This window comes from Lissotriton helveticus, chromosome 9 (assembly GCF_964261635.1).
Source record: "Lissotriton helveticus chromosome 9, aLisHel1.1, whole genome shotgun sequence".
NCBI lineage: Eukaryota > Metazoa > Chordata > Amphibia > Caudata > Salamandridae > Lissotriton > Lissotriton helveticus.
In genome coordinates, this window is record NC_136070.1 from 973,624,631 (window position 1) to 973,768,809 (window position 144,179).

Sequence of the window (144,179 nt, forward strand, 5' to 3'; positions counted from 1 at the left end):
AAAGAAAGAAAGAAAGAAAGAAAGGAAAATAAAAAAGAAAGGCAGCGAAATATAGGAAATGAAAAAGGAACAAAATTAAAGAGAAAACTAATGAGGACAAAATAATCAGAGAAAAGAGCACAAGACAGGAAATTAAGGAAGAAAATAAATGAAAGATACAGAAACCAACCTTGAAAGAAATGATTGAAAAGAAGGGAAGAAAGAAGGTATGGCAAAGGAGGAAGTAGAAGTAGAAAAATGAAGAGCACAATAGAGAACGCAAAAAGAAAGAAGGTAAGAGAAAAAAGACAACAAGAAAACTATGGAAAGAAATTAAAAGAAAAAAATTAGAGAAAGAAATTAAAAGAAAACAGAAAGAAAGAGATAAGGTCAGTAGTAGATGAAGAAAAGGCAAGTAGTTGACGAATAAAAGAGGGTAGGAAAGAAAAAAGAACAATAAGTAAATACAACAAAAGGAAAAAGACAGAAAAAGAATAACAGACGAGGAAAAATGAAGACAGAGAAAAAAGATAAGACTGAACGAAAGGAGGGAGAAAAAGAAACAATAAGAGAAAAAAGAGGAGAAAGAAAGACATTGAAAAAGACAGAGTTAGGACAAATGAAAAGAAGGAGCAAAAGCAAGTAAGAGTGGAAGATAGAAAAATAAACAGAGAAAAACAGACATGGGAGAAAAAAGAAAGAATGAAAGAACAAAGTAAATAATTACTGAGAGAAACAAGGAGAGAAAGAAAGGTGAAGAAGAAAGAATTAGCCTGGAAAAGAAAAAAGCAGAGAAAAATAGGGAAACAATTAAGAGATTGAAATAGGAGAAGAAAGAACAACTTTGAAAGAAACAAAGAATGGGGAAGTGGAAGAAAAGTAGAAACTAGAGGTAGAAATGAAAAAAGAAAGAAATATGGCAATCTGAAACTTTTGCCAAAAAGAAAGAGAACTGAAAAAGAATGCACACCAAAAGAGGGAAAGGAAGAAATAATGTAAACAAATAGTAAGAAAGTGAGAAAGAAGGAGAAATTAAGAGAAAGCAAGAAAGAGGGAATAAAATACATTAAGACAGGAACAAGAGACATGAAAGCAAGGAAGAAGAAAGAAAAGGAAAGAAAGGCTAGAAAGAAAGTAGAAAATGAAGAAATTATTTTTCAGAAAAGGGTATTCTGCATCATCCAGCACTCTCAGCTTTTGAGTAAATCTTAGAAACGGGCACAGTGTCTTAAATAGCTTTGTCATCTGTATGGCACCTGCATATCCTCAAGCTTGTTGACAGGCAATTATCATATGTGAGCTACTCAGTAGCAGCCTGCGAGCTACTAGTAACTTGCGATCAACCAGTTGGAGACCCCTGTTTTAATCCACCCATAAGAAGCATGCCTTTGTAAACTTTTAAATAGCCTACATTCCATCACCTACAATTCTTCTCCTTCTATGCCTTACACTAACACGTACACCAGATATCCTATAAATCTTACACTATTTTCTTCTTATCAACCAATGCCACCAACATTTCAAACTCACATCATTTAACTCACATTATTACCTATACCCCACATACTGACTAACAACCGTTGCACCACCACAGTCATTCTCACCACCCTCAAACCATATGTCTCACAAAATTTGGTAAACGGCTGTCAAACCGAGGATGGCCATCAACCAACCATTTTGTACCTAGAAGGAAACTCTAGGTACCAAAATAAATGTAACAACTCAAGTAACATCCACTGACATCCTGGCGAACCAAAATGAGGAAGTGCCTTCTGTGAGTACCAAAATGGTAGTAAGTTTAGGATTTTGTCTTAAGTTAGTTCTGTGAATCGGGCCCTAAGTGTTTGGTAGTCAGCGATATTCTGTTACAAACTTGAGGGACATCTTGTCCTCCATATTACAATTCCATTATATCCTATGGAACTTGTAATATGGTGGACGGCATATCCATCACATTTATGACGGAGTATCCCATCCGCCAAACTCATAATCAGGCCCTTAATGATGTGTTTAGGCATCTCCTGTTTCACAATATTGTCTGCATACCTGATACTTTGTACTTAATTCTTGTTTTGGATTTGTTTATCTCGTCTGGTGTTTTTGTCATAAATCATTTAAATGACCAATATTTCATATTTCTGCATATTTAGGAGAATTCTGCTGAACTTGAAAGGATGGCTTTAATGTGTCAAATTGCTCTTACCAAGGGGATACCAATGTCAACATCTTCTAGGATTGTAAATCTATTTATGGTGCCATCTATTCAAGAGGAGATTGTGTTTTGGGCCATCCATCAAATGACAATTCAATACGGTAATTTCAAAAATGCTATGTTGTTGTGGAACACTGTGATCTGTGGCAATCTATCGGATTCTACATTGCTTTTAGGTCTGGCTGCAGATAGTATTATCTGACTTTGGCTCATGTCATCACACCACTCAAATACACAGATAGTTGGCTTTGAAGCATGCCCTGACAGATGTTGGCTTCTTCTTTCTGGTCCCTTAATAAAGTGTTTCACATTTTGTATTAGCCCATGGTGGATTAATACATTTTACATTGGTTTTTGATAGTGGGTCAACCACTAGCATTGCATTTCTATGCAAATTGGAAGTGGAAAGAAGCCACACAGGGTATATTTAAGTTATTTTCTACATATGTTTCAAACAAATAGTGGCATTGAGAATAGAAGCCCATGACTTTGTCTTTTCAACCCACATAGTTGAAACACTTAATTTGTGAGGAAATTGACAATGAACAGGAAAATAATATAACAGCAACACTATCTGTTGCGACCCCATGTCATAATGGTTATGCAAATCAACTCTAAGATGATTACTTCTCAGACAGTGCTCATTAAAGACACAAACATCTCAGTGCTAATTCTATCAGGAGGCTTCAAATATGGAGCTCCAGCAATAGGCCTTTGAAGTGAATGGTTGCATCTTAAATATAGGTCCACCGACAGCAATTCTTATTGGACAAACATGTATTGCTACTATTTTGGTTATTATGTTAAAATGATACATATTGTTTTAGATTTGTTGTCGTTCGTAGTCCTTTCACTTTGCAGATTCACATTTTAGCACCATATTCCAGCACCAGATGTTCCTTACAGGTGTTGTTTCATTATGTCTCTTGCTAAAAAACAGTTAAAAACTAAACAGCTCCACACAAACTAACTACATAACTATGAAGCCTTTCTTCTTACAAGGATTTTGGATTTCTGTAAAAATGCAGCAACCCTGCTATAATTCCGCTCTCCTTCATCACCCTTATAAAAAGGTGCAAGTGAATCCAGGGAATCCAGGGTAAAGACAATGTGAAACTTTCTTTTCCGCTTACTGATGGAGGCTGATTGCCTTATATGAGCTGTAAAAAGTTGCTTTGTCTGGAGCATGTTTTGGCTAAATGCCCTACTTGCTTTCTCCAGCAAAGTTAGTATAAACTTTGCTGTAGATGCAGAAATGCATCAACTGCTCCAAGATGCAAAAATTGTAGTTAGGTCTTACTTGTGGGAGCCATGTTAAAAAGGAGTTGCAGTCATTTTGTCAAAAAAGAAAGGCGCCCATTTTCCTATATCAAATCTGGTGAAATTTGGTTCCCCTTTACCTCGGAGGTTTGAAGTTTCATTTGCTGCTGAGTGGAAAATTTAGAAAGCCATGCATCAAGTTAATTTTTAACATGTATCATAACAAACACATGAGCTTTGGAGCACACTCATCATTTTAAGTTGGTATTCGTCTTTCTTTTCATTAATAATGATTTTTTATTTTCTCTTGCAGGACCAGAAATTGAATCACACCTGGGTCTGATTCTCAGAACCTTCTATCCTGTAATGAAGACTGCTTCTACAGTCAACCAGAAATATTGGTTTAGCCTTGGTGTGTACGTGCGCTGGTGGAAGGGTGGGGTTCTGTATGATGGTTGCGGGAGTGTGGGGAAAGGACACCTTTATTAAGAGATGCAATTTCTTATGTCTGATTGGTGCAGAGAATAATAGTCCATAGTCATCCCATAGTTTTGAGCAACTTCTAACTTATCTGCATTGAATACTCATTTGTGGCCCAAATCAGAATTCAACTGCAACATTGGTCTGCATAAAGTGTAACTCCACTACTTTCTAGTACATCTGCCAATTGAACTTGCATGCTGAGCTGCAGTGTCAAGTTTGCCATGTCAGAAGGGGAACACATCTCATGTCTGAAGAGCACACCTCCAGGAAAAACCTATTCTTTTTAGTAACCAAAATATAAGGGCCTGATTTAGAGTTTGGTGGACAAATTGCTCCATTGCAAACTTTACGTCTGTTCCCGCGGACTTATTACAAGTCCTTTATATCCTATTATACCTGTAATTAGACAGACCAGTTCTCCATCACGTGTGTGACGGGATACCCATCTGACAAACCCAGAATCTGGTCTTAAGTTATGAAATTACCTCCATAGGAAGAGGAGCATTAAAACCTGCAGAAACCGTGCATCATTTTCAAGAGGTATTTGTTTATTTCATTTGCACAGGCATCTCGCTGCAACCTACAGCTCACACAATTGCAAACTAAGCACCATATTAAGTAAATGTTTTGACTGGTGCAAATCATGGAGTTAATATATTTTAACCATTTTTACCACTTAAAAAATAGAGAATGCAGGAAGCAAGTTTTGCTCCCAACTAAACATTTACAATATTAGGACAGGAAATTTGAGTCCACACTTTTTGTAATGTTTAAAATAGAAAATTGAGTGAATCAGATGTATGAGATTAAATTGGTTCCGTTTCTTCCTTCCTGAGGAGCAAAATAGTGCAAAATCATTACACCACTTTTTTTACTCTGGTGATACCCGAACCAGCACTTCTTTGTTAACCACATACAAATTTAAGTAGAAAGCACCCTTGTGATACATATTTGTCCTTTCATTCTTTTGAGTTCAATACAGTGAGTTGCAGTAATGTGGAATGATTACCATGTAATGTCTAGTGTCTAGAATGCTACAAAAGTACAATAGGATGTAGGATTGAAATGGATGCCATTACATGACCCATGAGAGTCAGAGAAAACCTATGTGAATTGAGTCTAATTCATGCAAAAAATCATTTGCTGTCAGCAAACACATTGCACTGTTTTTGTTCAGTATGTCCTACCAGGCAAGGTGGTGAATGTGCAGAATAATGCAACACTTAAGCCTTTGATCTTTAACTGTGATTTTTTACTGTTTCTGCAGTCATTGAGATGTTAGCAGGCCAGTTTGCTGCCACTGTAGATGCTCCCTTAGTCACACTTTTCTTTGAAGCCTACTCAGCCTGCAAGGTCTTTCTTCTTGAAACCATCCCCAGTCTGCAGGAGGTGAGTTGGAAAAGTGGGGAAATAACAGAGCGCAGAGGGTGATTTATTAGAGCTGTACCGTTTTGTGAGAAGACTGATTTATACACAAGACTCCCTCTGCCTTTGAATATGCACTTCATTTGATGAACTACAAACAAAATGTAATTCCTTCTCTTGATCCAGACTTGCAATCCCTATTCTTGTAGATTACTAAAATGTGTAAAAACCTGTATTGTACCATACCAAGTATCCAATGCATATCAGGCAGCTATGTAAAACAAAATTAAAGCTAAACCATGTCATAATACTAAAGTACTAAGGAACAGTAAGTGTAATAAGTATTTTTGAAAAAGAAAGGGACAGAGTGAGATACTAGGGTAATTTAATAAAATCGGAGTTGCAGGAGTCTCTGTTTTACGTCTACCACAATCTTAACAGGTAGAGGAGGCAAGGAGAACAATGGGTATTGGGATAAAATGATGGTACAGATTTAAAATGGTATTGAGGATTAATGGCAGGAGTGGTAGTGAGGGGCTTCAGGGAAGAGATGACTTAAGTAGGGGAGTAGGAAACAGGTGAGAGACGTGGTGGGTGGCAGGGAAAACATATAAAATACAAAAGTGGAGGAGGGGAGTAAACAGGGAGAGTGGATGTAGAACTCTCATCCAAATAACACAAGTGAGGGTTGTGAGGGATACGGAATAGGAAGGGTATGGCGGCGAACCCAAGGGTCTATGCACTTTTAAAAATGGAATTGGAGGTAATTACTCCGATATTAAATTCATTAATCAGGATAAATATAAACACTTGGAATTATAATATATTTGAAGTATTTGTGGAAACAAATTCATGGATAAGATTTCTATTTTTCAGAATCAGTCTTGTCTAGTTTTTTATACTGCCAGTAAAAACAAGCCTCTGCCTTTGTAAGTCAAAAAAACGTCCTGGAGAACAGGTGTCAGGTGCAGCTGCCTCTACAGGGAACCACCTACTTCCACATGTGGCTCATGTTTTTTAGTAGTTAATGTCTAGTGTGGGGTACTGAAAACCAGGTGTAATTTAAGTGTAACGCTTGCCAATAATTCTACCCTCACTTACGCTAATAACCAATGCCCCCAAACTCATAACCCCATTTCTAACACCCAAACCACCTGTGCCCTCCATATTGCTCTTCCCTCTATTCACCCATTTTCCCCTACTCTTCATCCTCTTAACACACTTCTCCCCCAAACCCTGATGGTACCCTTCCTCACACCCCTCTCGTCCTCTCCTCTCCTCCTCTGCCCCTTCCCAAGCCTCTACTTCTAATCAATCGCTCTCTCCTGAATCCCCCTTGACATCCCCAACTCACTCTGCATCTCCCCAAATCTCTTGCTCATGAACAAACCAAATCCCGCGCCCTCTAATAACACTCCCGCCAACTCCCATTCTCACCTCTCCAACTCCCAACCCCACCTCCTGCCCCAGCTATACTACCAAAATACCCCTCATTGCCCCTCACTCTATTACACACCCTTCTCCGAGCCTCCCTTTTCTTAACTACACTCCTTCTCCCACATTGATGTTATTTCTCCCCACACTCATTTCAACCTCTTACCCTCTACTCAAAACTATCTCCTTCCTCTCTCAGTGCCCCGCCCTCCTCCACCCCCCCTCCATGCCTCGACATGATTTTACGTCCCTCACCTACTCCCGACAACCTTCCCTCCCTGAACATTAACTTCCTCCTACCAACCAATACTGAAAATACACCCTTCCCCACCCCTGCCCCTTCTGTTCCCCCGCTCACCCTCCTTACCCAAACACTCATCAACATTGACTGAAATATTACTACCTTAGTGACCAAACTCTCTCTACTTAGAGAGGATTATAAACAACTTATATCCCTCAGCCCCAGGGCCCCCCACTTTACTTCTACTTCTCCCTACTTCTCCCTACTCTGGCTTTCAAAAGGTCACTGTCAGAAAAAGGGTTACCAATTCTGCAGGGGGTAGCATGGAGCCAAACTTCAGAGGACATGTGTGAAGCATCCACGCAGTACTCACAGACGACACACCAGGCACACCACAAAAGAGACACGACACCGCTTCTGGTTAGAAAAAGAATAAGTGTTGTATTATCTCCAACCAGCAAAGGTAAAACACAACAATAGCAGTAATCACAATGAGGTGCCAACTGGCGCCAGAGCAAGTATACCCGGGGGATTATTTACAAGGAAAAATGGGAGAAATAAGAAAAAGGGTTAAGGAAGTCCATTAGTGTCCAGCTGAAATAAAAGAATGTCAGGAAATGCGTAACACATATGATTGATATTGCAGGGCAAACTCAGACCTTCATCCTTGGCCTCACCTAGAAGTAAGTTGTAGGCGTAAAGTCAGGCATTAGACATAAGATACACATTAGGTATGAAGGTAACTCCTGCCTGGCGTTTGCATCCACTGCAACAAAAGGAACATTGAGCAAACAACATTACATCAGGCCTAGAAAGGCATATTCACATTTACCATGGGCACCAATAACTCTTTGGAGCATCCTGGGGCAAGTAAGTACACCATCAAATCAACCTTAGGTGCCGAACCTTAACATCAGGCAGGAATTCACGAGCACCTCCTGCAAGAAAAGAAACAATGGGTGCATAACATTGACATCGGGCCTACAACCTCAGTAGAGGGACCTCTGGGCATCAGGCAGGAGCCTTATCCTTGGGCAGGAATCACGGTGCTCATAAGATTTGCAGAGCACACATCCACATTGGCTCAACTAATCATGAGTAGGGGCACAGTGACCTAAGCACCCAGCCTTAACCGAATAGGGGCTCAAAAGCACTTCCCGGTGACATAAAAACACTAGGCACCCAAGACCGGCATTCCCCCCCCCCTCAACAGTGGTATCACACATGAGGCAGGACCATCTGCAGCTAAACTTCCATAGCCTGACTTCCCCTATTGGCCTGGAATCAGGCAACTAACTACTGCAGGCACAACCCAGGTCCCTGAACCACCCGGGGCCCATACCTCCGAGTCTCTGTCCTGGGTCTACTGGCCCAACGTTGCAGGTGCCCGCTGCCAGGCGGGGCACCTGGAGAACAATACTGTTCCTGGGAGCGGCAGTTCACCACGGAATGCTGGCATCGGGGGTTGGGCACCGACAGTATGCCCCGATACACCCCCCAACACAGTCTGTTTGATCCCCACACTCACCGGGCTCTTGGCAATGTCTCCACACTTCTGCTCCTCGCTCCGGGCTTCCTGGGCAGTAGGGTGGGAGGCAGGCACCGACAATGTGCCTCGATGCCTCACCAGACAGACGCAGACACTGCTCCCCGAGCGGAGGTGGGGTAGGCTCCTGCCCTATTTACAAGGCTGAGAGGCGGTAGCGCTTAGGAACACAAAAGCAGCCTCTTCCAGCTGCGCAGCGCTAGCCACCACACAGCGCTTCTCCTCAGCCCAGCTCCTCATAAAGCGCTTCTAGATCACAGAGCTTAGCAGGCAGCACTTATCCAGGGCCAGGCAGCCCTTCCAACAGTCCAGCGCTTGGTTGAAGCGGCGCTTTGCAGGCACACACAGCAGGCAGTACAGTTCAGGCACTTCAGGACTACCCAGGGCTTCTGCAGCACAGCGCTTCCAGGATTATAGCGCTTGGCATGCAGCGCCTCCTCCAGGCCCAGCACGTCCAGGAGCACAGCGAAAGGGGGCGGACAGTCCCAGCAGCAGGCTCAGGGTAACACTCCTCACCTCCTGGGGGGGGGGTCCCAGATGCTCCTTCCCTTCTGGGCGCTTCTTTGCGCAGCGCTTGCATAGGGCAGGGTCCCGGCAGCTCCAGGGACCTAGGGGGGCCCTCCTTCCTCAGGGGTCCGGGGGACAGAGCAGTAGGCACTACTGGGCCAGGTCAGCAGGTAGTGGGGGCATCATCAAAGCAGGGTGGTAGGCGTTTACCATCCCCACTGCAGCGTGGCCCTCCTCTCACACGGCAGCCTGAACTCCTGATGTGGGGCTCCACTAGCCCTGGGGACAGTAGGGGGGTCCTAGATGGGTGCAGGGTCCAGCACACAGGCCCAAGTGGCGGTATCCCCTGGCAGCAGGTCCCCTCACATTCCTGTCCCAGCTCTGTCTCTGCTCATCACATCTCTACTGCTCTCCCTATACCAGAATGCCTGGAAGCTTCTAGAAGGTCCCTCCAAATGCTGGGATTGCTGGGTACCAGACAACTAGACCGCTAACCCACCGCAGACAGGCAAACTAGTTCTAACTGGCTCAGGGGGAGGAGTAGAGCACCCTGGGTGCCAGGCTTTCCCTCCAAATGCATGGGTGGCTGGGTACCTAACAACTAGACTGCTAACCTCCTGCAGTCAGGTGGCACAACGCATAGCCTTGGCAGCCATTTTAAATGCAAAACACAAATGCAGCATTTCACCAGGGTACATGTTTACAATGGGGGAAAATAAATGTACACACCATTGCATTACATTTAACATTAACATGGCGTCTCACACCACACATGGACTATTCAGTAACCTTTACCATGGGGGAGACATCCTACATGTTGGGGGGTGAAAGCGAAAAATGTGGGGGAAAAGGGCCAAGTTCAACAGTCACTAATCCCAAACACTGGAGAACTACTCCCCTCCGCTGCCGTACTCATAGGCCTCATCGCACATTGAACGGTCTCTCAAAATCTGACCTCTCTGCCCTTTGCAAATCTTACCTCCCTTCAACACCGCCTAAGGATCTCTCCCCCTCACTCTCTCATCCCAGTTATCCTGGGGACTAGTCGAATCCCCCCTCTCCCTGCTCCCCCAGACTCCCCCTTCAACGTACCACCACTCGACCATTTGCCATACATCTGAAATCTCTCACCTTCCTTCAACACCGCCTAAAGATCTCTCCCCCCTCACTCTCTCATTACAGTTATCCTGGGGGCTAGTGGAATCCCACTCTCTCCTAGCTCCCCCAGACTCCCCCGCAACATACCATCTTCTTCTCCCACCCTCTCAAAACTAACCCTTATCCCCTAACCTGTATGCTTGTCAACTGCCGCTCGGCCGGTTGCCATGCATCCGAAATCTCTGAAAATATCTTGAGTGAAGTTATTGATATCGCCTTCCTCACTGAAACATGGCTGAATGATCACTCATCACCCATCCTTGACCTACTCTGCCCCCCTGGCTACTCTATCATCAGAAAGGACAGACCAGTGGGGAAAGGAGGGGGAATAGCTATAATCTTTAAAAACCAACTCCAACTCTCTCTTGCCAAGAATACTGACTACTCAACTTTCGAATACCTAGGTGCTGAACTCAATATCTACCAACTCTTGGTGACACTCCTCACTTTGTAGACAAATTATCCAACCTTCTTACTCAATCCTCTCTATCTAACTCCAAAGGTCTCTTCCTTGGCGATCTCAATCTCCACTGGAATGAACAAGATAACCCCTCAGTTACACTTCTTTCCAATCTCCTAGAGATTAACGACCTCAAACAACTCTGCCTCTCCCCAACTCACTCTAAAGGCGCCATTCTTGATGTCATCATCTCTAACAATGACCTGGCCTCCCTTTCCAACATCATCCCTATTGACTAGTCAGACCACCACCTCATTCGTTTCACAATCTCCCCCTCGGCCCCGATCCCCCCACCGAAAAGCACCATTACTGTGAAATTAATTAGAAACTTTGATCTCATCCCCCCCGGAGTATTGGAGTCCAAACTCAACTTCGCCTCACCCCTCTTTCTCTTAACACCAATGAGCTCACCGAGCATTTCAATAAATCGGTCTCTGAGGTTCTAGACCAAATAGCTCAGTCTAAACTTAAAACAAAAAAAAAATCCCCTCTAAATCTTGGTTTAACTCAGACCTCAACATAGAAAGACGTGCTCTCAGAATGACTTAAAGAACCTGGAAACTAGACCCTTCTCCCACCCATATTGCCCTCCTCAGAGCTGCCAGATCCTCCTACAAGAAACACATCTTTAATGAAAAGGTATCTTTTTTCTGTTCGCAACTCTCAAGTGCCAAATATAGACCCAGAGAACTGTTCAACATTGTTAGAAAACAAACCTCCGCTACCCCCTTTAATCTTACGGCCTCCACTACCAAATGTGAAGAAATCGCCAACTACTTCTCTGAAAAATTGGCAAGATTGATCAAACTTTTGCTCAAATTCAGACCCCTCCCAACTGACAGAGTACCCCGGAAGCCGCCCCTGTACTCCCTGCCTTAGCCACACTGCCCCCTGTTTCATCCCCACTCCTTTCTGCTGCAATCATACCTGAAACCAACTCCGCCCACCAACAACTTAAAAACAAAGCCTCATTTCATAATTTCCTCCCTGTATCCAAACTTGAAGCCTCTAATATCTTGTCTAAACTAAAACCATCTTCTCACACAAAAGACCCTCTCCCTTCTAACCTTGTCCAAGATCTTAAACATGTCATTGTCCCATACTGGACCATTATCATCAACTCCTCCCTTACCTCGGGGTGTGTCGTAGTCTCCCTTCAACTTGGTCAAATCACCTCCATTCTCAAAAACCCTAAAGCTGATCCTGACGATCCTAACAACCTCCGCCCTATCTCCAACCTCCCCCTCTTCTCCAAAGCCCTTGATAGATATGCCCTACTCCAACTGGACAAACACATTGACACTTTCAACCTTCTTGACCCTCTACAATCCGTCTTTCATAAAGGCTGTAGCACTGAAACCGCATTGCTAAAAATCGTTGATGACATCCACCATACCCTGATACGGGTGTGTCCTCCCTACTCATTAACCTCAACCTCTCTGCTGCATTTGACACTGTCAACCACACAACCCTACTTAACACACTCAAATGTTGGTTTGGCCTTAATGGCCCTGTCCTTAACTGGTTCACTTCCTATTCTCAACATAGAACTCAACAAGTCAAAATCAAAAATTGTCTCTCAAACCCTTCTCAAGTCTCTCGTGGTGTTCCCCAAGGTTCTATTCTCTCTCCAGCACTTTTCAAACTCTTTATGGAACCCCTCACTGCCATACTAAAACAAGCCAGAATTAACTAGTACCTATTCGCCGATGACACTCAACTATACTGTAAAATTAAATCCCATTCTGATGTCCTGCACCTAAATAACACCTTGATTTTGATCCAATCCAGGTTCCACTCCAACCATCTCAACCTCAACCCTAATAAAACTGAAATTATTCTTTTCTCCCCTGAAAACAACTCACTCCCTATGCAATCATGGATCTCCGATCTCAATGCCCTCAACTGCCCACTCTCCTTATCCAAAACAGTTAAAACTCTGGGCATTACATTTGACAATAAGCTTACTCTCAATTCCCATATAAAAAACTAGGCTAAAGGAGCACTCTGCACTCTCTGCCAGCTCAAAAAAATAAAACCATTCATCCCAGAAGAAGATTTCAAATCCATACTGCTAGTCCTCTCGAAAATTGACTACTGCAACGATATCCTTTCCCGAACCCCCAAAGTCCACCTTGCCCCCCTCAAAACCATAATCAACCTGGTGGCCAGACTTATAACGGACACTAGACGTTTCAACCACATCTCTCCTGCCCTTAAAGTCCTTAAATGGCTTCCTCTTGAAGGCAGATCTGCCTACAAAACTGCCTGCATTACACACAAAGCCCCTCACATTAAGTCCCCGATCTACCTCTCAAGCAAACTCAAAATAGCAGGCTGCTCCCATCAGTTGAGAAGCACCAACACACTCCTCCTCGTCCCCCCTCTTCAAAAAAGAAAGCCTCTAAATCTCGTTCCTTCTCAGGTAATGCTCCCAACATATGGAACACCCTCCCTATTGATTTATGCTGGAACCCCTCTTACTTCAGCTTCAAAAAAGACTTCAAACTCTACCTGGTTCACAAATATTGGGGCCCTTAAATCTTCTCTCTTTTCGTCTACGCCTCCCTCTCCCCAAACAATCCACCCCTCCTCCTCCCCCCTGACTTTTCTTCCCCCTCTCCCCTACCCTTTCTCCCCCTCCCCATCTCCGTGATCCCTTCCTTTCACTCCTTCACCCCTCCGCGCACATCAAACCTGCTTCCTAAGCATGGGCGGATTTTGCGGATCCACGATTCACAAATTTGCGTATTCACGGATCGTGGATCCGCAAAATCCGCGTACCAGCGGATTTTCGTAATTGCGGATTTGGGGCGGGGCTTCCATACGAGTGCACATGCCTCTTGTGTGTATAAAAGGTCAGATACCGATCATAGACAGCTGCCCAGCCTTGACATCGCTCACGATTGTTTTTGGGGCCGATAAATGAGTCACTGAATTTAAGCTTCAACTAGGGCTCATGCTTACATAAGTAAGCTTCCGGTTGAGGTTTGATTTTGTGCCAGGACCATCGTGCCAGAATGAACCCTGCCCTTCATATTTATTCAACAAGACGCCACCGTTTTGGGAAGAGGGCACAGCTGCCTTGCCTGTAAACTATTTTACGATGGCGCCGGCAAGCTGCCAGCGCCATCCTAAAATAGTTGCTACATTAGCTTCAACAGGAAGCGCGAATAGATAAAATCAAGCAGATGCACGAGCGCCTGCTTGATTTTATCTATTAGTGCTTCCTGTTGAAGCTAATTTAGTAACTATTTTACGATGGCGCTGGCAGCTTGCCGGCGCCATCGTAAAATAGTTACAACAACTGGCCAGCAAGGGTTGAACTTTTGACCTAGGAATCCGCCGCTCGCGGATTGCGAATTTTCGGTAAATTCGCGAGAGTTCGCGGATCGCGAATTTACCAAAAAAAAGCAAAATCCGCGAGCGGAGCGGATTTAGCGCTCATGCTTACTGCTTCCTATATACACTAACCAAGTAGTTAATCCTCTTGTTGCTGTAAATAATTGTATGTACGCACTATATCTTTTCCTTCAAGCAGTTCCCTCTGTCGCTTATTTACCAACGCAAAATGTTATGTTTACTTTGTTCCCTATACTGAAAAATTTTATGTTTACTTTGTTCCCTATACTGATCTTAACTTAACACCGCACTTTATTACTGTATTTTTTAACTTTATGATGTGTATTTCTTCGGATACTTTCCGACTGTATTATCTTCATACTTATGTAAAGCGCTCTGATACCCATGGATGTAGCCAGCGCTATAGAAAACCTTTCTAAATAAATAAATAAATACATTTATCTGAACAGGTCTGGGGGCAGGTTATCACCACTCTGGGACATTTGGCCTCCGTCCTGCCAGAGGAGCAACTAGATAAAGAGCTTCCATGGTTGGTTAAAGAGGTTGAAAGCCTCCAACCCCAGCTGCCTGCTGATATGGCATTTCGTTGGCTCAAGGTGAGTGTGACCTCGATTTGCTGTCCATGCCTGCCACTGCAACCATTCCCAAGTGATCCGCTCCATAATGAACACCCTATCCCATAGTGAGAAATTAGCTTCAATGAAATAATAAATTATTGAGAAATGAGGACCAAATACAGAACTAAAGAATTCCATTGGTGAGTCACTTACACCACAGGTGGAGGTGTGCAATTGTTCTGGCCTCCATAATGTGCACTTTGGGCCAAGATATTGGTATTCCACACCTGACACTACCAATGTTCTGAGTATCAGTAATTTTGAGTTACAGGAAAAATGTATGATTCCAAGTTTGCCCCGAAGGTAACCATGAGAAACGGAAATACCACATCAATTCAGACTGTAATTCCCCACTATTTGACAAACTCACACCTGATAATTTCTTCGGCTTTGAGCTGGTGTATTGAGTGGGGAGATGAAGGGATTACGGTGAATATAGTTTCTGATAGATACATCTGCCAGTGGATTCCTCACCTTGTGAATATCCCCCTTGCGTCAGCAACATTCGGAAATTCTTTTGTAGCTTCACGCCGGCGTGGACGTGGATGACGTCATAGAGGCATGGTATCGCACGCGACTCCGCTGACGTCACCGACACTACAATAGGCCCACGCCGGCGTGATGACATCAGTTCCCTTTTTTCCGCGTCGTCAACGCTAACGGTTTCAGAATCTCAGTAGCCAACTGGTGACTTTGTTACATTATTAGCTTTCTGCTTCTTTGTATCTTGTTTCTTCACGATGTCGACAAAGAAGACCGGCTTCAAGCCCTGCAGGGAGTGTGGGAAAATGATGTCCATTACTGACCCGCACGAGGCCTGCATTTGGTGTTTGAGCTCTGACCATGATGTGGATGGATATTCATCTTGTCGGAAGATGAACCCGAAGGCCCTGAGAGAAAGAGAGACCAAACTCCTGGTAGCGAAGCTGAAGGCTGGCAAGGGAAAATCTTCGAGGTCGAGGTCGAGATCGAAGTCAAGATCCAGATCTCGAGAGGAGTCATCTTCGAAGTCCGCTTCAGGCCATGCTTCGAAGTCGAGAAGGAGACATAAGAAGAAGAGGCATGAGTCCTGACGTCATTCCGGTAAGGAATCGGGCTCGAGGTCGAGGTCACCGAAGAAGGTACGTTCCAAGGTGGTCACGCTGGATATCTCGGATCATGAAGGTGAGGCCTCGCCTTCGGAGTCGCAGGTACAGTCGCCTACTCCGGCTTCGAATCTGTCTCCGGCGCCGTCCCCGGCCCGTGATGAGGAAGAGGTTCGGGTGGATGCGGATTCTGCGCCTGTCGAAGAGCCGAATCCGAACCCTCCACAAGACCAGCCTGAGGGTTTTCAGCCACCCTTCCCAGCCCCAGGCCGGGACCCATCAGCATTTTTTAATGCTATGTATGGCGTCTTTTCAAGGGCGTGGTACCCCTCTGGCGCACCTCCGGGTCCCATGGGTCCTCTGGCCTTCAATTTAGGAGTCCCTCACTCCTATCCTCCTGCTCCATTCATGCCCTTTATGCCGGCTCCGACGCCGCCATGGCAATACCCGGCTCCGCCGAGGTCGTCGACGCCGGTTCCGGCGTCGCCCGCTCCAGATTGACCTCAAGAGCATCCCACTGGGCCATCGGATTCGATACCGACCTCGATCCCGGCTCCGTCGGAGTCGTTGGTGGATCCGGCTGCGAAGCGTGTAAAGGAGAGGTCCAGAAGAGAAGCGCAACGCCTTTTGGAGGAGCAAAGATATTTGGAATCACGTCCTGATATGGAGGAAGGTGAATTGGAGGATGATTGTTTTGAAGATCTGGCTGATGCTGGTAGTCTGGATTTTTCTTCTGAGTGGGAGTTACCATCCGGCTCTGATACGCCTTCAAAGGACGTCCAGCCTTCTCATGTGGTGATGAGGAAGGCAGCAGAACTTCTGCAATTGACTTTACCAACAGTGGAGTTTAAGTCTAATCTTCTTACTGAAGTTTTGCATTCACCTAGCTCTATGGTGGAACCATTGCTTCCGTTTAATGAAGCCTTAACGGAACCTATTATGGAGGTGTGGAAAAAACCACTGACAGCTCCTGCAGTATCCAAGAGTGTGGCGAGAAGGTACAGAGTTGCACCTGAGGACCCTGCTTTTCTGACGTCTCATCCGTCACCTGAGAGTCTAGTCATACAGGCAGCCGGTTCCAAAAAGAATGTGAGTGCCTTTCCTCAGGTCCCTGGTGACAAAGAGGCAAAGAAACAAGATCAGGTGGCTAAAAAGACCTTCTCCTCTGCAAGTATGGCGTTGAAGTCAACTAATGCCACTTGCCTTATGGGGAGGTATGTGCATGCCCTTATGGACACTATGCGTACTTTAGCTCCTAAGATTCCTGATGACAGCAGGAGAGATTTTGAGGAGGTTTTATCAGATGCACAGGCTGCGGCACGCCAAGTGATACAGAGTGGTCTGGACACTGCAGACTCGGTGGCACGTATCATGGGCACTGCGGTTGCCACTAGGAGATCGGCTTGGCTGAAATCTTCAGACTTTTTGGTAGATGTTCAGGTGGCTTTGCTGGATCTGCCGTTGGATGGATCTGGCCTCTTTGGCAAGAAGGCTGATACGGCTTTGGAGAGATTTAAAGACAGTAGAACAACTGCTAAATCTTTAGGGCTTCAAATCAGAGGTTCTTCAGCCAAGAGGTTCAGAGGTTTTAGACGCTCTCCCTTTCGCAACTATCGGCAAGGTCAGCAGCAGCAGCAGCAGCAGCAGCAGAACCCCTTGTACAGATCTTATAGGGGAAAGCAAAGAGCTAATCCTCGAGGTCATCAAGCCTCTTCCTCCTCTACCTCCTCTAACCCCCAGCCTCAGAAAAGCAGCCCTAGATCCGCCATTCAGGATCATGTGGGTCCGGTGGGGGTCGGCTTACCTACTTTCTACGGGATTGAGAATCGGTTACATCAGATCTTTGGGTTCTCAATCTCGTAGAAAATGGGTATGCCCGTCCCTTTCAGGAATTCCCTCCCAATTACCCTCCTTGCCAAGGTTTTTGCACGGAGGAACATCTGTTACTCCTGCAGGAGGAGGTGCTGACACTGTTGAGAAAGGGTGCGATAGAGGTGGTCCCAGAGCAGGAAAGGGGTCAGGGATGCTACTCCCGGTATTTTCTGATACCCAAAAAGGATGGCAGGCTTCGTCCAATCCTGGATCTCAGGATCTTGAATCTCTATCTGAAACAAGAGAAATTCAAGATGCTCACCCTTGCACAGGTTGTCCAAGCGCTGCTGGAAGAAGACTGAATGGTGTCGCTCGACTTGCAGGATGCGTATTTCCACATCCCGATCCTGAAGTCGCACAGGAAGTATCTCTATTTTACGGTGGGATCGCGACACTATCAGTTTGCGGTCCTTCCTTTTGGAATTACTACTGTGCCTCGAGTCTTCACCAAGGTGATGGCGGTGGTGGCAGCACATCTCAGGTCGGGGATTCCAGTATTCCCCTATTTGGACGACTGGCTGATCAAGGCAGAGTCGTCAGAGAAGGTGCTCCAGCATCTGCAGGAGACAACTCAGTTGTTGTACCGGTTGGGTTTTTCGATAAATGTACCCAAGTCTCACCTGGTGCCCTCCCAGCGCAACCTGTTCATAGGTGCTGTACTGGGCACAACTGTATGTCGTGCATTCCCTCCACCTCAAAGGATTCGCGACATACAGGAAATGATTCCTTAATTCTACAATGGAGCGGTCGTTCCGGTCCTGAAGGTCCTTTGCCTGCTCGGTCTGATGGCTTCCTGCATCCTGTTGGTCAACCATGCACGCTGGCACATGAGGGCGCTCCAGTGGTGCCTCCGCAGGCAGTGGTATCAACACAACGGAGATCTCAGGGAGTCGATCAGGATCTCCAGAGAAACTGCAGCTGATCTGTCTTGGTGGGGTGTGGAAGGAAATCTGTCTCAGGGAAAGCCTTTTCATCTACCTCCTCCGGTGGCCACAGTAGTAATGGATGCATCCACTCTAGGGTGGGGTGCTCCTCTGGGGGATCTGGAGGTCAAGGGTCTTTGGTCTCCAGAGGAAAGGTTGCTTCAAATCAACCTTCTGGAATTGCGGGCGATACGTTTGGCGATCAAGGCCTACCTCCCTTCGCGGTCTGTCGGTGCAAGTCTTGACGGACAACACGACCGCGATGTGGTATATCAACAAGCAGGGAGGAGTAGGGTCGCAGTGTCTCTGCAGAAAGGCTCTGCGCCTCTGGTCCTGGGTTCAGGACCACCAGATTTGTCTGATTGCAAATCATCTGGCCGGAGTTCTGAACGTGCAAGCAGACAGTCTCAGTCGGCAGTTCTCGGCCGACCACGAGTGGAGGCTTCACCTGGAGGTGCTTTGTCACGTCTTTCAGACGTGGGGGACTCCTCAGGTGGACCTGTTCGCCACTCGCGAGAATGCTCACTGCCCGTCATTCTGAAGCCTCCAGTTTCCGATGCAGGGAGCCTTGGGGGACGCGTTTCAGTTGAGTTGGGACTCGCAACTCCTTTATGCGTTTCCTCCCATACCTTTGATTCCTCGGGTTCTGAGGAAGATTCGCCAAGACCGGGCCCAAGTTATATTGGTCGCCCCGGATTGGCCAAGAAGGGTGTGGTACACGGATCTTCTCCACCTCTCCTCTCGCCCGCCGCTCCGTCTCCCGTTCAGGGCAGATCTCCTCTCTCAAATGGAGGGGCAGGTTCTACACCCCCACCTCCAGACATTACACCTTCATGCTTGGAGATTGAACGGGGCAACCTGAACTCTTTTTCTCTCCCACACGATGTGGTGGATGTCATATTATCAGCTAGGCGTTACTCCACTAAGTCCATTTATTCCTACAGATGGGCTAAATTTGTCTCTTGGTGTGGGGAGAGGTCTGTTGACCCTTTGAAAGCCCATTTATCTGATATACTACAGTTTGCTCTTTCTTTAGCGCGGCAAGGATTTGCTGTTGCTACGGTGAAGGGCTATCTTTTGGCATTGTCGGCATTTCTCTGTTTGCCGGACCAGCCGTCTCTTTTCAAATCTCCTGTAGTTTTGAGATTTCTGAAGGGACCCACTAATAAGTTCCCTCCTACTCCTTTTATTGTTCCTCAGTGGGATTTAAATCTTGTATTAACCTACTTGATGGATTCTCCCTTCGAACCCTTACACAAGTGTCCCATGAAGCTTTTGTCTTTTAAGACAGTCTTCCTGGTTGCGATCACCTCGGCAAGGAGGGTAAGTGAGCTTCAAGCTCTTAGTTCCAAGCCCCCGTTCTTGACCATTCATGCTGATCGAATGGTTCTTAGGACCAGGGCTGCTTTTCTCCCTAAGGTGGTGTCTCCCTTCCACTTAGGTCAATCTATTACCCTTCCTACCTTTTATCCTCCCCCTCATCCTTCCAAGGAGGAGGAGAGGCTACACCGTCTGGACCCCAAGAGGGCGGTGAGTTTTTATATTGATAGAACTAAAGACTATCGAATGGATGACCAGCTCATCGTTGGGTTTGCTGGCTGCAAGAAAGGAAGAGCGGTACATAAAAGAACTCTTTCAAGATGGATCATCCTTTTTATAAAGATCTGCTACTCTTTGGCTGGTAAGGATCCTCCAGAGGGTATTAGAGCCCACTCTACTAGAGCTAAGTCTGCAACATCTGCTCTTTCTAGAGGTGTGCCTGTTGAGGACATTTGTAGAGCGGCTACTTGGGCCTCCCTCCACACTTTCGCAAAGCATTATTGCTTGGACACTGAGGTGAGGAGGGATGGCCACTTTGCGCGCTCTGTCCTCCAGGATTTTCTGGTTTAGGAGAGTGGACACTCTCCTCCGGGAGTGGGGACTGCTGTGGGACTCTATTCACATGGTGAGGAATCCACTGGCAGATGTATCTATCAGAAGAACAAGTTACTTACCTTCGGTAACGCTTATTCTGGTAGATACAGTATCTGCCTGTGGATTCCTCACTGACCCACTCGCCTCCCCGTTGTCCACTCTTCTATACCAGAGTCACTGTAATGTATTTATTTTATTATCAAGGAGTTGTTTATTTCAAATGTTTTATTGCATTTGCTTCACACTGTGTGTGTTAACTTGGTATTTGTACTGCGTATACTGTGTATATGTCTACTGTCATTGGTTCGTCCGTGTGCCTCGAAGGCACGGAAAAAAGGGCGGAACTGATGTCATCACGCCAGCGTGGGCCTATTGTAGTGTCGGTGACGTCAGCGGAGTCGCGTGCGATGCCGTGCCTCTATGACACGTCCACGTCGGCGCGAAGCTACAAAAGAATTTCCGAATGTTGCTGACGCAAGGGGGATATTCACAAGGTGAGGAATCCACAGGCAGATACTGTATCTACCACAAAAAGCGTTACAGAAGGTAAGTAACTTGTTCTTTTCAAGCATTCATTCTAAATACTGAACCAGCTAAATTCTGATTTGTACACAATGTGTGAAGACAGCTTGAGAAGCAAAACTTGTATTTTTATTTGTTACATATGAAATCAGGATAAATAAAGGAAATATGTGAACCCAAACAATTGTGCTAGAATTAAAAAAGAACATCAACCTTGCTGTAATTTTTCCACTTGTTGTGATACTGGGTAAGTCAAATTTGGTTATTTAAGTGAAATCAAGCATACTGACATCCCATATTGGTGCGTTAATCGCAACAGAACAGCAAGTCTTCAGTCCCTAGAGCCCAGCGATAGGTCCTGAGCAGCTATGAGGCATCCTGAAGCCTCAGTGACCGCTTAGAACATACAGAGGGACATTGTATCTTCTCTAGTCTGAGGGGCTGCTTACAGCCTTTGAAATACAAGTTGGATACCACAAGTACATTTTTAAAGGACCTTCACTAAAGAGCACAATGACTTTGCATTACACTCCTGGTGACCAAACATACAGGTAAAACAAGGTAATTTTGAGAGGAGCCCTGGAATTGTATCATGTTGGTAATCAATAATTTGTTGCCATTATTGAATACTACTTTTGGTTGCTATGTGAAATTTAAAAAAAAACATTAGCAAAGGAAATAGTCCACGTATACTGGGGTTCATACTGTATTTGCTGAAAAAGCAAGAGAGACGTAGAGCTTGGTGAAAACATTATTGGGATCATTATCTTGAATCTTCCAATTTTCATTTCCACAGAAATATTGTTTGGAGAGGCTTTAGAATAAAAGATTAGTGCCGAGGCTCTAAGTGGGCCAGTTTCTGCAGGGTCTGATCACTTACAGTTCCAAGGACAAGATGTTCAAATTTCCTTACCAGGCCTTCTTTTGACAGGCTCCACTTGGAATAAACATTTGAAAGCCAGCTAAAAACCAAAAACAAATCACAAAAGTTTGGTGTAAGACATACTGACTATGCACTTAATTTGCGCCATTTTTCCGATGATTCTTCTGAGTCTTCACTGTAGGTGAGAAAGAGAATTCTCCTCATTAGCATCGGTGAATCTAAATGTGTTCCTAAAACAGTGTTTAGGCACACATCTTTTGTCCTGCAGCTCCTGCCTCCAAGTTACTGGAGATTCTCATAAGCAAATGCTCCCACATTTAGGGACCTCTGTACTCCCTTGGTGCACAGTCTGCATGACTGCAAGGGGGACATTGAGGAACCTTGGTCCACAAATGTTAAAAGTGAAACAGGTGCAGTGGCACTGGGATCCAGGGCTTAGAAGAACACCCAAATTAACGCTGTATTGTACTATCTAACAGAAAACAAGAGGCTGATTTCCTTTCAGTTGTGCCCATCTACCTGTGCTACATCTCAGTGTGCCCTCTAGCTGGAGGTTTATCTGGTTGACTTTGTATGAGGATATATTGTGGGGTTGGAGCACTTGGAAAAGCAGGCAGATACCTAAAGGTCCTCTGCGATGAAGAGGGAGAACCAGGGGAATGAATAGGAGGTCACAGAGATGAGGAGGAATTAATGGAGGAGGAGGACCAGGTCCACCAGCTTGATTAAGAACACAAGGACCTGTCCAGGAAAATGAAGAGAAAGCTATAGCAGGAGGACCATGAGAAAGACCTGGAGGATCACACAGCCAAAGACCAGGATGACTGGGACCACCAGGACATGAGGATCAGTGAGCCGAACAAAAAGAGGAGGCTGAGTAAAACTAGGTTGAGAAGTAGAATGAGGAAGCCCAGAAGGACCAGAACCAGAAGGCGAAAAAAGGGGAGAAGGATGGCCAAGTAGAAAAGGAAGACTATCAGGAGGACGAAGACCACCAGAAGAAGAAAAAAGATGACCATATCCACAAGGAGAACCTAGACCACTACGAATACCGCACACAGGATGAGGAGAAGGAAGATGACCATGAGGATGACTAGTAGGGCGTCAAGTGGGGAGAGAAGTTGGCCTAATGACTAGGGCGGTTGACCTTGAATTTGGGGAACCGGGTTTAAGTTTCGGCAATGACGCTGAACATCCTGTGATTCTGGGCAAATCACTTAATCTCCCGTGCCTAAAAAAAGGAATGTGACCTCATGTAATGCAACTGGTGCTATGTAAAGCGCTCTGACACCCGATACCGGGTCAAGTTCACGCTGTATAAAACTCCATACATTTTTTTTACAAAGATGCCCATAAAGTTTTGGGATTTCAAGACCACCAGAAGGATTTTGAACACTAGAACCAACAGGGGACAAATACCATGCCCCAGAACTAGGAAAACCAAAAGGATCAAGACCAGGAGGACAGGGAAAAGGACTTCCAAGAGGTAGGAGAAAAAAGAAGAAAACCAGGAGGAGGAAGACCAGAAAGAGGAGGAGGACCAAGAAGAGAAATAGGAGGTCCAGAACAACAGTCACCACCATGACCATCCTGAAGGCCAACACCAAGACCGCTAGGAGGAATAGCACCAGCAGATTTGGAGTACCAGGATGAGGATGACCAGGACTAGCAGGACCACAAGCATAAGGACAAGGAAGATCATGAGGACCAATAGGACTCAGACCAAAAGGAAGAACAACTAGGACGGGCACAGCAAGAAGCACCATGGTGAAGATAATATTTACCAACAGAAGGATGGTCTCAGGAGGATGAGGGCGACTTATGAACAATGAACAATACCCAGGAGGCTAGGACCAAGAATATGTAGATGAAGACCAGGAGGAGGAGTTTGAGGAAAACTACGAGGTGGCAGAAGGGAAAGAAGAGTAAGAGGATGTTCAGGAGGAAGAGATCTAGAAAAAAGAAGAGCATGAAAATCAACACAAAGATTAGGGGAACTAGGAAAAGGAAGACTTGGTAAACCGGGAGCATGAAGATGAAACCCTTCAGGTGGGATACCAGGAAGAGAAGAATGACCAGGAGCGAGGGACAAAGGCAACTAATAAGACCAGGAGCACTAGGATTACCAGGTTCACCAAGAGAATTGGTGGACCATTATTTATTTATTTATTTTATTTTATTTTATTTAAAACATTTATAGAGCGCGGCTGTCACCTGGCAGGTATCCTGGCGCTGGTAACTACTCCTGGGTTTTTAGGCGAGGGGGTGAACTGTGGGCGAGCGGACTTAGAGGGGTGGGCTAGGACTTAGAGGGGAAGAGCCATGTTTTGATTCGCTTCCTGAAGGGTAGGAGGTGAGGGATTTGGCGAATATCGGCAGGCAGACTGTTCCAAAACTTGGCCGCAGCTACTCTGAAGGATCTTCCCCCTGTCCTGGCCTTCTTGCATCTGGGTACTTTCACAAGGCAGGCGGTTGCGGACCTAAGTGTTCTGGTGGGAATATACCACGAGAACAGACGTTGGAGAGGTCTAGGTCCTGCACCGTGTAGGGCCTTGAAGACCAAGCAAAGGGCTTTGAAGGCAATACGTTGCTTCAAAGGAAGCCAGTGCAGCTCGGCCAAGGCGGCGGTGGTCGAGGATCTCCTGGTCCAACCAAGAGCCAGTTTGGCTGCAGCTGACTGAACTCGTTGGAGTCTGTCCAGCAGTGTCGCAGGGGATTCAAACAGGAGGGCATTACAATAGTCAAGGCGACTGAGAATAGTACACCTGACTATCAATGCTCGGGCTGAAGGTGGTAGTAGAGGCAGGATTTTGCGCAGTGAGCGCATAAGGGCTGAGCAGGTGGCGACTGTTCTTGAAACCTGCGTTTCCATGCTCAGTTGGTGATTTAGCATGACGCCCAAATTGCGAACACTGGTAACAGGTAACGGATTGTTAGTGTTTTCCGGGGGCCAAAACTCAGCAGGCAGAGGGCGGGGTATACGGCTCGCGGGACAGAACAGAACCTCGGTTTTTGAGGAGTTAAACTGGAGGGAGTTCCGGTGTAACCAGCCTGCGGTGTCTCTTAGGCAGTTATGGAAGGCTTCTAAAGAGATGGAGTCTTCGCCCTCCCAAGAGAAAAGGAGCTGGGTATCGTCCGCATAGTTTACTGTAGTGATATTGTGCGATTTAATTAAAGTGACCAGTGGTTTCAAGTAAACATTGAAAAGAATCGGATTGATGGAGGAGCCCTGGGGAACACCGTGAGGGACAGGGGAGAAGACCGATTGGAAAGGGGGGAGGGATACAGCCTGTTTTCTGTCATTGAGATAGGAATGAAACCAGAGCAGGGCCGTGCCATCGATCCCTGCCTCTCTCAGCCTCTCAAGCAAGGTCCCATGATTGACAGTGTCGAATGCGGCAGACAGGTCTAATAAGATCAAGGCCACAGCTTGGCCCCTGTCTGCACGCATTCGAAGCTCTTCCATGGCAGTGAGCACTGCAGTTTCAGTGCCATGGGCTGGGCGAAAGCCAAATTGGAATTCGTCCAGAACGTGATGCTGCTCGAGGTGGGTTGAGAGGCAATTGCTGACCCAACGTTCAAGCACCTTCGCCGGAAATGGCAGAAGTGATATGGGGCGGAAGTTGGACAGGCATTCTGGGTTCAGCGTAGGTTTCTTTAGTAGCGGGGTGATGAGCGCTTGCTTCCAGGGGATAGGGACGAAACCACAGCTGAGAGATTGATTGCAGATCATCCGGAGGGTGTGGAATAACTCGTGCCCGCATGCTTTCCAGATTTTCGGGGGTAAAGGGTCAAGGGGAGATCCCGAGGTGATGGCCAGTGCCAATTTCTCAAATTCTGCTTGAGAGATCAGGGGGAAAGCCAGGAGACTATTCATAGGAGGGCACAGTGACCTCGGAGAATCAGGGTTGGTGAAGCCAACTCCGGGGGGGGTTGGGTGGTTATGTGACGGGGGCGTTGCCAAATTGTTGATGATGGTCTCAATTTTATCGGTGAAAAACTGAGCGAGGTTGTCGCAGAGAGTCTGAGATGGGGGAATGGAGTTCTTGATGCAGTCAGGATGTATAATATTATCCAGGATCTGAAATATACTTTTTGGGCTGTTAGCAGCGTTAGCTATAGTGGAGCAGTAGTAGTTCGATTTACTCTCTGCGATGGCAGATTTGTAATCACGGAGTGAGTTTTTCCAGAGGGCTTTATTGTTGTCGCAGTATCCGTGTCTCCACTTTCTCTCGGCCTGTTTACAGGCTGATTTGAGGGTTTTCAGGGAATCATTGTACCAGGGAGCAGGTGCTCTACCTTTGGGTTTGCAGAGTTTTAAAGGGGCGACCGAGTTCGAGATGAAGATAATTCTCGAGCTGAGGGATCTATAATTGTTTTCCACTGAGCTGGTAGGAGAGAAACTGTCCTGCACCTCAAAGACTTTAGTGGAGGTGCTGAGTTTTTCTAGAGCTTTCCAGTTTCGATAAGAGAATTGTGGTGGAGAATAATTCTTGGGCTTTCTTATTGTGACGTTGGTGATGTAAAGTTTAATGAGCGAGTGGTCCGTCCAGCTCATAGGCAGAATATCGCCTACTTGAGTTAAATTAGGGCTTGAAAAAATAAGGTCAAGACGATTGCCTGCGGAGTGGGTGGGGTCCTTTATCAGTTGGTGAAGCCCCACGCTGTCACAAGACAGCAGAAGGTTGTCTAAACCTGTATCTAGGCTGCCGTTTGGCCAGAGATTGAAATCTCCTAGTATAATAAGTTTGTTATGGGAGGTTGCCATGTTAGTGATGATCGTAAGGAGAGCTTGTTGTTGCGGGAGGGAAAATGCCCCTGGCGGTCGGTAGCAGATGATCACCGTAAAGGAGACTCCTGGGTGGCAGTTTATAGTCAGACCAAAGAGCTCGATTCCGGGTACAGGATCTATGTCAATGGTGTTCATTTGCCAAGAGGCTCGGAAGATGACGCCAACTCCGCCGCCGCGGCCTTTGGGTCTGGGGAGATGTAGAATGTTGAAGTTTAGAGGGCAGGCAGATGCTAAGTCGGTCTCACAATTGGCATGTGTCCAGGTCTCAGTTAGAAAAAGTACATCTAGATGGTGTGAATCTATAAGGAGATTGATTTCAGTGGCATGCTTCGGTAGAGATCTGACATTCAAGAGACCTCCTACGATTAAGCCCTTGTGGGTGAAGTCAGTTAAGGGAGAAGCAGTCTCTTCAAAGGTGAGCTTACCTTCGTGCGCATAGCCTCGTAGATTGAGCAGTGCATCCCGGGTGTAGCAGGGGGATTGAGGGCTGGATTGGGCAGGGTAAGTGGCGCTAGGCGCGTCCTCGTCGCGGACGAGCGCAGACGAGCTTGCCTTAAGCGCGCCTTGGGCGCGCAATCGGCGTGCCCGCTGCGCTCGTCCGCTGCGCTTCCGGTATTGACACATGGGTTATAGTGGTAGCAAGTGACGTGGAAGGGGGCGTGGCCAGCAAGAGATGGGCGTGGCTATCGTCTCCCTCGGCGAGCAATGGCGCCAAGAAACGAGTGAATTCCGTTTCCCAACAGCTAGTATTCAGCTGCTCTGGGAATCAGGTGAGTGTCAAAGTAAAATCAATGTGCAAATCGGCAAGTATTATAAGAGCAAACACACAGCATACAGTTTTAAAAATGAGCAGTAAACACCTCCCGGCTTTTCGCCTCAGGAGTAGCACAAGCAATAGAGCAGCGCTCGAGTTCAGCGCGCCCTATTTATCTCTGCGGAGGGGGCGTGGCAAGCAAGAGATGGGCGTGGCTATCGTCTCCCTCGGCGAGCAATGGCGCCAAGAAACGAGTGAATTCCGTTTCCCAACAGCTAGTATTCAGCTGCTCTGGGAATCAGGTGAGTGTCAAAGTAAAATCAATGTGCAAATCGGCAAGTATTATAAGAGCAAACACACAGCATACAGTTTTAAAAATGAGCAGTAAACACCTCCCGGCTTTTCGCCTCAGGAGTAGCACAAGCAATAGAGCAGCGCTCGAGTTCAGCGCGCCCTATTTATCTCTGCGGAGGGGGCGTGGCAAGCAAGAGATGGGCGTGGCTATCGTCTCCCTCGGCGAGCAATGGCGCCAAGAAACGAGTGAATTCCGTTTCCCAACAGCTAGTATTCAGCTGCTCTGGGAATCAGGTGAGTGTCAAAGTAAAATCAATGTGCAAATCGGCAAGTATTATAAGAGCAAACACACAGCATACAGTTTTAAAAATGAGCAGTAAACACCTCCCGGCTTTTCGCCTCAGGAGTAGCACAAGCAATAGAGCAGCGCTCGAGTTCAGCGCGCCCTATTTATCTCTGCGGAGGGGGCGTGGCCAGCAAGAGATGGGCGTGGCTATCGTCTCCCTCGGCGAGCAATGGCGCCAAGAAACGAGTGAATTCCGTTTCCCAACAGCTAGTATTCAGCCGCTCTGGGAATCAGGTGAGTGTCAAAGTAAAATCAATGTGCAAATCGGCAAGTATTATAAGAGCAAACACACAGCATACAGTTTTAAAAATGAGTAGTAAACACCTCCCGGCTTTTCGCCTCAGGAGTAGCACAAGCAATAGAGCAGCGCTCGAGTTCAGAGCGCCCTATTTATCTCTGCGGAGGGGGCGTGGCCAGCAAGAGATGGGCGTGGCTATCGTCTCCCTCGGCGAGCAATGGCGCCAAGAAACGGGTGAATTCCGTTTCCCAACAGCTAGTATTCAGCTGCTCTGGGAATCAGGTGAGTGTCAAAGTAAAATCAATGTGCAAATCGGCAAGTATTATAAGAGCAAACACACAGCATACAGTTTTAAAAATGAGCAGTAAACACCTCCCGGCTTTTCGCCTCAGGAGTAGCACAAGCAATAGAGCAGCGCTCGAGTTCAGCGCGCCCTATTTATCTCTGCGGAGGGGGCGTGGCCAGCAAGAGATGGGCGTGGCTATCGTCTCCCTCGGCGAGCAATGGCGCCAAGAAACGAGTGAATTCCGTTTCCCAACAGCTAGTATTCAGCTGCTCTGGGAATCAGGTGAGTGTCAAAGTAAAATCAATGTGCAAATCGGCAAGTATTATAAGAGCAAACACACAGCATACAGTTTTAAAAATGAGCAGTAAACACCTCCCGGCTTTTCGCCTCAGGAGTAGCACAAGCAATAGAGCCCTGGACCATGACCAGGAGGATCAGGACACAACCACCAAGAGATTCACAAGAAGAAACATCAGTTGGGCTAGGTACAGGAGTAGCAAAGGCAGAATGAGGATTTGAAAAAAGGAAAGGGAGAGCAACAAAGCTGATTAGTGCCATCAAGACCAAGACCAGCATGAGGACCAGGAACAGGAAGACCAAGACCAGGAGGAAGGGACTACGATGACTAAGTGGATCTAGACAACAGTACCATAATAAGCAGGAGCAGCAGGCAACCAAAAGAACTCGAACCACCAAGAGAATTAGGACAACCGAGACAAGGGCCATTAGCAAGGGTGGCTAGGAATACAGGGCCTACAATGACAAGTAGTGATTCTGAGCTACGTGTTAGGGCATGCCCCAGTTAAATGCTGCATATGTTCGGTTGTGGTTCCTTGATAGACCACAATCCAACATCTGATGCCAACAGAGAACACTACTATGTGAAGCACAGCGAGTCAAGAAAACAGACAAACCAGTGAAGAAATACTTAAACCTATGAATGGTCATCTGTCAACATGTACTTGTGGTAATGTCTATTAAGAATTAGAACACATGAGAGCTCATTCAGACACAAACTCACTCTGGCATTCATACAGAATTTACACTTTAAAGTTTGTAACTCACCACTGACCATCAACATTTCCTCAAATTGCCCTCTGGCTTCATCCCAGTTTTCTTATCTCCTTACAGACCCTTGAGTTATGCATGCAGGCAGCTGTTACTAAGAGTTGCAGAGGCCTGAATGGAACTGTGCCAAATGTTCTTGCAGCCCTGCATCACCTGGTAAGTATATACATGAGGATATACAAAGTATCTCAGTGGGAAACAACAGTAATTTCCTATGTAACATATTGTAACAAATAAAAGAACCACATTGTTCCCATTTATAGCAAGAGTGTTTTTAAAGGAGAACATTTGGGAAAAATTATTAAATTATAATCCATAAAAAGCCTTGTTAAATGCAATCTCAGCAACTGAAAAAAGAGCATATGCCATTTGCATTTTTCGATGTAACCTGGGCAGGAGTCATGCCTCTCGAAAGCAATCAGAGCAGGTTGTCTTCACACCGCTACTTGATAGTGTGGGATCTTCACTTATTCACCACCGGGTATTCCCTACTGTGAACTAGATCCCCACATGTAGACCCAGGATCACCAAATGGTAGCAAATGTACAAAACGAAACATGAAAATCTGCTCATGCGTACAACCCTGATGTGAGCTTCCATTATATTGGTTTGGGTCATCCTGTAGTCAGAGATGGTGAAAGTTCTAATGGCCTTGTACTTTTCCATCCCACTATATCATTTTTAAACATTTTCCCGACACATGACAAATTTCAGTGTGATTCATGCCAGACCAACACACATAGTCTCATCAACATGAACCAATTATCATAAAGAATGCAAAGAAAGAAGATTATTGCAAAAACCATGTCAGAACTGTCAGCGTAGTGAGGTACTAAGCAGGAGCCACCCATAAATCCACCTCTCTGCAACTATGGCTCTCATAATAGGTAACAGAGAAGGATACCGACCTGAAAGAAAAACGTCTTACCAAATAACAATGGTTTACAACAGAGACATAATCGCTAACAAAGCTTATCTCGGAGGATCAATTGTCCATCTAGACTTTTCTATATAACATTTACTGGACTCTCTGTGACATTCCCAACAACAGGAAACCCAATGCTTATACGGTTGATACAAAGAGTTTTAAAAACATCACATGTCATAAATCGATAGGTTTAATAATACATAGTATATATCATATACATCTGATTAATAACATCAATTGAAGGAAATTCATTAGTTACCCAACAGAAAAAGTTCCTAATATAGGCACCCACAGATAGACACGCTCCCCCCTCCGCCGACCAGAAACCTGGGATGCAAAAGGAGCAAAAAAGAACACAAAAGATACCCGCTCTGAAAAGCATGCAACCCACCTTACCTGCCAGACACCTCGGGATGGAAAAGGAGAACTCACTTACTGTCCCCAAAGATACAAAAAAGTTGAAGTGCAACAACAGTGTCCTCCTTTATTTCCTTGAATAGCTGACACCGTCCCTAGTGCCAGCTGTGTTAAATAGCATTCTGTACGACTGTCTGCTGCAATATCGTGAGACTTCAGAGTCTCCAAGCCATACAAAAAAACATTTGAAGCTAAGGTGCCCATCTTAGAGTGGTAACTGAGGATTTGCAATTCCACCAATATTGGACTCCCAGATAATGCTGTTTTCCATGCAATTGAATTTGCTGTAGCGCTGTATGGATCATGGCCCCACAAGGCCTCACAAACTCTTATGCTGTCATTCCCCCACTGAAAGTTATTTGCTGTCTGGATGTACGGGATTGGCTTTCAGATAGCCTAGCTTCCATTATTGTTTATTATTGCTTTGTTATTGACAGATCTGCACACCCTCAAGGGGAGTTTCCGATGAAAGGGAAGAGCCACTCAAGGTGTCCACAGCCATTATCCTGTCACTGGGTAAGTTGGTCAAAAATGCATGTATGTACATATTTGTGATACTGCAAGTATATTATGGTCTTTACTAGGGATCAGGTCCCCAGAAACATTCATTTCTGTTCACTGCCCTGCATATAACTTGATCTTCCTAAAAACTAATTTCTGATAGATACATCTAATATTGGTTCAGTTTTTATCTCCCTTCCCAGTGCATTGGTTGACTTTTACTGGAACATGGAGTCCACTTTACTATATACAGCTATAGTAATCACATGAGTACTATGTGCTCCTAAGATCATCATTAAATGTTGTGTAGACCATTGATATCGTACCTCCTGGATATGAGTTGAAGAATATCTGTATATTTGGCTTTGATGACCTGCTCCCCTGCATTGAGTTTCTCCTTGCATGATTTTATGTTGTGTTAATTTTCATTTATGTCTATTTTTTCTCTTCACTTTACTCTTGCAGCCCATTCTCACTCTAGTGAGGTCCTTAAATATTTTGAAAGTAGCTTGATCCAGATGGGTGCAGAGTCCCGTGCAGTAACAATACAGCTGCTCTGCAAGCTTCTTGCTGAAACTGGTAAGACTGACAGTGGGTAGGTGGTAGTGTGTGATTTAGGTAGACATGGAGAATAGTTAAAGGACTAAAATTTGTGTCATGGAATCCGGAGCCCTAAATTATAGTCCCAACATACTCCCTTACTTAACCAATATGGTGCAGCTCTGAGCAAATCAGTTCAATTTCATATTCCTCAGCTATATTAACTCTAAATCGTTTCTGTTAGAGCACTGTAATTTAAGATCAAGCCTCCCTTCCATCATCTTCAATAACATGAATTGTGGTGAAAAAAAAAAGTAGTGGTCAAACAATGCCACCTCTGTCTTTTCCGTTAATTGTTCCCATTGTGAGCCATTAATGGGACATGGACACTGTGAACAGAGATCCTGACATAGATACTGGACAGGAATAAAAAGGGACATAAAATGTGGAGCAGGAAGACAAAGACACGCTCAGTGGGACATGATGACACAGACATGTACAGTGGAACAGGAAAGCATTGATAGGCCCATGGGACTCACAGTCACAGACTCGCAAACCAAAACTAAAAGACAGGACCCTCAGGGTGGTCAGCACAGTTGATAGCGGAAACTTCTTCTACTTATCTATTAATCTTGATCTTACTAGACAAAGACAATATCTATGTGTTATGAACATTTGGTGTATGGCTTTATTTCATAGATTCAGAAGGTGCCTCTTATCTGGATGCTGTCTGTCACGTGCTTGAGGATGACAATCGCAAGGTACCATCAAGCTATTATGTGTGAAGCAATCTGTGTTAAAGCAGTTTCATACCCAACACCTCAATCTAATTAAAGTTTTGTACTTTTTGGATAGTATAGTATGCTCTACTTACAAGGACCCATAGCAGTGGTATGCATACCACAGTCTGTTGATTTTCTCTAAGGCAAATCTTCCTGGAGTCGTTGGGTCATGGAACCTCCATTCATGTGTGTCTGTTCAGTGCATCCTGTGTACCATTGTTTCCCTGTCCAAGTGGACATATCCCAGTTTTCCTGTCCTACGCGCTGGTCCCTAATTATTGAATAAACGTGTGTTAAGAAACAATTCTTTTGTGCTGTCCACGTGTTTGGTCTGTATTTCACCTTGAGTTGGTCTGTAATACCCTTTACTTCAAGAAGAGAGTGTTGATGATCAAATCGGGGAGTTCGAAGTTTAGAATAATAATATCTGCTCAAACCTTTAACAACCGGGGAGTAAGATATTTTGCTGATGAGTCAAAGGTCTCTTCCAAGAATGTTATTTGGGCTATGTCTCAGCAAAATCTCACCAAACGTGGATCAATAGTTCAGAATAATATTCAGTATGCACATTTGAAAAGTCAAATTGTGATATAAAAGATGTATTGTCTGTAGAGATTGGAATATATGTAACTTTCTTGACGCCATATACGTCCACAATGTGCCCAACTTCAGTGACATTGAGAAAGCAGGTAACTTCAATAACAGCATCACCATGGTCAGCATGTAAGAAAGTACAGGACATAGGCATAAAGTAAAATTGAAAAAGTAATTTTCTTTTGATAATCAACAAAACCTGTATTTCCATAACTGGGTCTCTATTGTATTCTCTTTGGGGGGTGTAATGGGTTTGTCATTTTTAACCTCATGATATAAACCCAGTTGACTTTAGATACTTGACAGACTAAACCAGAAACATGAGAGACAGGACTCTACGAGGAATGTTAGAATCACAGAAATCAAACATGGATGTTTTCTTTGGTGGTTGAAGCCACTGGGGCCAGCTTGTGCAAATATGCAGCATACAGAGCCATATTAGGGACGTGAATTTTAACCCTGGTACGTGGATTTAGGAGACTGTGACTATTTACGGTCTTGAGACCATATGACTTCTTGAAAGTGATATGGACCAACCAAACATCAAGGTGTGGGATAATGGACTTTCAGTACTTTAACCCATTTGTTAACTGATGGCAGAGTGGGGATGGTGTAGGTTTGCTATATCCTGCGGGCGGAGTTAGAAAGTGGCCATCATTCTTTCCACAGACTACTATTGGTTGTTTTCATTCCCACAGTAGTGAAATCCACAGCCTATTTTTCAGTCTCATTTTTTGTAATCAATACCAGGTCCTGAGAGGTTCTTTGTTGATTGTAACCTACCTGGACATATTGTGCAATCTTTTACCACGTCCCAGGCACCTATTGAAGGTGTAGTCTACCTGGAATGTTTGAATATTCCCTCAATTGCACTTCGGTCAGACACTCTGTAAAAACAGTTACATTAAGTTGACTCCCGTTTCATTCTCAGAGTGTCTTAATAACCCTTTTCCAATATTTTTATAAAGGTTGCATCCAGTTACTAGCTTTCCACACATAACAAAATGTATCTTTCTATCCTCTGTGAACAAAAGGGAAGGAGAGATTGTATGGTTTCCTCACACTCCCTTGCTGCTCCCTCACCAGAATGTGGGATTTGATCCTATTTATATGCCAAAAGGGTTTCTCACTAAACATGCTTACCATTTTTTTAATTATAGGTTATTCGTGCTACTTTAAGTTTAATATCCAGTTTAACATCCAAAGGTTATTATGATATAGACGGAAGAGCTGTGATTGAATATGTGCTCAAAAAGTACAACCTCCTCACCAAAGAGAAAGTAAGTGGTAGATGTACATATTTGTTTAAGTGAATCTGTTAGGGAACATCAACCATAGTCAGTCAAAAATAAATAAGGGTACCTTTTAGCCCCCTTGTGCCCCGATGAAGCTCCTATGCCATATAAAATAGATCTGCAGTGTTCCATATTTGCCCCGGGTGGTGGAATATAGACCTTGTGTCCCTCTGTTTGGTTCCCATAGCCCCGCCTTGAAATTCCATGTTCTGAGCCTAATGTTTCCCCACTACCACTCCAGTATGTCTTTCATCCTCCCTTGCTTTAAAGGTCTCCCTTGCTCCATCTATCTGCTTACATTTGCACCTGAAATAAAAATGCTCAGACACTGTGGGAATGGCACAGGATCCAAAGCAGTGCTCACAGGCAGTGCAGAGGCCTACCACACAATCCAGCCTATGAAAGGCAACTGACCATTAGGCTTTACCAGAGCTTCTAGGGTGATTGGGCAAGGCACAAGGGCATTCCGCGACTGCACTTAAATGATGTCACTGACAGTGTATTATTATCCTGTTACATACCCTTCTTTACTGTTCAAATGCCTGACAGGGCAAACTACCAAATCCTACACAAAGTAGCACAAATATGCTTCAAATCAATATTTCATATCAACATTGTCTCCCAAAAATGTAGTTCCTGGTATTCTTTTGTCCTTATTGAGAGTAAAAAGTCCCATAATATAGCACATACTTCCCCATCAAGTGGTGGGGGCAGGGTGCATGAGCATCCCAATCCCTGTGGTAAGCATGAGAGACTACCTTGGGGTGCCAGAGGTGCAATGTCTCAGGTATAGTGTCCCATGTATCAGACGCTTACATATTATAAGTGAGTCCACCAATATATCTGCAGTATATGAATGCTATACCCTTCCCAGACAAATTACTGAATAATAATACAGAGAAGAGCATGAGAGCATAACCTCATTTATACATTGGTATTTAAATGTTTGAGGTGATTGCTTTTGTTTTCACATTTGAATTTAAGCCAAGAGATTCTCTTTGGCTTGCAACTTGGATTAGGAAGTTGTAATGTTTTGACTCTCACATCTCTTGTCCCTCCGTAAGGAGAGAAAACATAGTGAAAATGATGTGAAAATACATGTTACTTTACTTCTCTTGCTTTACACATTTTCACAGTGTACTAGTCACATGGATCATGAATCTGATGTTGAGGAAGAGACCATCTGCATCCAAATCTCTCAGTTCCTCAATAAAATTGCATTACGCCATAGAAATACTGATGAGGTAAGTGAGAAGGATGTGGAACAAGGTGGGACATTTAACTAGGAGTGTAGAAAATATAAATTGCAGAATATCCAGAGAGTCCTGATTTCCCAGGTAATCTTAATTATCCTCCACCTCAAATACAAGCATGTTTTAGTAAAGCTCCCTCTTCTACAGGGTTGTATGTGGGAACCATGCAGGCATTCATCACGCCTGCCTTAACAACGTGGTCTGAACCACAAATGCGTGTTTAAAATACATTCCTTTACCACACAAGTTGTTACGATGACTTGCCTTAGGGAAAGCGCTGGACTTTGGAATAGCACAATCTACTATTCCAACTCCAGTCTGCGCAAAAGTAGGGAAAGTGTTAGATTTAAAGTCCAACACTTGTTGTAATGACTTGCATTTTTAAAAGGAAGTGTTGTAAAGATGCATTTGTGGTTTGAACCACGTTTTTAAGCACGGCGTGGTTCGAGACGCGATGTAAAGGCTGTTTCCTCTGCTGCTGGGATGGAGGTCTGCTGTCCCATGCGGTCCTCATTCCCAGTGTTTGCAGCATTCAGGGAAGATTGCTAATCAAATCCTACCTCATTCATTTTAATGAGGCAGGAGGTTTTGCATTCTTCTAAATAACCAGTTTGAAATGAGACTGAATGGTACATGAGTGATATTGCAAAACATTGCTATTCAATTTGCATCTAATATTTGCTATCTGCCCCATGATGCATCAGTCACCAATATTTCACATCAACAGGGTCTTGCATTCCCAGCAATGGCTTTGCATACTCTGGTACATTGACAAAGATAATTATATGAAGATAACAGCAGATAATGAGATCATTTGCAAAGTTCAGCTCACTTGCAGGGTTTTTGGAGAGTAAATGTTGCACACATTTTCTGAAAATAATGTCTTCATTCTCCTTGGATGCAGAGCCACAGATTGTAGCATTAAACAGTGTTGGTGCTACATGAGAGTAATAGTAGGCATCTGCCTTGGACACCGTCAGCAAGGAATGGTATAAGGAAGGGGAAGAATTAAATGTAGCCCCATCTCCAGGAGAGGTGGACTTAGAAAATGACACATGACCTTAGGTGCCAAAAACCATCCCACCAGGAATGACTGTTTATCTGTGGAAATAAAGCCTTATTAAATGCTAATGATACAAATAATGCATTTGCCGGTCTTTCTTGCAGGAATTTTGGAAAGAGATTTTGAGCTACATGCTGGAAGAGGACTATACTTCATCTGTGCCAGCTCTGTGCCAGATGCTACTTGTTGTGGATAAACAAGCAAGCATCAACTTTCAGAAATGTGGTGAGTCTTATGCATCCCACTCATTGATACTGTGGGATTGATCATTGAAGGTGGTTAATGCTTCCTCCTCAGCTCCCCAGATCACCTCTTACATAGTCATGATATAGCATGAGGTGAAAAATCTGTCCATTAGCTCAGGAGTTGTGGTTGATTTATTATAGCATGTGGGTGTCCTTCTTTCAAATAACAGTTTTTGCTCTCCTTTTAGAGTTATATGTATCTGTCCCAATGTTGCTTCTCTCTACATACTTTTTGCAGTTTGCCAGCCATAAAATTACTTTCCTTTTGGTTTCATCTCTTCATCTGGTTAATGCTCTCAACCCCTGTCAACTGTCCCAGGTTTCCACACTCTGTGAGGCTACTCAGTCCTCTAATGCTCCTCTGCATACCTTGGAGTGTTTTTGCTCTCTTTGGAATTACTTATGTCCTGTATGCTGATCAGACCCTTCTGGGTATGGTACCTATTTATACGCGTTTATTTTGTTGACAGCAACAGGGGTGTATTTTATTCCTCCATGGAGTTACTTTTAGTTATTATATTTTTCTCTGCAATGTTTCTGGTTCAACATTTTGGACCTCAGATCCAGACTAGAATACAAGTATTTGGCCACAACTTGACTTATGGACCTAGTACACAAGGATGCCTGCTCAATGAGGGTGAGTGAAAATAATTATTTTGACTGACTCCAAGGTTAGGAGGAAGATTTGCATCTGTGGGTGAGTATTTGTAATTGCAGACAGTGGGCCCGATTCACAGAACTAACTTAAGACAAAATCCTAAACTTACTACTTTTGGTATTCACAGAAGTTAGGATTTTGTCTTAAGTTTGTCTTAAGACAGACTTAAGACAGACTTAAGACAAAATCCTAACTTAAGTCTGTCTTAAGTCTGTCTTAAGACAAACTTAAGACAAAATCCTAACTTCTGTGAATAGCAAAAGTAGTAAGTTTACGATTTTGTCTTAAATTAGTTCTGTGAATCGGGCCCTGCATTTCCAGGGTTATAATGAGCTCTCCTCATTCAGTTTTCCATTGGCTGTGTTGCTAAAGTGCAAGTGACCTGGACAGATGGTATCATAGTCTATTTCTTTGTCACCTGTGTCACGGGGTTGTAAGCAGAAGAGAACAGGCAATATGTGCCCCTATATTGCCTGCCTCACAGGTCATTAACATTGTTAGAAAATGGATTTGCAAGAACATGTTCTGGAGTCCTATTTTCTTACGGGTATCCGCTGTCACAGAATGACATGGTCCATTCAGGATGCAAAGCAGGTCCACAGCTCCTGCGGCATCCTCTCTTATCCCAATGAAGACTTTTGCCCCGCAATGACAGCTGCAGGGGGGATCTGTGCATGACAGCTTAGGTCATTCCTTGACAGCAACTGCTGGGGGTGGTAGAGCCGAGCATTGTAATATAGGACATCGAGGCACCTTACAACTCTAGCAGCAACCTTAGAGGTAGGGGACCTTTGCCAGTATCTGCAGTGATCTCAAAGTATCCTCATGACCTCCAGAGCATCAATGAAATGTCACCCATCATCCTACCCTCTTCTTTGCAGGTACACCTATGTGTCATAAGTGTGTGTATCAGCAATATATCTTTCTTTAGCAAGTGTTACTCAGTATTTTATGACCTGAGTATGACACAGCTTCTTTCTTTTGTATCTAAACAGCTAAAGGCCTTCCAATGCGCAGCCTGTTCATCAGACTAATAGTGAGTACCACATTCCACCCCCACCATATTCCACCAGATCCCTTTTCCCAAGTTATTTGCTGGCATTTCTATACAACTTGCCCATGAAGATCTTGAATTCAAGTCAGCTTGTATCCATATGAATGTGAATTTTTTTATTTCCAGTCAATTGGTTATCAGTACAACATACTGCTTACATTGTACAGAAACAGCCAAAATGTGGATTGTATAGAAAACAAGATAGCATTTACAGCTACTTTAAAGCCCAGAGAGTAAGACCTGATGAAATTATCACGTTTTGAATGCTTTGTTGTCGATTTTCAGGTAATTTCTTCTAATCCCCACTGGGATGTCGAAAGGGGAACCTCGGTGTTGGCACTTCTCGAGCACCTGATTCCTGCAAACTACCCATTTCTAGTGGGACTCGCAAAAATTAAGATTCCCCCCCTGATAGCATATTTAGAAGGTAAGACACCAAAGCATGAGCCAGTGAGCACACAAATTAAACAAGCACTAATGGCATTTAAACAAGCATTGGCAAAGCCAATAATTCTGGTGTTCGCTGCTAGCTTTTAGGCTTTGTCACGCTTGTATTTTGTAACGGTTTTTGTAAAACTTTTATTGTGGGAGGAGACGTCAGGTACTAACCAAGATAAAAAAACATATTGTCTAAAGCATAAAATATTGTTTTAGTCTTGAAAAGTCCACATTCCCATAGTAGTCCCAGGAACTAAAGAAAAATACTTTGGGTGTGAATATACTCCTTGTGTAAAAGTAGAATGTCATCACTCAGTGAAGTTAGCCTAGGGCTGATTGGCCCATTGTGAATGCTGTGGAGGACAGAAGAGAATGTGTTTGATATGACACAATAGATCCACATATGAGGAGGTCTGTATAAATAAGCAACAAACAAAAAATAGAAAGAAATACACACAGTCATTTTTTGTAGCCGGCTGCTGCCATACTCCAAACCACATAGAAAGAAGCTTCATGCAAGTTCTGGGTTCCTTCCTCATGTTGAGAGCATTGGTTTGCTGAAAATCAGTCAGTGACAAAGCTTCTGCAATGAAGTGCTTCAGCTGTCAGACGCAAGCTTGATCACATAAAGAAGCGGTATCTTGAATCCATGTTTTAAAGTGCACATTTGCTCAAAGATTCCATGAACATAGAAAAAATACTTCTCCAATATATCCAAGGCCATCATGATTATTAAACCTCTCAGATCCGCAACAGGTCTTATATTTCAATTGTGACTTATTTTAACAATGTAATATCACCACTTCTTCAAAATTATTGAGCTTGAAAAAAGATCACAGGTGGCTTCAATACAAAACACATTTATTAACACCAAACGTTGTCTCTACTTTTATATTAGAAGCAGGTATTAGTCAGGGTACATGGGAGGGTAGATTAGCCTACTTGGGCATAACATTGTTTGTATGAAGAGTAAGGCTGAACAGGGTATTTCCAGAACTTAGCAGCTGTGACCTCAAAGGATCAACCACCAGCTCTAACTTTTTTAAATCTAGGGATTTTTATCAGTTTTGCCCCAGAGGAGCGTAATGTTCTAGCAGGAACATACCACTCAAATTTGCATTGCAAGGAGATAGAACCCATTCCATGCAAGGCCTTAAATACCAGGCAGAGCGATTTAAACTGGATTCTTTCTTTCACTGGCAGCCAGTTCATCTCCGCCAAGGCCAAGGAGGCAGAGGACCGTCAAGAAATGCCTAGTGCTAGTTTAGCTGCAGTTGACTGTAACCTCTGCATCCTAGCAAGTAAAAACTTTGGTGACTCAAGGAGGAGGGCATTGCAGTAATCAACTCTGCTAAGTACCGTGCTCAGAACTATCAAAGAGCGCGCCAGAGGGGGCAGCAGAGGTAGGATCTTCTGAAGAGAGCGGATAATAGCCAGACAGCAACCTACTACTTTCGTCACATGCGCCTCCAAGGTGAGATTACAGTCAAATGTCAACCCTAAGTTGCGGACTGACTTCACAGGCTGAACCAGGACACTGGTTCAACCATTAGTTGCAGTTAAAAGAAATGTTTTAAATGTTGCATAACTGAATTCTACTATGTGAGAATTTCAAAGTGAGGGACATTAATAAGAGTTGGTGATATTACGTTGGTAGTAATGAATTGATATGTATTACTTTCTGATGGATACATCTGCCAGTGGATTTCTCACCTTGTGAATATCCCCCTGCACCAGCAACGTCATAGGAGCACGGCATCGCGCGCGACTCCGACTGACGTCACTGACTCCTTATTAGGCCTACGTCGGCGTGATGACATCAGTTCCCTTTTTTCCGCGTCGTCGACGCTAATAGTTTTGGGGAATCTCTATAGCTGTTGGTAACTTTGTTACTGTTTTCTTTGTCTTTTTGCTTCTTTGTCTCGTCGAAGATGTCGGCTAAGAAGACCGGGTTCAAGCCTGTGGGGAGTGCGGCAAAATTATGTTGATAACGGACCCACACGAGGAATGTATCTGGTGCCTTAGTTCGGACCACGATGTCAAAGGCTGTTCTTGGTGCAAGAAAATTAACCTGAAGGCTCTTCGAGGGAGGGAAGCTAAACTTCTGGTGGAAAGTTGAAAGAAAAAAGGAGAAGAGGACTTCGAGATCGCGTTAAAAAAAGGCGAGGTCGAGGTCAAGATCCCACGCAGAGTCGCCTTCGAGGTCGTCCTCCGAACATGCTTCGAAGTCAAGGAAGAAGCATAAAAAGCGAAGACAGGGTTCTCGACATCACTCCGGTAAGGATTCGGACTCAAGACCGAAGTCACCGAAGAGGAGACATGGAGAAGATGAAGTGTCTCCTTCTCCAGAGGCCTTGGATCCAGAAGGTGAGGCTTCACCTTTAGAGTCACCGGTTCATTCTCTGGCTCCGGTTTCGAATCCATCTCCGGCGCCGTCTCCGGCTCGAGAGGAAGAAGAGGCTCCAATGCCTGAGGGTTCGAAAACTCCGACCCATCCACCTGTAGAGGAAGAGGTGAATCCGGAGCCTCCAAGGGATCGGCCTGGGGGTCCTTACCCTCCCTTCCCAGCTCCAGGTCAGGACCCTACTTCGTTTTTAAATGCGATGTATGGAGTCTATTCTAGAGCCATGTACCCCTCTGGTGCACCTTCGGGTAGCATGGGTCCTCTAGCTTATAATTTAGGAGTTCCTCACTCCTATGCTCCGGCTCCCTTTATGCCTTTCATGCCGCCACTGACTCCAGCTTGGCATTTTCCGGCGCCGCCGAGTTCGTCGACGCCGAAGACTTTGATGCCGATGCCATTGTCGCCGGCTCCGATTCGACCTCGAGAGCAGAGACCTGTGTTTCCGGATTCGATCTCGACGCCGGCACCGGCTCCGTCGGAGTCGTTCACGGATCCGACGGCGTGGCGCTTAAAAGAGAGGTCCAGAAGGGATGCTCAGCGTCTTATAGAGGAGCAAAGATATAGAGAGGCTGAGGCTGAAGTGGAAGAAGGTGAGCTTCAGGAGGACTGTTTTGATGATTTGAGGGAAGCCAGTGGTTTGGAGCTTTCCCCTGAATGGGAACAGTCATCTGTGTCTGATGCCCCTTCAAAGGACGTTACACCTTACCACATGGTTATTAAGAAGGCTGCGGATCTTCTATACTTAACCTTGCCTACAGTTGAGTATAAATCTAATCTCTTGACTGAGGTCCTCCATTCTCCAAGTTCAATTGTGGAACCATTACTTCCTTTTAATGAAGCTCTAACTGAGCCTAAAATGGAAGTGTGGAACATACCTCTAACAGTTCCTGCAGTGGCTAAAGGTGTTGCGAGGAGGTATAGAGTTGCACCTGGGGAACCTGAATTTTTAACATCTCACCCTTTGCCTGAAAGTCTGGTTGTTCAGGCAACTTACTCGAAAAAGGCTGATGGTGCATTCCCTGAAGTACCTGGGGATAAGGAGTTCAAGAAACAGGATCAGACTGCCAAGAAAGTCTTCTCCTCAGCAAGTATGGACTTAAAATCGACCAATGCCGCTTGCCTTTTGGGGAGATATATACATGCCCTGATGGACTCAGTACGGCAGTTGGCACCTAAAATTCCTGAGGACAGCAGGAAGGATTTTAATGAGGTGTTGGCCGATACCCAGACAGCTGAACGTCAAGTGATTTAGAGTGGGCTTGACACTGCTGATTCAGTTGCTCACATCATGGGAACTTCTGTTGCCTCTAGAAGGGCTGCCTGGCTGAAGTCATCTGACTTTTCTGCAGATGTTCAGGCAGCATTTTTGGATTTGCCTTTTGATTGTGTTGGACTGTTTGGTAAGAAAGTTGATGCAGCTCTGGAAAGATTTAAGAACAGTAAGGCTACTGCCAGATCTTTGGGGCTGCAGACCAGAGGATCAACAACTAAAAGGTACAGAGGATGTGGACGTTCTTCCTTTCGTCCCTATCGTCAATCCCAACAGCAGCAGCAACAGTAGCAAAATCCACTGGATAAATCCTACAGGGGCAAACAAAGAGCTAGTCATCAAGGACTCAAGCCTCCTCCTCCTCCTCTTCGTCCTCTTCTACCCACCCCCCTCCCACAGCAGCAAAGCAGCCCTAGATCCGCCAGTCAGGATCATGCGGGTCCTGTAGGGGGTCGGCTTACTCCTTTTCTGCGAGATTGGGAATCGATTACATCAGATCTTTGGGTTCTCAATCTCGTAGAGAATGGGTATGCTCTTCCCTTTCGGGAATTTCCCCCAAATTACCCTCCTTGCCAAGGTTTTTGCTCGGAGGACCACCTGCTTCTCCTGCAGGAAGAAGTCCTGGCACTATTGAAAAAAGGTGCGATAGAGGTGGTTCCGGAGCAGGAAAGGGATCAGGGATGCTACTCCCGGTATTTCTTGATTCCCAAGAAGGATGGCAGACTTCGTCCAATCCTGGATCTCAGGATCTTGAACTTTTATCTAAAACAGGATAAGTTCAAGATGCTCACCCTTGCGCAGGTTCTTCAGGTGCTGATGGAAGAAGACTGGATGGTGTCAATCGACTTGCAGGATGCGTATTTCCACATCCCTATTCTGTGGTCTCACAGGAAGTATCTCCATTTTACGGTAGGATCGCAGCATTACCAGTTTGCGGTTCTTCCGTTTGGTCTTACTACTGCACCTCGAGTCTTCACCAAGGTGATGGCTGTGGTGGCAGCACATCTCAGAAGGTCAGGGATACCAGTGTTTCCTTACCTGGACGATTGGCTAATCAAAGCAGAATCTCCAGAGAAGGTGCTCCATCATCTGCAAATGACAACTCAGTTGTTGTTCAGCTTGGGTTTTTTCGATAAATGTGCCCAAATCCAACCTGGTGCCCTCCAAGCATAACCTGTTCATAGGAACAGTACTGGACACAACTGTATGTTGAGCATTCCCTCCACCTCAAAGGATTTGCGACATACAGGAAATGATTCCTTTATTTCACAATGGAGCAGTCGTTCCAGTACTGAAGGTCCTTCGCCTGCTCGGTCTGATGGCTTCCTGTATTCTGTTGGTCAACCATGCATGCTGGCATATGAGGGCACTCCAGTGGTGCCTCCGCAGGCAGTGGTATCAACACAATGGGGACCTCAGGGAGTCAGTGAGGATCTCCAGAGAAACTGTAGCGGATCTGTCTTGGTGGAGTGTGGTGAGCAACCTGTCTCAAGGAAAGCCCTTTCATCTGCCTCCATAGGTGGCCACAGTAATAACGGATGCATCCACTCTAGGGTGGGGTGCTTATCTGAGGGATCTGGAGATCAAGGGTCTTTGATCTCCAGAGGAAAGGTTGCTTCACATCAACCTTCTAGAATTGCGGGCGATACGTCTGGCGCTCAAGGCCTTCCTCCCTTCCCTTCGTGGTCGGTCGGTCCACGTCCTCACGGACAACACGGCCGCGATGTGGTATGTCAACAAGCAGGGAGGAGTGGGGTCGCAGTGTCTCTGCAGAGAGGCTCTGCGTCTATGGTCCTGCGTTCAGGACCATCAGATTTGTCTGATGGCAAATCATCTGGCCGGGGTGCTGAACGTGCCTGCGGACAGGCTCAGTCAGCAGTTCTCCGCCGACCACGAGTGGAGACGCTATCCAGAGGTAGTTCTTCATGTCTTTCGGGCATGGGGAACTCCTCAGGTGGATCTATTTGCCACTCACGAGAATGCTCACTGCCCGTCGTTCTGCAGACTCCAGTATCCGATGCAGGGAGCGTTGGGGGATGCGTTTCAGTTGAGTTGGGGCTCACGACTCCTTTACGCTTTTCCTCCCATACCCTTGATTCCTCGGGTTCTGAGGAAGATACGTCAAGACCGGGCCCAAGTCATATTGATCGCCCTGGATTGGCCAAAAAGGGTGTGGTACACAGATCTTCTCCACTTCTCCTCGTGCCCGCCGCTTCGTCTCACTCTCAGGGCAGACCTCCTCTCTCAGATGGAGGGGCAGGTTTTACACCCCCACCTCCAGACCTTACACCTTCATGCCTGGAGATTGAACGGGGCAACCTGGATTCCTTTTCTCTTCCACATGATGTGGTGGATGTCATCCTTTCAGCTAGGCGTGACTCCACCAAGTCAATTTATTCTTACAGATGGTCGAAATTTGTTACTTGGTGTGGAGAGAAATCTATTGACCCTTTGAAGGCTCGTTTATCCGATATTCTTCAATTTGCTCATTTTCTAGCTCAGCAAGGGTTTGCTGTGGCTACAGTCAAAGGATATCTTTCGGCCTTGTCGGCATTTCTCTGTTTGCTGGATCAGCCGTCATTGTTTAAATCTCCTGTTGTTTTTAGTTTTTTAAAGGGCCTTACAAATAAATATCCTCCTACTCCTTTTATTGTGCCTTAATCTGACTTGAATCTGGTGCTTACATTTCTAATGGGTTCACCTTTCGAACCTTTACATAATTGTCCCTGAAGGTTGTTGTCTTTTAAGACGGTTTTCCTAGTTGCAATTACCTCAGCAAGGAGGGTAAGTCAGCTTCAAGCTCTTAGCTCCAAGCCCCCATATTTGACCATTCATGCTGAACGAATGGTTCTTAGGACCGGGGCTGCTTTTCTGCCTAAGGTGGTAACTCCTTTCCATCTAGGACAGTCTATTACCCTTCCTACCTTCTATCCTCCCCCTCACCCTTCCAAGGAGGAGGAGCGACTTCACCGTCTAGACCCTAAGAGGGCGGTGAGCTTTTATCTTGATAGAACAAAATACTATAGAGTGGATGATCAGCTCTTTGTGGGATTTGCTGGCAGCAGAAAAGGAAGAGATGTACACATTCGTACTCTCTCAAGAAGGATCATAATATGCATCAAGATCTGCTACGCCCTTGCTGGTATGGAACCTCCAGAGGGTATAAGAGTTCACTCTCCTAGAGCAAATTCTTCTACATCTGCTTTGTCTAGGGGTGTACCTGTAGAGGATATTTGTAGCGCGGCAACTTGGGCTTCCCTCCACACTTTCGCGAAGCATTACTGCTTAGATACCAAAGTGAGGAGGGATGGCCACTTTGCACGTTCTGTCCTCCAGGATTTTCTGGTATAGAAGAGTGGACACCCTCCACCGGGAGTGGGGACTGCTGTGGGAATCTAGTCACAAGGTGAGGAATCCACTGGCAGATGTATCCATCAGAAGAACAAGTTACTTACCTTCGGTAACGCTTTTTCTGGTGGATACAGTATCTGCCTGTGGATTCCTCACATGCCCACCCGCCTCCCCGTTGTCCACTTTTCTATATCTGAGTTTATGACAATGTTTAAATGCATTTATGTGTTTATATGGTGTTTTTCATATATTGTCTACACACTATGTGTGTATTTTTGGATATTGTGTACTGTGTACATTGTATATGTATATGCCTACTATCATTGGTCCGTCTGAGTGCCTCAACGGCACAGAAAAAAGGGCGGAACTGATGTCATCACGCCGACGTAGGCCTAATAAGGAGTCAGTGACGTCAGTCGGAGTCGCGCGCGATGCCGTTCTCCTATAACGTCGTCCACGCCGGCGTGCTACAAAAGAATTTTCCGAACGTTGCTGACGCAGGGGGATATTCACAAGGTGAGGAATCCACAGGCACACTGTATCCACCAGAAAAACTGTTACCGAAGGTAAGTAACTTGTTCTTCTGATAGATACATCTGCCGTGTGGATTCCTCACCTTGTGAATATCCCATTGCCTCAGCAACATTCGGAAATTCTTTTTGTAGCTTCGCGCCGACGTGGACTTGGCCGTCATAGAGACACGGCATCGCACGCGACTCCGCTGACGTCACCGACGCCTACAATAGGCCCACGCCGGCGTGATGACATCAGTTCCCTTTTTTCCGCGTCGTCGACGCTAACGGTTTTGGGATACTCAGTAGCTTTTGGTAGCTCTGTTACTTTTTTTCCTCGTTTTCTTTGTTCTCTTGCCTCTTTGTCTCCCTAGAATGTCAACAAAGAAGACTGGATTTAAGCCCTGCCGGGAGTGCGGGAAAATGATGTCCATTACGGACCCACACCAGGACTGTATTTGGTGTTTAAGCTACGACCACGACGTGGATGGATGTTCGTCGTGCCGAAAAATGAACCCAAAGGCCCTGCGAGAGAGGGAGACCAATCTTCTTGTAGCGAAGCTGAAAGCCGATAAAGTAAGGAAGACTTCAAGATCCCGCTCGAGGAAGTCGAGGTCGAGGTCAAAATCAAGATCAAGATCTCGAGAGGCATCGGCTTCGAAGTCCTCGTCGGATCATGCTTCGAGGTCCCATAAGAAGCACAAGAAAAGGAGGCATGAGTCTCGACGTCATTCGGGTGAGAAGTCGGGCTCGAAGTCGAGATCACCCAAGAAGGTTAGATCGAAGGTGATCCCACCGCAAGAGGCTTCGGATCGGGAAAGTGAGGCCTCGCCTTCGGAGTCACAAGTTCAATCTCCGACTCCGGTTTCCAATCCGACTCCGACGCCGTCTCCGGCTCAAGAAGAGGTGGAGGAAGTTCCTAATGAGGAAGAAGAATTGGCGCCTGTTGAAGAGCCGGATTCGAATCGGCCTCGAGATCAGCCTGAGGGTGATCATCCACCTTTCCCTGCACCAGGTCAGGATCCATCAGCGTTCCTGAACGCTATGTATGGCGTATTCTCGAGATCATGGTATCCCTCTGGTGCGCCTTCGGGTCCCATGGGTTCAATGGCATTTAATTTGGGTGTTCCACACTATTATGCCCCTGCACCTTTCATGCCGTATATGCCAGCCCCGACGCCGCTGTGGCAGTACCCGGCTCTGCCGAGGTCGACGCCGAGGTCGACGCCGGCTCGACCAAAGTCGACGACTCCGGTACCGGCGTCGCCCGCTCCAAGCAGGTCTTTGGAGCATCCATCTAGGCCTTCGGATTCTGTACCGACGTCGGCTCCGTCGGAGTCAGTGGTGGATCCGACTGCGATCCGTGTAAAGGAGAGGTCCAGGAGGGAAGCACAACGCCTCCTGGAGGAACGGAGGTATTACGAGTCTCACCCAGACTTGGAGGAAGGTGAACTGGATGAGGATTGTTTCGAAGAGCTGGCTGATGCTAGTGGCCTTGATTTTTCCCCTGAGTGGGAGTTGCCATCAGGTCCGGATACGCCTTCAAAGGATGTCCAGCCATATCACGTGGTAATGGGGAAGGCAGCAGGACTTTTAGGTTTGACATTACCAACTGTTGAGTTTAAGTCAAATCTGCTTACAGAAGTACTCCATTCGCCAAGCTCAGCTGTGGAGCCGTTACTCCCATTTAATGAGGCGTTAACTGAACCTATTATGGAGGTGTGGAAAAAGCCTTTTTCTGATCCTGCTGTCTCAAAAAGTGTGGCGAGGTGATATAGGGTGGCTCCCGAAGACCCTGCCTTTTTATCATATCACCCTTCTCCTGAAAGCCGGGTGATTCAGGCTGCGTGCTCTAAAAAGTCGGTTGGTACTTTTCCCCAAGTGCCTGGTGACAAGGAGGCCAAGAAGCAAGATCAAGTGGCCAAGAAAACTTTCTCCTCCGCAAGTATGGCGTTAAAGTCAACGAATGCCACTTGTCTCATGGGGAGGTATGTGCACGCACTTATGGACTCAATGCGTTTGTTGATTCCAAAGGTTCCAGAAGACTGCAGGGGTGACTTTGAGGAGGTGTTATCTGATACTCAAGCGGCAGCTCGTCAAGTTATCCAGAGCGGTCTAGATACTGCAGATTCTGTGGCACGGATCATGGGCACTGCGGTTGCCACAAGAAGATCAGCTTGGCTGAAATCCTCGGATTTATCTGCGGATGTGCAGTCTGCACTGTTAGATCTACCATTTGATGGAGTTGGACTCTTTGGCAAGAAGGCAGATACAGCCTTAGAGAGGTTTAAAGACAGCAGAGCAACTGCTAGATCTCTTGGTCTTCAAGTAAGAGGTTCAACGACCCTCTCCCAAAGCACTTTTGCTCGGTTAGTTGTGGCTGTCAATTCAATTCAATCAGGACGTGGTAGCCTCTGAAAGGAAATCGCTCCCGCTGCTACTTGGGGTTCCGTGTCGAATGCATTCGACACGGACTTTTCTAAGCCTTTCAGTGTGCAGGAGAATGTTTGGACCAGTGCTGATATATGAGTCCACTACACAGACCATTGGTGAACGCGAACATTAAGAAATCCATCCCCTACGAAGGTGTAGACTAGAAACAGGATAATTTTTTGGGTTTCCCTAAATTCTTTTATTACCGCAACTACAAGTGCGCGAGCAAACCCACGGCAGAGATTCATAGTCCCCCAAGATACAACCCCAAGGGGAAAGTGTACAGACCCCTCAGTACGACAGACTACAAAGACAAGTCTTGATAAAGGTGGACTCCATTTGTACTGAACCACCGAAACGCGTCAACGCTTTTGATTATAGTACAATTTAAGTCTCCATCACCCTTGTTTATACAAAAGATCAATAGTGGTAAAACATAGGTGTTTGTATCTGGGAGCTCCAAATGTACTAACTGTATTCAACAATGTTTATGTTTTACAATTTTTTGGCTGTCTTTTCAATTGTGCAGGTCATAATTGATAATATTATCATCAGTCTGTTTTTTTAACCATTTGTTTAGGTAATCATGTTATGTGTAGAATTGTAATTATCTGTTTTTTAACTTTTTGATGTATAATAAATATGTTATAATTTATATATCTGTGTGTTTGCAACAGTTCTTAGACTGTCTTGTGACATTTGAGGCTATGTTTTAGCTTTTAGTTATATCAACCTCAAGGGAATAATTCCTTTCTTCAGGTTAGACAACCTCAATTCCCTTGACTGTTTTAAGGGGTTCCTCTCTCTCTCTTTATATGTAATTTTAGAGCAAGTATGCACTTTTTAACTCTGAACTATAATGGTGATCCTCTTTGTGATCACGGTTGCACCTGACAGCCGAAATGCTTAAGGGCAGAAGCTCTGTAATACACTGATTTAAGGAGTTAAGAGTAACATCAAGTGCACATGAATAAGTGAGGGCCTTGAAATCAATTACTAGGTGAGGCTGAACCAACAGACACATTTTTCACACTTTGAATTGTGTGATTGTACTTCTGCCAGTGCTTGGTATGTAAGCCCATGGCCTTTAAAATGTGTCTTGACGTTTACCTTTACTTACCTATATATATTTTTTTCCAACTTCTATTTCAGCTTCAACGGAAAGAACCTTTGACTTGGCACAGTGGAAATGCATCCTTGTTTCAGTAAGGATTATTTGCTAATGAATGTCACACATGACTCTTGACTTATTGTTTTCTTCCATAACCACTCATTCAGAGTGAATATATGCAGATATTTAATTCACCCCTTCATAGTGCTGTTCTGCTACGTGTTTGCAATATTTTCACCATATTCCTATTGTTTCTCTGGATTATGATCCTTTCTATGACCTTGATTATGATTGGGCACAGAGGGGGAGAAGCCGTACTGGGTACACAACATTTTCTTAGGATGTATTATCTACCAGCAGCATTAATAACCTCTTTGGCCCAAGTTGACACTCAGAAAACTGAAAATTACGTACTTACTGCACCTAGTCCTGTATGTATCAGAGTGTATCCCTGTGTATCTGCTGTGATTAATCCATTACTCATAAATTTGACTGCTGTTGCACAGGGCTAAAAATGTAGCCACACATTGGTAATCGGGTACTCTGTCTATTTTTGTCCCCAGGATAGTCACAGTAGCACAAAGTTCTTTTTTTCCATGGATTGTCACAATGTTTCTCTTCCTGCTCTGCCCACTGCTTTTTGAAGTATCAGTATGTTCATATTATGCAGTCGTCTTGGCACATGATCATTGCTCCCTATCTTCGTCTGAATTATCACTCTGTCACTGTTCCAGTTCACAAACAACAAAGGTACCAGAAGGTCTCGAAAAATGTGCCCAGGAATAAAGAAAAACCAACCTAACCCTTACCTCCAAAGGGATGTGTCACAGAAAGCATTCACCAGGGTGAGGAAAAAACCCATCAGTCACCATACGGATCCGCCCTTCATCATGTGGGATTTTGTCCGTACCACCCGTCTAGGAAGATCGATGCCACAATCAGAGGTCAACCCGGTGGTAAGGGGGTTCCTCGAAAGGTCTAGGTAATGACAGTGTGGTATGCCTCTCGATATTGTGAGTGGCAACTAGTCGACCACTTTTTACCTTAGGCGGTCTACATAATCAGACAGCCCTTGGTTACACTAATTTTTAATATTGGTATGTGAAGCACACGTTGAATAAAGTTTTGTTTAGTGCTTTTTCTAAACCAATTTTAGACACACTCCTTTTTTGTTTTTTTCACTCCTTCACTTCTTCTAGCACTGCACACCCCAGTCCCATGTCTTTTGCCACTCACAATATCGAGAGGCATACCACACTGTCATTACCTAGACCTTTCGAGGAACCCCCTTACCACCGGGTTGACCTCTGATTGTGGCATCGATCTTCCTTGACGGGTGGTACGGACAAAATCCCAAATGATGAAGGGCGGATCCGTATGGTGACTGATGGTTTTTTCCTCACCCTGGTGAATGCTTTCTGTGACACATCCCTTTGGAGGTAAGGGTTAGGTTGGTTTTTCTTTATTCCTGGGCACATTTTTCGAGACCTTCTGGTACCTTTGTTGTTTGTAGTCTTCTTTGGGGATCGTATCCAGAGTATGGTCTTTAAACTCCCCCTAGGTCCTCCCCCACCATAGTGTTTTTACTGTTCCAGTTCAACCTTGTGATGGCCATATAATAGCTTTCTCTATTCATCCCTTGGTCAGCCCACTACTACTTGGTTCCTTTTTAATTCCCAGACAGTCACATTAACTGTATTTTGACGAGGTCATCACACTCCAGTGTGCTATTATTGTGCTCCTTGTAGGAAGGTGGAATCTGACTACATGGTTGCCCCCACTTTTTTCCTTGTGTTTTGATGGTTTTTGACCTAGTTTGGCTGGGAACCTGCTAACCAGGTCACTAGCCTGTCTGCTTTCTCTTATAAAATGATTCCATGTTCTTTAGATACACTCCAGATTGGATTCTAGGGTACCCTCATAAATCCCTAGTATATGGTATACTATGTACACAGGGCATAGGTACCCCAGAGGCCTCCCAGGGGCTGCAGCATGTATTATACCACCCCTGGGAAGCCTTCCAAAATGACATAAAAGGTCTGCTACACCAGCCTGTGTAAGGTGGTGTATGCACCCCTTACTCATATATAGGTTTCCTATATCTACCTTATCACTACACATATGTACCTATCAGTCACCCCTATGGCAGGCCTTATCAATCCTGAAGGCAGGGTGCTGGGATTTGTGTGAGAGGGTGCCCATGCATGAGCAGAGCCCCTTTGCAGCCTTCGGAATCTATCTTCTGGGTTTGCTAGAAATGCAACCTAGACCATATACTCTTAAGTGCGGTATAACCTCGTGGCTTCACAGGACTATGTGGTTTTTGGGGTAAAAAACACCTTGGAACCATACCTCAACACCAGTAACTGGTGTGGGAGGTATGATTTCTCGATGGTAGAACCACTAGTGTGGGGCACCGGGCTACCCGGTACTAGCTTTCCTTAACCCTGGCATCACAAAATGGATGCTGCAGCCACAGACATGAGTCTGGCCTCCTGCTGCGGGACAAAACTCTGGCAGGGGAGGCCTGGACTATAGGTTTCCTGTCACAGGGAGGTGTAACCACCTCCCAGACAGGCTTTAGTGTATGTGGGGCTGTGCAGGTGCACTCCAAGCGTGCTATGAAGTCTGCACTGGGGGCACATTTGGTGTCCCCATGCATAGTCCAGTTCATACCAATTGCAGGGGCTACCAGCCCCTGCTCTGGCGCGAAACTGGACAAAGAAAATGGGTGTAGCCACCCCTCTTCCCAAACCCTCCCATAGGTGGGTCCCCAGAGTATGTCCCACCCCTTCCTTGGGTATAAAGTAGGAACCCCTGACTACAGTACTTTAGATTTACCTGGACAAAACTCTGATACTGAATCCTGGAACTTCGACGATCTACATGACACTAGATGACTGAAGAATCTCCATTGGAGTAATGGAGTTACTCCCCTGCGTGGAAGGCACCAAAGACGCATCTGACCGGTTTGCATCTCCGAAGCTCCCTCCAGACTCAAAAGAATTTGCAACACAGGAGGTGGGTTTCCAGACTTCCCAGAGGCTAACCCGAGCTCTCAGTAAGGCTGAGACCCGTAGCCCTCGTGGGGACAGTGGAACCGGAACCCCTGGACACCATGCACATTTGCAAGTGCATATGCTTCTTGGTGACCCTCAAGGCTGTGCTTTGGGTTACTTGTAGCCCAGACCCCGAGCAGCATTTCCACCAAAGATTGTTGGCCTACACTCCACGAGTGTTCCGTGAGCCGACCCTTTGTGTTTTCTCTCGAGGTACCTTCCCGATCCCTGGTTCGTTGACCTGTGGGTCCCTGAGAAGGCAACTTTAACTTTACTTGGGCTTCCCTGGTTGCTCCAGATGTGCCCTGACTCTTAATCACTTGGTGATCCCCCTGGACCCTGCTGATCCACACCGAAGCATCTTTTCTCCTTCTGCGTGGGTTGCTGTTGCTAAGGCTTGTGTTCAATCCGAGCACCGATGCCGCAGCACTCGACATGCTTTGTGGGACAGCTCAAATCCAGCTCCTGGTCATCGTCTATGCCTCCGGGTCCTCGTTGCTGCAGAGTCAAGCTTCACCTCTTCGCACCTGAATCACCCGACATCGGTGGGCCTCGTCTATCATGCCCCTGTTCACTGGCAAGTGACCCAAACTCTGTCCCCTCTGCTTTCAGGTTCTTTACATCTTCAATCCAGGCTTGGATCACACTGGACACTTTCCTTCTTCATGGCAGCAGCACTTTGCAGCAGGTCGCCATTGAAAACAGCAACAATTCTCAGCACCATTTGACACCTATGCACCCGGCTTCCCTGGGTGAGGTAACTTGAGTTCTCCGGTGCACCTGTGGGTGTTGGCCCTAGAACCCCTTAAGTCTAAAGGGGTCTGCTCAAAGTCCTCTCCTAAGTGTCCTTAAACTTTAAAATTTCGACGTGACTTTCCCCATAGAAGCTAACGGAGCTCGCGGCTGTGTTCTCTCACTGCACACGTCGCCCATGGGTCCCCTGTGTCACTACCTTGGGTGGTTACTTGGGGTCCCGGCAATTCTACAGTCTCAAGGCCTTGTGTCTAGTCAAGTCGTGGTTCTTATACCACTTTCTTAATATATGGTTTGGTCTCCCCGTGGGGCCCATTGTGTATTGTGCTATTTACTTAAGTTCTATTGTGTTTATGTTGTGTACCTGGCTCTGTAATCTCATAAAGAGATTACTAGAGAGTGTTTAGTAATCAATACATACTATATATATATATATATATATATATATATATATATATATATATATATATATAGTACCTACTGGCGATAGCCAGTAGGTATATATAGTTAGGATTGTTTTCCATAGGGAAATCGCAACATTCTATTGGGAATAACTTTGGCGCCGGTTGAGGAATCTTCCTGAAATTTTCCATAACTTTGCCTCGCGGCGCTCCGGTCCTTCCCTGAAAGTTTGGGGGGAATTCGTCAAGCGGGGGCCGAGATAAAAGGGGGGTCCCAAAACGTGTTTTCCCCATGTTAATTTCCATAGGGAGGTTGGACTCACTTTTAGCCCGAACGGCTGAATGGTTTTCCACCAGACTTGGCAAAATTGTAGGGACTGGTAGCCCGATGTGCCTTTGCTATGTCTCAAGATATGTGCTCCAGTGGTTTTTACGAAAATTAACTTTGAAAAATATATATTGGGCTACATTGGGCTATATATATGTTAGAGCCCAAATGTAGCCCAATGTAGCCCAATGTAGGCCAATGTAGCCCAAAGATGGCCACCAGAGACAAAAAAAATGTAGCCCAAATATCAGCCAGATGTAGCCCAACTATAGCCCAATGACAGAATGCCCCAGAGTGTTCTAAAGAACAACTAGAGCGCTAACAGTCTTACTTATGACAAAAGTATGGCACACCTGAAGTCATCTTGATTGGAATAAAGTGTTAACACTTAAAACATTCAATTTGCAAAGGAACAAAATGAGGGGGTTCATTTTGCCATAGAAATTATGATAAGTGCTGAAGAAAAAAAAATTAGGGCACATTTTGAGTGACTTCTCAAATCCTCTTATATTTCATTAAACAAATTCTGATATGCAGTCTCCCAAGATGGCCACCAGAGACAAAAGAGCCTGTGCTTAAAAACTCTGTTAGCAAAGCAGGCATTTGAGATTTAAAAAACGTTTTAATATATAAAAACGTTATCCGCTAATAGAATTAGCATTTAAAAAACCTTTGAAATTCACTGAAAAAAACATAGGTTTCAGTCCTTATATAGTTAGGAATTAGCATTTAAAAAAACCTTGCGAATTCACTGAAAAAACCATAGGTTTCAGGCCTTATATAGTTAGGAATTAGCATTTAAAAAACCTTTGAAATTCACTGAAAAAACCATAGGTTTCAGGCCTTATATAGTTAGGAATTAGCATTTAAAAAAACCTTGCGAATTCACTGAAAAAACCATAGGTTTCAGGCCTTATATAGTTAGGAATTAGCATTTAAAAAACCTTTGAAATTCACTGAAAAAACAATAGGTTTCAGGCCTTATAGAGTTAGGAATTAGCATTTAAAAAACCTTGCAGATTCACTAAAAAACACATAGGTTTCAGGCCTTATATAGTTAGGAATTAGCATTTAAAAAACCTTTGAAATTCACTGAAAAAACCATAGGTTTCAGGAGTTATATAGTTAGGAATTAGCTTTTAAAAAACCTTTGAAATTCACTCGAAAAACTATAATTTTTAGTGGTGTTATAGTTAGCTGGACATTTTACTCATACAAAACCATTGAAATTGCTCCTATATAGTTAGTTGTACTAACTATATTTCGCGCATCCGCAATCCACTGCTGATGATGTCACATATTAGATCATTCATGACATGGTCAGTGACATCACTGATGACATCTCAAATGACATCACTGATGACATCACTGATGACATCATCCACGTGACAATCACATACACCTTTTCATACACTATTAAAATTTTTCATCACTCTTTGTAAAATACAGAGTATCATATTTAAATCCATTGTCACAGCAATACAAGTATCTAAAAATCCACTCAGTGATTCATAGATGTATACACACATCTAATCACTTACCTATGGATTCACTCATACATGCTGTCAATGAACAATAGAACACTATCAAAAATACTTATACATCTATATCGACATTAAACAACAGCACGCATCCTATTCACATATGAAGTCATCCTACTCACTTATGCAAACAATGGATCATACTTACATATTTACTTAGCAAAACACTTACACAAACACCACTTCTTCTATTCATTTAGATAGTAAGTCATACTTAGTGAATTATAAAATCATTATTGCAAGTATACAGTTATCCATACAGTCACTCACACAATCATTGTGTCTTATGTATACTTATTTATATACAACAACTGACACATACACTGCCTTTTATTTTTCTAGTTTGTTGGACCTGTACCATTGAGAAATATATTTGCTCATCACCACACCCATAAAGATATTCACTAACCCAAACAACTGTTAGAACATGTAGTTTTAACTTCATATATCTACTAAATCAACTATTCACGCATCTTTGGACAGTCACACACCCCCCACCGAACCACACACACTTTCACACTCCCATACAAATACTCAGTTAACTAATCAATAACTAATATAGACTTTCACATTGCTAGTAACCAACTGTAGAATCAGTTTACACAACAACTGACAAAGTGATACAGATATTCACACAGTTTAGTCACTATCCACTATATTTAGTGAGACATTATAAATTGTTCAAGTAAACAGTCAATTACACTGCTACTAAATCCTCCATCCAAATATTTATTTATATATATCCACTTATTCTTCAATGCAAATTGCTATATATATAATGCATATTTAAATAACGAAGCAAACCACATTCACTGGATGATGTCATCAGTGATGTCATCAGTGATGTCATTTGAGATGTCATCAGTGATGTCACTGACCATGTCATGAATGATCTAATATGTGACATCATCAGCAGTGGATTGCGGGTGCGCGAAATATAGTTAGTACAACTAACTATATAGGAGCAATTTCAATGGTTTTGTATGAGTAAAATGTCCAGCTAACTATAACACCACTAAAACGTATAGTTTTTTGAGTGAATTTCAAAGGTTTTTTAAAATCTAATTCCTAACTATATAACTCCTGAAACCTATGTTTTTTTCAGTGAATATATATATATATATATATATATATATATATATATATATATATATATATATATATATACATATATATATATATATATATATATATATATATATATATTCACTGAAAAAACCATAGGTTATAAACCATATATAGTTAGGAATTAGCATTTTAAAAAACTTACTTTACTCACACAAAACCATTGAAATTCCATATATAGTTAGTTGTACTAACTATATATCGCGCACCCGCAATCCACTGCTGATCATGTCACATATTACATCATTCATGACATGGTCAGTGACATCACTGATGACATCTCAAATGACATCACTGATGACATCACTGATGACATCTCAAATGACATCACTGATGACATCACTGATGACATCTCATTTGACATTACTGATCACATCACTGATGACATCATTCATGTGATAATACGATGAACCTCTTCAGACTCTAATATAACCTTAGATACACTCAGTGTAAACACAGACTCACAGATTGTCACTCATCCATCAAGTTACACACACACCTAGTCAGTCATGCAAACAATCAATCACACCTCCATTTCCTTAACTATACAGTTAAACACACCTTACTTATTCAAACATATACTAAAACATATTTACTCACTTATACAATCCTGGATACAAGTTCACAATGATCCATACAGCCACTCACACATTCACTGGCTCTTATGCACAGTTATTTATATATGTCAACTCTCACATGTACTGTATTTTACATATGTACTTACTTTGACATGTAGCACTGAGATATCTATTCACTCACCAATACAGTCATGCACACAGTCAACCGCCCATACAGCTGTTTCCACATGCACTTTTGAACCCATACATCTATGCAGAGAGTCATACACCTCCCAGCCACCCATACACACTCTCAGTCTCCCATACAAATACTTGGGCAACCAATCAATAACCCATATAGTTAATCATATACCTACTGATCAACACATGCAGCAGTTTACAGAACAACAGACATAATGATGCACAAATTAAGACAGTTTAGTCACTAACCCATGCACTCAGTGAGACACATTTAATCACTCACTCATACAGTCAGTCATGCACCTACTAAATCCTTTGTTCAGACACTTCTACATCCACTCATTCTTCAATATGTAAGACATATTTTAACTTTACAGAAACATACAGTCACTGGATGTTGTCATCAGTGATGTCATCAGTGATGTCATTTGAGATGTCATCAGTGATGTCATCAGTGATGTCATTTGAGATGTCATCAGTGATGTCATCAGTGATGTCACTGACCATGTCATGAATGATGTAATATGTGACATGATCAGCAGTGGATTGCGGGTGCGCGATATATAGTTAGTACAACTAACTATATATGGAATTTCAATGGTTTTGTGTGAGTAAAGTAAGTTTTTTTAAATGCTAATTCCTAACTATATATGGTTTATAACCTATGGTTTTTTCAGTGAATTTTCAAGGTTTTGTAAATGCTAATTCCTAACTATATATGGTCTATAACCTATGGTTTTTTCAGTGAATATATATATATATATATATATATATATATATATATATATATATATATATATATATATATTATATATATATATATATATATATATATATATATATATATATATATATATAACATTTCTATGGCAAAATGAAACCCCTTATTTTGTTCCTTTTCAAATTAAATGTATTAAGTGTTACCACTTTATTCCAATCAAGATGACTTCAGGTGTGCCATACTTTTGTCATAAGTAAGACTGTTAGCGTTGTAGTTGTTCTTTAAAACACTCTGGGACATTCTGTCACTGGGCTATAGTTGGGCTACATCTGGCTGATATTTGGGCTACATTTGTTTTTTTTGTCTCTGGCGGCCATCTTTGGGCTACATTGGGCTTCATTGGGCTTCATTGGGCTACATTGGGCTACATTTGGGCTCCAACATATATATAGCCCAATGTAGCCCAATATATATATTTTTCAAAGTTAATTTTCGTAAAAACCACTGGAGCATATATCTTGAGACATAGCAAAGGCACATCGGGCTACCAGTCCCTACAATTTTGCCAAGTTTCGTGGAAATCCATTCAGCCGTTCGAGCTAAAAGTGAGTTCAACCGCCCTATGGAAAACTCAATGTTAAAAACACGTTTTGGGACCCCCCTTTTTTCTCGGCCCCCGCTTGACGAAACCCCCCCAAATTTCCAGGGGCTGCTCAGAAACAAAATGTTCCATTTTCCAGAAAATTTCAGCCAATTCCGTCCTCAAACGCCAAAGTTATTCAACATAGAATTTTCAAAAATCCCATAGGAAAAAAATCCTAACTATATATACCTACTGGCGACCGCCAGTAGGTAATATATATATATATATACATATATATATATATATATATATATATATATATATATATATATATATATATATATATATATATATATATATATATATATATATATATATATATATATATATATATATATATATATATTACATTTCTATGGCAAAATGAAACCCCTTATTTTGTTCCTTTTCAAATTAAATGTAGTAAGTGTTACCACTTTATTCCAATCAAGATGACTTCAGGTGTGCCATACTTTTGTCATAAGTAAGACTGTTAGCGTTGTAGTTGTTCTTTAAAACACTCTGGGACATTCTGTCACTGGGCTATAGTTGGGCAACATCTGGCTGATATTTGGGCTACATTTGGTTTTTTTTGTCTCTGGCGGCCATCTTTGGGCTACATTGGGCTTCATTGGGCTACATTGGGCTACATTTGGGCTCCAACATATATATAGCCCAATGTAGCCCAATATATATTTTTCAAAGTTAATTTTCGTAAAAACCACTGGAGCATATATCTTGAGACATAGCAAAGGCACATCGGGCTACCAGTCCCTACAATTTTGCCAAGTTTCGTGGAAATCCATTCAGCCGTTCGAGCTAAAAGTGAGTCCAACCGCCCTATGGAAAACTCAATGTTAAAAACACGTTTTGGGACCCCCCTTTTTTCTCGGCCCCCGCTTGACGAAACCCCCCCAAATTTTCAGGGGCCGCTCAGAAACAAAATGTTCCATTTTCCAGAAAATTTCAGCCAATTCCGTCCTCAAACGCCAAAGTTATTCAACATAGAATTTTCAAAAATCCCATAGGAAAAAAATCCTAACTATATATACCTACTGGCGACCGCCAATAGGTAATATATATATATATATATATACCTTTTGTGGTTCTCCTTTCATTTAGACATTCAAGTGGGTATGATCTGGTAAACCAAGCTGCTTTACACTCCTTCAAGACTTAGCCTAAAAGCTACTCTCCATAGCTACGACTAGGATAGCTTTCAATAAAGTTTGTCTTAACCTACCATCAATAAGGGTTGTTTGGACTGGTGCAAGTTGCCCACTATAAGTAGTGGACAGCATATTTTCTTTTCCTTGTGTTCAGTCTTCACCCTTCTTAAAATTAAATTTACATTTGGCCCCCATGCTGGTGAAGAGTCTATCGGCCACATGCATCAATGTTTCTGTTTGCGAATCCTTAATTGCGAAATTTAAGGAATCGCAATTAAGGATTTGCAAACGGCAATGCATGAATAATTCGCTTTTTTTTAGCGATTCAGTAATTTTCGTTAATTGCGATTCTCTAATTGAGAATCGCAATTAAGGAATTTCTACACATTCATTCCTATGAATGCCCATAGAAATGAATGGGAGGGCATTCTCAATTTGCAATTCATCATTGTGAATTCGCAAATTGAGAATGCAATTTCAAGGGTGCAGGGGTGTCCAAAAGACACCCTGTTGCACCCCTGAAATTTGCTTTTGGATACATCTTACACACACACATGCCCCAAGGGCACGTGTGTGTGTAACATGTAACAAAGAAAAATGCATTTAAAAGCATTTTTCTTGATTTTCGCAAATTACCATGAAGGTCTACTTCATGGTAATTTGCATTTCTAATTTCAAAATTCGCAAATTCTAAAAGTATGATGAATTGCATTTAAGGAATCTCAAATTGAGATTCCTTAAATGCATTCGCAATTTAAGAAATCGCAATTGTGCAATTTCTTAAATTGCGAATTTCTGAAAAGGGTTTGTGCATCCCAAATCAGGAAATTGCATTCGCAAACGGCCGAAAAATGCGATTCGCACCGTTTGCTAATGCAATTTACCTTGATGCATGTGGGCGTATATGTTTGCATTCTGCTCCTAAGTATGTGATATTGTTGCACAGTCTCCATCTGCTTTCTATGTGGATCGCTGCACTGTTGCTCTTTTCACAGTAATTTGTTGGCAGCATGCTTTTGTTTTGTGTGTTTCTTTGTAAATCATGGACACTGTAAAGGTCTCCTTGTTATTTCTGACCACTGATTTCACACCATACTAGTTAAGCGCTGCTGTATGTGTTCTCTGGTTCTTCTGCCATCATAATATTTCGTCATTACTGAGGTTGTTGTTAGCCGTAGTTTGTTCACTCATCTTCTCAAAGTCAATGCACCCAGACATCAGCTGTAGATAATGCATTTAAGTTTATATTACTGCGTTAAAGTTTCTTTCTGTTTTCTTTGCAGTTCCTGGGGTCTATCCTGAAGCAAGTCCCATACAGAGAGTGGCATGTCTCATTAATGGAAGAGTTCAGCTTTCAGATTCCCAGTTTCGTCCATCATGAGAATGAGGAGGTTAGTGCTCTCAAAGGTCAGCATTGAACCACTGGGGAAGTCAATTTAACACAAAGGCAGAGAAGGATAGAACTGTGTATTCCAATTGCACAGTTATTGGTAAAGTTCATTTTTATACTACGGGTACACAGGACTGGAATAGACCAGTCGGAAAAAAAGGTATGGTTCTCCCACTCCCTGTAAAAGCCGACCGACTAAGAATCAGATGGAGATGAACTCCATGAGGTAATTCCTCTCCACCTGGATCATTAGGAGCCACCACAAGTCAGAGTTATACTCATTGCCCCAATGGATCTCCTTCAGCTAAAAGGTACTCTTCATGTTAGAGCCACTCTCCATTCAATGGACCTGAGGTCATATTCATGCAAAAAGCAGTTTAGGTACTGTTCCTATTAAAAAGCAAAGAAGAAAGACAGGCAAACAAAGAAGGGGGGATTCCTAAGGATTGTTTCCTGGTGCCCTCACACATCCATGAGGATGTCATGCATCATAGTGCGCGTTCTGTTGGTAGGGTCAGCGCTGCAATGCCCCATGGGCCCCACAAAGTGCCTGTATGTGGGCATTTTGAATGTGAGTGTGGAGTGAATGTGTGCAGTGAAGTGAAGGGAGACTAAAACTGGCTCAGAGATACCAAACTTGACTTTAATGTAATGGTTCCCTTGGAAGGATTAAAAAAACATAATTTGATAGGGGCTACTACAGTAGTGTGATGTACCCAAGTAGCCTAAATCTGTGAGTGTGGCCAGGTTGACATCTTTGGCCCCAAACAGCCTAAAAAGATCTACAACACTTCTTCAGGACCCAAATAAATGGGGAAACCCTTCCCTATATCTAAGACGTGATATGCAATGTAGGTATTCCCTCAGAAGAAAATACCTGTTTTAAAATGTTTAAAATTGATTTTCCAACCTAGACAATAAATTATGAAAATAAAGAAAACACACAGTAAACAAATGTTTTGTATGTATGGTCCAATACGCCACCAGAATCGCTTTTCCAGCTCACTGTATCATAGTGTCTCCAAAGGTAGTCATGTACATGCTATTGTTGGTGCTGATCAGTCGCCACAACCTGAAAGATGTGAAAAAAACAAGCTAGTGCACACAATATAACAAAACAGGCAAGTAGACATACGTGTAATGTGTAATTGGAGTGATTGTTCTCAGGTGTGGTGTGTACGGCACTGGGAAGGAGGGATGACCAAATGGCCAATGAGGAGGGAGGGGCGAGCTTGAGCCAATAGGAGCGAGTCCCCTCGTATGCTAGTGCAACAAAAGTATCATCCCTCAATGGCGGCCGTCTCAGAGTGTGCAGCAAGCAAGTGCAAGCCGGGCTGAAGACGGCTGGAATGCCAGAAACCGGTCCTCGGAAGCTTGTTTCCGGTCCAGGGAAGGCATGGCTTGGCAGTTCGGGCTGGACTGCTCCCATGAGGCACAGGGACAGACTGATTTGCATATAGCCATGTCTGAACTGGGGTGGCAGAGTGGGCTAAAGAACGGTGATGGATCAAACCCAGATCTTTTGACTGGGTGTGAGTGTTTGATTGGTTCATATGCTCCGTCCATCACCACCCCCTTTTGTACCGCTTTGGCCGCCATAAGTGTGGCAGGGTATGCTCAGACGTGAGTCCCTTGCTCACTTTGCCACTGGATTCAAGCAAGCCGGGCTGAAGACGGCTGGAATGCCAGAAACCGGTCCTCGGAAGCTTGTTTCCGGTCCAGGGAAGGCATGGCTTGGCAGTTCGGGCTGGACTGTTCCCATGAGGCACAGGGTCAGACTGATTTGCATATAGCCATGTCTGAACTGGGGTGGCAGAGTGGGTTAAAGAACGGTGATGGATCAAACCCAGATCTTTTGACTGGGTGTGAGTGTTTGATTGGTTCAGATGCTCCGTCCATCACCACCCCCTTTTGTACCGCTTTGGCCGCCATAAGTGTGGCAGGGTATGCTCAGACGTGAGTCCCTTGCTCACTTTACCACTGGATTCAAGCAAGCGGGGCTGAAGACGGCTGGAATGCCAGAAACCGGTCCTCGGAAGCTTGTTTCCGGTCCAGGGAAGGCATGGCTTGGCAGTTCGGGCTGGACTGTTCCCATGAGGCACAGGGTCAGACTGATTTGCATATAGCCATGTCTGAACTGGGGTGGCAGAGTGGGCTAAAGAACGGTGATGGATCAAACCCAGATCTTTTGACTGGGTGTGAGTGTTTGATTGGTTCAGATGCTCCGTCCATCACCACCCCCTTTTGTACAACCTATGTTACACCAGCATGTGAGGGGCTTGCTCCTATTGGATCAATATCGCCCCTCCTCTCCTGTCCTCATTGGCCATTTTGTCATCCCTCCTTCCTGTAGCTACACGCACCTCACCTGAGATCAATCACTTCAATACCCGCATCTTAAAAGGCAGGTCTTCTCCTCTGCTGAGTCTCTATCCGGGTGACCGGGGGAAGGTAGGTCTCTGGCACTCTCTGCGCAGAAACCACATGAGTATGATTGCTTCTCTAGAAAACTCTCAGCTTCTCCTTTTCTTTTCACCCTAAGGTCATTTGGGTCCCCTTGATTTACTGTTTCTTTATGCTGAGTATCATTGCTCTTACCACAGTTAGCAGCTAAGCTCTACCCTCTGCTTTTGACCTATGGGGCATTATAGATTTATCCAAAGGATAAGACACGCCATTCACACCTGAGGACAACTAATCACTTATGATACACTGTGTAACACCAACACAGATTGGTTTTATGTTGTCTGTTAGACCAATGTCTACTTGCCTGTTCTGTTATATTTGATGTATCAGTGTGGAATGTATGTTATTATCCCGCTGTCTTCTTCACGGAAATCACAACGTAGTTGTTACAACAACCGTGTTGTAATTCTGCATACCATTACTCCGCAAGTCGGAACAACGACTTGCGGAGGGGGGCGCTGGATGTTGGAATAGTATAATTTACTATTCCAACTCCAGTCTGGGCGGACAATAGGGAAGGTATTGGATAATAATCCAACACCTCCCCCCCGGCAAGTCGTTGTTCCGACTTGCGGAGTAATGGTATGCGGAATCATAACGCGGTCGTTGTAACGACCACGTTGTGATTCCCTGCTGGGAAAAAGATTTGTGGTAAATGCTGTTTACCATCAGCGTGTGCTTCACTTCTTTCACGTTGTGGTAACTGATCAGCGCCAACAATAGCATGAGCATATCTACCTTAGGAGACACTATCATACACTGTGCTGGAAAAGGGATCCTGGTCTGGTGACGCATTGGACCATACATTCAAAACATTTGTTTACTGTGTGTTTTTTTTATTTTCTCATTCATTTTCTAGGTTGGATGATCAATTTTAAACTTTTTGAACAAGGTATTTTCTTTCAGGGGAATACCTACACTGCATATTATGTCTTAAGTGTGGGGTAGGTTTATCCCCCTTTTCTTTTAGGCCCTGAAGAAGTAGCAGAGATTTATTTTGGGCCATCAGTCGTTAAACATGCCAACCTGACCACACTCACAGGATACATCATGTCCCTGTAGTAGCCCCTACCAAATTATGTTTTTCTTAATCCTGCCAGGAGAACCATCACATTAGTTCGGTGTGTCTTAAATTTGAATTTGAATTTAAGGGTATTTGTTGAGCGCACGTTTACCAGGCGGTTTCTTGGCGCTGTTGAGGAGGAATCCTGAGTTAGATGGTAGGCGGATTAGATATTAAAAGCCTGTGAAAACAGAGTAGTTTTCAGGGTGCTGCAAAACTCCAGATAGGATGGCATTGCTCTCATTGGGAGAGGTAAAGAGTTCCAAAGTTGCGGAGCCAGGACAGAGAACTTAGAGCCTCCCATTCTGCTCTTCTTGAACCTGGGGACCACCAAGAGGGACAGAGATGAGGACCGCAGTTGTCTGCTGGGGATAAGACAGCTTTAGTGTCCCTTTATTTCAATATACACATTCACTCCACCCCATACATTCAAAACGCCCTCACACTGGCGCTTCTCATCAGACGGCAAAAAAATAAAAGGTCTCTGCTAAAGCGACCCTTTGTGGAGCCTTACGAGGAGCAAGTCCAATGATGATACATTACATCCTCATGGTTGTGTGAGGGTACCAAGAAATAGTTTTTAGGATTCCTGCTTCTTTGCCAGCATTTTTTTCTTCTTCATTTTCTAGAAGAAAAGTACCTCCACTGCTATTTTGCATGAGCACTTTCTGAGCCTAGGTACAGGACCTTTATTGGCTCCCACCCCTCCCCCTTTTTGTTGTTTTGAGTCCTGTTCATGGCCATGTACGAATCTTTACAATGTCCATAAGATATAACATAACATTACATAATAAACATTTCTCTCAACTCATTAAACGCAATTTCAAAGTGAGAGACGACATGTGTAGAGTTTAATCAAAGATGAATGCTCCTCTATAAGTAAGACTCTCATAGAGTGGGCAGGAGTTGCTGCTTATTCTGAACTCGGACTGTCTTTAATTCACTTCCATATTAGGGTTTTATTTTCCGGTGCATCGGTAAGTGCCTCGCCGCCTGTGATGATAATGCGCTGATCCTACACTTCCTTCGAAGCATGTTCTTATCTGCCCGGTTCATCTTAACTCCGAACCATTCAGTAAGTACCAAGTGTATTTCTTACAATAATCATAGATCTATTCCCCTGAGATAAAATGTCCCCCTGTACGACTAGAACAGACACATGTTGAGAAGGAAGTCATAAAGGACTGAGGAGCATCTGGGTGTACATTGTTCAGGTTTGTAACTTCAATACAGGAGCTTGACGGTAAATTAATGATGACCATGAAACCTTCCTCACTCAGCACTTCCACTCATCCCAAAGTGTGATATCTACTCCATGGTTAGCCAAATCATATCAGACTGAAAACCCTCCACAGAGTAGATGAGGACTAAGGGCCCGATTAGGATCGCAGACGGACTTGAGTCCGTCCGCGACCCCTGAGGAGGAGGGAACGTCCGCAGGGGCTGCGGCGTTCCCTCCGAGCAGATTAGGATGTGACCGCCAGGGTGGCGGTCATATCCTCTATCTTTAACATTGTGGCGGGTGCAGCTTCAAGCTGCACCCGCCGCAAGGTTCAAAATGCATGCAGCGCATTTGCATGCACAAAGCGGCAGGCACCGCGCTGTAGGTACCCCCCATGTGCACCCCCCACCCCCCCTTCACCCAGGGGTACCGGAACGGGCCCCCGAAGTGAAAGTCCGTATGCTTTCCCACGGAGGAAAAGCCGCCGAGGAAAAGCATGTCTTTTCCACAATCCTAATATGGCTGGCGGTGTCTGATAGACACCGCCACCATATCAGAGCTTTTCCGCCGCGGTTGTAATGCGACCGCGGCGGACGGAATTCCAGACCCACCAGCCATCCTAATATGGTGGTGGGTCTTTGGAGGCTCCGCAGCGGTTTTTCCGTATCCTCCGGTGGCTTCTGCCGGCCCGGAGTATGCAGAAAAACTGCAATCATTATCGGCCCCCATGTTAGCAGAAACTAGACAAATAGTTCCTTTGTTCAGGTGACCACTGCTGCATTTCATCAGGGATAGTTAGGCACCTCTTAAGGTGATCTCTCCTGCTAGATGCAAATGATTGAATAAGATTAGCCAAGTTTAATCAATATAGCAGATAAAGCGGAGGAAGGTCTAAAGCTATGTAAAAGCTTTGACATGATTCTCTCAGAGAGACCTACAAAAAAGACAACAAAGCTGTCTGTTTCTACCTATTGTCAGGGGGGGGTTCTCAAGGATTGAAGGGCAAAACCGAATCTGGTGTATTCCCTGCACAGTAGACTTGAGGAAGAAAGGAGAAGCCCTCCTGCTAAACAAATCTCACTCCTTCGTCACAAAGAAGGCTTGTGAACTGAACTTTCCTTGCAGTGCCTTTATGTGAACAGTAGAGAGAGAACCTAGTGACGGAGCACAGATAATGACTGAACTCTAATCTTCTTATCCAAAGATGCTTCTTCAGTCCCATGGTAAGAACACTCCAGCATATTTGTATAAGAGTATCCTTAAATCATGCTTTCTGGGCACTGAATATATTTGCTTTAGTAGTGGAGAATCATTCGCCAATGCCAGTTGTAAACACTGAAGGTCCAATCAAGAACCCCATCTTTAGCTTTTCTTTCTAATATGGAATCTCTTGTCCTAAATATCTGTGTTTGGTTAATGTTTCCCTGAGGCTGTGAGTTGTCTTTCATTCTTTGCAGGATATAGTAATTGGCTTTCAAACATGTGCCAGAGCTCATGAATTCGAATGCCGTCAAGTACTTGAAGAGTTCAATGGTTCCCTTTTAGCTACTGAGCGGGTAAGAACCATGCATCTCTTTCTGTGTCATATTTTGAACTTTTCCCAGCAGCAGCGGTTAACATTTGCAAAAGTGTATTTTAAAATTAGATAAAAGTTTACAAGGAAAAAAACAAAAATATGTCTAAAGACTTATGCGGTCTACAATACTGAAAACAAAAATGTATCAAATAGATGGCCAGTGCAGCCTCTCGTGCCTGATGTGTACATAACATTTGTTGAAAAAATATTGAAATTTGTATAAAAACATGTATTTTGAAGGCACTTATGATACTGTGGCGGGGTATCAAAATCAGAAGGTAGACCAAATCGTTTCAAAAAGGGTTTTATTTTTCCCAACACTTTTTTTCATCTACTAGATAGTCTTTCCCTAGCAAAGGTTCTTCCTGTTTGTAGATACGGGGGGGATGGTATGGTGAAATTCTCCTGGACCTGGCAAATCTTTTCTTCCCAGTCTCGAGGTCTCCGTATCAGAATGGTCGGAACCCAAAATAAAGCAAATAAAGAAAGGAGAATCAGGACGACAGTCCTACAATCTAAACCAGGGACCAGGGGAGTGAGGAAAACTATATCTCCCAGAGTGCACTGTGATGAACACTCAACGAACGTGAATGGCAGTGCACGTGAGGGTGTAAAGGACAACAGCGAGTATATACAAAATTAAGTATATACAAGGGGCTCCCACATATGGAGAGGAGCACGGGTTCACACAGTCGGGCGTTCCTTTCGTCCTACCCAGTCCAACACCTGGCCCCGTACCTGTTCAAGCCACGCTCCTCCCCTTGGCACGTGGCAGGGCGTGGGGTCGTTTGCCTCCTGGCGTTTCCGCGCTGGTTCCAGGTCCCGACCTCGTCTCCTCGCCGTCTCCTCCTTCTTCCAGTCTCCGGTTTCTCCCACTCGCTCTCCAGCTCGCGACTTCTTCCTCCTCGGGATACACGCCGCCTTCTTCCTTCCGGGAATCGTCTTCTTGAGATGGGCTGTACCATCTGACGTCAGTTGTGGGAGGAGTCTCGTCATGTACGAAGCTCCAATTAAAGGCGCCCGCACTTTGTTCTTCCTCAGAGCTTAATAAAGTTTGGTTTTGTGTTCTCCAGGGTTCCTGCTGAAATGGGATAAGAGGGGGTAAGTCGTCTGTGGCAGCCCACCATTCCCACACGTTCTTCCCTTCTTCACCTGGCTGGTCCGCCCCGTCACACACCTCCCCCCCTGGATTCTCCCGTTTGGGGAGACGAAAGACCTGGGACAGGTAGTCAGCATTGTTATTGTCTTTCCGTTTTTTTGTGGCGTACTTCAAACGCAAAGGCCTGTAAGGACAAGAACCAACAAAGTACACGTGAGTTTTGCCCTTGGTTTCTATACATCCATTTCAAGGGAGCGTGGTCAGTGTAGAGGATGAATGGCTTTCCCTCTAAATAATAGCGGAGTTTGTCGATAGCCCACTTAATGGCTAGACACTCCCGCTCTATCGTTGGATATTTGCATTCCCTGGGAAATAGTTTTCTGCTTACGTATAGAACGGGGTGCTCGTGTCCGTCCCCCCCCTACCTGAGATAACAAGGCCCCTATTCCTGTATTAGAAGCATCAGTGGCTAGGATGAACATTTTCTCAAAGTCAGGGGATATGAGAACTGGCTTTGTCGTGAGAAATTTCTTTAGTTCTCTAAATGCACCTAATACTTCTGCTGAAGGATTGAGAAGGGTTTTGGGTCTGACTTCTTTCCTAAGGAGATCTGTTAGGGGAGATGCTATCTCTGCGAATCCTGGAATGAACCTGCGGTAATATCCTATAAGGCCCAAGAATGCTCTAAGATCCCTTTTGGTTGTCGGAAAGGGTGTCTCTTCTATGGCCCTTACCTTCTCTGTTTGGGGAGTAATCGTTCCGTCACCCAACACGTAACCCAGGTATTTTACCTTCTGAAAGGCTCCTCGTGATTTTTTTTCATTCACGTGTAGGCCTGCGCGTTTGAGTGCTTCTAATATGATCACCAGGTGTTCCAGGTGTTGGGCCAGCTACTACTGTATACCAAGATATCGTCCAAATACGCAGAGCTAAAGGAAGGGTATGGACCTAGAATGTTATTCATCAGGCGTTGGAAAGTGGCAGGTGCCCCGTGGAGACTGAAGGGAAGAACGTTACATTCAAACAGAACCTCATCGGTGATAACTGGGCTTTTTACGGTCTTCTACACTGAGGGGCACCTGCCAATAACCCTTAGTGAGGTCGAATGTGGCGATATATGACGTGTCTCCGATCTTCTCAATTAATTCGTCTACCCGTGGGATTGGGTAAGCATCAAATGTGGAGATGTCGTTGAGAGCCCTGAAGTCCATGCAGAAACGCGTCGACCCATCTGGTTTCGGGACCATCACTATTGGCGAGGCCAAGTTGCTGTTAGAGGGACGAATTACCCCCAGCTTTAGCATCTCATGGACGTCACGTCTCACTGCTTCCCTCCTGGTGGCAGGTATTCTGTATGGCTTCTGTTTTACCAGCTTTCCCGGATGTGTCTCAATCTTATGCTCCTATTACAGGAAATAGCAATAAAAAGTGGCTACCAGCGCCTACCAGTGCTACATGTGACTAAATCTGCTGTGTCAAGCAAAGGAGGAATGAAGTGCAACCCAGATGAAAAGAAGAACCCTCAGGTACCCTCCGAAGATGGGTAGCCGTTTGTCTTCATTGGGTTTCTCGAGTTAGTGCATGTGGAAAACATCATACCAAGAAAAGGTGCAAATTAAAATGAGTATAGACCACTCCCTCAACCAACATTTTTAATAGAGGGGTGATTCGAACTCAATTAAAAACAATGTGCAAAAACGGACATCGAGAGTTAAGCAAGTTTGAGCTCCCTGTCCTAAAAAACGGTCGACATGTTTCAGCTATCTGGTCATTTTCGACCCAGCATTCCTCAGGATCGGAAATGTAAACTCACCCGACCGGGCAGTACACGCCCTAAAGTGCCTACTCACGGTGGGTGGATATTCACAAAAGACGCATAAATACCCACTTGAGGATCTATGTCTTGTGCAAACCTCAATTCAACGAGGTGTACGGAATCTGTAAAGAAACCCATAAAACACATATGAACAACAGACACTCCTCTATCATATGCATTTTACCAACACTTATACTTATTTAAAATTCGTTTAGTACTTTCGGACCCCATCGCTTGCCCAGTGACACAGTCAGATAAGTAAAGTGATGCGAAGTCCCACCACAAAAAACTTCAAACATTACCATAGCTGTTATGCTTAAACAGTGTATGTCTACCTTTGCTGTTGGCCTTACTTGCTCTGGTAGAGTTTACATTAATCCTCTGAGTATTTTTTCAGAGGTGAACAGTATAAGTCCCAAGTAAAACCTCTGACGTTTGTTCCACCTATGGTCGGGTTTACGGACTTTAAATTTAAAATTTGCAGAAATCCTTTGAGAAATGTGCGCAGTCTAGAAAGTCTATATATACAACTACATTCAGCCTTATGCACTAGAGACTGAAATCTCACATATATTCTAATCATGTCGTGTCAAAATGGCAACTCACTTGGTTATAATCCAATAATGATCTTACGTGTAATAAGGTCTGAAACTTTTCTTTTTGGGCTGTATTGTAGAGGGAGAGAAAACAAAGGAACAAAAGGAAACGTCCTTTAGAATACAAAGCTACCTCGACAGGTTGATTACCAAGAAATAGAAACATATTTATATTAAATATGTCAGGAGATGTCGTTAGCTTATCTCTCCTGAATAAAAAGACTTACTTCAAATCTCCCCAAATGAAGACTCCATAAGACCGTGGTGATGGATATCTTCACGGCAGCACCTGTTAGAAGTTGGACGAGGTTGTAATTTAAACCTGTTATAATACACTCGCCCTGCTCAGTTCAAAAAGCCCCTCACTACCATTCGGAGGCGTTAAAGATTTCATTAAGTATTGTCTTGAGGGAGACGCCAATGTTTTTAATGAGGAAACTTTCGAAAACACAATAATCGTCACAGGTACAATTGCGAGGTGACTAATATATTTTGTAAACCATCACTCGGTCGAGCGGTAAAGTAATTTAATGAGCCATTAATAAGTGTTATAAACAACCACTCGGTAGAGCGGTAAAATAGTCCAATAAGCCTCTTCAAGTCGTCAAAAATAGGGGTTAAAAACGCGCAATGGCGAAACCACTTACTATTAGGCTGACGACTCCCCGTATTTCCACCTAGGTTCGGCTCATCCACGGCTCGGAAGACGATTCGGGCCGCGGTTGAGACCGGTCTTATCACTTCCTGAATGGGCGTGGTTATCATGACAAATTACCACGTGATCGGGGCAGCAACACAACTTTATTCATTTAAAGGCTCAGTACCACAGTACACTCTCTACCCTACACCGTAGTATTCAAATTCCTGAAAAGGTGTATTAATTAACAGAGACCCATTAGCCAGTGGCGTCTCTCTTCAGATAAAGGTAACGTATCCTTATAAAAAATATTAACAGAAAAGACATATTTGATATCTCTTCATAGGATTAAGTCAAGGTTCTATACACACATGTTACCAGGAAATGGAATAATACCGGGGTCCTCAGAGGTAAAGAGATAATATCACAGATCATTGTACATAAAACCAGGTGGCACTCAATGTAAGGAAATACCTGGTAACCTCACTTTTTGTACCGGCGGGTCAGATTAGCGCTTCATCACTGTCCCCCACGGTACCTCATCATTAAGACCTTGCCGATGGGTTGCCAAACGGTGTACCCACCTTTGCTCCTTTTCAAACAGGGTACTCTCATTGCTATATTCCAAATGTTCTATAATCGACCATTTGACATCATTCGGGCTATGTCCTTTCTCCAAATAATGCGCTGTCAATTTTGTTGTATTTCTCTGGCATCTGATATTACTGCGGTGTTCCCCTATGCGCAGTTTAATTTTTCGCATGGTCATGCCCACATAACGGAGCATACAGGGGCACACTATCAGATAAACCACATTGCATGTGTTACAGTTTGTATGACTCCTCAGATGCCAGGTTTAGAACTTTAGAAAAAGATCTTCCTTTACCCCCCCTGCACATTTAGTACCTGCAGAACTAATTGCCTTCGAACAGGCAGTGTTCCGTGAAGTTGAACTAGTGGAAGAACCTACAATGTTAAAAAATCTTTCTGGAGCACAATACAAAGCAATCGAATCATTTAGAAATGATCCCGACACAACGATTAAGAGTGCCCTATATCGTTGTGCCCTATATGTGGTATCACGAATGGTCTCGATTACTCTGTAGGGGCCCATAGACTCACTTTTGAATTTGCTGGTAGTAGATGGGAGAAGTACCCACGCCCAGTCTCCAACGGCTAGCATTCTCAGCTTCTTCCCGCGATCGTAATACTTCTTCTGTTAGGCTTGATTTTTTTCCAGATTGGAGTAGGCGAGATCTCGTAATTTTCCCAATCTTGACCGTAGTTGTTGTGTATATTCTAGCAATGAGCGCTGTTCCTGCTCTTCTTCCGTCTCCCATGCCTCTTTGGTCATCTCAAGCCAGGATCTCGGCTGTCTTCCGTAGACGAGTTCAAATGATGAACAGCCTAGGCTACTTTGTATTTGGGATCGTAATACATAGAGAGCCAATGGCAGGAGGCGGTCCCATTCACGTCCTTCTGCAGTGAGAATCTTCTTTAAGGTAGTCTTCAGTGATTGATTATATCTCTTGACGAACCCGTCCGTTTGGGGATGATAGACTGATGTCCGCAGATGATGCACGTCTAGGGTTCTGCATACCTCTTTCATCAGGCGGGACATACAAGGGGTTCCTTGGTCTGTCACTACTTCTTTGGGGAATCCGACCCTGGAGAATAATTCCATGAAAATCTCAGCTATGGTTTTGGTGGTAGGTGTCCGGAGGGGAAATGCTTCTATGAACCTGGTGGCATAATCCATGATGACTAGGGCGTAAAGATGTCCTCTAGCTGATTTGGGTAACGGCCCTATCAGGTCCATCCCGACCCTTTCAAAGGGGGTTCCGATAATAGGCATAGGACATAGGGGCGCTGCGGTCAGTCGGTGGGTGTTTTTCTTCTGGCATATTTCGCAAGTCATGCAATACTTCTGTATGTCCTTATAAATGCCGGGCCAGAAGAAATGTCTCAGCACATTTTCAGACATCTTCTCTTTTCCTGCATGTCCGGCTGTGAGATGGGCATGAGAGAAGAACAGAATCTGTTCTCGGAAGGGCAGGGGAACCAATAGCTGTGTGGGTCCTTCCTTTTCCCCCTCTCGGTATAAGAGCTCATTTCTAATTATAAAACGGGGATAAGTGAGGCTCTGGTTATTCTGAGTCACATGAGCGTCTTCCCAGGCATTAAAGAGTGTATTGTCATTAGCTTGGGAAAATCGGAAGCTGCGATCTATCAGCCAAGGGTCTTGGGTTATTAGGGCCGGAGCAGGGCTATCCACACCACCTCTCTCCCCACCTATTTTACCCTGGAACAGGGAAAGAAAACCGGGATTATCCACCCCCGGGATAATATCTTCAGGAAGGTTATCAACTACTCCCACTTTTACTGTACAGGCACCTTTCTCTATGGGATACATGGTGACTAAGGCCACGGGGTAGGGCTTAAAGTCTCCATGCACACACCGGATATGTACTATCATTCCTGGGAGGTTTTGGTTGGGTAGTATGAGACTTTTCTGCACTACGGATTGCTTACAACCTGAATCTAAAAGTGCTTTTACTGATTTGCCATTCATCCTTACACTCACATTAAAGGATGCTCCCATCTCGGCTGAATACAGAACCGCTTTTGGCAGGTACCCGACTTCCATTGGCTCCTCAGCAGGCTTTCTTCTGGGGCACATGCGGGCAATGTGGCCCCATTCGCCACATTCGAAACACTGGTGCCCCCGAACAGGTGGCAAGTCTATTCGAACGTTTTTAGGTCTGGGATGTTCTATTAGCGGTTTTGTCTTCTTCTCTGCTTTGGCTGGTATACTGGTTTTATGTGTCTTCTCTGGGTCCCACCCCATAGTCCGGGGCTGTCCTCTGTTGTAATTTGCTGCCATTTCAATTGCCTCTTCTACTAAAAGGTTGGAATGTTGCTTTAGCCATCTTTGTGTGGCATATGGTAGAGCCTCCATGAATTGCTCCAAATAGATTTTCGCCATGACTTCTTCTTTGGTGCTAGTGAGGAGTTGTAACCACTTATCTGTAGCCATCGTTAGGCAAAAAAACAGCGTTTTGGGATTCTCCCCCCGGTGTCCCTCGCTCTTTTCGAAAGCGTACTCTATACGCTTCGGCGTCTAATCCGAGTTGGTCCAATATTAACGCCTTTATATCTTGGTAGCTTGTGTTTCCAGCGGGGTTAGCTACTTGGTGTGCGAACTGTGCTTCGCTTGTAAGTAGAGGTGCCAAAAAGAAGGGCCATTTGTCTTCGGGCCATCCGCACGCTCTGGCCGCTCTTTCGAAATTCACTAAAAACGCATCTGGGTCTTCCCCTGGTACGTATTTCTGGAGAGCTATTCCTGTGGGATTTGGAACATGTGCCCTTCTCTCCGTGGGCGCTAGGGTACCTGGGTCTAATGGGGCTTGTTGTAGACTTTCTATGTGGGCTGTTATGGTGTTTTGGAACAACTCACGATCCGCTTGGGCAGATGACATCTGCCTTTCAACAGCCCACTCTAACTTTTCTTGTCCTTTAATCATGTGTTGCATAAGGGCGTCCATCTTGGTGTGGCAGACGGACTGAGATGACGATCCCACTTCTGACACCAATTCTGGCGGAGTATCAAAATCAGAAGGTAGACCAAATCGTTTCAAAGAGGGTTTTATTTTTACCAAAACTTTTTTTCGTGTACAAGATAGTCTTTCCCTAGCAAAGGTTGCGGGATCCGTCTTGTTCTTCCTGTTTGTAGATACGGGGGGGGAGGGTATGGTGAACTTCTCCTGGACCTGGTGAATCTTTTCTTCCCAGTCTCGAGGTCTCCGTATCAGAATGGTCGGAACCCAAAATAAAACAAATAAAGAAAGGAGAATCAGGACGACCGTCCTACAATCTTAAACCTAAACCAGGGACCAGGGACCAGGGGAGTGAGGAAAACTATATCTCCTAGAGTGCACTGTGATGAACACTCAACGAACGTGAATAGCAGTGCACGTGAGGGCGTAAAGGACAACAGCGAGTATATACAAAATTAAGTATATACAAGGGGCTTGCACATATGGAGAGGAGCACGGGTTCACACAGTCGGGCGTTCCTTTCGTCCAACCCAGCCTGCCACCTTGCCCCGTACCTGTTCAAGCCACGCTCTTCCCCTGGGAACGTGGCAGGGCGACTCGTGGGATCGTTGGCCTCCTGGCGTTTCTGCGCTGGTTCCAGGTCCAGACCTCGTCTTCTCGCCGTCTCCTCCTTCTTCCAGTCTCCGGTTTCTCCCACTCGCTCTCCAGCTAGTGACTTCTTCCTCCTCGGGATACACGCCGCCTTCTTCCCTCCGGGAATCCGCTTCTTGAGATGGGCTGTACCATCTGACGTCAGTTGTGGGAGAAGTCTCGTCATGTACGAAGCTCCAATTAAAGGCGCCCGCACTTTGTTCTTCCTCATAGCTTAATAAAGTTTGGTTTTGTGTTCTCCAGGGTTTCTGCTGAAATGGGATAAGAGGGGGTAAGTCGTCTGTGGCAGCCCACCATTCCCGCACGTTCTTCCCTCCTTCATCCGGCTGGTCCACCTGTCACAGATACCAAATGCAACAACCTCTTAAATTCACCATTAATGACAAGTAATTCAAGATTCACTTCCTCCTTTGGATTACTCATGACTTCAGAAGTGATAGAGCACAGACGGAAAGGCCGCTCTCCAAGACAACTCATATTTAGGAATGTGGGTGTTCAATACAAGACCGGGTCTAAGACCAGGCCCTGGACTGAAGGGTGGTGGGGTGCAGAGGACCAAACGTCAGGCATGGGTAAAGGCTGGGCTCTATATCCCCAGAATACAGAATACAGTTACATTGAGGAATGGGACAGGGATAAGAATATATTTAATAGCACACAGCTTACTGTGTTCAAAACCGCTGCTGAAAAAGTGACTTGTCCTGGCCAGGAGGCAACTGGTACTGACCCTGGTGTGTTTTGTTACAGGATTACCAGTCCTCTCTTTTGGCAAGGTGGAGGGGACTTCATAAGGTCAACGTGAACAACCCACCCTGACAAATGGCAGTGTATTGCAGTGTGATTGCATTATACGGTGTGAGAGCATAGTTCTGATAGCATCCAATGCTATGTTGGCTAAAATACTGCTTCCAAGTTTTTCAAATCAAATCGGAGCGCTCAGTCAGATCTCATTTGAAGCAAGCCTGCCTATAAGACCCGTCAATGAGATCTTACATGGGACTGAGAGGGGCTGCAAGCAAGACAGGAAAAGTTGGGGAATAAGCTGCAGAGGGCTGCATTCTTCTCTGCAGGTTTTGTCCTCACCGAGCAGAAACACGTGGTTTACTTGTGTACTTTCTTTCTGGTCTCCTCCTTTGACTTTGTACACCTGCTCATGTTTAACAGCGTGAACACTGTAATAATAATAAATTACGTTCTGATAGATACATCTGCCGTGTGGATTCCTCACCTTGTGAATATCCCCCTTGCGTCAGCAACGTTCGGAAATTTTCTTCGTAGCACGCCGACGTGGACGACGTCACAGGAGTACGACCTCGCGCGTGACTTCGCCTGACGTCACCGACTCCTTATTAGGCCCACGCCGGCGTGATGACGTCAGTTCCCTTTTTTCCGCGTCTTCGACGCTAACGGTTTTCGGGATCTTCTGCGATACTTAGTATCTGACTATTATTTAATCATTACTGTTTCTCCTTTGCGACTTATTTCTTCATCAAGGATGTCGTCGAGGAAGACAGGATTTAAACAATGCGGATCTTGTGCCCGCATGATGTCAATCACCGACCCACATAGCGATTGTTTGTGGTGTCTGGGTTCAGACCACGACGTTAAGAACTGTCGATCTTGTTTTAAGATGAACCCAAAGGCGCTTCGAGAGCGTGAAGCAAAACTACTTCTCGCGAAGGTAAAGGGAAGAGATGCTGGGAGATCTTCGAGGTCAACGTCGAGACGCTCGAAGTCGAGGCAAATGTCTCGATCGAAGTCGAGGTCGGCGTCGAGGTCCAGAGCGCGGTCGAGATCCAGAGCGAGGTCGAGGTCCAGAGAGAGATCTAGATCTGGATTCAAGTCGGCTTCGGGTCACGCTTCGAGCTCCTCGAGGAAAAAGCACAAGAGGAGGAAGCACAGCTCGAAACATCATTCAGGGAAGGAATCTTCTGATTCGAAGAAGAAGTCTCGCAAACACCATAAGGACTTCGTTTCTCCTGCTCAGTCAGTCAGGGGTTCCCCGACTCCGGAACCGGAACCGGATCCGGTATCTTTACATTCTTCAGAACATGAGGAGGAAGAAGAGGTGATTCCTCAGACTCCGGCTCCGATGGAGACTCCTGTGGACCCAGAAGGTCAGAATGAACCTGTGTCGGAACGACCTCCTTTAGAGCATCCGGTAGGTTCGTACCCTCCCTTTCCTGGTCCTGGTCAGGACCCCTCTCATTTTCTCAATGCGATGTTTGGAGTATATTCCAGGGCGATGTACCCCGCTGGAGCACCTGTTGGTCCCATGGGTCCATTATCGTACAATTTGGGCATTCCTCAGTCGTACGCCCCAGCTCCATTTATGCCTTTTATGCCGGCGCCTCTTACACCTTGGCTCGGTACGGCACCGCCGAGGTCTTCGACTCCGCATGCGGCTTCGCCGACTCCGGATCGACCTCGTAGTTTGGATCGAGGTTCCACACCTGTCCGTGAGTCTCGTCCTCCTGCTGCCCCGGCTCCTCGCTCGACGTCGAATCCGGCTCTGTCGGAGTCGTTACCGAATCCATCGACTTCGATTCGAATAGAGTGGTCGAGACGAAGGGCTCAGCGTCTTCTGGAAGAAAAGGGAGATGAAGATTCAGATGTGGAAGAGGGTGAGCTTCTTGATCATGATGATGACTTTGAAGACCTACGTGATGCTAGTGGTCTGGAGCTCTCTCCTGAGTGGGGTTTACCTTCAGCTTCTGATGCTCCTTCTAGGGACGTGGCGCCATATCACGTCGTTATTAGGAAGGGTGCAGATCTTCTCAACTTGAAACTACCCACGGTTGAGTACAAGCCCAACATCCTTACTGAAGTTTTGCACTCTCCCTCTTCTATTGTTGAACCTACACTGCCGTTCACTGATGCCTTAACGGATCCAATAAAAGAGATTTGGAAGAGACCGTTGTCTGCTCCTGCAGTTTCGAGATCTATTGCAAGACGCTATAGGGTGGCTCCTGATGACCCTGCGTTCCTCTCTTCGCACCCCTCTCCAGAAAGTCTTGTGGTGCAGGCGGCATGTTCTAACAGGGCTGCAGGTTCTTTCCCTCAAGTACCAGCGGACAAAGAATCAAAAAAGTTGGATCAGTCTGCAAAGAAGACTTTCTCTTCAGGGAGCATGGCTCTTAAATCAGCTAATGCTACTTGCCTTTTAGGAAGATATGTCCATGCATTGATGGATTCTGTGAAACAGTTATCACCTAAGCTTCCTGAGGAAGATAGAAAGAACTTTAATGAGGTGGTCTCAGACACTCAGGCTGCTGCACGCATGGTTATTCAGAGTGGCATGGATACAGTTGATTCTGTTGCCAGGATTATGGGCTCTTCTATTGCGATCAGGAGGGCCGCGTGGTTAAAATCCTCTGATTTGTCTGCGGATGTGCAATCTACGTTGCTGGACTTACCTTTTGAAGGGACTGGCCTTTTTGGTAAAAAGGCGGATGTCGCCTTGGAAAGGTTTAAAGATAGCCGTGCTACTGCAAGATCTTTGGGTCTCCAGATGAGAGGGTCGACAACTAGAAAGTTTAGAGGCTTTGGTAGATCCTCTTTTCGTCCCTTCAGACAAGGTCAACAACAACAGCAGCAACAGCAGAACCCTCTATATAAGTCCTATAGAGGTAGACAGAAGGGTCGTGGACGTGGGCGTCAAGTCTCCTCTTCCTCCACTTCCTCCAATAATACCCAACCCCACCCGCATCAGCAAAGCAGCCCTAGATCCACCATTCTGGATCATGTGGGGCCAGTAGGGGGTCGGCTTACTCATTTTCTACGAGATTGGGAATCGGTTACATCAGATCTTTGGGTTCTCAATCTCGTAGAGAATGGGTATGCACTTCCTTTTCAGGAGTTCCCTCCCAATTACTCTCCTTGCCAAGGTTATTGTTCAGAGGACCACCTGCTGCTCCTGCAGGAAGAAATCCTGGCTCTGTTCCGAAAGGGTGCAATAGAGGTGGTTCCAGAGCAGGAGAGGGGTCAAGGGTGCTACTCCCGGTATTTCTTGATTCCCAAGAAGGATGGCAGGCTTCGGCCAATCCTGGATCTCAGGATTCTGAACCTCTTTCTCAAGCAGGAGAAGTTCAAAATGCTCACCCTTGCTCAGGTTCTTCAAGCGCTGATGGAAGAAGACTGGATGGTGTCGATCGACTTGCAGGATGCGTATTTTCACATCCCCATTCTGAAGTCGCACAGGAAGTATCTCCGTTTTACGGTGGGATCGCAGCACTACCAGTTTGCGGTCCTTCCGTTTGGACTTACTACTGCGCCTCGTGTTTTCACCAAGGTGATGGCAGTGGTGGCTGCGCATCTCAGGAGATCGGGGATACCTGTGTTCCCCTATCTGGACGACTGGCTGATCAAAGCAGAGTCGTCAGAGAGAGTGCTCCATCATCTGCAAGAGACAACCCAGTTGTTGTACAGGTTGGGTTTTTCGATAAATGTACCCAAGTCTCACCTGGTGCCCTCCCAGCGCAACCTGTTCATAGGTGCGGTACTGGACACTACTGTGTGTCGTGCATTCCCTCCACCTCAAAGGATTCGCGACATACAGGAAATTATTCCTTTATTTTTCAATGGAGCGGTTGTTCCAGTCCTGAAGGTCCTTCGTCTGCTCGGTCTGATGGCTTCTTGCATTCTGTTGGTCAGTCATGCACGCTGGCACATGAGGGCACTCCAGTGGTGCCTCCGCAGGCAGTGGTATCAACACAATGGAGATCTCAGGAAGTCAGTAAGGATCTCCAGAGAAGCTGCAGCGGATCTGTCTTGGTGGGGCGTGGAAGGCAATCTGTCTCAAGGAAAGCCTTTTCAACTGCCTCCATCAGTGGCCACAGTGATAACGGATGCATCCACTCTCGGGTAGGGTGCTCATCTGGGTGACCCGGAGATCAAGGGCTTTTGGTCTCCAGAAGAAAGGTTGCTTCACATCAACCTTCTAGAATTGCGGGCGATACGTTTGGCGCTCAAGGCCTTCCTCCCTTCCCGTCGCGGTCGGTCGGTTCAAGTCCTGACGGACAACACGACCGCGATGTGGTACATCAACAAGCAGGGAGGAGTAGGGTCACAGTGTCTCTGCAGAGAGGCTCTGCGTCTCTGGTCCTGGGTTCAGGACCATCAGATTTGTCTGATGGCAAATCATCTGGCCGGGGTTCTGATTGTTCGTGCGGACAGTCTCAGTCGGCAGCTCTCTGCGGACCACGAGTGGAGGCTTCACCCGGAGGTGGTTCACGACATCTTTCAGATGTGGGGGGCTCCTCGGGTGGACCTGTTTGCCACTCGCGAGAATGCTCACTGCCCGTCGTTCTGCAGTCTCCAGTATCCGTTGCAAGGAGCCTTGGGGGACGCGTTTCAGTTGAGTTGGGGAAATCAACTCCTTTACGCGTTTCCTCCCATACCCTTGATTCCTCGGGTTCTGAGGCAGATTCGCCAAGACCGGGCCCAAGTCATATTGATCGCCCCGGATTGGCCAAGAAGGGTGTGGTACACAGACCTTCTCCACCTCTCCTCTCACCCGCCGCTCCGTCTCCCTCACAGGGCAGACCTCCTCTCTCAGATGGAGGGGCAGGTTCTACACCCCCACCTCCAGACATTACACCTTCATGCCTGGAGATTGAACGGGGCAACTTGAGTTCTTTTTCTCTCCCTCACGATGTGGTGGATGTCATTCTTTCTGCCAGGCGCGACTCCACTAAGTCCATTTATTCCTATAGGTGGTCTAAATTTGTTTCTTGGTGCAGGGAGAGGGATGTTGACCCTTTGAAGGCTCATTTATCTGATATTTTACAATTTGCTCTTTCTCTGGCGCAGCAAGGTTTTGCTGTGGCCACGGTCAAGGGGTATCTTTCGGCCTTATCGGCGTTTCTCTGTTTACCGGATCAGCCCTCTCTTTTTAAATCTCCGGTGGTTTTAAGGTTCTTGAGGGGTCTAACGAATATGTTCCCTCCTACTCCTTTTGTTGTTCCTCATTGGGATTTGAATCTTGTGCTGACCTTCTTAATGGGTTCTCTCTTCGAACCCTTGCACAAGTGTCCATTGAGGCTTCTTTCTTTTAAAACGATCTTCCTCGTTGCAATCACCTCGGCAAGGAGAGTAAGTGAGCTTCAGGCTCTTAGTTCCAAGCCCCCATTCCTGACCATTCATGCTGAAAGGATGGTTCTCAGGACCAGGGCTGCTTTTCTGCCTAAGGTGGTTACTCCCTTCCATCTTGGAAGGTCCATTACCCTTCCTATCTTCTATCCTCCCCCTCACCCTTCTAAGGAGGAAGAGAGACTGCACCGTCTGGACCCTAAGAGGGCGGTGTCTTTCTATCTGGACAGGACTAAAGACTTCCGGGTGGACGACCAGCTGTTTGTTGGTTTTGCTGGCTGTCGGAAGGGCAGAGCGGTGCACAAGCGCACACTTTCCAGGTGGATAATCCTGTGAATCAAGATCTGCTACTCCCTTGCGGGTAAGGACCCTCCTGAGGGTATTAGAGCACATTCAACTAGAGCAAAGTCTGCAACATCTGCTTTGTCTAGAGGTGTACCTGTTGAGGACATTTGCAGAGCCGCGACTTGGGCCTCCCTCCACACTTTCGCGAAGCACTACTGCTTGGATACCGAGGTGAGGAGGGACGGCCACTTCGCGCGCTCTGTTCTCCAAGATTTCCTGGTGTAGCGGAGTGGACACCCTCCTCCGGGAGTGGGGACTGCTGTGGGACTCTATTCACAAGGTGAGGAATCCACACGGCAGATGTATCTATCAGAAGAACAAGTTACTTACCTTCGGTAACGCTTTTTCTGGTAGATACAATATCTGCCTGTGGATTCCTCACATGCCCACCCGCCTCCCCGTTGTCCACTCTGCTATACCTGGTCTTTCTGTATATATGGATTATGCTATTGCTTTGATTTTGTTTTATATGTACTGTGTACATTGTATATTTGCATATTTGCTATCGTTGGTCCGTCCGTGTGCCTCGAAGGCACGGAAAAAAGGGCGGAACTGACGTCATCACGCCGGCGTGGGCCTAATAAGGAGTCGGTGACGTCAGGCGGAGTCACGCGCGAGGTCGTACTCCTGTGACGTCGTCCACGTCGGCGTGCTACGAAGAAAATTTCCGAACGTTGCTGACGCAAGGGGGATATTCACAATGTGAGGAATCCACAGGCAGATATTGTATCTACCAGAAAAAGCGTTACCGAAGGTAAGTAACTTGTTCTTTTCATTTATAGGTCTTGGAGCTGTATTTTTGTCGTTTCATAGCGTTGCCACATGTCTTGAAGATACTATTTTTAATAAATTATTAACCCAGGCACAAATAAATATCACGTAGGCCCAGGGCTTTAAGTGGGCTGGGCCTTGCTGGTGCACCAGCTGTTCTAAAAACCATGTGCGGGGACGGCTCCTTATCAGGCTCTCTATTTGCTCACATCCTCTGGGCAGAAACCTCAGTTTTATCTGACTCCTGTTTTCCCTGAAATGTCTGCTCTGACCCCGCTGCTTGAAGAACTAATGTTCATTGCTGCTGACAAGCCTGGCTCTTTTTCCAGTGCAGCGCACTGTGCAGAACAGCAAGCACTTTCTAATATAATGCAGAGTACATCATTACAGTGTTCACCACAAATGACGTTAACTTTCATTGTCCTAACTGGAGAAGGTTTCTACCCTTCATACGCTTATATACTTTTACAGTCAAGGCAACTATGATACTTACATGCTGTTGTTACACAAAAGGATATATTCCCCAGCCAGGGCAATCCAAGGCCACGTTATGCTGTTCTCTGTTTTTTAATCTGTCAGTTTATATAGAGCGAGCTTTGTCCGGGGGCACTAAAGCACTTTACATGTAAACAATACGTTTTGCAGGAAGAAATGCTTTGAGTGTGTAATCACACCGGGAAACCTCTTGGAGTAGCTGTGCGCCTTACAAATTCAAAATAATAATATTAATAATTGGAACATGCATTTTGTTACAAGCCAATGTTGCTAAAAAGAAGTTGCCCTGAAAAAATAGTTATGAGGGAAAGGCAAGGAATTTACTTGAATATCCTTCTTTAAAAACAGGAAAAAATAGGAGAGGGCCTATTTAAACTAACCTTTGCAAATCCACCCTTTGAGAGAGAAAAGACATAAAAGGAAACAAATTATTTGAAAAGGACCAAGCATGTTTACCCTCAGATATAGCCAACAGAAAAACATAATATTGACAAAGCCGACAGCCCTGGCATGTTGTATATGCAATGTTACTTGCTGCAGTATATATCTGGATGCAATGACAGAAGCACCAAAATATCAGTGGGGCGGCACACTATGCAAAAGTACATATTTCTAGCTTAAGTGTCTTAAGCCACATGCTTATTTATATCTGCCTCGCTTTTTTGAGAGACCCACCAGTGTTTTTTCATCCCACATAGGCCCTTCGTCGCAGGCCAGGGTGTATTTCACAAAGCATGCCCTGAACAGTAACTTGCTACATTCCATTTATTTTCTTTCTGAGCATGATGAACTGGAAACTGTGGTAAATGTTTATGCATCTGGTAATTCTGAATTATTCAAAGCTGGGAGAAGCATAGTGATATCGTGTTGGATATTTGCATAATGCACCCTGGCAGCTGGGGTTGTTGCAAATTGCTTAGGGGCTTTGTTTCAATTATTTTGTGGCTAATCTTGTTAATTGTTCTCTGATTCTAACTCCTGTGGCCTTGCACCCCCCACACTCCAGTGGAACTGAAAGTGCAAGCGATTAATTGTCCCTGGCCACTGCCCAATCTGCAGGTAGGGCCTTTCAGTGCATAACGTGGCGCACACTATGCGAACATCTGCAATTTTTCTTAGAAAGTAAATGTGGGTGAAAAGGTTGGCATGTGTATGGAAATGAGTGGCAAACCCTACGGTACCACACTATAAACATTTTGGCAAAAGTGGAAGTTATTTTACAATCATTATCTCATCTGAAGAAACTTTCTACATATGTTTCTTTTGTTAAATGGGATTATACTGTAATTGCATGTACAGGTGATTTTCCTAAGATTACCTTTGTACTCGTGTGCTGCTTTTGTGGGCATTGTCCCATGGGCATGATGACATGTTGCACATATATTAGCACTTATAATTTCTGCATCTACAATTTTGTCCACTGCCCCTATATCGTGGCCAAAGCACACGCAGCCATTTTCTTTAATGGGCATGCTGCTACCACCGATTCATAAACCACAATATCTGCTTGGTCGCTCTAGCTTGCTCTCTGCCTCACTCTGAGAACGGGGAAGAGAACACATGTGCACTGGCAAAGGCAAAGCATTGTAGCGCTATTCAAGTATCTCAAATTGAGACGTACTGCATCTAGTATATGGGCTTACGCCTGCCCATAAGGTTCCGACTTGCTGCCACCATCGTCGCTCTTCAATTTTGTCCACATAATTCCACTGCATACTATGCCACATATCTCCACTACACAACTTCATACCACGCCACACAATTCTGCAACAAATAATTCCAATCTACCACATCTCTCACTTGTACTATCACCAGCCCTGTCACCTCTCCCCTATATACCCACTGCCCCCTCATCTCTCCCTCACACTCCCGGTACTCCCTCTCATCTCAATACCACCGCCCCTTTCATCCCTCCCTCATACTCCCTATCTCCACTCTATACTGCCTGCTCACACAGGCTACCTTCCTGTACCACCTCACGCTCTGCCCTGGTCCAACTCGCGCCTCCCCCATATGGGCCCCTTTTACTCGTACCTCCATCTCTCTCTGTCTCTTACTTTCTCTCACCCCTCTCTCTCGCTCCCTCACACTCTGTTCTTGCCTCTCTCATATGGTTCAATTCATGTCTTCCAGCACAGTTTCTTTCCTGGCCTTTTAAAAAAATGTCCATCCCTCAAACCTGCGCTGTCCTCCTCTTCTTTGGGTGTATTCTGCGTACACATGTGCTCCCTCTTTATGCATCTGTGGCTTGCTCTCCCCTTCTTTCTCACACTCTCTTTCTGGTCCTCAATCTCAAATTCAATCATCACTTGGTGCACAAACTACTTATTCCTGTGTATCCTCCTTTCTATCTATTCTGTGCAGCTCTAACCCCTTTCTATTCACCATGCCACATAATTCCACCACAGAAATACACCATACAATTCCATCCCACACAATTCCACGACTAACAATTCCAATACAACCCACATAATACATCTCAACACCACACACATCCACTACACTCCAAACCAAGTCACATAGGTAAAAGATTTTGTCATTTACAATGTCAATAGCTCTAACTCTCGCAAAACGAAGACCTATTGTATTGCAAATGTGTGTTAAATTATCCAAGCAAATAACTGCGCAGGTCTCTGCTTATTGACTGAGGGGTATGACAGGGGTGATGAAGATGCTCAGTGGCTAACAATAGCAAGGCAATGAAATGCTCAGACTAGATGACTAGTTTAGAAAAATGCACCAGCACCAAAAAGTAGGTGCCTACCTTAACCAATAGCTGTCGATCCAGAAACATGTAATATGATTCTCTAAGAATACGTCAGCCACAACAGCAGTCCCAACTCTTTCTAGGCAACCTTTTCACACTGAACTGGTATTGCATGCATGCATGCAGAGATATTTCTATAATCTGAACATCAGAAATATTGGAGCATTGATGGATGGGCCAGCCCATCAAATAATGTACTCCATTTGGACAGGGCAGTGTAGGAATGTACTCCACTGACCTGGCAGACATACAGCCCACCATATTGAGGGATTTCTGCCAGCCTGAAAATTCCATACTAGTTTGTAGGACTGGAGTCAATAACATCAAACGTTCTGGTAAAATCCAGCTCGCACAACTGCAGGTCCGGGTTTGACTGTGAAGTGAACAGATTAGTGGTGTTTCATTGCTGCATTTCACCCTGATTCGAGAGCAGCTATTGCACAAGAGGCAATTCTTGTTGATTTGTTTTGTAGCTGGATAGTAATTTCTTTCTTTAAAAAAAATCTTTTGATTGAATTTTTAACAACGTAACACTGCTTTGTCATCCACCCCATGCTCCCCTTGCACAACAACCCTTTTAGTTCAAGAATACCATGAAGTAGACCCCACTTAAGTCAACTGCGACCAGTCCGGTAAACTATGGCGGGATCTGTGCTCCAGACAACTGTGTGCTTTCCCCAAGAACTTCCTATGGGTTGTCTACTCTGGGTATTTTTTGCTGCTCTTTCCACAGTCCCCAGAGTCTATCATACTTTTGTGAGCATCCTCTGGACCTATACACTGCTTCCTTAACTAAAGAGCAGTAATCCATCCCTCAGCCGGTTTGAGATTGGGGAGCCCTCATGGATCCCCAATGGCCCGCTATGTGACGTTTAGCCAAAACACAACCTATCCCAGCCATCATTTTTTGCCCCTTTACCCATCCCATCCGTGGAATACTTCCATGATTCCCAATATGGGGTTGCATTCTATAAAAAATCGACATACCATTTCTAGGTTGGAGAAAAGCAGGTTCAAATACACCTGAATGACCCGGCATTCCTATACCACATGCATAAGAGAACCTCTGGCCTGTCCGCAATTGAGACATTCTGATAGATACATCTGCCGTGTGGATTCCTCACCTTGTGAATATCCCCCTTGCGTCAGCAACATTCGGAAATTCTTTTCGTAGCCTCGCGCCGACGTGGACTTGGACGTCATAGAGACACGGCATCGCACGCGACTCCGCTGACGTCACCGACGCCTATAATAGGCCCACGCCGGCGTGATGACATCAGTTCCCTTTTTTCCGTGTCGTCGACGCTAACGGTTATCGGGAATCTCAGTAGCCAACTGATACTTTGTTATCTATTTGTTGCCATTTTCTGCTTCTCTGTATCCTGTCTCTTCGACGATGACTTCAAGGAAGACCGGCTTCAAGCCCTGCAGAGAGTGCGGTAAAATGATGTCTATTACCGACCCACACAGCGACTGCATCTGGTGCTTAAGTTCTGACCATGATGTGGATGATTGTTCCTCGTGTAAGAAGATGAACCCGAAGGCCCTGAGGGAAAGAGAGGCTCAGCTCCTGATAGCTAAGCTGAAAGCTGGGAAGGAGAAATCGTCGAGGTCTCGTTCTCGAAGGGCGAGGTCGAGGTCGAGATCGAGGTCGAAGTCTGGTTCTCGAGAGGGGTCGTCTTCGAAATCGGCTTCGGATCATGTTTCGAAGTCGAATGAGAAACATAAGAAGAGGAGACATGAGTCCCGACATCGTTCCGGTAAGGAATCGGGGTCGAGGTCGAGGTCACCGAAGAATGTACGTTCTATGGTGGTTACTCTTGATGTTTCTGAACCTGAACCTGAAGGTGAGGCCTCACCTTCGGAGTCGCGAGTGCGATCTCCGACTCCGGCTCCGAATCCGTCTCCGAATCCGTCTCCGGTGCCGTCCCCGGCCCGAGAAGAGGAAGAAGGTCAGGAGGATGTGGATTCCGCGCCTGTTGAAGAGCTGAATCCGGACACATCCCGAGGTCAGCCTGAAGGTTTTCAACCGCCCTTTCCTACACCAGGTCAAGACCCATCAGCGTTTCTGAACGCAATGTATGGCGTCTTTTCTAGGGCGTGGTACCCCTCTGGTGCACCTTTGGGTCCCATGGGTCCTCTGGCTTTCAGTTTAGGAGTTCCTCACTCCTATCCTTCAGCTCCGTTTATGCCTTATATGCCGGCTCCGACGCCGCCTTGGCATTTTCCGGCTCCACCGAAGTCATCGACGCCGATTCCGGTGTCGCCTGCTCCGAGTCGTCCTGGAGCACATCCCTCTGGGCCATCGAGTTCGGTGCCGACGTCGATACCGAATCCGTCGGAGCCGATGGTGGATCCGGTTGCAAAACGTGTCAAAGAGAGATCCAGAAGGGAGGCTCAACGTCTTTTGGAAGAACGGAGATTCTTAGATTCACATTCTGATATGGAAGAAGGTGAATTTGATGAGGATTGTTTTGAGGAGTTGGCGGACACAGGAAGCCTGGATTTCTCTCCAGAGTGGGAATTGCCCTCAGGCTCTGGTACGCCTTCTAAGGATGTTCAACCTTATCATTTAGTTATGAGGAAGGCTGCTGATCTCCTTAAATTGACTTTGCCTACGGTGGAATTTAAATCCAATATTCTAACTGAAGTCTTACATTCTCCGAATTCAGTAGTGGAACCTCTTCTTCCATTTAATGATGCTTTGACAGAGCCCATTTTGGAGATATGGAAGAAACCATTGTCAGCTCCTGCTGTCTCTAAGAGTGTAGCCAGGAGGTACAGGGTTGCTCCTGAGGACCCTGCCTTTTTGACCTCTCACCCTTCACCGGAGAGCTTAGTCATTCAAGCTGCATGTTCTAAGAAGAAAGTTAGTGCTTTTCCCCAGGTTCCATGTGAAAAGGAGGCAAAGAAGCAAGATCAGGTTGCAAAAAAGACCTTCTCTTCTGCTAGTATGGCATTAAAGTCAACAAATGCCACTTGTCTGATGGGGAGGTATTTGCATGCCCTTATGGATTCTTTGCGTGTTCTTACTCCAAAGGTTCCTGATGCCAACAGGAAGGACTTTGAGGAGGTGATGTCAGACGCGCAGGCAGCAGCTCGCCAAGTTATTCAAAGTGGTCTGGACACTGCAGACTCTGTGGCGCACATCATGGGCACTGCTGTCGCTACTAGAAGGTCTGCCTGGTTAAAATCCTTGGACTTTTCGGCGGATGTTCAGGCAACTTTATTGGATCTTCCCTTCGATGGGTCCGGCCTCTTTGGGAAGAAGGCTGATGCTGCCCTTGAGAGGTTTAAGGACAGTAGGGCTACTGCTAAGTCTTTAGGTCTTCAGATAAGAGGCTCTTCGACCGGCAGAAGATTCAGGGGTTTTGGTCGCTCTTCCTTTCGGAATTACCGACAAGGTCAGCAGCAGCAGCAACAACAGCAGCAGCAGCAAAATTCCTTATACAGATCGTATAGGGGAAAGCAGAGAGCACGTCCTCGTGGACGTCAGGCCTCTTCCTCCTCCACTTCCTCAAACCCCCCTGCCTCAGAAAAGCAGTCCTAGATCCGCCATTCAGGATCATGTGGGTCCGGTGGGGGGTCGGCTTACCCACTTTCTACAGGATTGGGAATCGGTTACATCAGATCTTTGGGTTCTCAATCTTGTAGAAAATGGATATGCCCTTCCCTTTCGGGAATTCCCTCCCAATTACCCGCCTTGTCAAGGTTTTTGCACCGAGGAACACCTGTTGCTTCTACAGGAGGAAGTGCAAACTCTGTTAAAAAAGGGTGCGATAGAGGTGGTCCAGAGCAGGAAAGGGGTCAGGGATGCTACTCCGGGTATTTCCTGATTCCCAAGAAGGATGGCAGACTTCGTCCGATCCTGGATCTCAGGATCTTGAATCTCTTTCTGAAGCAGGAGAAATTCAAGATGCTCGCCCTTGCTCAGGTTCTTCAGGCGCTGCTAGAAGAAGACTGGATGGTTTCACTCGACTTACAGGATGCGTACTTTCACATCCCAATCCTGAAGTCGCACAGGAGGTATCTCCGTTTTACGGAGGGATCGCAACACTATCAGTTTGCGGTCCTTCCTTTTGGACTTACTACTGCGCCTCGAGTCTTCACCAAGGTGATGGCAGTGGTGGCAGCGCATCTCAGAAGATCAGGGATTCCAGTATTCCCTTATTTAGACGACTGGCTGATCAAAGCAGAGTCGTCGGAGAGGGTGCTCCATCATCTGCGAGAGACAACCCAGTTGTTGTACAGGTTGGGTTTTTCGATAAATGTACCCAAGTCTCACCTGGTGCCCTCCCAGCGCAACCTGTTCATAGGTGCTGTACTGGACACAACTGTATGTCGTGCATTCCCTCCTCCTCAAAGGATTCGCGACATACAGGAAATGATTCCTTTATTTTACAGTGGAGCGATCGTTCCAGTCCTGAAGGTCCTTCGCCTGCTCGGTCTGATGGCTTCATGCATTCTGTTGGTCAACCATGCACGCTGGCACATGAGGGCGCTCCAGTGGTGCCTCCGCAAGCAGTGGTATCAACACAACGGAGATCTCGGGGAGTCTGTGAGGATCTCCAGAGAAGCTGCGGCGGATCTATCTTGGTGGAGTGTGGAAGGCAATATGTCTCAAGGGAAGCCTTTCCAACTACCTCCATCGGTGGCCACAGTGATAACGGATGCGTCCACTCTAGGGTGGGGTGCTCATCTGGAGGATCTGGAGGTCAAGGGTCTTTGGTCTCCAGAGGAAAGGTTGTTTCACATCAACCTTCTGGAATTGCGGGCGATTTGTTTGGCGCTCAAGGCCTTCCTTCCTTCCCTTCGCGGTCATTCGGTCCGGGTCCTGACGGACAACACGACCGCGATGTGGTACATCAACAAACAGGGAGGAGTGGGGTCGCAGTGTCTCTGCAGGGAGGCTCTGCGCCTCTGGTCCTGGGTTCCGGACCATCAGATTTGTCTGATGGCAAATCATCTGGCCGGGGTTCTGAACATTCGTGCAGACAGTCTCAGTCGGCAGTTCTCTGCCGACCACGAGTGGAGGCTTCACCCGGAGGTGGTTCACGACATCTTTCAGATGTGGGGACTCCTCGGGTGGACCTGTTCGCCACTCGCGAGAATGCTCACTGTCCGTCATTTTGCAGTCTCCAGTATCCGTTGCAAGGAGCCTTGGGGGACGCGTTTCAGTTGAGTTGGGGAAATCAACTCCTTTACGCGTTTCCCCCCATACCTTTGATTCCTCTGGTTCTGAGGAAGATTCGCCAAGACCGGGCCCAAGTCATATTGGTCGCCCCGGACTGGCCAAGAAGGGTGTGGTATACAGACCTTCTCCACCTCTCCTCTCACCCGCCGCTCCGTCTCCCTCACAGGGCAGACCTCCTCTCTCAGATGGAGGGGCAGGTTCTACACCCCCAACTCCAGACATTACACCTTCATGCCTGGAGATTGAACGGGGCAACCTGAATTCCTTTTCCCTCCCACCTGACGTTGTGGATGTCATCTTGTCTGCCAGACGTGACTCCACTAAGTCTGTCTATTCTTGTAGATGGTCGAAATTTGTCACGTGGTGTGGGGAAAAGTCTTTAGACCCTTTGAGAGCCCATTTGTCTGATGTTCTCCAGTTTGCCCTTTCTCTGGCTCAGCAAGGGCTTGCTGTTGCCACGGTTAAGGGTTATCTTTCTGCTTTGTCGGCATTTCTCTGTTTGCCTGACCAGCCTTCTCTTTTCAAGTCTCCTGTGGTTTTAAGGTTCTTAAAGGGCCTCACAAATAAGTTCCCTCCTACTCCTTTTATTGTGCCTCAGTGGGACTTAAATCTTGTCTTGACCTTTTTGATGGGTGCTCCCTTTGAGCCTCTTCATAAATGTCCCATGAGACTTCTTACTCTTAAAACAGTCTTCCTCGTTGCAATAACCTCGGCAAGGAGGGTAAGTGAGCTTCAGGCTCTTAGTTCCAAGACCCCTTTCTTGACCATTCATGCTGATCGAATGGTTCTTAGGACCAGGGCTGCTTTTCTTTCTAAAGTGGTTACTCCTTTCCACCTTGGTCAATCCATTACCCTCCCTACCTTTTATCCTCCCCCACACCCTTCCAAGGAGGAGGAGAGGTTACACCGTCTGGACCCTAAGAGGGCGGTGTCTTTTTACTTGGACAGAACTAAAGACTGTCGTTTGGAGGATCAGCTCTTCGTTGGTTTTGCTGGCTGCAAGAGAGGAAGAGCTGTCCACAAGAGAACCTTGTCAAGATGGATCGTCCTCTGTATAAAGATCTGCTACTCTTTGGCCAGTAAGGAACCACCAGAGGGTATAAGGGCTCATTCTACAAGAGCTAAGTCGTCAACCTCTGCTTTGGCTAGAGGTGTTCCTGTAGAGGATATTTGCAGGGCCGCGACTTGGTCTTCCCTCCACACTTTCGCGAAGCATTACTGCTTGGATTCCGAGGTGAGGAGGGACGGCCACTTCGCGCGCTCTGTCCTCCAGGATTTTCTGGTATAGAAGAGTGGACACCCTCCTCCGGGAGTGGGGACTGATGTGGGACTCTATTCACAAGGTGAGGAATCCACACGGCAGATGTATCTATCAGAAGAACAAGTTACTTACCTTCGGTAACTCTTTTTCTGGTAGATACAATATCTGGCTGTGGATTCCTCACTGACCCACCCGCCTCCCAGTTGTCCACTCTTCTATACCAGAGTTACTGTAATGTAATGTTTATTTCTTTTGTTGTCAAGGAAATGTTTCAATTGCTTTCCTTCATTTGCCTTACACTGTGTGTGTTTGCCTTGACTATTGTGTACTGTGTATACTTTGTATATATCTACTGTCATTGCTCCGTCCGTGTGCCTCGATGGCACGGAAAAAAGGGCGGAACTGATGTCATCACGCCGGCGTGGGCCTATTATAGGCGTCGGTGACGTCAGCGGAGTCGCGTGCGATGCCGTGTCTCTATGACGTCCAAGTCCACGTCGGCGCGAGGCTACGAAAAGAATTTCCAAATGTTGCTGACGCAAGGGGGATATTCACAAGGTGAGGAATCCACAGGCAGATATTGTATCTACCAGAAAAAGCGTTACCGAAGGTAAGTAACTTGTTCTTCAGGGCTGCTGTCGCTCCCCATCCTCCACAGCCTGTCAGGAGTGTAATAGATTCTTGGAAAGTATTTAACCTGGTCTAATCTAAAGCAAGGCAATATTTATAATTCTCCAGTTGCCATTGTTTGCCTCAACCCATTTGTTATAATCCAAGGGCCGCAGGTCTGATTCCTGCAATTTGTTTAGCAGGTCTGGATTGTTTATCACCAGAGTTCTGTATAAGCAGGATCTGTCCTTCCTACCAATAGCTGACATCATGAGTCAGATTTCTTATGGGCTGTACTCTGTGAGAGCTGATATGTGTGCATTGTGCCCGACCGCCAATTGGTAATTTTGATTATGCATCATTAATTAAAACTGTTACATACACATAGCATAAGTGATTAAATAGGATTGACTGCGTTAAATAGCAAGGTTAAAGTGAAGGTTAAAAGGGCCTTATTTGGCCAATTATGTCCATTTAGTAATTCTTTGGGGTTAAAATCGAAAGAAAGGTGCTCTGTCCTCCATTTGTACTTTCCCGTGCCGATGTTGTTTTGCCTGAAAGGGAATCTTGCATAGATTTGCGTATAAATAAGTCTTGTGCGAAGTGTCGCTATGCAGACTAGGCTTATGAGATTCGTAGGACCAAGTGTCTCCTATGATGGTCTTTCCGCTAAGCAGTCCATTGTTGTGTGTTGGCTGTATTTTAATGCTTACTGGAGTTGTGCAATGTGCCGGGCTAGAATGGTTCTAACTTTAGTCTCTTCTTTTAAATATTGAGAAATTTTGTAAATCAACAGGTCAATTGCATGTTGACAGATATGAAACAAATCAGCACTGCCTGTCTGCAGGAACAGATCCCGTATAGTTTAAAAAGAGGTAGCTAGAGTAGATGTTATTCTTGTACTAGGCTTTTGCAGTTGCAAATTATCAGCGCAAGATCTTCCGTTCCGAGGCTACATAGTTGACATTTGTTGTCTCTGGGTTTCCTCTTCCTTGGTGGAAGGTGTTGTAAGATCGGCAGTATACCCATCCTCTATTGTAAACATTTCTCTTTTAGATGGATATTGAATTCATAACTAAAATATTTTGGTAGTTTGGCTTCTACATATTTGTTTAGTACGTACCAGGCTTGTACACTCTTCGCAGGTGCAGGCTTAGCTTCTTCCATTGACAGTGCTTTGATGGTCTTCTTAACCACTCCCTTGAAGCTGGTGTGGGACACTGATGTTGCCCATAGGTTTTCCAGACCAAGGGAATCTCTAAGATACATTCCCACCGGTAAGTTCTTTCTTAGTGATAGTTCAACCCAAAGTTGCCAGTTCAGTGTATCTTGCTCTGCCCCTGTGATCTTGTGCCAGCATTTTATAAATGCACCCCTTCTGGCCAGTAAATGCTTCTGTAACCCAAACTCTATCCTTATGTGGGCAGGGGAGGTGTATTTCGGGAGGCTGAAGATTGTTCTAAATGAGCTGGTGATTATTTTTCCACAGTAGTGGTATCTCTTCCTCTCATGGCCTCGCTCCTGTATGTTATAGTTGGCAGGAGTTTGACTTGGATAATCTCTAATAGAGGGCTCAGAGAGGGTCCAGCAATCACTTTTTAAAAAGTTTTCTTGGTGAAGGATATTGTATTACCTTTTTGTTTCAGTGTTTCCACATGAGGGTTGAAGGAGCCTTTGTTATCTAGTAGAACACCCAAGTATTTGTATTCCTTTGCTGATTCTAGTTGGTGTGTGTCTAGCAGCCTAACTGGTGCATGTCAGCGCTCTAAGAAAGAACTGGGATATGTGTAAATCGTATTAAGCTTTGAGTGGATCATAGATCATCATATGGTGTGTCTGCCAGACATCTCCCAATTTAGGGATCCCCAACTTATCTCAGTGCCCTGGACCCCTAACGTTTTCTATAGCCATGTACTAATCCACAGTGGCTTATTCCTAGTGGGCACCCTCCACTATCCAACCTACTGCAGTACCTCTTGCCAGCTATTCACAGGAATGGCTGAAATAGCCGGGAGAGTGGGCAGGGGGTACTCCCCATACAGCCAAAACCCTGGGTCCTGCCCGGTTAAGAGAGTCCGCTCGAATCTCGTAGCTGGGTCCCTCCGATCCCCAAAGATACACTCATTAATCGCAAGCAGGTGGACTGACTAGTAATACAGTCTGATATCTACTGCCCCTAGTCTGCCATCATAAGGGGATTGTATGCACTTCTTATGGGAGATTCACAGTGCGATCCTCCCCACTTGTAGCTATTGATGTTGGCCAGTAGGGTTGTAAATGAATGGGTACAGATTTTGTGGGGCTAGTGTTGCAAAACTTATAACAGCTATGGCAAGGCCACTATTTTTAAGAGGGCTATACGCCCCATAATGATCGGGTGAGGGAGCTCCATCTTGCCATATATCCCTTAAATTTGCAAGTCAAAGGGGTGATTATCCTGTCCCAGCGTTCCTGTGTGTCTCTTGATATGCGCATGCTCTATTGTTAGACAATTGGTTTCTGATTGGCAAAAGTATGCACCCTGTCCAAGCAGAAGCCATAATCTTGGTCAGGGTAAGCTAGAGCCACACTTAAAGATATCCTGTGCTTACCCTCTGGTGAGGCTTATCTAAAGAGGCAATGTGTAAAGTATTTGTGCAACACACACACAGTAACACAATGGATACACCATAAAAAGACTCCAAACAGGTTGAGAAAAATCAGGTTACCATATTATAAAGAAAATAAGACCAAAATGACAAAAATCCAATGTACAGACTTTGAGATATTGAATTTTAAAGGCATAAATGCAGTAAAGTGCTTAGAAGCAAGTACTGCTAAAAAGGTTACTTTAAGTCGTGCTGGACCAGGTCAAAGTCAAATATCAGGCTGACCACATGGAAGCGCAGGCCAGCTAAAGAATCCACGCAGGACCTAGTGAACAAAGCACCTTCCCTGATCGCAAACAGTGAGATGTGTCGATCTGCGCCATATAGTGAAAGCGATGCGTCAGCTCCGAAGACGGGTGCTGGAGTCAAGAGGTGTCGAACAATTTGTCGCATCGGATTCTACCACACAGTCGAGGGGATGCATCAATCTCAGCAAGCAGCAGTTGCGGTGTACTCTGTCTGTGCATCGATCTCTGAAGGCAAAGTGCTGGTTCCAATGTGATGTGCTCATTTTACTTGCGCAACCGGACCGATGCACCCGTTCTGATATACACAGACAGAAGATGCATCAAATTCGGTGCAGCAAGTATCTGGGTCACATCCAGTGAGTTCAGGCACAGGAGTAGGGGTAGAAACTTTGATATCGCTGAGTCTCAAGCAAGAGGAGGCAAGCCTTGGAGATCACTTGTAGGGAAGGTAGAGTCAAGCTCTCCTTCTGCAGAGTCAAAGAGAAGCAGACAGCAGGGAAACACAAGAGAAAAGCAAACCTTCCAAGCCTGCAGTCCAAAGATTAGTTATTTAAACAGCACAACAGTCCTTATAACAAAGATTCAAGTTCAAGATCCATAAGTGTCTAATTTTTTTTGGGGGGGCGGGGGGGGGGGGTCAGAAACCCAGTACTTATACCCAAAAGGGCCTTTGGTGTGGCGTGGGATGACTTCAAGGCAGCTCTCTTAAATGCACATGTTCCCCTTACAGGCCAGACCTGTCTGCCAGGCTATCTGTGGGGGGTAATCAGTCCTTTGTGTGGGGACAGGATACTACCTATTCAAGTGAAGTCTTAACCTCTCCATTCCATCCAGCCCAGGCAAGGCCATCAGAATGCAGATGTATGTAGATGGGTACTCAAACCCACCTATCCTTCCTGTTTTGTGGCTGTCTAGAGGGAATGCACAATGTATAGCTGTCCGCCACCCCAGACATGCATTAGAGACGGGCTGTCAGGAACACAAAGCAGTAAGCGCAGAGAAATGTCCACTTTCTAAAAGTGGAATTTCTAAAATAGTAATGGTAAATTAAACATCACTACCATTCCAAACATATGAAACAGGAATCAGCTACTCCTCTCTGATCAGGAATTATAGCTTAAAAAGTATATTAAGGAATTCCTGAAGCTAATCTATGAGAGGGGTAGGCCTCACTGTAGCGAAAAATGAAATATGCTGTTTGTCACTACCAGGACATGCAAACTATAAAGTAAATGTCCAACCTTTCGCTTACATACCACCCTGCCCTAAGCCTACCTAAGGACTACCTTAGGGGTGACTTATATGCAATAAAATGGAAGTTTAAGGCTTGGAAATTAGTTTTAAATGCCAAGTCGAAGTGGCAGTAAACTGCCCACAAAGGCACTGCAGTGGCAGGCCGAGATGGGTTAGACAGGCTTCTTCTGTTGGTGGGACAATCATGGCTGCAGCACACTAGCGGCAGTAAATTTACAGAGGCTGGGTATATGGTATACCACCTTACAAGGGACTTACAAGTAAATTAAATAGGTCAATTAAGTATTCACCAATTGCACACATGTTTAGGGAAGAAGCACATGCCCTTTAGCACTAATTAGCAGTGGTAAAGTGCTCAAAGTCCTATGGCCAACAAAAGATTCAGCAAAATGTGCAGCCAAAAAGATTGAGGTAAGACCACCATAAGACTGACAAGTCTAACACCAAGTATTTAAAAACTCCAGCTTGCCGGGGAGTCTGGAAGCAAATCTGGAGGAGAACCCACCATAAGGTTTATGGCTGATTCCCCCAGTTCACCCTCAGGCCTGACACTTCTTTGCAGATTTTTAGAATATAAATTAGCTTTAGGATGGATTCGTTTAGGCACTGGATATACAGGAGGACATTGTCTGCATACAAAGAGATGCAGCCCTCTAATTTTCCGCCATACCTCAAGCTCTACACCTGCCTGTCCCGCCAATCTATTTGGCATGTGGTTCCGCTGCAAGAGTGAGCAGGAGAGGAGACAGCAGACCTCTGTCTATCTGGAACTGCTGTGAGTAAATCCTGTTCACTCTGACCCTAGCCCATTGCATAATGTATAACAGCCTCACATACTAAAGGAATCTAGGACCAGAATTAATATTTTTTAAGATATTGTGGAGGAAAGACAATTCAAATGGGCCAAAGGCCTTCTCAGAGTCAAGTTGCATCATGGTTGTGTGGTCAGATACAGAATGTATGTGGTCCAAGTACATATTTAGCCTCCTAAGACAAGGCCTTGTGCTTCTGACTGGCATAAAGCCATTTTAATCGCAATGCGCTAGGGGTCTCACCTTTTTCAGTAGCCTGGTTGCTGAGGCCTTTGCAACTATTTTGACTTAAATATTTATTAGGGAGATCAGTCTGTAAGACGCGCAGTCTGTAGGTGGCTCTATGGTTTGGGGAGGGCTCTCACTGAGGCACTCCAGATATCATAAGGAAGTAGCAAAGCTGTCTCTGCAGCTTCAACCTTCGTGAGGAAGTGAGAGTAGTGTTGATGCAAACCTTTCCAAGAATTGCATATGGAATCCATTTGAACCAGGTACCTTCTCAGATTGCATCTCCTACAAGGCTGCATATGACTCCTCCTTAGACAGTTGAGCATCCAAATTCACCCTCTCACTGCTGGAGAGCCTCGGCATGACGAGGTTTGCAGCTAAGAGGTGTTGTTGCTCCAACCCTCCCGGCGGCTTTGATTGGTAAAGTGCCTGATAGTAATGTGTGATTTGTAATGGGTCACCTCACTGTCAGGCCCCATGTCTATGGGACAAACCTGTCTTCCAGAGTTGGCTGCAAGCCTGTTTAGCAATTATCCTGTCTTGCCTCAAATTCGTACTCTCGGTTTTTAAAAATCAGACACTGGTGCCCTGGCATGAGTCATCAGTTTCTTTTTAAGGGCCTCCTTAGTAGCCTTTAGACTACAAAATGTGTCATGATCTCTCATTTGGTTCAGGCGATATTCTAATTCACCAATCTGCCTTTCCAGTGCTGTACTTTTCTTTCTCCTCCCACAGGGTATGGAATTGGAATTGGAAGTGGATTTTGTAAAGCGCGTAGCTACCCGGGGGTGTCCCTGTGCTGGACTCGAGGAATTAGCTCGGGAACAGAAGAGACCTAAGAGAACAGCCAGGTTTTTAGGAGCTTACGGAATTTTTGTAGGTTGGTTTCCCTGCGAATGTTGAGGGGAAGGGTATTCTAGAGCTTGGAGGCATTGTATGAGAATAGGCATTCTCCTGACCGCGCTTTCTTGATTCTGGAAACGTTTGCCAGAAAGAGGTGGTCGGATCTTAGCTTCCTGTTGGCTTTGTATGGTTTGATCAGGGATCTCAAGATTGGTGGGCCCTTGTCCTGTAGAATTTTATGTGTAATACAGAGAGATTTGAAATTGATCCTCTCATGGATTGGGAGCCAGTGTAGGGAGCTTAGGGCAGGCTTAGCAGAGCATCGTTTTTTTGTGCCTGTTAGCAGCCTAGCTGCAGAGTTCTGGACAAGTTGAAGTTTGTTTATGACCGATTTCGGGGCGCCAAGATATAGGGCGTTTCCATAATCCAGTCTGGACAGGATGAGACCCTGAATTAGGAGTTTTCTGGAGTGGGGGGGTAAAAGGGGAAGGATTTTACATGTGGTGCGTAGGAGACCAAAGCAGGTTCCCGCGGTATTCCTAGCTTGTGTTTGAAAATTGAGGTCCTGGTCCAGCCAGACACCCAGGCTTTTTATTTCTTTTTTTGGAGCGGGAACTGGTCCCATGCACGATGGCCACAAAAGTTTTGTGGTGAGTTTAGATTGATTGCCTAGCACAAGGATCTCTGATTTGTCTCCGTTTAGTTTCAGGAGAGATTTGCTCATCAATCTGGAGATTTCTTTGAGACAGGAGCATAGATTTTACTGGCAGTGGTCCGTCTGATTTAGAGAGACCATGAGTTGGGTGTCGACGGCATACGTGGCCACGTTGATGCCGAAAGGGGCTATAATTTCCTCCAGAGGGGACTTATACACCTTGAAAAGTGTAGGACTTAGGGATCTGAGGCACCCCCGTATTGGAGTGGCACAGCTCTGGATCTAATGTTGCCTTCGGCGACCTGAAAAGTTCTATCTTCTAGAAAAGATTTGAACCAGGATATTGGTGAACCTGTGACTCCTATTCTGCTTAGACGATGGACAAGTATAGAGTGGTCCACCGTGTTGAAGGCAGCGCTTAGGTCTAGGAGGATCACTGCTGCAGATACCTGCGTCCAGGACCATTCGTGCCTCTTCCACCATTGCCATCAGGGCGGTGTCTGTTCCCTGGCCAGGCCGGAAGCCTGTCTGTGAGCGGTGTAGGAGTCTGTTGGATTCGAGGAAGGCGGAGAGCTGTAGGTTAACGAATTTCTCTGCCACCTTGCTGATTTCAGGCAGTAAGGATATGGGCCGGTAGTTGCCCAGCTCTAGAGGGTCCAGATGGGATTTCTTTTACAGTGCTCTAACTGTAGACCTTTTCCAATTGAGAGGGACGGTGCCCAGTTCTAGGGAGGTGTTAAGTTAGTGATGGAGGGGGTGATGGTTGGTGTCATGAGTTTCAGGATGTTGAAAGGTGCTGGGTCGAGTGGGGAGCCACTTTTGATTGAGTTTAAAATATGGGGGAGCATCTCGCTTATCAGGAGAGAGAAGGAGTCAAAGAGGGGGGTGTTAATTGCGGGGGCTGGGGAGAGGTAATCTGGTGAGTAGTCGGGGACGGGGAGTGTTTTTAGGATATTTAGAATTTTTGTGGCAAAAACTCTGCCAGTTCGTTGCATCTGCGACCCGAGGGGTGGGTGACGGGGGTGGATCTGAAACTTTCAGCAGTTTTTTGATGATACAAAATGTTTCTCTAGAGGAGTTGGCGGAGGCTTGGATTTGTTCTTTATAGAAGGCGGCCTGGGTTGTTTTTAGTTTAGCTTTGTAGGACCTGATGGCTGCTTGGTATTCTATTTTTTTGTTATTGGCCCAGTCCCTCCTGAATATGCGTTTAAGTTTTTTGCATTGTTTTTTCAAGTCGCGGAGTTCTGGGGTGAACCAAGGGGATTTGAAGGTTTCATTTTTTTTAGGTAAGATTTTTCTTGGCAGTACTTGATCTAATGAGTTTTCTATCCAAGTGGAGAATTGCTCGTCTGCTAAGACTGGGTCTGGTTCGAATGATGGGGTGGTGATTTCGAGTTCGCGTCTCCAGTCCTCAGGGACTAATTCTGACCATGGGCATTCTGGGAAGCGAGGTGGAGGCCCGTGAACAGGTTCGGAGTTGGTTTGCCAGTGGAATGATAATAGGAAGTGGTCTGACCAGGGGATGGGGAGGGGCTTACTCGTTTTTAATTCGGTGATGTTTGAGAAGATGGGGTCTAGTAAATGGCCTTTTACATGTGTGGCTTGGTGGCTTTTCATGAGAAGGTGGTAGGAAACCAGGTCAAGTGTTAGGTCCCCTGCCACTTTGTCCGAAGGGTCATCAAAGTGGAGGTTTGGATCTCCCAGTAATGTAAAGTTGGAAGAGGAGCAGGCACGAGAGATGATGGCTTCCATCAGGGAGCTACATGTACTCCTGGTGGGCGGTACAGGAGAATGCCCGAAAGTGATTTTAAAGGGGAGAGTTGGATGATAAAAAGAACATTTTCACAATCAAGAATCAGGCTGTCTAGTATGCGGCAGGAGAGGTGACTTTTGTGAATGATTGCGATTCCACCGCCTTTCCAAGTAATTCTGTTGAGGCGTTGGGTGAGGTATCCTGGGGGGAGGGCTTGAACGATGTCTGGCTCTGAGCTTGGGGATAGACAAGTTTCTGTCAGAAACAGAACATCTAGCTCTGTGTCTTGGAGAAGCATATTGATTTCCAAGGAGCCTTTGGGTAGGGACCTGCAGTTCAGCAGGGCCATGCTGATTGGGTGCTCGATGGGGGGTGAGATTATCTTTGGAGATAGTGATAGAGTGTAGGAGCAGTGAGTGTAGTTGCTTTGTCGTTCCTCCAGGGAAAATGAGTGGAGGCATGGTGTATTTGTGAGCTGCCTGAGTTGTAGTAGTGTCTCCTGAGTATAAATTCTAGGGGGCTGATGGAGGGGGCAGCTATTCCTGGCCCTGGGCCAGTTCTGGCGCGGACGGGCACAGACGGGCTTGCCTTTGGCGCGCCTTCGGCCCGCCCGCTGCGCAGGTCCGCTGCGCGAACAGAATGGCATCGTTCTTTTATGGTAAAACAGGGTAGACCAACTAGCCTGCTAACCTGCGCCGCAAGCGAGAGGAAGTTGTAATCACTTCCGGTCCCGCCTTCACTACACAACAAATCTGACTATGTCAGTGGTGGACCGGGGAAGGGGGTGTTTGACAAGGTGAGCGCTGTGTGACTAAAAGACGAATTTAGCTGATTAAAAAGTGAAAGAGAGCAAGGTCTGCTGAGCAGAAGTGGTTTAAAATCAATGGGAGCCCTTTGCCACTCGCTCCAGCGATGTGGCAATTCGGTCTCTGTTACCTGAATGACGAGTCTGCCGGCGCGTGTGAATGCTCAGTTCTTGTACTATGGGTGGGCAGAATAACTAGCCTGCTAACCTGCGCCGCAAGCGAGGGGAAGCTGTAATCACTTCCGGTCCCGCCTTCCCTCCACAACAATCTGACTACGTCAGTGGTGGACAGGGGAAGGGGGTGATAGACAAGGTGAGCACTGTGTGACTAAAAGGCGAATTTAGCTGATTAAAAAGTGAAAGAGCGCAAGGTCTCCTGAGCAGAAGTGGTTTAAGATCAATGGGAGCCCTTTGCCACTCGCTCCAGTGATGTGGCAATTCGGTCTCTGCTACCTGAATGGCGAGTCTGCCACTATTAACCCCCAAAGAACTGCTTTCATTGCCTCCCACAATGTGATTAGGGAGACTTCTGTTGTGGAGCTTGCTCTTAAGTAGAGTTCTATCTTTTTCTTCATGTGTTCTTAAAACCTAACATCCTTCAGCCACCCAACCTAAAAAGGCTCCAGTGCATGTTAGACCTACACCTCCCCAGTCCCATAGTGAATTAAATCGGTGATTGGCCCAACAGTACCCCTGCATGAATTGTAGCTCCTGACGACTATCAGAGTCCAGCAGCTGGGAGGAAGAAGTAGTCTAGTCTTGAATGTGACCTATGGGAGTGGGAATAATATGTGAACTCACATGCTGACTTCTTCTTTGCTCTCCAAGGATTACAAAGCCGCAGGGACTCCACCTATGGTGCAATGGTTTAGCCCCTCTTTTCATATCAAGTTGTAGGTACATGACATCATTGAAATCCCCCCTACGATAAGCTCCTCATCCAGGCCCAAGGTGATAACTGTCATCAGATTTTTCATCGTGGTCGCCTGCAGGGTCGGTGGAATATACACAGACACTACTGCCAATGGAATGCCAAACAGGAAGCCCGTAATCACCACATATCTATCTATGGCATATCAGATAGTGTCCATGACCATCAGGGGAAAAGTAACTCCTCTGGAACCCCTGGTGAACCCTGCATGATTAAAGACTTAGGGCCAGATGTAGGTAATTTCTATTTACCGACTCCTAAATACCGACTCATACCGAATCGGTGTTTAAGAGTCGGTAAATAGGAAGGAGGCAGATGTAGGTAAAAAATTACCGATTCTGTAAGAGTCGGTATTTACCGAATCCGTAAATACCGATTTGGTATTTCACATTGATTCCTATGGGCCTTGAAGCCCATAGGAATCAATGTGAAATACCGATTCGGTATTTACAGATTCGCTAAATACCGAATCCTGCAAGGGTGCAGGGGGTGTCACTTTGACACCCTCTAGCACCCAAGGTACAGGCATGTGTGCCATGTGGCACACATACATGCCCTAAGGGCATGTCTGTGTGTCACATGGCACAGGTGTGCATGCACAGATGTGCATGCACACCTGAATTCGGTATTTTACCACCCAATAGGATTGGGTGGTAAAATACCGACTCTTAAGGGCCTGTGGCACTCTTAGGAGTGTCACCTACATATGGATTTACAGAATCAGTATATTTACCGATTCGGTAAAATACCGAAGTGGTAAATTTACCGAATCGGTAAATATACCGATTCTGTAAATTCAGACCCACCTACATCTCAAAAGCCAAAGACCGGTCGGTAACGTCCGAAATCGGCCGTTACCGACCGGTATTTGGCGACCTACATCTGGCCCATAGTGTCCCAAAAGGAACCCCCTATTCCGAAGAAAATGTGTCTCTTGCAACAATGGAACCACTGGGACCAGATTGTGGCACTTTCGAAGGATTGTTGTGCATTCTATTTTATCCAGCAACCCACTGAAATTCCAAGACAATTGCTTGTAGTGTATGGTGCTGTTGCAAGAGGTCTTGGCAGGTCATTGCGCCCTTTTGACTGGGGTCCGCAATCTGTCTTGCATGAGACGTAGTATTGTGACCAAATCAACCCTAAAGTACCCAACTCTCCCCCCAACAACCCTCTACTCAACATCTCTAAGTGGAAGCATTTTTCACCTCTAAAAAATCAACCCCAATAGAAACAACATACAATACAATATAATACTAAATCAAAATAAAGTACCCACAATAATGTTGTGTTGTGGGTAGTTGTTTGCCTCGGGCCAGCCCCTCTCCCCAGAGGCAATGTGTCTCTTATCCCTCCGTGAATGAGAAAACACTTGTAGCTCTACATGGAGGAAAGAAAGGAAGGGGACTAAACCCCTCCTCTATGCCGCTGAATAATATCTCATCATCCACTAGTAGGGTCCCCTCCCTGGTACTCACCAGAGCTCTATGAGGAGAATGCCCTATGTTTATCCTCCTGTTATAACCAGATTTTGCCTCCTATCAGTCTGCTGCATTTCAGCCTAGAGTGGGATGGTTGACACCCTTCAGTCTCCCGAGATGTCATTGGCTCCTTTGTTGATATGGGCAGTTATTTAATCTCCGACGCTTAGATCCAGGTCTCTTACGGGCTTTAAAATAAAAATGGTTCCCTACTGATACATAACTTTTAGTTTGGCAGGGTACATCAGCACATTCAATGTACATAGCCCTGACTTTCCACTTAACCTATAAGAAACATTTACGAAGGAGCTGCACTTAACTGTGTAATTGGGGAAGAACATAAACTTGGAGTCGGTGCAAAGGACGTCTGGATGTTGGCATGCCTGCCATGGGATAGAGTCTCTGCCTAAAAAGTTCAGTACCCTAATGATAATGGCTCTAGGCTGTGTCATCGGCAGAGGGCATGGGGCCAGCGCTCTGTGTGCCCTTTCCAGAACGAAGTAGGGGGATAGCTCACAATCCGGGACCCTGGTTCTGAACTATTCTGTGAGGAATTTCTCTGGGTGCTGGTCCCCCACGCCATCTGGCAGGTCTACCAGCTGGGAGGGTCCTCCTTACACACAATGCAAGGGACATCTGCCCTCGCTTGTTTCTGTGAGGCCATGTCTTACTGGCCCAGTGCTGGGGCACTCCCTCTCCCCTCCTCTCTCCAGATGTCCTCCTGAGACGCCACGGTGATCAGGCGTGGAGTAAGGCTGGGCTTGTGTGACCATAACTGCCCCCCATTGGCTGTAGCAGTCTCCCAGGGCTTCTGGGCTCCCAGAGGGGGATCACCTCCTGAGGTTGAAGCCATGTACCCAGTCTCCTACCTTTGGGGCGAGACATCTTGTGTGGGTCCCGGCCCACCTGGGCTGTAATCTAAGTCCTGGATGCTCATGCTGCCTATCCAATCTCCTCTACTCTGGCCCACCAATTTGGCTGTCACAATCCGATGTGGCTGCCTAAACATGAAAAGCGGCCCCTACCACTCCCCTCTCATGTGGCTGTTTCCTTTGTGCCCCAAGAGTCAATACGGAGGTAAAGATGGATCGCCGCTGTGGGATTGCAGCTCCAGGATGGGTACGTTGGCAGCAGTCCAGTCTTCCGACATGTCGTTGTTTGCCTAATGCTTTTCTCTTATCCCTGGCTACCTGCATGGACTTGGGTAGGACAAAGGGTACAAGAGTAGGGGCCACAACATGGATGTTTGCATCAGAGAAAAGGTTGCTCCATAGTCGGCTCGCCCAGTCTGCAGTTGCAGCCCTGGCCACGTGTGGCGCCCAGTCCGGCTCCTCCACTCTAAGGTACCTGTTCTGCTGTTTCCAGCCACCTCTTGGAAGTGAAAGCGGCTTCGTGCCACACCCGGCCACTTGGCTGTCTTCTCTCCCTTGCACGACCCAGGAGTCAATGCACAGGGAGGTTCACCATTGTGATTTCACAGCTTCAGGTGATGTTTGTCACCAGACACGTCTCCAGGCAGGTCGTACGAACTCCCAGGCTGTCGATCGCCAGAATTGTCTCTCATCCCAGGCTCCCTGGATGGGCTCCGGTGGACCAAAGGTGGTTAGTATATGGGCCACCGCACCAGTATTTACGGCTGAATAAGGTAGCCTAAGGGTCGGATTCAGCAGGATTCTCGGAACTGGCACGAAGCTCGCGTAAAATGTAGCCTCCATCTTACACTACTTGGCAACTCCTCCCAGTAATTTATTTCTTGATGCTCTTTGCAATGTAGTCGAGGTGAGTGATTTGTCAATAGTAGGCGAGAACTTTGGGAGCCAGGATGGTATTCATCAGATAACGTAGATACTGTATTGTTTAGAAAGAGACATAAACAATTTCTTGGGTCAAGAGCAGAGTAACCACTTCTGGTAGCAGCACACTTGTACACTGTCAGCTTACCATTATTCACTGTTTCTGCATCTTTGATCCATTACTCGCAAAAGTAATAGTTCTGCTTTTAAAGGGGATGAACACAAGGTACTAAGGCCATGAAATGCCCAATAGGAATCGAACATAGTGTGCTATCTCTTGTACAAATGTTTTCCTTAGTTTTTTAGTTTCTTGAGGTGTGCAGCCTTTTGTGACTTCTGTCTCTGTGAGACGCATGAGAGTCTAGATGTGTTGACAACGGTCTTGGTAATGCTGATATTTTAATTATATTTTCAGGATCCATCTATTCTGCTTGAAGAAGTAACACCACCGGAACACAGGGATGCCTTCGACATGCCCACCATTGCAGCTGAGAAATATGTGAGTCTTCTTTAAAGTTCTATACCAGCAAGTTCATGTGCCCTCTCTCTGAAACGTTGTCGCTTCCATTCTATCTACACAAAATAAAGTAAATACACAAGATACCAAAGAAATAACTGCCCATGGAAACTGTACTCCATTCTCAGAAACAAAAGGAATTCAATACAATATTACCAAGGAGTGAATGGTGTAGTAACTCACTCAGTCTCTCATCCAGTGGTACCCTTAGAGAGCTAGAACGGATTTCGTAACTTCAACGCTGGTTTTAGTGCACAGTGTAAACGGATAAAGGTGGAAGCTATCTCTTGCTGGAAACATGAATTAATTAAAACAATCACCCTTCTGACTACAAGATTAACCTCTTCTGTGAGAGAAGAGAACAAAGCACACAGGGGTTGATCGTATTTGTGGACGAGCAAGGAACTATGGGATCGAAAATTCCCTTTCACCGTAGGAGCAAATTTAGCTTTTTCTATCCTCACTTCTAAACCAGGAAAAGGATTCAGCTGCATTGGCAATGAGCAACAGAGAACACAATCTCCTATTCCCTGGGATAAACTAGTTACTGGCAATGCCCACAGTTTACAATTTTTTTGAAAAATAAGTCATCTGTTATGCATGTTGTCACATCTAAATAGCCTTCTCGTTTCCATTCTCTCTATCTACCAGCTCGAGGACATGATCAAAAGTATGAAAAACACTCTCAAGTTGTGCGACTACATACTTTCTAAGTAGGGTGAGGTAAGATTTTGATGCTTTTGTTTTTTCTGTCAATGTCAGTGAGAGTGTGAGTACTATCAGATTGAAAGGATCACACAACAAACCATCACTAATCAATGGGGTCACTGGAATATAATGTAAATGCAAGGTGGATATGTACAGTGCTGCTTGACACCCATGAGGGTAGCCAGGCGCTTCTTCCATACAATTTTGGGTTTGCTGTACTTACCAAATAATCCACTCTATGCTACATAGATTACAGATTTCCACAAATAAATGTATTGATAGTTTAGAATAATCAAAAATAACACATGGTGCTGCGCCACGGCAAACATTAACTACTCACCAAATTACCTCACCCACGTGCTATACTGGGATACGAGAGGCAAAGCTTTTTGGGAGAACAGCATTAATGTGTGATAAAATAGCAGAATAGTATTCTCACAGAATGTAATAAATTATGCTGCATAATTTTCACTGTGTCCCATAATATAGCCTTCCAAATGTGCCTCCTGAACATTGATATTGTCGGACACTAATATAACTGACAAAAAAGCGCGCCAAAATATTAAAAGGTAAATGTGAACAGATTTTCTGTACCTAATTCCACATATGTGTACCAAAAATATATATACATATGTCTTCATTTATGTGGAGTTAGGAATGGTAAATATATCTGCCCCTCTTTGCATTTACCATTCAATATTTTGTCCCTCGATATTTTGTCCATGGCATTAGTGTGCCATAATATTCTTGTACAAGAGTACAATTGGCCCTTCATAGTCTCATAATTCCAGAAGCACTTCTGACAGAAGGCCTTTGATTAATGTTTTAAATTACATTCCAATTGGGTGTGTTGAAAAGGAACGAAATACATAGGTTTTCAAGTTAGAGAAATATGTAGAGAAATATGTAACCAACAATGGACATGGCGAGACTGAGGGATCACATCCCATTGGTGCTGGAGAAGGAGTGATTCTGGGGTAGGGTTGTCCAAAGCAGTTGTCATCAAAGAAATATGTCTATGTTGGGAAAGATTGAGTGCAAAACCTTTTAGAAGAGAAAGACAGTGGACCTTTACCTTTGTGAACCAGGCCCTTTTTGTTTTTATGAATTCATAGATGTATCATCTGAAAATACAGCCACCAAGAGCTTGGCTGAAATCCCAGTATGGATGCTTTGTGATTTCAAAATAAGAGCATAATAATTCTGAAAATCTAGTTCAGATGCAAGAGGGGGCTATGAGTAAGCATGGGTATCTGCCCCCTTGAGTCTAAGACTGGCATTTATCAGGTCGAGATCACATTGTTAAAAATAATTCATCTGATTACAAAACACCTACTGCCTGTTTAGGGACTTCACAGAGTCTTCAATTCTGTAGAGTATATACTGTGTAGTAGAGGGTGTGACACTGAATAGAGCAAGAAGCAGCTGCGGGAGTACAATATTTGAAGGCAGCACATTTTTATGAACTAACTTACCTCTTGTCATATTTGAAGAGGCACAATCTTTTCAGTGCTGAATCCCCTTCACCTTGGTTAAATGTATTCAAATTCTTTGCAAGCCAAAGTTGGAAACAAGCCAAAATATATCTTAAGAGCTCATGGTGCCTCAATTGCTTGCTGCACTGTAAGGATGAGAGAGGGGGGTCCCAGTGAGAATGAGCTAATAGATAAAAGATAAACACAAATAATAATACACTTAATGAATCTACAATGTTTTAATCACAAAGTAGATGAAGCCAAGATATAGTATCAAACAATTTGTCAATTTATAAATCTCCATTGGTTGGATAGTGCCCAAGAACAAGGGTTAAGTGATAGGTGAGGATAGTGCAAGTAGGGAAAGTGACATAAAAATCAGAACAGGATCTGATACATTTGCATATGTATTGAAATGCTCAAGAGACAATAAATCAAGACAATCACTCAAAACGCATGCCCCACATAGTACAAATTATTTAACATTGTTAAATGGGGGCTGGAGAGCAGGAAAGTGTTGTCGACGTTTCGACCCTCAGAAGAAGCAGGACTTATTGAACCCTTGCAATGGGGTCTTCATCAGGACGGGTATTGGGACTAGCAACCTATTAATGTCAAAAATAGAGGAGTGTAAATTAATGACCCCAGTGTGGAGCATGGACAATCATTGAGACAATTTAGTTATTTGGCACACATTGAAAAGAAGAGAGCAAACCAAGTAATTCGGGGCTCATCATCTTATCATCACATAGGGAAAAACCTCCATGAAGACGGAATTGATCTAGATAAAGTAAACATATAGGGCAAACGTATTTAATACTAATTTGATAGACAAGGAAAGGCTGCATCATCAATGCTGGATGTGCACCACATGAGACTTACATCTGAGTGAATTCAAAAACGGGGCAGGCGTCGAGGAGTAGGTCAGGAGCAGCCCCGGGACGTTGGGCAATGGATTCCACGAATCAATCTAAAACAGTAGGAAGACTACATCAGGGAAAAGCATACTCGGGGCTAGGAGAAGAGTCTTATGACTGGTAGCGAGGCTTACCGTAATCCTAGGTGTGATATACGGTTGTCCCCATAAGTGCGACAGACATCTCAATGAATTCCCAAAGGGGGGGGGGGCGCGCGCGCGTCGAGGTGTAGGTCAGGAGCAGCCCGGGGACGCTGGGCAGAGGATTGCACAAATCAATCTAAAGAATAAGGAGACTACATCAGGGAAGGACGAACCCAAGATTAGGTTAAAAGTATTGTGGCTGGTTCTGAGACCATAGCTTACCGTAATTCTGGGTAGAGCGAGCGCTGTGAATGAATCAATGGTCACCCGCTAAGGAGAATCAAGGACAAGTAATCAATACCAGCACTGGCAGAGTCATTTAGCAGTTGTACAGTTGCAATGCGGAAAAACCGACAGAGCAGCCGTGAGACATATCGAGTGAGGAGTCGGGTCCGGCGTCTTCACAGTAAGCTGGAGGCTGACCGGCGCGTTTCCTGTTAAAGTCGTTACCGTGGTAATCCGATCAGGTGACCAAGAAATGCGGTCGATATGGTAGAAAGACTCAGCAGCAAATGTGCTGCGTGGCTAGAGCTGGGGATAGGATTCCATAAATACTCACAGCTGTGGGGTGATTAAAATAAGTCAATGCTAAACTGAAAAATTATTAAGACATTGTTATATTGTGATGACAAGGGAATTTGTCAAAGGTCTACAAGCAGCTGGGAATGCGAGGCTTATTTAAATAATATCGTCAGTCGGAAGGGCCAACAGGTACACCTTCCAATTTCATAGCAGCATGAAGTATCATCCTTGGGCTGCATATATCCACGATTTAATGGAATACATGTATATACTGTTGGCTGACCTACACCTACACCTCGTCTCAATAATTAATGGGATGCCCTTCCGACTGACGATATTATTTAAATAAGCCTCGCATTCCCAGCTGCTTGTAGACCTTTGACAAATTCCCTTGTCATCACAATATAACAATGTCTTAATAATTTTTCAGTTTAGCATTGACTTATTTTAATCACCCCACAGCTGTGAGTATTAATGGAATCCTATCCCCAGCTCTAGCCACGCAGCACATTTGCTGATGAGTCTTTCTACCATATCGACCGCATTTCTTGGTCACCTGATCGGATTACCACGGTAACGACTTTAACAGGAAACGCGCCGGTCAGCCTCCAGCTTACTGTGAAGACGCCGGACCCGACTCCTCACTCGGTATGTCTCACGGCTGCTCTGTCGGTTTTTCCGCATTGCAACTGTACAACTGCTAAATGACTCTGCCCGTGCTGGTATTGATTACTTGTCCTTGATTCTCCTTAGCGGGTGACCATTGATTCATTCACAGCGCTCGCGCACTAATGGGGACGACAATATTACCTACCCAGAATTACGGTAAGCTATGGTCTCAGAACCAGCCACAATACTTTTAACCTAATCTTGGGTTCGTCCTTCCCTGATGTAGTCTCCTTATTCTTTAGATTGATTTGTGCAATCCTCTGCCCAGCGTCCCCGGGCTGCTCCTGACCTACACCTCACGCGCGCCCGCCCCCCCCCCCTTGTGAATTCATTGAGATGTCTGTCGCACTTATGGGGACAACCGTATATCACACCTAGGATTACGGTAAGCCTCGCTACCAGTCATAAGACTCTTCTCCTAGCCCCGAGTACGCTTTTCCCTGATGTAGTCTCCCTACTGTTTTAGATTGATTCGTGGAATCCATTGCCCAACGTCCCCGGGCTGCTCCTGACCTACGCCTTGACGCCTGCCCCGTTTTTGAATTCACTCAGATGTAAGTCTCATGTGGTGCACATCCAGCATTGATGATGCAGCCTTTCCTTGTCTATCAAATTAGTATTAAATACGTTTGCCCTATATGTTTACTTTATCTAGATCAATTCCGTCTTCATGGAGGTTTTTCCCTATGTGATGATAAGATGATGAGCCCCGAATTACTTGGTATGCTCTCTTCTTTTCAATGTGTGCCAAATAACTAAATTGTCTCAATGATTGTCCATGCTCCACACTGGGGTCATTAATTTACACTCCTCTATTTTTGACATTAATAGGTTGCTAGTCCCAATACCCGTCCTGATGAAGACCCCATTGCAAGGGTTCAATAAGTCCTGCTTCTTCTGAGGGTCGAAACGTCGACAACACTTTCCTGCTCTCCAGGCCCTATTTAACAATGTTACATAATTTGTACTATGTGGGGCATGCGTTCTGAGTGATTGTCTTGATTGATTGTCTCTTGAGCATTTCAATACATATGCAAATGTATCAGATCCTGTTCTAATTTATATGTCACTTTCCCTACTTGCACTATCCTCACCTATCACTTAACCCTTGTTCTTGGGCACTATCCAACCAATGGAGATTTATAAATTGACAAATTGTTTGATACTATATCTTGGCTTCATCTACTTTGTGATTAAAACATTGTAGATTCATTAAGTGTATTATTATTTGTGTTTATCTTTTATCTATTAGCTCATTCTCACTGGGACCCCCCTCTCTCATTACCTCATATAACCCAGGTCCCAGCGACTTCAATTGGGTACAAACCCCCCCTCTCTATACCGCACTGTAAGGATGGACAATTGCCTACTTGACCTATCTGACCATGTACCTTTCAAATTCCAGGTACCTGCCTAAGTGCCATCGCTTTGACCTTTGTTTCGGACCACTGTGGCTGATATCACCGATAGCATTTATTGAGGATCCCTCACCATCTCCCTGTCTGATAAGCACTCAGAGCTGAAACACCATATCCCACCAGAGGACATGCAGAGAACCATTAGAAATCATTGAACAGTAAAGCTTCACTAGCCATAGAGAAACACGAAGATTCGACTTTTGTGATTTGGTGAAGGATGATGACCCTATCTCAGGAGTACGGTTGAGGATCACCTTGAATGACAACGAAGTTTTGCTTTCTCCGGTCTCGGGCTCCTACATCAAATAATTAACTGATATCAGTCTGGACACGTTGGTTCATCACAACCTGAGCAATATTAAGCAGTTGTAAATAGTTATTGTACAGCCATGATGAATTTTAAATTGCCTACTATTTGTAATGTGGATCGGACTCTTTGAAATATATTTGTATTGCGAATGTTGTTTCCCAGACCCACTGAATATAAACATTGTACATTGTTTGTATGTAATCTATTTTTAGGGCCCTTTGCAGTAAATATATATATATTTTTTAAATAAATCACTCTTGCCTTTAATGAGAACTCTCATATATTCTTGGCTACACAGTAATCCTTCAAGATCGAGTTTCAAAACTAAGTAGGTGTGGGGCCCATTGCATCACTATTATTCACTCATTGAAAATCACTCTCAGCAAGGTTTTTCTATGCAGAATTTAAGATTTGGATTAAACATGTTTCTTCAATCACATTCAAAAGTTTGAAACACAGGGACCCACTGATCTTTGTCTATTAATTCACTTGGGTCAGTCCTGTGCAGGGGAAGCAATATGAAATAAAGAATTCGTTTCATTAGCCTGGGGGGTAAACTGCTCCACTCGCGGGGTTTGCAGAGTTTTCCCCACTCTGCTCTCCGCACAGAGTGCAGAGTTTCGAAACAACTCTGTGTAGTAGCATGGAACTGAGATTTTCCTCTCGGGTGGGTTGCCACTCTAATTTGGCAAGAGCAAGCTAGGAAAATCCACTGCTAGACTATCTCCCGGGGAGATTTCTCAACACGGGCGGTCACAGCAGGTGATTACCGCTCACATTGAGAAGCCTGCCACTTGCGTTGAGAAAGCTGCCACTCAAGTAGAACATCAGCTCAAGGGGCAGAAGGAAGCTGTACCCTCTTGTGCTGCAGGTGGTGCCATGTGTGCTGTAATAATCCCAGTACGAAACATCTGTAGCATGACTTAACTCACTCCGCCGCATGCAGAGTTCAGCGGAACACAGTGGAGTTTTTTATGACCTCGTGAACTCCGCCCAGGCCTACTAATTTGCCCCTTGTTTATGTAAACGCTTATGCCAGCAATTAAAAAGCCATGAAGAACCTAGGAAATCACATTTACACAAATGACCATAAAAACAATCAATGTTGATTACATTTATTAATGGTCTTCAACTATTTTCAACCCTCATCACAATTAAGGGTGTTTCAATGGACAAAAATAATCTCACTCTTTGAATTGTTAGGCAGTATCCTTGAGCAGGGTAATGGGCACATACATCTTTCTTGGGACAATTGTTTTAAAAATTGACCTCAAATGACTTTTTCTACTCTTGACTCATTCTAAGAAGAAGGCAGAGATGTAACTGAGGGTCATATGGCTTCTCTGGCATTGGTCAGAGACAAGGTAATTAGTAAACAACCCCCAGTTGCTGTCTGTCTCAAAATGTCCTTTGGGAGAGAGAATTTGCTTGTTGTTTTGTAAAAGTGGGAGGGATAGAATTAAATGTGCAGGATGAGGGTTTGGTGCTTTTTATGGCAGACTGAATTCAGCACTCTCTAGAACGGATTTCTTTCCTTGCGATGCACCGCGTTACTTCATCTTTACTTGAGGTATGAAAACTCATATTATTGGGGATAGTGCCTCACTAAAGTCCCATACCAACTGCCTTTTGGGGTACAAGTCTTTAAGGCCTAAGTAGGATAGCTTGATTCTAGTGGCTGAAAGTCCGAAACCGGTCCTAGGATGCTTGTTTCCAGTCCAGGGAGGACCTGGCTTGGCAGTTCGAGCTGGACTGTTCCCATGGGGCACAGGGTCAAAACTGATTTGCATATGGCTGGGTTCAAACTGGAATGGCATGGTGAAAAAAAAAAAAAAACGATGCACTTATGCCCTGATCTCTGTACTGGGGTGAATGTATGACATTGTTCTGCATTCTGTCCATCAACTGTTGTTTTTGCATTTGTCACCCCCGAGTGAAACGGGTATGCTCAGACGTGAGTTCCGTGCTCTCCATGCCACTGGAATCAAGCTATCCTGGCTGATGAGGGCTGAAAGGCCGAAACCGGTCCTAGGATGCTTCTTTCCAGTCCATGGAGGACCTGGCTTGGCAGTTTGGGCTGGACTGTTCCCATGGGGCACAGGGTCAAGACTGATTTGCATATGGCTATGTGTGAACTGGAATGGCACAGTGAGCAAAAAAACGATGGATTTAGGCCCAGATCTCTGTACTGTTATGAATGTATGACATTGTTCTGCATTCTCTCCATCAACTGTTGTTTTTGCATTTGTCACCCTTATCCATCAGGGTTTGTTAAGTGTAACAGATATAAAAGAAACCTCAATGTTACTAAATCGTGACTGATGAAGTAAATATTCCCCAGAAAGTGCATCCTGTGGTTACAGCCTACTTGGCAGGGAATAGAGTTACTACTGACAGAAGAAGAAGTCATATTCATTCCAGGGACATGTTCACTCGTTAAATCTATTATTAATGGGTAGCTGTAGCTGCAGCCGATGATAACACATGATGAAAAAAAAATACTTGCTATTATACCTGCCCAAATTACCAATGCAAAGAGCTTCTCTTAACATATTCAGAGCATATTAAGTGAAATCAAGGAGGGTTACCACATGTCATGGAGCCAGGGTGGGCGAGTCCATTAATGTTACCTGTCAGCAATGCCCAGCATTAGTAGAATACACCTCTCACCTACCAAGAGACCAACAGTAATTATTGGTCGGCAAAGACATTCTACAAGAGATTATACAAGTTTACTGACAGCTGAGACAATATGTATTACATGAACTGAGACTGCAGCAGGCCCACTATACTTGTTACTCCTACCCCGATTAATCCACTGACTATAACTTACAGGGCAAAATGAGATGTCTCTTAGGTAGCCTTTAAGACAAGTTGTATCATTTTTAGGCGGCCCAAGACAGAAAATTGTTACTGATCTTAATTTATAACAATGAGAGCCTTTTACCAATGGCGTCCTGTGGCTAAGCTTACAGATGAACCAAAAAATGAGCAACAAGTATACCCTTTTAACACTAGGCCCTCAGGGTAGAGAAGTTGAGCAGACCAAGGCTTGTCAGGGAAATGGTCAATCGAACAATCAATCAGGATTTATAAAGCATGGCTAATCACCTGATAGAGTATTCATGGGCCTGCAGGCCCCACAGGCTTATTCGACCAGCCAGGTCTTGAGAGCCATTTGAAATTCTGAAAGTGAGGTGATTGTCCGGAGGTATGTGGAGAGGCTATTCCAGGTCTCTGCTGCGATGTGTGAGAAGTAGTGTCCTCTACTTCAGCAGATACAGGCAGTACGGGCAAGTGAAAGGGGGGCAGAACGTGGTGTTCTTTTTTTAAACTTTTTTTATTGGCATTTTGAATCAACTTACTCATAATTGGCACATCACAGGTAATTTTCCACCACATCAAGCACCTCCCCGCCCCTCCGCCCCTCATCCATTTCAGTGGTATTGCATACAGCAATTCAACATTGTCCATTCCTAGCCCATCAAACACCAAGTCCCTACATGTGGCATCCTTCAAGGGGGGTCCCTTAGGTCCCAGTGTCATGCACCACAAGCCGTGGACCACAGCAAACATCCTAGCCTATGTGCCCAGAAGCGTTTCAATCAATCCCCAATCCCACATCAAATCCATGGTACTTCCTCCATTTCCCCCAAACCTTATGAAACTTTTGGGGGCAGCCCATAGCTTTATATGTCACTCTTTCTGCCGCCATGTACATGTCCATTCCCCTCCGTCAATCTCCCACCTTTGGAGGTAATTGTGCTCCCCATGCTCGTGCTAAATCTCTCTTTGCCACTACTAGCGCCAGCAAGGCAAAGATCAGGTGCGGGCGAGTCAGACCTATCTCCATGGTTATTCCCAGTAACACAAACTTAGGGTCCATCGGTAACGTCACCTCCAAAATCTTACTCAGCTTACCCAAGATACGTGTCCAATAAGTGGTTATGATGCAGAGCTCCCACAGGGTTTGGAAAAATGTACCCTGGGGGAGTCCGCATCTCAAGCAGCAAGGGTCACTAGCCCTGCCTATGCGGTCCATTCTAACCCTGTCATAATAGACCCTGTGCAGTATTTTGTATTGGATGAGACAAAGTCGGGTTTTGATCGCTACCTCCCTGTGGTGCATCAGGGCCGCCTCCCAGTCTACGGTGTCCATGTCGCCCACGTCCCGCTCCCAGATTGTCCTCAGTTTCCCTAACCCGTCCGGTGCATTATTGTTCAGCGTTTGATAAGTCAAGTATACAAGTTTATTGGGGACTTGTTCTTGTAATAGTCGACCCTCCATGGCGGCATACTCCGGTAGTGGAGATGTTAACGCTACCTCCACCTTCCAGGCATGACGCAAACGCGCATATTTGAAGAACTGCGCTGGGGTCAGCCCATATTCCGCCCTTAGGGAGTCATGCATCTTAAGGAGTCATACGTCTTAAGCTCTCCTTTTACCACTAGGTCTCCGAGCGTTGAAATCCTTATGGTGTCCCACCGGTAAGTTTGTGCAGCTCTTTCAGCCACGTACAGGTCCAGATCGGTGTCGGCTTGGTCGGTTTGTGTGTCCATCCCATCATCTTCGTCGGGCCCATACATCTAAGGTAATCTGTGTGGCCGGTAGCAGCCGTCGCCTCCCAGTTCCCCCGTATAAATAGTGCAAACTGGTGCGGTGTGTCATGGAGGCCCTCTCTAGCCTATAGGTTGGGTGTCTGCCGGTGCATGTAGCCATTCATTTATTGGTGCAAGATGCTCCGCCCAGTAATAGGTCTCTATATCCGGCAGGGAGATCCCCCCATTGTATTGAGTTCATCGGAGTGTAGTTAGGGCTATTCTAGGTTGCTTCCCTAGCCATATGAGGGCGCGCAGTTCGGCATGAATTGTGTGAATTGTCTGGTGGGGTAGGGGAAAATATTCATTCTGAGGGGCATACAGAAATCATGGTAGTGTAATCATTTTGAACTTTGCCGCTCGGCCTCAGATCGTCAGAGGTAGGGACTTCCATCAGAGGGCGTCTTCTGCAAAGTTCTTACTTACCCTAAGTATGTTCTTTTGATAGGAAACTTGTTTGTCGGTTGCCAGGTGGACCCCCAGGTATTTAAATCCAGACTAGGTGACCTGTAGGGCTCCCGGTAGTGGGGGCCAATCTTCTTCGGGCGTGGGCTATATAGAATCTGATTTGTGCCAGTTTATCTTGTAACCTGAGAGGGAGCCATATTTGTCTAGAAGTTCAAACAGCGTCGGAATCGTAATCGTCGGCTGTGTCACGTGTAGGAAGATATCGTCTACATATAACAAAATGTTCTCCTCATGGAGGTCCGCCTGTGTGATTCGGAAGCCGTGCACCCCCTCTGCTTGACGGATATCACATGCCACTATTTTGACTGTGAGGGCGAACAGTAGCGGGGAAAGGGGGCAGTACTGGCGAATCCCCCTCCGAACGGGGAAATCTTCCGACATTACACCATTGATTTGTACCCGGGCCCTAGGATCCGTGTACAATAGACCTACCCATCTTCGAAAATTGGGGACGACACCGAACGTGATCAATATTGCTTCCAAAAAGGGCCAGTGGACCGCATCAAACACCTTATCGGCATCTAGGGAGAGGAACATATGTGGGTCTTTCCTGTGTTGTACCTCCATAAGCCAGTTATGGATCAGTCAGAGGTTTTGCCTTGTCGCCCTATCCGGTAGGAACCTCGTCTGGTCCTGGTGCACCAATCCGGAGATCACCTGGCGTAAGCGGAGGGCCAGAACCGTAGCCAGCAGCTTGGCCTCCACATTGAGGAGAGATCGGTCTATACTACTCACAGGCTTCTGGAGGCCTGCCCTGTTTATATATCAGTACAATTGTGGCCATTCTCAGGTCTGGCGGGAGCTCACAGTCTTGGGCTGCGTCTCCATACATCACCAGAAGGTGGGGAATTAAAAGGTCAGCTCCTTTCTTAAAGAATTCCGCTGGAAGCCCATTTGGGCCTGGAGCCTTCCCTTCCCTGGCCGGAGCCTAGTTATCGCTTCCCTTATTTCCATGGCCGTGATATCGGCCTCAAGGGTTTCTTTGTCTTCCTCAGTTAAGACTGCGGTGTGGATCTCAGCCAGGTAGGCCGCTATGTCACCAGTATCTCCCAGGCCCCGAGCCGCATAAAAATCCAGAAAATAGGAGGCAAACGCCTGGGCTATCTGGGGGTCTCCCCTCTGCAATCGTCCCTGCCTATCAGTCACTCCCTCTACCCATCGTGCGTCTCTCTCTCTCTGAGACTCAGCCAAGCCAGGAGCTTCCCAGATTTGTCCCCGACGTCGTATAACCTGTGCAGGGTTGCAAGTGCCTGTGCCTTTGCCTTATTGGTGGCCAGGTCCCTATACTGTTGCTGCGGTTCTCTGTCAATCAAGTGCTGTCGTCCAAGGCCTAAAATTTTAGTTTCCAGTGCGCACAACTCCTCCTGGGCTTTCCGTTTCTCCCAGGAGTCCCTATTCTGTGCCTTATCTCGAAGGACCGTTTTGTAGGCTTCCCATAAGGTCACCCCTGACTGCACAGAGCCTAGATTTTCGGCAAAGTATACCTTTGTATCGGCCTGGATGCCCTGTAAGATCGTGTGGTTTTGTAGGTCCCATTGTGTCAGTCTCCAGCCCCCTGTCTGTGGTCGCGGCCTTCCTCCCAGCCAGACCAGCAAAGGCGAGTGGTCCGAAATACCCCGGGCTGGATACGCAGCTTCAGAAAGGGGGTTGGGAGCACACTGCCTCCCAGTACCAGCACAGTTTGCCCCATTGCATCCTTGTAAATGTAGTACACAGTTCAAACTTACTTCAAAATTAGCTGGAGTGTTTCACCAAAGTTGGCGCAGACATTGCTGTATATCTCTAGACACGTGTTTCTGGGTTGAGCCCGTCTTCAGTAGAGAGCAGCAGTATTAGAGAGCAACAAAAGAAAATCATCTGGGGTTGCTGGAAAGGCTGCCAAGTTCCTCTTAGGTCACAGTACCACTCACAGGCACACAGGTGCATCGGGAAAGCTCGTCAGCTTGCTGGCTCAAGGGAGCCTTTTAAACAGAAAGGGTGTTGGGACCACACTGCCTCACAGTCACAGCACAGTTTGCCCCATTGCATCCTGGTAAATGCAGTACACAGTTCAAACTTGCTTCAAAATTAGCTGGGGTTTTTCACCAACGTTGGTGCAGACATTGCTGTATATCTCTAGACACGTGTTTCTGGGTTGAGCCTGTCTTCAGTAGACAGCAGCAGTATTAGAGAGCAAAAAAATCATCTGGGGTTGCTGGAAATGCTGCCAAGTTCCTCTTAGGTCACAGTATCACTCACAGGCACACAGGTGCAGCTCCAAAGCTCATCAGCTTGCTGGCTCAAGGGAGCCTTTTAAACAGAAAGGGGGTTGGGAGCACACTGCCTCACAGTCCCAGCACAGTTTGCCCCATTGCATCCTAGTAAATGCAGTACACAGTTCAAACTTACTTCAAAATTAGCTGGAGTTTTTCACCAAAGTTGGTGCAGACATTGCTGTATATCTCTAGATCCGTGTTTCTGGGTTGAGCTCATCTTCAGTAGAGAGCAGCACTATTAGAGAGCAAAAAAAAAATCATCTGGGGTTGCTGGAAATGCTGCCAAGTTCCTCTTAGGTCACAGTACCACTCACAGGCACACAGGTGCATCTCCAAAGCTCGTCAGCTTGCTGGCTCAAGGGAGCCTTTTAAACAGAATGGGAGTTGCGAGCACACTGCCTCACAGTCCCAGCACAGTTTGCCCCATTGCATCTTGGTAAATGCAGTACACAGTACAAACTTACTTCAAAATTAGCTGGAGTTTTTCACCAAAGTTGGTGCAGATATTGCTGTATATCTCTAGACACATGTTTCTGGGTGGAGCCCGTCTTCAGTAGAGAGCAGCTGTATTAGAGAGCAAAAAAAATAATAATCGGTCGGCAGGGAAGATGGCGGCGGAGTAGGACGTGCTTCTGTGTCCCTCCGGCGCCACATGTACATTAGCTTTGTCCAGCACCCTCTTTAGGCCACCGGACACCTGCGATTTTGCCTCGCCTGATCTTCCCTTGCTGCACGGGGACGGCTGGTGGTTTCATTTTCGCCGGCCGACCTGGTATTTGCCATTACTGACAGTGCGGCCTGAAACGCGGCGGAGCCCGGCCTCCGGAGTAGACCCTGGCAGCGGGAGGCCCGAGTTGGATGCTGCGGCAAATCCGAGGTGCCACCGGGACGGAGGCTGGCGGATCCTGCGCTGATGTATGCTGAGACTGGTGAGAGGAAGCGCTGAGAGGAGCAGCGTCAGTGAGCTCCGGCGCCCGTGATTGTGTGGAAAGGCGGACGGACTCCGAGCGCGGAGGGCAGGGGCTCGGCGCAGCTGCCTACTCGAGGCCGAGGCTTCTGGGCCTGTGCGGGGCAGCTCATTTGGGGAAGATCGGGATCGCCACGCATCGCTGCACCAGCGTGCCCTTAGAGAGCGAGGCAGCGGTGAGTGCTCACAGCGCTGGTCACGGGTGAAAGGCAGTAGGGGTGCTACCTCCGAACAGGAGCTACGATCGGCATTACAACCCCCCTGGAGTACGCCAATCCCAGGGTGAGCCCATTGAGGAGCGGAGGCGAGCCAACATTAGAGAGGCCTGCGACCTGGGGACGCCTGGCTTCGAGGAAAGGAGTGCCAACCAGCCCCGGCCGGGGTGCGAGTGAGGAGGTGAGGAGCAGTGACGTGGGCATGCTTCGCGGCCACTGGAGCAGTGGTTGGCGACTGGCGGACTCCCTGGAGCCAGTTCACGGAGAAGGCACAAAGCTGTCCCCCCGGCGCGACTGGCCCCCCTCGCTCACGCTTACTGTCTGCGGTGCGGCCTTGGGAGCGCAGTTACATGAAGTGGAGGAGCGGCAGACTTGCTGACACGTGGAGCTCGACCCAAGTGCGACGGGCACGGACGGCTGTTCATCGGAATCCCCCCACGGGCGGACCACAGCAACACACCCCTGTTTAGTTGAGGTAATACCCCTTGGCCTACTGCGGGACTTGGTAGCTGGAGTTGGCAGTGGGCGCCGTGGCGGCAACTAGGCTGAAGTAGGACAAACTAGGGAAGGAAGGGGTGCTGCAGGGGGCGCCGCATCCTACATCGCCTGGGGCCGACAAGTCACCACGCCGGCGCGTGAATGACAAGCCCGCAACCAAAGCCTTAATGATCGAACTTTTTGGGGCCATCAAGGAGGATATCGCGGACCTGCTCTCACAACTAGCTTCGGACTTGCGGGAAGTACGGAGAGATGTGGATGGAGTGGGAGACGCGTGGCGACTCTGGAGGAACACGACTTGGGGACGGCGGAGGACATACACCAGCTCCAACAGGACGTCTTGCGGCTGATGGAACAGAACCTGGACCTTCAAGCCCATGCGGAGGACTTGGAGAATAGCTCCCGCCGCAACAACATACGGATTCGGGAAATGCCTTGGAAGGGGGAGGGGTCGGACTTGAGAGAGTACGTGGAGGCCCTTTTTAAACATGTCCTGAATGAAGAAGATATACAGGAGATACGAATGGACCGAGTACACCGAGTTGGCTTGCCGCGGGGCCCGAAGGCTCCACCCCCGGATATACTGGTGTGCGTCCATGATTTTCAGCTGAAAGAGCGGATCCTTAGGAAAGCGCGGGACCTCAATCCCTTACAGTTCCGAGACCATCGTCCCTTGCTCTTCCAGGTACTGGCAGCTTCGACCCTGCTGAAACGTAGAGAATTTAGACCTGTTACTGCCTACCTGCGGGAACACAAGGTGGCCTACTCCTGGGGGCATCCATTTCGACTCATCTTTCGTTGGCAGGATAAATTGGTCCAAGTGCGGTCCCTAGCGGCGGCCATGGAAATCCTGGGCCTGGTGAGCCCTGATACCGAATCCGAAGGTGGTGACACAACCAACAGGCGACAGCGACGCTCCTCAGACTGGCAGAGAGTCGGCAGGCCCATATCGGCAAAAGGGGCCCGACATGTCGGCATGCCTTCAGGAACGAGGGGCTGCGCTAGCTTCCGTGGCCATGGTGACAGATGCAACAGCGGACGGCGGGGCGACGGCCCCGTGAAGGTCTAAGAGGGTTGATCCGTGGCGCCGGAGGGGGCCACCCCCAACAGGTACCACTTGTGCTCTATGTCCTTGAGCGAGAGAGAGTCCCGCATCGGGAATTGGAAGAATGTTGACTGGTGCCACATCCCCCTGCCTTTGGGGTCTACTTTACGGACTGTCGTTTGTTGTTCTCTCTTTGTCCTATTTTGTTTCGGGCTGTTGGGTCTTGGTCCTTTGGGAGGGATGGGGGAGAGAAGGGGGTGGGTAGGGAGTTTTGGGGTTGGGGGAGTCGGGTGGGTGGGTAGGGTAGGGGGAAGGGGGGTGGGGGGGCAGCGGTGGTAGCGAAGGTTCGTTTGTTTGCAACTTTCTTCATCTGGGATGTGATGCATGCAGAGGGGGGATGGGGTGCGAGGGGGTTTTGGGTAGTGGATGGACGATGTGGGGGGGGGATTTCTGAGATTGGCCGGTCCTGGGGTGCGTGTTTTGAGTGGGGGACTGGGGGCGAGAGGTGCCGAGTCTGGTGTGAATGGTGCGGTGGGGAGCGAGGGGTCCCTCTTGAAGCACAGTGTCAGCTGTCCCATCCATGATGCCGCTCACTTTAGGGACGTAGAATGTGAAAGGGCTGAATTCCCCCCAGAAACGCCAGAAGGTTTGGAAATATATCCTTGATCACCAGCTGGACGTAGTTGGCCTCCAGGAAACCCACTTGTCTAGATCGGAGGAATCGCGCCTTAAGCATAAACAATTTCCTCTTATTTATAGGTCCTCGGCCCCCACCAAGCACAGGGGAGTGGCGCTTATGTTTCGCTCGGTCTTGCACTTCCAACCTATGGGAGTTCAGAACGATAAAGAGGGCCGCTGGATCATGGTCAAAGGCATGCTGCGTGGTAGGCTCTGCACTTTTCTGGTTCTGTATGCTCCCAACGCGGGTCAGAATGGATTCCTGCAGGTTCTCCTGCGAAAAGTCTTAGATTTTGCGGAGGGTCCACTGATTGTAATGGGGGATTTTAACCTTGTGCGGCAGAGAGATCTGGATAGCACTCACCAACAGAGATCTGACACCGGCCTGTTTTCCGCCGATACGCAGCAGATGCTCGCGGATATGGGCTTTGTCGAAGGGTGGCGTTCCCTCTATCCACGCTCTAGAGTCTATACCTTTTTCTCCCATGTTCACCGCTCTTACTCCTGATTGGACCATTTTTTCTTGAGTCAATTCCTTCAAGGGGACCTGCGTGAGGCCAAGATCTTCCCGCCATCGGTCTCTGATCATAGTTTACTCACTGTATGCCTCCACTGGGGCGTAATCAACAAATCCCATCACAAATGGTACTTTCCAGCATCATTGGTCCGGGACAAACCCTCCTGTAACACTCTAAGGAAAGCTATCAATGAGTTTTTCGAGCTTAATGACGCGGGCGACACGTCGGTCTTCAACACGTGGGACGCCTTCAAGGCGTCTATCCGCGTGAGTTGTCTAGCACTGAACGCTGCCCTAAATAGGCTACGAGGGAGAGAAAGGGAACATTTGGAGGCGGAGCTCTCCGCTTTAGAACAAGCACACAAGCAGACCCCTTCCAGACTGACCCTGCGGCAGCTGACGACAGTCAGAGGCAAACTCAGGGCCCACTATAACAACAGGGCGGAATACACATTGCTGAAGCTGAGGCGCCTTTCTTACTCCCAAGGCAATAAGGTGGGAAGACATCTTGTCCGGCAACTCCAAGATAAGAGGGAGCGGCAGTACATTGGAGGAATGCGAGATGCCGCGGGGGTCCTGACACACCAGGATGAGGCCAAGGCTGGCCTCTTTGGGGACTTCTACAAGTCACTTTATACTGGGGAATTCCTAGATGCCGAGGCGCAGATGGAATATCTGCGGGCGCTACCGCTGCCCCAGGTGTCGGCGGAATGGAACGAGACGCTCTCTGCTCCCTTCACCCGGGAAGAGGTTCTGGCTGCTATCAAGGCCCTGAAGCCTCATAAGGCCCCGGGGTCGGATGGGTTTACGGCCACCTTCTACAAAACCTTTGCCTCTGAACTTTGTGACTATCTTGTGCGCTTATTCAACAGCATGGCAGAGGAGGGGGTGACTTCGGGTACCATGGCAGAGGCACTGATATCGGTCATTCCTAAACCCGGAAAGGACCCTTCTAAATGTGCCTCGTACAGACCAATTACCCTACTTAATCTGGACGCTAAGCTGTACTCTTCCATCATTGCGGGTAGGCTCAACGACTTAATGCCGGGCTCATCTACCCGGACCAGTCCGGATTCATTAAGGGGCGCCAAACCCATGACACCACCAGGAGAGTAGTGCACTTGATAGAGAAGGCCAACAAGTACAAAATACCAGCAGTCCTGGTGAGCCTTGACGCCGAAAAGGCGTTTGATAGGGTGGACTGGGGGTTCTTGTTCCAGACTTTGACAGCCTTCGACTTCTTCTCTAAATTCTTAACGATGTTTAGGGCAAACTATAGCTCCCCTCGGTCTAGTGTAGCAGTGAATGGGCATCTGTCCGCCTTCTTTGAGCACTCTCGGGGGACACGGCAGGGGTGTCCTTTATCCCCCTTACTTTTCGCCTTGAGCATAGAACCATTAGCTCTTGCGGTGAGGAAGAACCCCAATATCCGGGGACTTCCCTTCACGGGAGAGATGCACAAGATCACCCTCTTTGCGGATGATGTCCTGCTCTCTCTTTCAGACCCCGCCCACTCTCTTACTCACATGCAGGCGGCGTTGAAGCGTTTTGAAGGGGTAGCGGGATTCAAAGTCCACTACGATAAATCCTATGTCCTTAGCCTTACTCTCCCTCCGGCTGAAGTCCTTCGCCTTAAGTCACTTACGCCACTACCGTGGGCCAGTTCCTCTATCTAATATCTGGGGATTCACTTGACCCCCACGGTCGGGAAGCTCTATTTGGCCAACTTCCCCCCCCCAGTCGCTAAGATCCAGGCGGACTTGGTCCGGTGGAAACCGATGTTCATATCTTGGTTGGGGAGGATACATGCGATTAAAATGTCCCTTCTTCCCAAGCTGTTGTACCTCTTCCAGGCTCTTCCTATTGCCCTCGAGGGGGACTTTTCCGGCGCATTAAAACACTGATGCTGCGCTTTATTTGGCAAGGGGGCCGAGCTCACTTCTCCTTTGCCACCCTACGGCGTCCGAGAAGGGAGGGGGGTGCGGCTGCCTGACATTCAACTGTATTATAAGGCGGCTCAACTTCGCTTGTTGGTGGAATGGACTCAGCCTGAGTCAGAAAAACATTGGTTACACATGGACAGGAGCGTCGCTGGGAGGACGATTTGGGACTTGGTGTGGAAACCCAAATACGATAGGCCCCAGAATGCCTACATTAGTACTCCCACTAGCACTACTCTGAAGGTTTGGGACTCGGTCTCTAGAGATGAGCGGTGGACGACATTTCCCTCTCCCTTTACGCCCTTACATTTCAACCCTGCCTTCCCACCGGCGATGACCGAGGGTCCCTTCGAGACTTGGAGGAAGGGGGGCTGCCTGGCACTCACGCACCTCTTCCACGGCGTTGCTCCACTCACCTTTGTTAATTGTAAAAGGGATTATGGGGTTCAGGAGACCGAGCGATACCATCATGCCCAACTTCTCCACTGGGCGTTGTCCCCTCAGGTGAGAGATGCAGCTACGAGGCCACTTACGTCATTTCAAGCCTTTTTGTCTAGGACCTCTACCATGCGAGGGGTCATTTCTTTCATCTATGGGCTCCTCCTGTCCACTGCCATCTCCCCTAGACCCCGTTATATGTTCATGTGGGAGGGGTTGCTCTGCCGGGATGTCTCTGAGGCGGAGTGGTCACATTTGTGGTCCGACATAGCTAAGTTCAACCACTCCGTGGAACTTCGGGAGGCGCATCTCAAAACCATGATGGACTGGTACCTATACCCGGCCAAGTTGAAGCAGATTTTCCCTGGCTCTTCCGATAGGAGTTGGAGGGGTTGCAGGCTACTGGGGGACTTTCAGCACATTTGGTGGGTCTGCCCCGTTCTCCGTCCATATTGGGAGGAGATCCTGTCCCACATTAAGGAGGTGCGGGGGTATCCTGTTTCGGACTCAATGGCCCATATTTTGTTGGGTCTTCGAGATCCGGAACTCGAACACCAAACCAAGGCTAACAAGAAAATAATGTGGCTCTGTGTAGGGGCGGCTAAGCTCACCTTAGCTGCGGCATGGAAGAAGAGGGAGGCCCCCGCTATTTCCCTTTGGCATGCGCGCCTGTGGAGGCTGTTGTGTTTGGAGAGGATGGCCGATATCTTTCTGGATGACTTTAAGAATTTCGAATTCTGCTGGGGCCCCCTGGTTAAGTTCCTCTCCAGGGGTCTACCGTCTGCGGTTTGTCCTCCCGGCGTTCGAGCTCTCCATCTGTTTCAACTGTGAATGTTGGTCACTCCTTGGCTGGGTCTTATCTGCCGGGCACTGCTACCACCACTGGGGAGGGGGGCCTTTCTGGTTATTGTTTCTGGTTACTGTTAATGGGACACTCCGGCACATTGAAATTGTCGTGACACTGCTGCCGTGGCTCTCATCTTGGACAAATGTCCCACAGACTCATTGACTGGCAGCGGTGCCCGCTTCTGCTTGGGGGCACCTGCTTTATCGCTCACCCTGTTGGGCGGACACATGTGCTGAGCTTCCCTTGCTCCCCGATGGCTGAGGCCTGCCGAGGGCCTGGTTCCACAAGGTCGTCCTTGGGTCATGATCTATATATTTAATTTTGATTGCGACTAAGCCCCCTGCGTGGGAAGTTGTGCGGGACTGTCGCATGTTTTTTGTTGTTGTTTTTTTTGTTCTAAAAATGCCAATAAAAACACCTTTTACAAAAAATAATAATCTGGGGTTGCTGGAAATGCTGCCAAGTTCCTCTTAGGTCACAGTACCACTCACAGGCACACAGGTGCATCTCCAAAGCTCGTCAGCTTGCTGGCTCAAGGGAGACTTTTAAACAGAAAGGGGGTTGGGAGCACACTGCCTTACAGTTCCAGCACAGTTTGCCCCATTGCATCCTGGTAAATGCAGTACACAGTTCAAACTTACTTCAAAATTAGCTGGAGTTTTCCCCAAAGTTGGTGCAGACATTGCTGTATATCTCTAGACATGTGTTTCTGTTTGAAAAGGCTCCCTTGAGCCACTGAGCTGACAAGCTTTTGGAGATGCACCTGTGCGCCAGAGAGAGGTACTGAGACCTGAGAGACTGTGGCAGCCTTCTCCGCCACCCCAAAATGAGTTTCATTTTTGATCTCTACTGATGAAGGATAATATTCAGAAACACATGTGTCTAGAGATTTACAGCACTAACCTGCACCAACTTTGGTGAACAACTACAGCTAAAAATCAAGTAAGCAATCACTGTGAACTGCATTTACCACAATGCTAAGGGGCAAACTGTGCTGGGAGGTGAGGCACTGTGCTCCCTTCCCCCTTCTGTTTGAAAAGGCTCCCTTGAGCCACTGAGCTGACAAGCTTTTGGAGATGCACCTGTGCGCCAGAGAGAGGTACTGAGACCCGAGAAACTGTGGCAGCCTTCTCAGCCACCCCAGAATGAATTTCGTTTTTGATCTCTACTGATGAAGGATAATATCCAGAAACGCACAAGTCTAGAGATATACAGCACTAACCTGCACCAACTTTGGTGAACAACTACAGCTAAAAATCAAGTAAGCAATCACTGTGAACTGCATTTACCACAATGCTAAGGGGCAAACTACTGGGAGGTGAGGCAGTGTGCTCCCTTCCCCCTTCTGTTTTAAAAGGCTCCCTTGAGCCACTGAGTTGACGAGCTTTTGGAGATGCACCTGTGCGCCAGAGAGAGGTACTGAGACCTGAGAGACTGTGGCAGCCTTCTCAGCCACCCAAGAATGAATTTCGTTTTTGATCTCTACTGATAAAGGATAATATCCAGAAACGCATGTGTCTATAGATTTACAGCACTAACCTGCACCAACTTTGGTGAAGAGCTACAGCTAAAAATCAAGTAAGCAATCACTGTGAACTGCATTTACCACAATGCTAAGGGGCAAACTGTGCTGGGAGGTAAGGCAGTGTGCTCCCATCCCCTTTCTGTTAGATATGCAGCTTCGTCGTCAGTTCCTAGGGAGTGTCGGGGAAGGAAGACATAATCTAAGCGGGAAATTACGTTGTGTGCCCCTGAGTAGTAGTAATAATTTTTCACGCCGGAATGCAACAGTCTCCAGACATCCATCAAACCCATAATTCCTATGGTCCTAGCTAGGGGCATCGCGTGGAAGCCGCCAAGTCTCGTCCCAGACCGGTCCAGGGGGGTGGACATAACATCATTAAAGTCACAGCTATAATATGTAGCCTATCAGGCGTGTCCAACAATATTTCTGCTATCCCAGTCAGTGTCCTGGCCTGTTGTTTTGTGGGGGCATAGACCAAGGCTAGAGTCATCCGTTGTCTCCTCCATGTTCCTGTCACCCCCACATAGGTCCCCTGTAGATCTACCCAGGTTCGAGTCACAGTAAAGGGTGGGGATTTTTTTATCAGGATAGCCATCCCCCGTGACCCGTATGTGTTTCCCGCATGTGCTAGGACTGTGTAGGCTCCTCATACCAGGAATCCACACTTCGTGCCCTTAAGATGAGTCTCCTGGAGGAAGACTATGTCTGGGTACAATCGTTCAATATACGCTGTTACCAGCCCTCGTTTTACCTTGTCCCCCAAACCATTGACGTTCCATGTTAGTATCCGACAGGGTCCCGTCTCCTTACTACCCCAGGGGGCATTGTGTGTGTTTACAGCAGTCATATCGTAGCAGCAGGTAGGTGTGGACCACGGGCGGGTGCGTCAGCGTGCGTGTCCGGTGGTGGGGAGCTGTATGCCATATGCCAACGAAACAAGAAATAGAACACAAAACAACTGTCTCGTAACCCAGAACCCATTGTAAACCTCTCCCTCTCCCGACCCCCCCACCCCCCCTCCCCAGCGATCCCCTCCCGGCAGCATTTCATTGAGGTAGACTCTAGGGCAGGTGGAGGTCTGTCGCCCTCCCACAGCAAATTCAATCCACAAGTTCCAACTCCTGTGGGTACCCTTAAACCATCAGGGACGAGCCCTGAAGACGCAAACTTTAGGAGTTATAACACTTAGGAAAGAAAGTAAAGAACGAGATAGGGAAAAGAAAGGCAAACAGAGTCACATTCGAGAAACAAAACAAGCAAGCAAGGGGGGGGTGTCCAACTTGCATGCTCTAGTCATGTTCCATCGTCTCTTGGTCAGCCAACTCGGTCCTAGCTTCATGAGTTAGAGTCCAGGGGGTCCCCCTGAGATGCCGCTGCGTCCGGCGTCTGTCCCTTTTCCAGTTTGTGTATTTCCAACGCCAAAGGGTACAGAGACTGCCCGTCTGCCTCTTCTCCTTCAGATGCGGTACCTTGTGGATCTTCTTCCTACTCACAGCGTGCTTTTTCCGCCAGACACTGATAGCGGGATCCCGAGGGTCAGGGGGAATCCAGGGAGACCGCGTCTCGATGTCTTCGCCTTGTAAGCCCAGCCGTGGAGTATGGAGTCGCCGCCAGGGAGCAGGCCCCCCTTCCCTGGCGAGAGCTATGTGGCCTTGTACCTCTCTATGGCCTCCTGCCGGCCTCTCCGTCATAGACTCCCTCTGTGCCGACGGCGGGCACTCCTCCAGCCAGTGCCAGGCCTCCTCCAGGGTCTGAAAGAATAGTGACTTGCCCTTATAGATCACTTTTAGTTTTGCTGGGAACAGTAGCATATATTGAATTTGGAGGTCTCTTAGTTTGGATTTAACCGAGTCATAGGAGCGCCTCTGCCTCTGCACTTCCTGGCTGCAGTCCGGGAAGATCATTATGTGGGCATTATCAAGACGGATTTCCCAGAGTTTCCTCACCTCCCGTAGTATCATGTCTCTGTCTAAAATGTTTAGAAAGCGGGCTATGACCGGCCTGGGTCTCGCTCCCACTGGCGGTTTAGCCAGTAGTGCGCGGTGAGCCCTTTCAATGATGAAACTTTTCGAAAATTTCTCCTTAGGGAAGGTGCGCATCAGCCAGGAGTGCAGGAATTCCGCCATGTTGGCTCCCTTGATTCCTTCTCTAAATCCCACAAAGCAGAGGTTGTTGCGTCTTGCCCTGTTTTGGGCATCGTCCACCTTCCACTGTAGTTGCTTATGGGATGATTGAAGCTCCGCCATCCCTTTTTTCTGGTCGTGCAGTGTGTCGTCTGCGTCACCTAATCTCATTTCCGATTCTGTCACCCTTGCCGCCAAATTTCGGAGGTCCTGTCGCAGGAGAGTTACGTCAGACCCCACCGCTCCAATTTTATTCTCCAGGGCTTCGCGGGAGGCCTGTATTGCGTTCATCAGCAGGGCCATATCCGAGCGGGTGGCCCCAGTGTCCTCCTCCAGCGGGGGCCCGACTTAGTATAGCTATCTAGTATCCCCTGCTTGGGATGCTTGGGGTCTTTATCCTTTAGCCTGTCCATGTTGCCTTGCTGCACAGCACGCACCCCCAGGTACCTCTGTAGTACAGTGCCGTCCAAGCCCTTCCTGCGACCCACCACCCTCAGGCCTCTTGGTTGAAAGGTCGTCCTGCGTGCTTACAGAACGTAGTCTTCTTGACGGTTGGTGGAAGTTCAGGCGGTGGTTAATGTAGGCAGGTCCTTGGTTGTGTAGAGTCTTGTGTGCGTGGATCAGCAGCCTAAATTGGCATGTTTTCTGTACAGGGAGCCAGTGGAGTTTCCTGAGGTGCAGTGTGATATGGGTTCATCGGTGAAGGCCAATGATGAGTCTGGCTGCAGCGTTCTGTATGTTCTGAAGTGTCTGTAGGAAATGTGTGGCAATTCCTACATAGAGGGCATTGATATAGTCCAGTCAGCTGGTGAGTATGGATTGTGTCACGGTACACCTCTTGTTTAAGGGGAGTAACTTGAGGATCTTACATGGCATGAGCAGAGTGAGGAAAGCAGGCAGAGGAGAAGGCGTTGATCTCTGAGTTCATGGTGAACTTGTTGTCAATTAATATTCTGAGGTTTGTGGCATAGTTAAAGCGAGTGAGTGTGGGTCCTAGGTTTGATGGCCACCAGGAATCATTCCATGTGTTGCTGCTGTTGCCAAAATAAGTACTTCCATTTTGTCTGTATTTAGCTGCAAGCAGTTGTTTTTCATCCAGTCGGTGACATTTGTCATGCATCTGTGGAAATTGGTTCTGGTGGTGGGGTTGTTGGTGAGTGAGAGGATGAGTTGGGTATCCTCTGCATAGGAAATTATGTTGAGAACGTGCGATCTGACAATGTTTGCCACTGGGGTCATATATGTTTTGAAGAGTGTGGGGTTGAGGGATAAGCTCTGGGGGACACCGCAGGTGACCTCCTTGCGTTCAGAGGTGAAGGTGGGAGGTCGATCCTCTGGGTTCTTCCTGTGACGAAGGAGGTGATCCACCTGAGTGTGTCCCCTTGGATGCCGATATAGTGGAGTCTTTCAATCACTGTGTGTGGTATAGGCTGCCGAGAGGACAAGGAGGATCAAAGCTGCTGTTTCTCCTCAATTGAGGAGGATTTGTATGTGATCGGTGGCTGCGATCAGAGTAGTTTTGTTGTTGTGATTGCTGTGTAAGCCAGATTGGGAGGCGTTGAGTAGCTAGTTCTGCTCCAGGTTTGTCATGAGTTGACTCAGCATTTTCCAGTTTCAGGAAATGTGCAGAGGTGATAGAGGTAGTGAGTAGGGTGGTGAGTTCCTGGTCTATCCTTTGGTTTTCAAGGTTGAAGATGTTGTGTAGGCATAGGTCTGTGGGATGAATTTCATGGTGGAATTGGTGTCCTGCATATAAAGGATGTTACAGGCGGTCAGTGTGTGGGTCATGTTGGTTATCTGTTGAGGACGTCCGTAGGTGTGGGTTGGGGTTTGAGCTTTCTGTATATGGTTGCAATCTTGTCGATGAAGAAGTGGGTGAGGTTGTCGCACAGATCCTGTGAGGGTGTGAGGCTTGGGGAGTTACTTAATTATTTTAAAAAGTTCCTTGGTGTTTTTGGCACTGGTTTCGATGCATGCGGCAAGGACTGTCTTCTTTATTGCCCACAGCAGGCAGAGGCTAGAGATTGAGGGAGGTCTTGAAGGCTGCCCTGTCTGAGGTGTCCTTGCGCCAGCTCCTCTACAACTCTTTGCTATCTGGTTTCGCTGTTCTGAGTTCTTGGGTGTACCAGCTGGCCTTTTTGGAGGATTTTCTCTGGACTTTGCTCTTGATGGAGACAATGCTGTCTGCGCAATTGGTTATCCAGGTGTTAAAGTTTGTCACTCACTGTTCGAGGTTGGTGGCGCTAATAGGGTTGGAGGTGTTGTGGGCGTTCGCCCAGCTGGCCTCTGAGATTTTGTTACACCTCCGGTGGGGGGTGTTGACCATCTTGGGGGTGGTGGTGCAGGGGCTGGAGATGCTGAATGGATGATGGAGTGATAGGTCCATGTGAATTCTGTGACATGGTTGTATTTGACACAGTTGCTGGAGGTGAAAATTGGGTCCAGCGTGTGTCCTGAGGTGTTTGTAGGGTCGTGCATGATTTGGGTATATCGGGGCTGCTCATACTGTCCAGGACGTGTGCAGTGGGGTCGTCGATATGGAAATTTAGGTCATTATGGAACACCTAGTCCTTTGAATCTAGCGCTCGGGCTGCAATGACGTCTGTGATGAGGTTGCACAAGCTGGAGCATGGTCCTGGGGAATGCGAGGGTGCCCCCAATGGTTGTTTTGTCATCCGTGTGGAGCTTGAAGTTGAGATGTTCCATGGGGGTGGTGGTGGTACACTGTATGGTTTGTTGGTGCGGTCCTGGTGAGTGATTTTATATGCGTCTGTATCACTGTGGCAATGCCTGGGGTTGATATGGGGTTGAACTAGGTCTCAGTGAGGAAGACGATGTTGGGTGTGAGGATGGCAATGAGGTCCTGTAATTCAGTGGAATGCTTGCATAGTGAGCGTGTGTTGAGAAATGCACATGCAAATTTGTGTTTTTGGTCAGGTGGTGTCTTTGGTGTATTCATGGTGGGGCTGGTTGTGGGGATGGTATGTGTGCAGTGGCAGGTGAGGTGACAGTGGGTGCAGGTGAAAGGTCCTACTGTGGAGCGTGGCTCGCGCAGTGGCAGTGTTTGTTGCGGCAGCCAGGTTTGAGGGTATAGAGCTTGGCAATGGTATATATTTGGGGTCGGGAGAGCCAGGGGACATGGCACTGGGTGCGGTCCATGAGCAGACGGGCACAGACAGGCTTGCCTTTGGCGCACTTTCGCCGCATTAAGCGGGTCCTAGGGTGGGCGAGGCTCCTGTTGGTTGGAAGAATGCTAAGTTGGGAAAACCCCTGCGGTGTCACTAGATCAGTCTGGAACAAGCAGGAACTAGAGGCAACAAGCAAGAGGCAAGCCAGGTGCCCAGGTGCCTACTAAATGGTGTATGGTAAAGTAAATGAGACATCCAGTGTCAGCAATAAATCCAGGTCTAGCCATTGTTTTCACTCAAACAGAAAAAGCAATTCACTTCTAACATACAAATGTATACAGTTCATAAATTTGAGAGAGTAAGCAAATATTACACAGCTATCAAAGCAATAATCGCTGTGAGCTGAGACTCGTAGAACTAATCTAGGCTACTCCTCTGAGAAAGGTATCACATAGTTCTTCATTGAATATTAGGACATTAGCCCTTATTGAGTAAGCGGTGGGTAACATTATTATTTTTACTCTTTTAAGTCAGTCTATAGTACCCAATGACAATTCTTCATGGGTGACATCACCTTTCTATCTTTATTGTTTGTCAGGCAGACCAAGGCTGTGAGTGCCAGTGAAAGGCAAGACCTCACTGAATGTTGTCTTTCCTACAAATCCACCAAGCGGGATCACAGTGGCTCTGCCTTAGCCCAGCTGATATTGCCCCAGACCTTCCCTTCTAAATGTGGTGCACCTGCCCCTGTCTGATGAAGACAAGCAGCACCAGCACGAACAATGAGGAGACTGCAAACCGCTCTCTGGTTGTGTTCCATTGAATATTCACTGGGGGAATCTTCCTCGGACCCAAACACAACCCTATCACCCAAATGACCTGTCCATCCTATGTTGCAGCAATGATCAGGAGACGGAGACAGAGGCCACCACTGATTCTGGAGAGTGGTCTGACCTAGTTCTAAGCTGCTTACTGCACTTCAGTTTTTCAGATAAGGCTATCAAATGTGATCAAGATTTTCTCAGTTTCCATTAATCACAAGCTCCATGTCTTCATGGCAGGAATACCACAAAATGCATTTGTGGTATCCCTGGTCATGCCTCAGCTACAGGAGATATATTCATGGACACACAGCAGTGCCACTAGGGTCTCAAGGCCTCTCCACACAGCCTGAGGTGCAGATACTTCTCTGTTTAGCCGCTCGCATCTTTCAGTTCCTTCTCTCAATTCCTCACTGTTCCCTCCTGATCTTCTTCATGTAGAACCCTTCCTCAGCAGTCAGCCAGCTGCTTTCTTCAAGGCGGACTCCAGGCATCTTTTTTCCCGGCAGACTGCAGAGCATCAAAGTTCATATTCTCACACATGACAGAGGGTAGCTGGAATTTAGAAGCCCCAACCCTCAAGCAAAAAAGAATTTCTGAGTCTCCATTGCTGTGGGACCCTGGATTCTGCAAGACAAACCATGAGACACTGCCTGGTAGTTTCTGCCTCACATGAATACCATGTTTCCAAATGGAGTGTGCATACTCCAGAGTCTAACTCGGGTATTTGTTTCAGGCATTTCCTGACTTACATGTATACCTCCCAGACTAGGGGGTTGATTATGATCTTGGCGGATGGGATACTCCATCGCAAATATGGCTGATATCCCATACACCACATTACAAGTTCCATTACATCCTATTGAACTTGAAATACAGCGGAAGGGATATTCATCACGTTTGTGATGGAGTATCCCATCCGCCAATATTGTAATCAGGCCCTTTGTTCCACAGTGTCAGTAGAAAGGAGGGGTAGAGTTGGGAGTCTCTTCTAAGGCAAACCCAAAACAAAGGCACAGAATCGTCACTTAACCACCTCTGAAATTATTGCGGGCAACACTTCTAGCGAAGAATTAAGCAGCAAAAAGTTAATGATTTTCCCTTTACAATAAAGGGTCCTTCTATCTCCTAGCCTACATACTCTGAAGTCTGGTTCATTACAAAGGAACTAAGAAATGCTGGATGATAGCCCTGCCATTCACATTGCCGCTTACAGCTCTATCCATCTCTCCACCCACAGCCCATTGCACATAGATGGATCACACACGCTCACACACATGGATCATCCGTGTCACACTTTGATGGAACAAATGACTGGCAGTCCAACTGAAAAAATGCAGACCACAGTCCAGCAGAAAACTCTTTCTGACACATAACTTGTAAAAAGGCCTCTACAATCTTTTACTGCCACCAATGGTAGTTTCTACAGTCCTGCGAGTTGCAGGTAGTTACACTCAATGAAGGAAGAGGCATCCACTCCAGACCATTCTATGTCACAGAAAACCCTCTGCACACACAGTTTACTTCAGAGAGTGCACTATTTGTGCACTGACCTGTAAACAGTGTCGTCCAACTGACATCCCATAACATTCTTACATTTCTGGGTCGGAGGAGTTGGGCTCTTGCGACTCAAGCTCTTCATGGGAGCTCTAGCTTAACTTCCATTTTTCCTAGAGTTAAAATGTTTAAGCAAAATGGAAGCTAAGCACAGAGTTGCCAGGCAGCAAAAACAATAACACATCATTCTCTACAAAGCACACGAAAAACAAAGAGCATACTATGTTTTGAAGAGTACTTATATGTTTTCTACCTCTCTGGTGCCTGTCACTATCTTTGAATCTGTGTGGATCTAAAGACCTGCTCTTGTCTTTCTTTCACTCACAACTCACATGAATATGCTGAGGGTGCACAGCTTTGGTGGTAGAGTAAGAGATCCTGATGCTTCAGGGCTGTCCTGGTCGCATGGATCACAGGATTACTGTGGTTGGCTGGGCCTTGGAATAGGCTTCGCTGGCACCAATGATTGGTTGTTGGCAACTGGAATAATGACAGATGCTCCGTAACAGGAACTGACTCTTTGACGCAGCACAAACTTGGATAACCTGGTGCCAAGAACTGGATGCATCAAAGTTCTCTTTCTGTTTTTTCATGAATTGGCCGAAGAAAGGGTGACTTCTCCTAGGAGCCACTGTCTCATCATGTAATAAGTTATATACATTTTTCACTTGAAGATACTAGTATCAGACGTTAACCACTGAATTATCATAGATATGGCCTCGGACCTGGGGAACTGGGTTCGACTCTCGGTAATGACGACAAAAACATCCTGTGATTCTGGGCAAATCACTTTATCTCCCCGTGCCTAACAAAAATGAATGTGTGTCCTCATTTAACATAACTGGTGCTATGTAAAGTGCTCTGATACCCGATTCCGGTCAAGTTCACACTATATTAAACTCAAAAAAAAAAATCTTTTTTTTTAAATTACTTTTATTTCAAACATTCTGTCACAAGCAGCTTATTGTCATCCCAAACAGTACAATACAAAATCTCATAAGAATTAATCAAAAGCATGTGGTTATGCCGTTACAAAGACTCAAATAGTAAGTAAGTTATTATTGAACAAAGGATGTTCTACAAATTATCATAAACAGCGTGAATTAATTTTTATTTTTTTTTTAAACTTTTTTTTTATTTTGTTTGCATCAAAAGTACACAAGAGCCACAAAAGAAAAATAATTACAAAATACACAGCAGTCGTATATAGGCATTTCAATGATCCCACTTGAAGGAAAAGACATAAAAAAAAAATTTAAAAAAAAGAAAAGAAACAATGAAATTGAAAGAAAAGATGCCAATAATTAAGACATAAATGCTCCCCAAATTTAGAGTTGGCAAGAGTAGTCTCCATAGCATAAATTTCTTTAACAAAACTCCACCATTCCATCACAGTTGGTGTATTTTTCTGAATCCAAACTCTGGCAATAATAAGTCTGGCACATGAAATTAAGATGTTCAACAAATCATTAGGTTCATTTTGACCTGCGCCTGTACCAATCAATACATCAGTTGAGGAGAAAGAAATTGGTTGATTAAGTCTATCGGAAACCACCTTAAGTATACCACTCCAATATTCTTTAAGCATGGGACAAAGTAGAAACATATGAGTGATATCAGCCCCACTTAGATCGCATTTAGGGCATTTCGTACGTTCACTAAAATTTATATTCCTTGTCCATTTAAGAATTCTCTCTGGGGTATGGTACAGTTGGCATATGCATTTAAACATTTGCAACTTAAGGCTAGAAGAATGAACTGACATATCTAAGCTCCTAAAAGATAATGTGATTAAATCAGGTGGTATATTTGCAGCTAGTCTTGTATTCCATTTCGCAGTTCATTTTGTTAAATCGCTGGTATAAAAGCCCGCAAATAATTTATATCCTATACTGATCAAAGCTTGGTCTGATTCTCTATAAATGCAGTCCCAGAAATCTGAATCTATTACCATCTTAAATTCTAGTTTTTTCACTAAATAATCCTTAATTTGCAGATATTTAATTTAATTTAATTTAATTTAATTGCGGGTTTATATAGCGCTAGGAATCGACTCCCGGAGGAGTATCTCCACGCTTCGACCGCTGGGGAACCCGTCCTGGCTCACCCTGAGAGATGGTCCCTAATGGGTATCTCTAAGGTGCGACCAAGCATCCCCGGCGGTCTGGGGGGGCTGTTGTGAAGATGAGGCAAGCTGATGCCCAGAGTTGCCGAGTGTGGTTTCTGACTAGAGTAGGCACCGAGGCGAGAATTATCGAGTCCGCTGACCCTGGTCCACGACCCTGCCTCGTCGGGAATCGAACCCTGGTCCCGGGCCGTTCTCTGCTTACGGGTCTGCCGCCTCTAACCAGTGAGCCACACTTCTCCACACCCGGCCAGTTCAGATAAATTATAACATTGCCTCAGTCTTTCAAATGGCATAAACCCTTGATGATCATACAGGTCTCCCAGTGCTCTAATACCAGATTCTGAGTATAGTCTACATATTGATTCATGAAAAATTGGCGGGAATCCTGGATTACCCCAAAGAGGTGTTTTATAATGAAAGAAAGAAACATTACATTTCAACATGATGGAGCGGCAAATATTAACAGTGTCTCGTATAGTCTTAAACTTCACCCTTTTGAAATAATTAGGATCATTTAATCTGTAAATAAACATAGTGGCATCTTGTCCTAACAGAAATTTGTGAAAATATAAACGCTTATCCAGAATTGTTAAACTGCGAAAGCGAGTTAGGAAAGCCGACCAATAATAGAGTTTGAAGTCTGGAAGTGACAAGCCTCCTTGACTAAAAGGAAACTTAAGTGAAGAAATTGCCCGTCGGGCCTTTTTATATCCCCATATAAAGCTACTAATAATCCCTTCTAATCTGACAAAAAAAAGAGTTATTAACGCGTAGAGGAATTGCCCGGAATAAATATAGATATTTAGGCAAAATTTTCATTTTAATTAGATTTATACGTCCGATAATATTAAGGGGAAGTTTGTGCCATTTCTTAAATTGTAGTATGGTCTCTTTTAATAGTACTTCGTAGTTTAGAGCCACAACAGAGTCAATATCTGAGGAAATTTTAACACCAAGATATGTTGCGGCCTTGCAGATACCTGAAATAGAGGTAGGAAGATGATGATTTGCAACAATTTGAGTTTTAATTGCGTTAAGTTTGTAACCAGAAACTGATCCATATATATTTGCTTCGATAAGGATACCTTTCAGTGCTTGAGGTACATCCGAGGAAAACACTGCTACATCATCAGCATATACCGTGATATCCAATTTGTTTGAACCATTAAAAAATGGGTTGATTAAAGGCTGACGTTGGAGCGCAATTAGGAAAGGTTCCATACCCAAAGCGAAGAGCAGGGGTGATAAAGGACACCCCTGTCTTGTCCCCCTCTTGATTGGGAACATAGGAGAGTATTTCCCCATTTAAGATATTTTACCCATTGGATTGTCATAAAGTGATTGAATCCACCTCAGCAATTGACCATTAATGCCAAAAGCCTGTAGGGCTGGCCATAGAAAACCCCACCCCACTCGGTCAAATGCCTTTTCTGCATCTAGTAAGATCATACCGAGTGGGGCGGACTGTATCCGTGCAGCATCAAAAGCAGATATGGCCATATTAATGTGTGCTGTTGTATCTCGTTTGGGTATGAATCCATGTTGTTGGGAAGATACTAGTTGAGACATAACTGGTGCAAGCCTAATGGCGAAGATTTTAGCAAAAATCTTGGCGTCGCTATTAATAAGTGAGATTGGTCGATATGACCCCCTCTCATAAGGTACTTTACCCTTTTTTAAGAAAAAAATGATTTGAGTTAAATTCCAAGATTTAGGTGCTTGTTGTCCATTACCAATTGCCCGGATCACTTCCAATAATAACGGTATTAATTCCTCAGCACAGCATTTATATAATTCTAGAGGAATAGAATCTCCCCTACTGCTTTCCCTGTGGCTAAGGAGTTAATAGCCTCTCTAATTTCTCTTGCTGTAATGTCTTCCTCTAGTTGTTTTGTTTGTTGTGGGTTTAGAACATTAACTGTATTGAGTGTTATATACTTTTTAACACTATCTTCCGAGGTTACATATTCCGGAGTATATAAAGCTTGATAGTAAGAAGCAAATTGTAGTAAAATAGATTTAGAATCGCTGACCAGTTGATCATCATCTCCTTTAATTTCTTTAACTATATTCTGGGCGCGATCTTCGGCAACTCTATAAGCCAAAAGTTTACCAATTTTATCTGCATTTTCATACTGATCAAGCTGATACTTTTTTAATTTATTAATATTTTTTGTTCTAAGAAGATCTTTGAGTGCAACTTTGAGTTCAATCAATTTAAGATTAAGACTAAATATATCTGACATCATTGCCTCATCAGACAAAGCTGTTGAGAGTTGAAGTTCAACTTCACGTACTTCACCAAGCCTTTTCTCATTCAGAATTTGGTGATCTTTATTTTTATGCCATATGTATTGCTGTGTAAAACCACGTATGCTAGCTTTACAAGCGTCCCATACTATTAAGGGTTGACTCGAGTGGGTATTTATATCAATAAATTGTTTCAGATGGTCCTTAAGTTGGCTCACAAATCCGTTGTCAAAAAATAAATATCTAGGAAAAGAGAAAAGTCGTGGCGAAAAGTCTTCTGGTGTGATCTCAAAAGTAATAGAAATTGGGTTATGATCTGAAGTAACCCTTGGGTAAATTGCCATTGAGCATTTATTGCAATTGAGGATGGAATCTGAGACCCAAATCATGTCTATGCGTGAGCAAAGTTTATGAGGGGCCGAGTAGTAGGAGTACCCTGCAAGTTTATCATTTAAGCATCTCCAAGAATCTTTCAAGAAATGATTAGAAGCTAAGTCCAAAATAGCTGCTCTAGTCTTCCTCATTCTTTGAAAGGAATTTTTCCTAGTTGTGTCCAAAGCATAATTCATAATACAGTTGAAATCACCCAAAACAATAAATTCCCCTTCCCATCCAAGCAATTCTATATTGATATTATCAAAAATTTGTGGTTCATCTTGGTTTGATGCATAAATTCCACATATTGTGTATTTCCGACCCTCCAGTTTTATCTGAGCAATAGCCCACCTACCAGCTTTATCAGTTAGTGTCTTAAGTGTTTCGCATTTCAACTTTTTTTGCTTTAAGATCGCTACCCCACGGATTGAAGCATTAAATCTAGTACAGACTATTGTGTCATATCCTAGTTGTTTCAGCAGATGCTTATCTTTATAAGGTATATGAGTTTCAGTTATAACCACTATTTGAGGATTATACATTTTCAGCTCTTCATACACAAGGTTTCTCTTTGTTCTATTATTTAATCCAGAAACATTCCAAACTAGCCATTTTATACGATGCATTGTAGATAATATAAATCCTTATCTATATGACCGTTATTACCAATCAAAACATTTGTATAAATCATATTATTTTTGTATATTTTGTGCCTTTTGATGCATTTTTTTCCCCCCCAAAGAACTCTCCCTCTTCCCCTCCCCACACTACATGTTCTACAAATTATCATTAACAGCGTGAATTAATACAGTTGTAACTGGAACCTAATTTCAAACGCGTAATTCTGAAAAATTTCCTGCCAAAATGGGTTTCACTGTGTTTAGCTACCGCTTCATCAGGGCTGAAATTTAAGAAACAAAACACAACTATTTTTAGGAAACAACAATTCCCATCCAGATAGTTTGTAATCCACAAACAAAAATTCCAGTATATCTACCCACAATTGGGATCCCATTTGTGCTACATAAACGCTTTCTCTGGTGCTATACGGACAATGTCACTCCTCTTATATTCCTTACGTCATAGTAATAAACCTAAAAGTACTCAAAATCTTTTCATAGTAAATTTTTTCTAAATTAAGC

General features: G+C 45.8%; 1 protein-coding gene across 1 annotated transcript; it reads left to right on the top strand.

Moving 5' to 3' along the window:
- Positions 1 to 2,073: 2,073 nt before the first annotated feature.
- On the top strand, positions 2,074 to 114,942 carry LOC144783338 (maestro heat-like repeat-containing protein family member 1). Its single transcript, XM_078662363.1, has 18 exons — positions 2,074 to 2,292; positions 3,765 to 3,863; positions 5,202 to 5,323; positions 29,666 to 29,758; positions 31,385 to 31,463; positions 32,688 to 32,749; positions 34,525 to 34,644; positions 35,796 to 35,903; positions 37,080 to 37,200; positions 38,874 to 38,914; positions 39,218 to 39,359; positions 50,493 to 50,545; positions 62,212 to 62,319; positions 66,803 to 66,922; positions 68,527 to 68,625; positions 108,400 to 108,483; positions 109,153 to 109,224; positions 114,341 to 114,942. The coding sequence occupies exons 1-17, from the start codon at positions 2,154 to 2,156 to the stop codon at positions 109,216 to 109,218; spliced, it is 1,656 nt and encodes a 551-aa protein (XP_078518489.1). The 5' UTR covers positions 2,074 to 2,153; the 3' UTR covers positions 109,219 to 109,224; positions 114,341 to 114,942.
- Positions 114,943 to 144,179: the final 29,237 nt, after the last annotated feature.

Excerpts from the sequence above, each read along its gene's own strand:
- LOC144783338 (XM_078662363.1), top strand. The coding sequence starts at position 2,154 with ATGGCTTTAATGTGTCAAATTGCTCTTACCAAGGGGATACCAATGTCA. Across the intron at positions 38,915-39,217 it reads GCCTGTTCATCAGACTAATA|GTAATTTCTTCTAATCCCCA; the intron begins GTGAGTACCACA and ends GTCGATTTTCAG. Across the intron at positions 68,626-108,399 it reads CCCTTTTAGCTACTGAGCGG|GATCCATCTATTCTGCTTGA; the intron begins GTAAGAACCATG and ends TTATATTTTCAG.